This window comes from Raphanus sativus, chromosome 2 (assembly GCF_000801105.2).
Source record: "Raphanus sativus cultivar WK10039 chromosome 2, ASM80110v3, whole genome shotgun sequence".
In the NCBI taxonomy this organism is placed as follows: Eukaryota; Viridiplantae; Streptophyta; class Magnoliopsida; order Brassicales; family Brassicaceae; genus Raphanus; species Raphanus sativus.
The window spans coordinates 3,028,292-3,167,999 of record NC_079512.1 but is presented as its reverse complement, the minus strand read 5'-3'; the positions used below and the strand labels follow the sequence as shown (position 1 = coordinate 3,167,999).

Below are 139,708 nucleotides of genomic sequence, written 5' to 3'. Positions count from 1 at the left end.
CAGCTTCCGCCGCTAAGAGGGAAAGGATCCCTAGCAAGAATCCAGCGACGAAGGCAAAGGAAACCATCTTCCCCGGAAAGGTACCAAGTTTGTCGGTTTCAGGTTAGTAGACGAGAAAAAGCGGAGAAGATTGCTTGCGAAGGAATCAAGAAGAAAAGAAACAGAAGCGTAACGGTGTGGTTCATGTCACCTTTTGGAGATGAAGAGGGAACACAGAGAGAGAGAGAGGGAAGACACAGCAGTAGGATATTTTTTTATTTTATCTGGTCAATGACCAGTAGAATATATTAATAAGAATATTTTGCAAAAAAAAAAAGAATTATATGTCTTCAATAATAGCACCACTATCAAAAATATTATCTTGGATTTTACTCCTGACATTCCATAAAATATGATTTCTATATTTTTATTATATTTTAAAATGTTTATATACTTTAAATAAATTAATTAAGAATATTTGAAAATATTACATTAATATTTAGGGGTAATTTGAAATATACACTGTTTATCATTTAAAATTTGAAAAATACATTTTTCCTTTTCGGAAACTACACTCTTTTGTATATGATAAGACATATTTATTCTGATTTTAATCTTTCTTATACATTAAATAACTAAAATGTAAATAAAAATTATTATTATTATTTATGTGTATGAAAATTTATGTTTGAGATAAATGATGAAATTAAGAAAATGTTTATGATGTAACAAATTTGTGTCTATGAAAAAAGGTATCATGGTGTGAGATTTAGGATATTGATTTAATTAGGATAAAAGTTGAATGTATGGGGTGCAATTTCTCATAAATATATAATGTTGTTGGGGATAAGTTTTTCACGAAATAGATTAAATTGTTTTACAAGTTCATCATCCATCATTAAAAACAAGCAAATAACACGCTTAAAAAATATGAAAATATGTCATAAACAACTCCACGAATTCTTATGTGCTGCCTATATGCACAGAGTTCATAAGCATACCATTTTCCCTCTAATCAGGCTAATCAAAGTACAAAGTTACAGTAACTAATAAATTGAAACATTAAAAAAAAAACTAATTTGAAACAAAAGAAAAGAGATACACCAATGCAGCGTTTGTTTTTTTATATATTGGGGATTGTGTTCATGAGTGTCTGATCTTATATCAAGACAAAAAAAATCTTCAAGGGATCATTAGTATTTGCTAAAGAAGTTTGTATTGTTGATCGATTGGTTTTGTTTCTAAAAAGATCTTACGAACAAAAATAAGCTAAATAGTTTTTTTTTCAAAAAAAAAAGTTGAATAGTGATGAAAATATTTAAAATCATTTTGCTCGGGAAGAACCAATGGAGCTAGTCATGCAAATTATGGATAATTGATTTTTTTTTTAAATTCCAAATTTGGTTACATTCTCGTTAGAGGCTAATAAGTTTTCTCTATTATTTTTAGATATTTAATATAGTATTTGGTGCAATATACGTTTTTGATGATGACGACAGAGAATTTCGAGATGATAATACAGTGTTGCGTGGAATAAAATTTCAAATAAAATTTTATATTGATATTAAGATTATTATTTAGAAAGGAAAAATATAAAACCTGATTGTTGTTGGATTTACTTTTAAACATTTTAAAATTAAATATTAGAATACATATAAACATTTTTGGGTATTTTAGTCATTTTATCTATAAATAAGTGAATTTTTCAGAAACAATAAAAAGTAGTATAATTTTTAAAATATAAACTCATATGAAGGTAATTTTTCAAATTTCCCTAATATTTATCAGAAAGTGTATAATAAAAAAAGAAATATAATCGTAAACATTAATTTAATTCTTAATAAATGTTAATAGTGTAAAATTACTTTTGGGAACAGGGAATAAATGACAAGGATTATCCAAAAACTTGATAAAATTTTGAACCAATAATATATTATTTATTTTAGAAAGCAACTATAAATGTGGTGGTTGAAAAAATCAATACTATTAAAACATAAAAAAAAATTCTGCTTACAAATAGTCTGGTTGGACCATAACATTTTATTTAACTTTCTATTTTTTATCCTACAACTATGACTATTAAATATATATCAATACTATTAAAACATAAAAAAAAATTCTGCTTACAAATAGTCTGGTTGGACCATAACATTTTATTTAACTTTCTATTTTTTATCCTACAACTATGACTATTAAATATATATCATATTTGATCTATAATTTTCATGTTTGAAAATAAGATATCTAAAAATATATTATTAAATATCTTTCTAATATTCCATTTAATGATATCTCTTAATACCCTTTTATGTAAAATGTGAATATACATTTTTAAAAAATATTTAATCTAATATAATAAAATTCATAATTAATCTTAAACTATAATCATAACGAATACTAATTCATTTATATATATATATATATAATAAGAAATAATATTCCTACAATGTAATATTCATAAATAAATTAATATAACAATTAACAAATATAAATAAACTTAAATATAAAGATTTTAAAATGTTTAATTGTATATATTTATGACACTATAAATAAACTACATTATATATATAAATTCTATAGGATTAGTTATCAAATTTAGTATATTTTAATTGATTTATAGCTTAGATTCTGTTAGCTATAGTATACATGAAAATCTATATACATTAATTTCAAACCGTTGAATATAAAGATTTCACAAATATAATGCCTAGGCGTATTTGATTAAATGTTGTAGCTAAAATTTAAAGTTGTAGAGAAAAAATACAGTAACTGAAACTCATCTCACTTTTCAACATAAGTGTTACAATTATACTAACTCAAATTTATTTCACAAAAAAATATTCAAGAGAACAATATTGAATACAATGACTTTTCACCGGTGAAATAAATTAAAGTTTAAACCGGTAAATTTATGTGTATTTTACAGTTTTAATATAAAATTATTATAAATGATTTTAATTTAAATCATACAATTTTTAGTCATAGATTTTATAAAAATGTTTTTTATATTTTAGTATATATATATATAGATATATGTTTTCAACGTGTATCTATTTCTTAATTTTTTTGAAAAATTGCTTTTACGCTTTCTTACGATTCTGTTCTGAGTATTCTTTTCTGATTCCACGTGACATAGATTTAAACAATTACGCATCACTCCTTTCAGAAAAAAAAAAAAAACATCACCGATTGTTTATGGCCACTAGCATAACCAAGCAGCTTCTCTGCTATTAATGTTGTTGAACAAAAACTCTGACTGTTTCAACTTAGACCTAATCCTTTGAAGTTCCAATTGCATTCCAAGTCTTCATTCGTTAAACGGTTAAAGAATGAGTTAGAAGATATCAACTCTTGAGTCACGTCTTCAATAAGTTACTGAAAGTTAAAAAAAAGTTACTGAAAGTACAAAGCAAAAGAACCATATAATGCAAAATCACATGGTAAAGAAAAAAAAACATCTTCATCAGACATTCAACTTTAAATAAATAAAAAAATCTAGAGATAAACAAGAAGTACACTATCAAATCTACTAAAAAAGTGTGTTCGTCTTCTTCTTCCTATCTTACCGACATACAAGAAAGACAATGATTTGTTTTATATATTTTTGACAGAAAGTACAAAACAGAGTTTGATCAAAAAGAGAAAAGTACAAAACAGTCTTCTGTTCACAGATCCATTAAGAAAAAGAATAGCAAACAGAAATAAGATAAAGAGAAGAGTAACGAGCTTCATTTACATTGTCTACTCAAGTACAAAAACATTAATTTTGTTTTCTTATCGCCTCAACACCTAAGAAAAAGAAAAAACAAATTGTTTTCTTCTTAGTAACTCCCATGGCTTACAACAGAAGTAGCGAATAAGCAGTGGCGATTGCTACTTTAAACAACACAACAAGCCAGACAACAACAAAACAGGGAGCTTGAAACAACAAAGAACAGTTTAAGGTTCTTAAAAGTTGGAGTTCAGGAAGAAGTTAAAGTCATGGTGATCAGCATTCAGCTGTTTCAGCCATGAATCCGCAGCACTCTGAAGATAAACCAACCGGTCCTGATCAAACCCTGTCTTTGCCCAAAGATCTCCTTGCATTTTGTAAGTAGCTAAACCAAATGGAGGCAGTGGGATTCTCTTGTTCATGATAAATTCTTCACAACACTCTGTCTCTTCTTGACCTCCCACCACCACATTATCTGCAGCTCATGAAACCGTTAAAAAACCAAAAATGATGCTTGTTGTTTACGTCACTGAGCAGTGATCATACGTACCTTGAAAAGATGAAGACAAAGTATGATAAGTTAGGAAGCCTGTCTTTAAATCTTTCTCGTTCTTGCAAGTTGGGATGTGATATATGGGATACCTAATACACCAAACCATCACAATTATCAGCCAATAGTGCAAGCGTTGTGTTAACTAACAATTGATTACTTACCACGCAACAGCCATCCAACTTGCAGGAGACATATCAACACTCCTTAAGGTCATCAGTCCAGGATATTTCTCAGCTAATTCGTTTATCTGAAGCAAGTATAGTATCTTTGCTTCAAAACCAAAGTTCATTAAGAGGAGAGTGTGGTTACTAAGAAATCAAACCTTGTCGGTTATGGGAACCCGTATGTAAGGAGGATCTCTTTCAATGTACTTAAAGTCAAGGTAGCCAAGTTTATCTCGCGGAAATAGCGTACCATCCGGATCATAAACAGAATCATCAGAGACAACATCCCATGTTCTGCTCGAATCATTGCTCGTGGATCTTGAAAACAACTTCTCACTCTCACTATCGCTCCAACACTCACTACTCTCAGATTCAACCACCTCATTGTGGTTCCTGCAAAACCAAAAAAAATAAAAGCAGTCATTTCAGAAACCAAGAAGCAAAACACAGATCAAACATTTAGAAACCTGTCCTAAACACTTCCATTCTCACACCAGCAAGATTCATAACAGAAGGTAAAAATGTTTTCGAATCAAAATCTATGAGTAACCTGGACATGATAGCTGGTTTGTTAGTGTAGATTTGGATAGCTGATAGATGCGGGACATAATACTGCTTAACTGTTTCACCGTTGTTCAAATCAACATGTGATCCAAAGCCATAGGCACTTAGCTCATCATAACAGTCCCAAAGATCACTAAGACTGAAATACTCAATCTCCTCTTTCCCTTTCCCCTGTTGCTGCCACAAAACAGTAAAGATCACTCACAACTTTGCAAGTAGCATATTAATTCCCGGTTTATCTGGTAATGCAATGTGATCAAACTATTCATCTCGTCTCAAGCAACTCTACAGCAACATAATTTTAACTTTTAATACCAAGATGGTCTTAGTATTTAATTTGTTAATGTATATGGATTAACATGTATCGAACAACAAAACTCTTCTTATCACAAACATAAACCATAACTCAAAAGGAGCATCAATAAGATTATTTTTTTTTAAAGATTTTTTTTTTTTTCAAACCAAATCTCAGCACTTAAGCTATTGGATTAATGTTTATTTCAGTAAAGCAAATTCTTTTTCACGTTTCCACGTGGTGATATATAATCCAAGAAATGATGTGACCATAAAAAGAATAGATTTTTCATAGTTATTTTTCCGTGATTGACTATGGACCATGCAAATATTGTCTTTACAGCCAATTTTCAACTGAAAATTCACACAAAATCATTAAAATATTACAAAATCTAGGTTGTTGTCTAATATATCACCATTGATTTAAAGTTAAGACCTTTCGGTAATTCGGTTGATAATAGACGAGTTTTGAAGAAGAGAAAGCCAATTCAAATGGTTTTTATAATGATTTAACTGTGAATTAAGACTAATTATCACGGGTTTTCGATGGAAGAAGAGTAAGAGAGAAAGAATTTTCTTTCAAAAGATTCAAAAAAAAAAAAAAAAAGAGAGAAAGAACATTACCAGAGGAATAGAGAAAGAAAGAGGTTTAGGAGTGAATCCTAAGAGAAACCTCTCCAGATTAGAACGGCCTTTTGCTGAAGAACACCACCACCACATTATCTCTATTCTTCTTCTTCTTGTCTCAATCTATTTCTGATGTCAAATCATTATCTCTATCGAGTCCACACAAAAGTTTGGAAATTTAATATTTATGGTTCTGGTCTTCTCTCATTGTTACAAATAAGGTAGCTTTATTATTCTCAAGATTTACTTTCTTTCCTTTGGATACCTTAAGTATATCCCAATTCCAAGATTCTTCTCTTTTGAAAAAAAAATCAGAAAACACCAAAGAACGAAACTGATTATGTGTTTATCGAAATATCACAGAGACTCTACTGAAAATGAGAAAACTCGAATTTTGTTCTAATTAGGTGAAAGCAAGCCTCGAGAGAAACAGAAGTAAAGAGATGAATAAAGACTTTTGAGTTAAAAGAGAAGAAAACTGACGAAACGCTTTCTGAGTTCTTTATAATAAAAAGTTTTCTCAGTATGATTAATGGAAGCAGTAGAAGAAAACAAAGAGGACGAAACGCTTCTTGTCTTTCTCTCTCTCTCACTCACTCACTCTGGTACTTATTTCCCCCTTTTTAAAACCAAGTACAAAACTGAAGACTTCTGTAAATTCGGTTGAAGTATTTTTCTTTTAGTTTCTAATAAATAAATAATTTAATTAAAACCAATTGTAATCTAGCTATAATTAAAAAGAGGATTGCGTAGATAAATGAAGATTTCATTAAAAAGGTTCAGAATAAAGCTTATTGTGATGTTATCTTTTATTTTAGATTTGCATTTAGTTGTATCTTTATTAGTTTATGTGTAATGTTACATATTATGTAAATAAAATTGTTGTTAAAAATGAGTCTTTTTGTATATTTATAGATAAAATAAGTGTTTACCTATGTAAACATGATTATGCTATTTCAACATCAAAACTCAAGTCGCATTGCAAAATGAAAAAAAAAGTAAATTGTTTTTAGGTTACATTTGTTTAGATCGAATATGCTGATGACCTTCTGATTCTATATGTTTCTTTTAATTATATCGATTTGTAATCTAGCTATCATTAATTAAAAGTTAGAATCTTTATTAGTTTATGTGTAATGTTACATATTATGTAAATAAAATTGCTGTTAAAATGAGTCTTTTTGTATATTTACAGATAAAATAAGTTTTTACTTATGTAAACATGATTATGCCATTTCAACATCAATATTCAAGTCGCATTACAAAATGAAAAAAGTAAATTGTTTTTAGGTTACATTTGTTTGGATCGAATATGCTGATGACCTTCTGATTCTATATGTTTCTTTTCATTATATCGATTTGTAATCTAGCTATAATTAGTTAACGTTAGGATTGCGATAATCATTAGTCGGTTATGTCTCCATCCACCGGATATCGTGGAACTTTTGTTTTCTTTGTATGTTTATACATCATAGTAATTTCTTTATAAAATGTAGACATGATTATGTCATTATAACACCAAAATCCAAGTCATATAGCAAATGAAAATAACAAATTGTGAGTTTCATTTGTTTGTATCTTGTATGCTGATGATCTTCCGCTTCTATATGTTTTCTTTTATAAGATAGTTAACCATAAAGGGCTCAAATTTGATTTTGAGATCACGAATACGTTACAACTAAAATTTATTCTTTTTATTTCTGTGGTAGATGATAAAGGTTTTTATAAAGTCATTTAATGGGATTTATATTTTCAAGTAAGTTTTATCTTTGAAGTGAAATATTAACGGTTTATTTATTTATTTTATTAGATAATATATATTTATTAACTCAAAATAGGGGACTAAATCAATTACAAGATAGAATTGCACAAAATCACTCAAATCAAGTTTTTTTACTAGTTAGCTTCAGTTAACCCATCAACTGGTATTTTATCTCTTTCTCTCAAAATTGAAATATGATATTTTGGTTATTTTCAATGTTTCTTTAATCACAACAAATTCAGATCTCTGAGCTTCAGTTATATCGATTTGTAATCTAGCTATAATTAGTTAATGTTAGGATTGCGATAATCATTAGTTGGTTGTGTCTCCATCCGCCGAATATCGTAGAACTTTTGTTTTCTTTGTATGTTTATACATCATAGTAATTTCTTTATAAAATGTAGACATGATTATGTCATTATAACACAAAAATCCAAGCTATATTGCAAATGAAAATAACGAATTGTGAGTTTCATTTGTTTGTATCTAATATGCTGATGATCTTCCGCTTCTATATGTTTTCTTTTATAAGATAGTTAACCATAAATGGATCAAATGTGATTTTGAGATCAAGAATACATTACAACTAAAATTTACTCTTTTTTATTTATGTGGTGGATGATAAAGGTTTCTATAAAGCCATTTAATGGGATTTTTATTTTCAAGTAAGTTTTATCTTTGATGTCAAATATTAACGGTTTATTTATTTATTTTATTAGATAATATATATTTATTAACTCAAAATAAGAGATTAAAATCGATTACAAGATAGAATTGCACAAAATCACTCAAATCAAGTTTTTTACTAGCTAGCTTTAGTTAACCCATCAACTAGTATTTTATCTCTTTCTCTCAAAATTCGAAATATGATATTTTAGTTATTTTCAATGTTTCTTTAATCTCAACAAATTCAGATCTCTGACCTTCAGTTATATTGATTTATAATCTAGATATAATTAGTTAACGTTAGGTTGCGACAATCATTAGTCGGTTGTGTCTCCATCCGCCGAATATCGTGGAATTTTTTTTTTATGTTATACATCATAGTAATTTCTTTATAAAATGTAGATATGATTATGTCATTATAACACAAAAATCCAAGTAATATTGCAAATGAAAATAACAAATTGTGAGTTTCATTTGTTTGTATCGAATATGCTGATAATCTTCCGATTCTATATGTTTTCTTCTATAAGATAGTTAACCATAAATAGATCAATTGTGATTTTGAGATCACGAATACGTTACAACTAAAACTTACTCTTTTTATTTCTGTGGTGGATGATATAGGCTTCTATAAAGCCATTTAATGGGATTTTTATTTTCAAGTAAGTTTTATCTTTGATGTCAAATATTAACGGTTTATTTATTTATTTGATTAGATAATATATATTTTTAACTCAAAATAGGAGATTAAAATCGATTACAAAATAGAATTGCACAAAATCACTCAAATCAAGTTTTTTACTAGCTAGCTTCAGTTGACCCATCAACTAGTATTTTATCTCTTTCTCTCAAAATTGAAATATGATATTTTGGTTATTTTCAATGTTTCTTTAATCACAACAAATTCAGATCCCTGAACTTCAATTATATCGATTTGTAATCTAGCTATAAGTAGTTAACATTAGGATTGCGGCAATCATTAGTTGGTTGTGTCTCCATCCGCCGTATATCGTAGAACATTTTTTTTTCTTTGTATGTTTATTCATCATAGTAATTTCTTTATAAAATGTAGACATGATTATGTCATTATAACACCAAAATCCAAGTCATATTGCAAATAAAAATAACAAATTGTGAGTTTCATTTGTTTTTATCTAATATATGTTGATGATCTTCCGCTTCTATATGTTTTCTTTTATAAGATAGTTAACCATAAATGGATCAAATGTGATTTTGAGATCACGAATACGTTACAACTAAAATTTACTCTTTTTATTTATGTGGTGGATGATAAAGGTTTCTATAAATCCATTTAATGAGATTTTTGTTTTCAAGTAAGTTTTATCTTTGATGTCAAATAGTAACGGTTTATTTATTTATTTTATTAGATAATATATATCTATTAACTCAAAATAGGAGATTAAAATCGATTACAAGATAGAATTGCACAAAATCAATATAGATGAACCGAACATCAATGCCGGCTCTAACCCATGGCAACATAGGCAAACACTACAAGAAAACAGATGTTTAACGAAGGCCATTTTCCTCGTTAATTCCTCGTACCTTTTACGAGGAATTAATGAGGAAAAGTGTTTCGTCGTTTATCGTCCGTCGTAACTGATATACCATGAATTTCACCCGTTTTTAACCATGGTATATAAGAGTTTTCAATCATATTTACTTCGTTTTCAAAGTATTTTAGAGTATTTTCAGGCACAGGTACTTAATTGAAGAAAGCAATACTTTTAAGGCATTTTTGGAGTATTTTCACGAATGAAGAATCGACCGATAGGAATCATGCGAGGTCGGGCGATTAGAGTCACTTACTACCGATCGACAGTGATGGAAGAGTGTCGATCGATATTTAACCATTCGATGGACTACGACTTAGAAGATTTTCGTGTATCACAAAGTGTGCTATTTACACATTTAGCCCCTGGCCGCCTGTTAGGCTTTATATATTAGGGTTTTGTATCATTTTAGAGGCAGACTTGCCTAGAGACCTATTGGAGAAGAGAAGCAATTTGGCTACCTTAGGAGAAGAGTTAGAGTTGGAGAGATAGATCTGAGACTGCAAAACAGAGAAGATCTTGAACTCCCTTTTTATCTTACTCACTACTCTTTGTGTTCCTTATTTCATATAAAGTTTTATTCAAACCATCATGATCTTGCCTCTCATGAATATGTCTGAGTAAACCTAATTGTTAGATTTAGGTTTCTCATAAGGGTGAATCATGTGATGAGATTGTGATGTCTACTAGGGTTGTTAAAATAGTTCTTTCACTTGGTTGTTCTTAATACTAGATTTAGGATTGATCACCCTTAAATCTAGATCTTAGGATTGAAGAGATAACCAACTGTATACTCTCAGTACCCTGAAATAAACTATAGTGATCTAACTGACTAGGCTCATGCGAAAGGTGGTCTAGATCATTAGAGAACGTGTTCAACCAAATCGATAATGCTTGCTAGAATTACCATCGATCGACACAACCATCGTTGTAGCGATCGATTGTATGAAAGGTATATCGATCGATTAAGACATAGTCGTATCGATCGACTCTTTTCCGAGATCAACAAACGACAGTTGAGATCCGGGATCTAGTAAAGGAGACCCTACTAGTCGTACCAATTGATTGAGTTCATGGACTAAAACCCTATTGTCACTTTCAAACTACATAAATTCATACCTGAGAAATACCTGAATCTAGCTATCTTCCTCATCTAGAAACAACCTTCACTTCATTTACTGAACAATTCCCTTGTTCACCTTAATATTTACTGCTTTAAAACATATTAAACCTTAAGTCTATTCTTAACTCTATTTAGTTAAACCTTAAAGTAATCCTAGAGTCCTTGTGGATTCGATCCCTAAATACTGCATCTGAACCTCTTATTTGAGAGAGTAATTCACTTTTAGGGTAATTTGAGTGATATCAAATTTGGCGCCGTTGCCGGGGACTCTTTCTTATTACTTTTAGATTTAATTTAGGATTTAGCATAGACTTTGTTACTTTAGCTAATTTTTCTATTCTTTTGTTTTACAACAAAAAAGATGGAGAATAGAGATATCGGCCAAGCATCGATCGACACAGAACGTTGTCGATCGAGCGACATAGATACTGAAGAATCGATCGTTTCATCGATCGACACAGAACGTTGTCGATCGAGCGACGCAGATACCACCCAGCCGGAAGCAGGTAAGTACCCTCTTCCCGATGCTAATAATAAGAAGGTAGTCCAAACTGAACCAATAGGTCAATCAAGCAACATTTCTAGCCAAACTACTGAAAAACAGGGGACTGAAATCCTTGTTAAGTCAAACTCTAATTTAGACATAGGTAAAGAAATTAAATTGCCCTTGCAAGACTACTTAAACTCTAATAGGACCTATTCCAATAGGTCCGCTATCAAAATACCTGACGACGTCATCTCGAAAACCAAGTTTAATGCTGACTATTATAATATGATGCGTCGAAACCCTTTTAAAGGATCTTCTTTAGAACATCCACAAGACCACATCGAGGGTCTAGAGGAATTGATTCCAGATGAGTATATTCGTTGCAGACTTTTCCCATTTTCATTAGAAGGAGAAGCCTTAAGATGGCTAAACTGTCTACCAAGAGGATCCCTGACTAGCTGGAAAGAGATTAGAAATGCTTTCCTTAAACAATTCTACGACGATACTCGTTATTGGGAAGTAAGGAGGCGAATCTCTACTTTCCGTCAAGACCCTCAGGAATCATTCAAAAATGCATGGGGCAGATTCAAGAGTTACGAACTCGAATGTCCCCACCATGGTTATCCAGAACCACAATTTCTTAAGATCTTTTACAAAGGTGTTATTCTGAGCTATAAGACAACGCTTGATACAGCAAGCGAAGGGAATTTCGTTACTAGAAATCCTATGGAAGCAAAACGTCTAATCGAAAACATGGCGAGAGGAAGGTCCTATGAAGAGATGGATGAAGAAAAGGAGAAAGAAAAAAACATAGTCTCAATAGAAAATACTGAGTTAGCTGAAATAAAAAATTCCATAAATTCACTTCATTCTCTTCTGACAGATCAAAATCCACCTAATCTGTACCCGTACTTCCCTAAAACTCTTCCTATATCAGGTGACGAGTTCGATTTTATAGAAGGATTAGATGATACTGATCCTCATTCTGTATTTAACGTCGACAGCTTTACACGAGACTATGAAATCTGTATACAGTCTCGTACTGGAAGAGAAAAATACAATCTTAAGCAAGCTCTTACAGGAAACCGTAAAATGAAATTCGAATTCAACGGGAAAGTAAATAGTGTTTACGGAGAGCTAAATCAGAAAATGAATTCTCTAATTGAACATCTACGGGGAATGGAAGACAAAATTGCTAACCTTGCAACAACTCTGAAAAGAGAGACGGGTCGTCTTCCTGGAAGGACCGATGCTAATCCTGGAGAAAAACGCCAGGCATATGCTGTGATGCTACGAAGTGGAAAACACCTTGAAACGAATTCCAGAGAAGACGTCAGAAATAAAAAACTCATCGATAACGCGGGAAAAAGCAATTCCAACCCCATAAAACTGCTTGATAACAACTCCGACTCATAAACATCAGAACATAGGAAAAAAATTTCAAATGAAAAGAATAAGGGGAAAACTATGGATCTGGATAAGGAGAATCCCGATGCCGAAGACGAAATCGACCATCTAGACGAACTGCATATCGATCGATCCTCTAGGAAGGAAAACGATCGACCGTCTGGCACCAGCAGTAGCAATACACAATCTACCGGGATTGAAAGAGTCTATAGAGCTCCTCCCCCTTTTCCTCCAAACAAACCGCAAACTAAGAAAGCGTTAGAGCATGCAATCTGCAAAAAGGCTTTCGATAAAATCTATTTCGAGACGTCCCTCAGTGACGCTCTTAAGATAGCCCCTTCGGTGAAAAAGTACATGAAAGATATGATATCCTCAAGTGGAGAACAAAGCGTCATGCTAGTATGAGAGAAAGTAAGTGCGATAATACAAGGAGGGACTTCAATTAAAAGGTCTGACCCTGGTAGTTTCGTCCTAGATTGTAAGATACAGAACGCACGTTTCCCTCGTTCTCTCTGTGACCTTGGCTCTAGTGTAAACCTCATGCCACACTCTGTAGCAGTTTCACTAGGTTATGATGTATTTTTCCCAACGCCTATCACATTAGTTCTAGCTGATCGCTCTATTAGGGTACCTGAGGGAATCCTAGTGGATGTGCCAGTCAGAATTGATGGTTGCTTTATACCAGCAGATTTTGTCGTACTAAAGAATAAACAAGTGCCGAAAGATCCCCTTATATTGGGACGGTCTTTTTTAGCTACAGCAGGAGCAATAATAGATTGTCGAGGAGAAAAAAATTGATTTAAATGTCGTAGATATATCAATGAACTTCGACATGGAAAAACTATTAAAACGTCCTCTGATAGACGATCATGCCTTTTACACAGAAGAAGATTCTGAGCTGGAAAAAGAATATCTTACGGATATATGTGCCACAAATTCGTCAGAAGATACATTCACTCATGATGAACAAGAAATTCTGAATGTAGATAGCAGAACAGAAGATTATTCGAATCTTATGGACGCAAGTATCGGAGATACAATTGAAGAAGATGATGATTCTGAAATCATTGCGGATAAATTCCTTAGGGAAACTATTGATCGTTCATTTTCTTCATCGGCCAAGTGGACTAAAGAAAAAGCACCCAAAGTGGAACTGAAACCACTTCCAGCTGGCCTGAAGTATGCATTCCTTTGCGATAAATCATACCCTGTCATTGTTAACGCTAATCTCACGAACAGAGAGCTTGCACTGCCTTTAAACAAGCTGCGCAAATATCGGAGAGCGATTGGGTATTCTCTTGATGATATTCCCGGAATAGCCCATGATCTTTGCATGCACCGCATCCACCTCGAAGAAGATGCAAAAATGTCTATAGAACAGCAAAGAAGACTCAACCCAAACCTAAAAGAGGTAGTAAAAAAGGAGATAATTAAACTTCTGGATGCAGGAGTTATATATCCTATCTCTGATAGTAAATGGGTGAGCCCTGTGCATGTTGTACCAAAGAAAGGAGGGATCACGGTGGTTAAAAATGATAAAGATGAACTCATCCCCACACGCACTGTCACTGGACATCGAATGTGTATTGATTACAGGAAACTGAATGCTGCTACAAGAAAAGACCATTTTCCTTTACCTTTCATCGATCAAATGCTCGAAAGACTGGCTAACCATAAATATTATTGTTTTCTTGACGGATATTCGGGATTTTTCCAAATACCGATACATCCTGAAGATCAAGAAAAGACAACTTTTACTTGCCCTTACGGAACATTTGCATACCGCAGAATGCCATTTGGACTATGTAATGCACCAGCCACCTTCCAACGATGCATGATGTCAATATTCACAGATATGATCGAAGATTTCATGGAAGTTTTCATGGATGATTTTTCAGTTTACGGATCAAGTTTTTAGGATTGCTTAGACAACATGTGCAAGGTATTGGAAAGATGTGAAGAAAAGAATCTCGTCCTAAATTGGGAAAAATGCCATTTCATGGTGAACGATGGTATAGTCCTGGGACACAAAGTCTCCGCAGCAGGAATAGAAGTAGATAGAGCCAAAATTGAAGTAATGACTGGTCTACCAGCACCCACAAACGTTAGAGACATACGAAGCTTCCTTGGACATGCTGGATTTTACAGACGATTCATACAAGATTTCAGTAAAATTGCTAGACCCCTGAACAATCTTTTGTGCAAAGAAATTAAATTCGATTTTACGCCAGAATGTAAGGAAGCCTTCGAAGCGCTGAAGAAGTCTCTTGTAACTGCCCCAGTCGTACAACCACCCGATTAGAATCTCCCTTTCGAGATTATGTGCGATGCGAGTGATTTCGCAGTTGGAGCAGTTTTAGGACAACGAAAAGATAAGAAGCTACACGCTATATACTATGCGAGTCGCACACTCGACGAAGCGCAACGGAATTACTCTACCACGAAAAAAGAGTTGCTAGCAGTGGTTTATGCCTTCGAAAAATTCCGCCAATACTTAGTTGGAGCACATGTTATAGTCCACACTGATCATGCTGCCATCAAATATTTAATGCAGAAAAAGATGCTAAACCGAGACTAATAAGATGGATCTTGTTACTCCAAGAGTTCGATATAGAGATCAAGGATAAAAGAGGAGTAGACAACGGTGTCGCTGATCACCTTTCCAGGATTCGAGTTGAGGATAAAGTCCCTATAGATGATTTTTTTCCTACAGATAATATAGCTCTTTTGGACATGTCATTCATCGGTCACATATCGCTCCTATCTGACGGATTGCTGGACGAATCAAATGGCGAATCGATAACAGACATTACTGATGAGAGATCAATCATATCCATCAGCGACAGAACATCAACAGAACTTATTGACATACCAGTTAAGGTCGCTCGTAATGCTTTGAATCATAATATATCGGATGTCGCTCCACACGAAGCAAACGGGATTGGACGGAAAATCACAGATCGACCTTGGTATGCTGATATAGTCAACTATTTAGCCGCTGATTTTGAACCAGAAAACTTAAAAGGTTATGAACGAAAGAAAATTTTTCGTGAAGTTCAGAGATACCACTGGGATGAGCCATATCTCTACAAACACTGTTCTTCCAAACATTATCTACCAATGCCATAGCTCTGATTACTCAGGACACTTTGCCACTTTTAAAACAGTTTCCAAAATCCTCCAAGCAGAATTTTGGTGGCCAACAACATTTCGCGATGTTCATGCTCATATAGCACGATGTGACAGATGTCAGCGGAGAGGAAAAATAAGCAAGAGACATGAGATGGAACAAAAAATTATCTTGGAAGTCGAGGTCTTCGACTGTTGGGGAATAGATTTTATGGGTCCTTTCCCATCTTCTTATGGCAACAAATATATCCTAGTCGCTGTAGACTACGTCTCAAAATGGGTTGAGGCAGTAGCTTCTCCTACAAATGATGCGTCCGTAGTTATCAAACTTTTCAAGAGCATCATTTTCCCAAGATTTGGAGTTCCAAGAATAGTCATTAGTGACGGTGGATCACATTTCATAAACAAAGTTTTCGACAGATTGCTTGAGAAACATGGTGTCCACCATCGAGTAGCTACACCCTATCACCCACAAACAAGTGGACAAGTGGAAGTGTCGAACCGGCAAATCAAGGAAATCTTGGAAAAGAATGTCTGAATAGATAGGAAAGATTGGTCTCGCAAATTGGACAACGCCTTATGGGCATATCGGACCGCCTATAAAACACCACTGGGCACGACACCCTTTCACTTGCTGTACGGAAAATCATGCCATTTACCAGTTGAACTGGAGCACAAAGCAGACTGGGCAACCAAATTGTTAAATTTTGATATTAAGCCAGCTGCCGAGAGACGACTAATTCAGCTCAACGAGCTCGATGAAATTCGACATTTGGCATATGAAAATTCGAAGTTATATAAGGAACGAACAAAAGCTTATCACGATAAAAAGATCCTATCTAGACGCTTTGAACTGAATGATCAAGTTCTCTTATATAACTCCAGATTAAACATTTTCCGTGGAAAACTAAAATCTCGTTGGTCAGGACCTTTTACAATTAAGGAAGTAAAACCTTCCAGAGCACTAACGATCGTTAGTGAAGAAGGCGACGAGTTTACAGTAAACGGGCAGCGAGTAAAGCATTACTGGGCAAAACCACCAGATATAAAGCCCCTTTCGCTGCTATTACCCGGTGATAACTAAAAACAGTTACCCTGAGTCGAGCTAAAGACTTTAAACGAAGCGCTGAATGGGAGGCAACCCATTTTTCTTTTGACTTTTATATTTTTCATTTAATATTTTTATCCCTATTTTAACTTTTATTTTCAATCTTCATTTCATTTTCATTTATTTCATCTAGTTAGAAATTTTTTATTAGCTAGTCATATTTAGATTATCTCTATCGCATTCATTTTCACACATGCATTAAATCGATCGATGGCACGAATGTTGTATCGATCGACACGGGGATGTCGAGGCAACTTCTCATTTAACTTGACATCCGCCTCCTCTTTCCTTATTTCGCAAACCCTAGCCGAATTCTAAAAACTCCCTTTTCTCTCTCGATTCTTGACGATTTCCATTCAATCTTTGCCCAAAACCACTCGATTTCAAGCCCTCCATCTGTTTTCATTCGCATTTCTCTCATTATCTAAGGTATTAATCCGAATTTCTCTTTGGATTGGAACCCTAGGGTGTGGGTTTTGAATTGGGGAAAATCAGGTCGTTTTGGTGCAAATTTTAGGGCGTTTTAGATGTTTGAATCGATTATCTAGTTGCTAGGATAGTTTGTTATGCTCCAATCCTCTCTTTCAATTCGTTTTCGCATGGACTGTTGAAATTGCAGATTTCGCGAGTCGCCATCGATCGACACAGACTTTGTCATGTCGATCGATTTCCGATTCTAGGATGAACACCGATTTGATCTATCGATCGACACACACTAGTGTGCATCGGTCGATATTACTCTCTTTCCCGAATCAATGCTAATTTCCTTGTTTCACTTTTCTTTTCAGATGAATACAGATTCGGACACTGCGAAAGAGAGGAGGACGAAAAGGAGGACTGATCCCGCTGGCCCATCAAACCGCCAGCAACCCCGTGGTCCGAGAGACGACGAAAGGCCTCCATGGCCACATCGGGACAAGACCCTAATCGCATCATCTGGTTGATGCAAAGGAGACCAAATATTTTTTCTTTTTTATGTCGTCACTTTGCTAGATAATGTGGGTTCGTAGTTTACACTTGGATACAACAAATATAACTTGCAATAGCTATTTCGTTATATATGATTTGGACTTAAAATTTGACTTACTCATACCGTTTGTGTGAATTCTGATTGATCTGATTACCTCTAGTTAGTGCTACGACGACCGGAAAATAATTTAAAAAGACCGGATGATTACTCATACACCATCTCACTTATTATAACAGTATATATAAGAGAATATGGAAACATAGGCATATACCTTAACAGTCCCATAGAATCTATGTAGAATATGCCTTACAGTTATACACTTTGATCCCCATTTGTCCACGATATGTAAAGCAAAATATTACGTAATTTATCATCAGATACGAGAAGTCACATGAAAAAGGAGCTTTAAATTACGAATATTCCTCCCAATCTATCTTATTAAAACAGAAACATTCTGTTGGACCTAACATTTATTTTGTAAGTTTTTAAATTAAATACATTTTTATATTTTATAGTTAAACCTACATTAAATCATTAATGTTCCTTTCTTTATAGTACTATCCATGTTTCCAAACAATATACTTATTTCTTTATACTACTATCAATGTTTCTAAACAATATATTTTATATACTACTATCAACGTTTCCAAACAATATAATAATTAATCTTAGTTATTTTATATCCATCATTTTCTCTTTAAAATTTTGTAGAAACGTCATAATTTCATAAATTACAAAATAATAAACTTTAAAGTTGGATTATAAGATTACAAATTATGAAACTATTACAATTTCAATTAAATTAGATTACATATCGGTCATCCATCAGTTCAATCGGTTAGTCTCGGGTTTTAGTGACTTTTGAATATTTTAAAAAACTAAATTGAATTGTTAGATCTCCGGATTAACCGGTATAATCACAATCGGGTTGAATTTAAAAACACTGATTTAAATGCATAAATATTTTAAATACACACTATTTAAAAGTTAACAAAATATTTGTTAAGTTATTAGTGAAATTTTTCATCGTAAAATATTCCGCGCTTCCAAAGCGCGGTCAAGATCTAGTATTTCTTAATTAAGAAAAAGTTCGAGTATGATTACACTAACTTAGCGATAACACAGTAAGCGTAATCACAAATGTTCCAACATTTTCATCCTCATGATTAAATTACAATACTTCAACAGAAAAGGCAATGTGATTGAGATTTTATATAGTAAAAGCGTTTCAGCTAACGCCATTTACCCAAATAATTTATATTCACGTAAGGGAAGGTTCATGAGCAATATGTTGTTTTGCTATAGGTGGGGCAAAATAATAAGTTGGAGGTTGCATGTGGGATGAACATTATGTGTCATGGAATCAACAAAAGTCGTGTTACACGATTTATCAGATTGAGTCTAGTTAAATAATTATGATCACGAGGATCTTCACTCGAATCAATTGTAAAAGTGGGAGAAATAGGTGGATTTAGGCAAAAAAAAATGCTAAACCTATTCTTCACAAAGTATAAGACCTATAAATATGTTAATATCATGAACACGCCAACCTTTCTTAATTTCTATAGGGATAACCCGAAAAAGTTAGAGTGAAAGAGTTTGATACCATATCACCGTATGTATATTAATATCACAGAAAATGTTCACATTCGCAAGAGCTTATTAAGTTTCTCATCCCAGTAGACCCCTTAGCCCCCACGTAGTGTCCTAATCCTACTGTTTAACCCACTTTCTTCATGGCCTCTTTGGATGATCGCACCTCGTTAATATCTAATCTTTAATGATCCAACTATGCAACATTTTTAAAGGTTGTCAATGATTGGATAATTCAAATCAAAAACTTGATTAATTTCAGTCGCTGTGTAGAAAAAAAACAATTGCGAGCAAAAAGTTTACCCTTTATATCAAGAAAATAGTTTACGTTTTTTTTTCCTAAGTAACTATTTTTTTCCCATTTAATCCTTTTTATTAGAGGTTGTATTTGTTTGTTCCATTGTTTTCATTTTCAAATCAATTTTGTTTTTCTGAGATAGTTAATTTTTACCTTTTAATTATTATTTTATATACAGTGTATTTATAGATATAGATATAAAAAGTATCAAAATAACCAATTTATACATTTTATTCAAAATTTATTGACATTTTTTATGATTAGCTTAAGTTTCTGTTTACAATTTTTTTAATTAACCTTGAAGTCTCTGACAGTTATGGAATGTCTCCGACTAATATCTAAATGGATTTAGGTGCAATCCGTGGATGAACTATATCAAATAAAACCTAAGTATGAATCTATATCCACGTGGCCACAAGATAAAGTGTAATATAAAGTGTAATGAAATGCATTTGAACCCAGGAGTATTACACAATTTACTTTTTTCTGAACTAGCACTATTTACTTATTGTTAAGGGATAAAGTGTATGTTAATCGTCGAACCACATCTGACATATTAATTATACCTTAAAAAAACTGCGTATGTCATATTGGCATACCGAGACGTAACACTAAACTACTTACGGATGAATACGTTTTCTTACAAAGAGTTTCTTCCAAAATTAAAACTCATTTTTCATCTCTTATTCGGCCAAAATCCACAATATAACCGAACTTTTTGAAAGCACAATCAGTCAAATCTTAATGAGTTTTGGAACTCACATGCATGTTGACACATCAATGAGTTAATTTGTAATTTCAGCAATATGTTTTATCCTTATGCAGCACACAATCTTTTTCATTTCCTCGTCATGTATCATGTTTATTCTAACCGTAAATTTTGTCGTTTAATTTGTTATATTTGTTTTCAATATAAAAGAGTCACGTCTTTTTGCAAATGCGTTACATCTACAGACAAAGAAAACATGGACGAGAAATAGAAATAAAAGAGAGTAGCACATTTTTTGTTTAAAGTTTTGGTAAAGAGTTACGTACTTAGTACATGAATGTTAATAGTTCGATGACAAGTTTTAAGTAAATCTTGTTTTATTCAATTTAAAATTAAAATCTCAAGTTAATGAATGTACTAATCAATCTCAACAGATAATATATAGACATAAAATATAAGAAAAAGTTGATTCAACTATATAATAATAATGACTCATTACCCATAATCTCCTTTTATTAGATTGTTTATACGAGAGTGATACAAAACGTTGCTCCGCCATGTGTATATATATGGTTGCTTCCTTATGACATAGTATCAACCAACAAAACGAAACCTTTAAACAAGATTATATACACCTGAAACAACATAGAAACATGAAACGTTCTGAACAAGAAGCTCCGGTGGATACATCATCAAACATGTCGAATGATTCATCAGCATCCGAGAAAGGAGAAGCAACAAGTCAACAACAATCCAACATTGGTTATGCACTCACAGTTGACGAGGTGATCGAGCAGCACATTGGAGCACTTGGGTTTGCTCAGATCGTGCATGCTCTCTTGGTCTCTATTGCTTGGACCTTTGATGCTCAGTCCACCCTTATATCCATTTTCTCGGACGCTAAGCCCGCTGCGAGGCTTATCGCAACGGGAGCCATCGTTGAGGGCTCGGTGTTGTGTGGAATGCCCACAGGAGAGTGGAATTGGATTGGAGGAAAGAGCGACACTATTGTTTCTGAGTGGAATCTCATATGTCAACATAAGTTTCTTGTTGCTCTACCATCCACTCTATTCTTCATCGGATCACTTTTCGGTATGGATATAATCTAGTCTCTAAATTTTGGTTTTTAACGGTCTAGAGAGTGCTCTCTCCGATTTTTAATATTTATATGACGTTTTAGAATATGTTTTCTAAATTCTAAATTAGATAAGATTTTTATTTTTTTGGAAATTTTAAATTATTTTATGCTATATTGCTATAACATTTTGTATTATTAAAATTTTTAATTTGTGTACAAACATAAATCGCCAACTAATGAAAAACAGAGAAAATGCTAATGAGTTGTTTCCAGTTTGACTGGTTTCTGAACACTGTTTACATGATTCTCATGTTGCCTTTTGTTTTTTTTATCCCAACAGGTTCTGGAGTTTATGGATATCTTGCTGATTCATGGTTTGGTCGGAAAAAGACGCTACTTATCTCTTGTCTATTAACGTTTGTCACAGCTTTGGCGATCTCCTTTTCACCAAACATATGGGTTTACACGTTCTTGCGTTTTGCCAACGGGTTCTTTAGATCAGGAATTGGTTCTTGCTGTATCGTGCTCGCCACCGAGGTAGTAGGTAAAAAATGGCGTGGACAAGTAGGGCAATACGGTTTCTTCTTCTTCACGTTAGGGTTTCTATCTCTGCCGCTCATGGGTTACTTGGAGAGAAAGTCATGGAGAAACCTTTACAGAATCACATCCCTTCTTCCTCTTGGATACGCTGTTTTTCTCTTGCCCTTTGCCTATGAGTCCCCTCGTTGGCTTCTCGTCAAAGGACGTAACAAAGAAGCCATGGTGGTCTTGAAGAAACTGGCGAGGCGCAACGGGAAACAACTTCCAGCTGAGCTAAGCCTAGTCGATCCAATTCAAGGACGAGATGGTCAAGCTTCGTCTTCATCAGAAAACTTTTGGAGAACTAAATGGGCAGTGAAGAGGATCGTAATGGTGATGATGGCTGGATTTGGCACTGGTTTTGTTTACTATGGAATCCAACTAAACGCTGAGAATCTCAACTTCAACCTTTACCTAACCGTTGCGGTTAACGCTCTGATGGAGTTTCCAGCGGTTTTCATTGGAAGCTTCCTCTTAGGTGTCATGAACCGTCGTCCTTTGTTCTCCAACTCATCATACCTAGCTGGAATCTGTTGCTTACTCTGCGCGGTTCTCTCGCTTCACCGCGTGACCCGTGCACTACCTGTTTCCAAATGGCTGCAGCTAGCAGTTGAGGCTGTTGGGTTCATGGCGTCCTCAACGGCCTATGACGTTCTATATGTCTACGGCGTCGAGCTGTTCCCGACAAACGTGAGGAACTTTGCGGTTTCGCTGTTGCGTCAAGCGTTCATGCTAGGTGCATCTGCAGCACCGTTGCTAGTTGCATTGGGGAGAGAAAGCGCGATGATGTCTTTCATTGTGTTTGGCGTTGCGTCTGTGCTGAGTGGCGTGGTGAGTCTATGGCTAAGAGAAACAAGAAACGCCCCACTTTATGAAACACTAACGCAGCAGGGAAAGGCAGAAGAGATGGAAAACGTAACAGAACGTTCTTGATTACTAGTGATGTTCAATAATTGGAAAAATGTAACATATTTCGGTTTTCCATCAAGATGTACGAAAAATTGATATAAATAGGGGTTGTTCATTTTTCCATCTAAATTTTAAAAAGAAATTTTAAGGAACTGTTCGTTTTTCTATCCAGATAAATCATTTAGATGAGTTATCTAGATGATTCATCTAGATGCTCTAGATTTATTTAGATAAAAAAACGAATATATAGATAGATTTATGTTCATTCTTTATTTATGTTTCTATCTAGATGATTTTAATAAACAAATTATAAATATATCACTGTTTTGATTTAATCATATGTTTAATATTAATTTTAACTATACTAATTTTTATTATTTAGTCTAAAATAATTTTGCAATGAAATTATTTTAAAATTAGTATTTTGACATTTATAAGTTTTTACTTCATATATAAATTTATAAATTTAAATTTAACAACAACCATAGTGAAAACTCAAAGTAGAAACTCAAATTTGAATAAACTTTCAAACAACTCAAAATAGCAATTCAAATTTTATAAAACTGAAAAGATGAAAAAAACAATTGTAAGAGCATCATGTACTCATTGCTATATTAAAATAAGTTTTCATTGCTACACCAAAATGTCTCCAACAAATAATCATCTTGAATCTTTACCCTCTTCACTCATCTGCTCCATTACTATCAAGACAACCCAAGAAGAGAAACAACATCCCATATAAAGAGGTCTTGGTCGTCAATCAACAATGGGTCACTTGAAGACATTCACTTCAGAGCCATGATAAATGTTTTATTTCTCTCACTAAAATGCTATAAATAGAACATGAAACAGAACCTTCAAGCGATAACAAATGGTTATAACTTATAAGTATTCATGTCGTGTCATTACTAGTTTTGCACTAGTGATACGGTTTTCGGTCTTCCTCAATTTTTTGCTTCCATCATCTTGTTGATGCAAAGCAGACCAAATCTTTTTTCCTTCTTATGTCATCACTTTGCAAGATAATGTGACGTTATGCAACAAATTATAATTAACTTGCAATGGCTATTTCCTTATATACGGACTTAACACTTGACCTACTCGTACGGTTTTGCGTGAATTCTGATTGACATGATTATTTCTAGTTAGTGCTACGACGACCGGAGCATAATATATAAAACCCGGATGCTTACTCATAAACCATCTCTCTTATTATAAAAGTATATATAAGAGACTTTGGAAACTATAGGCATATACCTTAACATTCCATAGAATCTTTGTAGAATATGCCTTGCAGTTATAAACTTTGATTCTCATCTGTTCATGATATCTGAAGCAAAATCTTACGTAATTTATCATCAGATACGGGAAAACTAACTAACTTAGAGATACCACTAAGCATAATCACAAGTGTTATAACATTTTCATCCTCATGAATAAATTATAACTAGAATTTAGTCCGTACATGCGTGCGAGTTTTGATTTTATTTTGTTTTAATAAATTATTTAGTAATATTTTTATATATATAGGTTGTTTGGATAATTTTAGATTTTTACGAATCTACCCAGACCCGAAATGATCCGACTCGAACTAAGTCTGAAAATCTATAATATCTGAATAAAGTTTAGTTTTAAAACAAAAAAATGATATCAAAAGAACCTATTCGTACTCGAATAGATACTTAGATGTCTATGCATAACTGATTCTTTAAACAAATATAAATTATTTTAATCGGTTTGAATTTTTGTCAATAGTATTTCATTCAAATCTATGAAACTATTATTGTTAAGATATAAAATAAATAACTAAATTATTATAGTAAATACAACTAATGAACTAGTAAGGAAGAATGAAAAAAGCAAGAGGTAATAAAACACTTTAAGATAGGTAAATTTTATTTAATACTTTGTGAAAATTGATGTTGAATAAATTTAAAAAGAAAATAAATGAAATGAATAGAATAGAATAGAATTAGTCAAAAAATGAAAAATATGTAAAACCCCACTTAAAATTATGAAAATATTATTTTGTATTTCAGTTTTAATAGAATAGATATTTCAACAAAAAAAAAAGCAGCACGATTGAGATTTTATGTAATGTAAGAGTTTGAGCTAACGCCATTAACACATATCATTTATATTCACGTAAGGGAGGTTCATGAACAATATGTTGTTTTCCTAGTGGGATGAACATTATGTGTCTTGAAATCAAGAAAAGACGGCCGTGCCTTCCATAAGGCGGATGAAGCTCTTGCTTCAGGCCACAAAAAAAAAAATTAGAAAGAGTTAGTGAAAGAGTTTGATACCATATCACTATGTGTATCAGATAAAATGACATTTGCTAATTTTTTTTGTTGTATTTATACATAGGTTGCAAATGCTTATTAGATTATCGACCTAGGTTGCAAGAGCTAGTTAAGTTTCTACATCCTAGTAGACCCCTTAAATCCCATGTATGTCCTAATTAATCCTACTATTTAACTCATTTTCTTCATGCCTTCTTTGGATGATCGCACCTCCTTAATATGTTTTCACACAAATCAATAAAATAATTAACTTTATATTTTTATGATCTTATTTGATACATGATTTGTTTGATTTTATAAATTAATGAGTTACGAGTATGGAGAAAAACTGGAAAAAACCTTTAATATTTATCTTGAAAATATAAAACAATACTTATAATGAAACAAAATTTAAAAGATAAAACGACATTTAATATTAATATTTTAAAATATGGTTGATACGTCCGTATATATGGTGTATATACACTTTTCAGTAGTACAATGTATTTTCTGGTATACAGTAAAATAATACGGTTATTATTTGTATGGTATTTATACAATGCTTATACAATATTTATACGGTGTTTATACAGCATTTATACAATATTTATACATCCACAGTTTATTAACTACATTTTTAAGGAAACTAAATTTTAGTAAAATAGAAATCTATCTAACTATGGTTGCTATATATTTTGTTATTTAAATATAATATAACTTATGTAGTTATTTTCTTTATTACTATGGCATTTATTTAAAATACGTTTACCGTGCATACTCTGTATACTCATCTGTATATACAGTAATCAATCGCCCAGCTAACATATAGCGTATTTTAGAACAATGCTTAATATGAGTTTCATCGTGCAAAAAAGAGCAAAAAGTTTACGTTTTATATCAAGAAAAAAGTTTATGTTTTCTTCCCTAAGTAACTATTCAATCAGTTTTATTTTAATTGTAGTTTTAGATTTGTACATACTGATTAATAAAACATTTATTGTTTTTATATTTGTAAGCAAAAATTTTATTAATTATATATCTAAACATATTTTAACCAATAAAAAAAAACAAAATGTCTATCAAACTGTGGGGCAAGATAAGAAAATAATGGAGACAATGAATCTCCGAAAAAAGTTATCGGCTTTACATGCAGAATGTCAATCTTTGATATGAATTATGGAATGTGAGTCTTGGCCACAACGAATTTAATATCCCTTCCGTTGGGGCGCTAGACCCCTTTTGGAGGGATAGTTGGGAATGTGACTGCCCAGATACCAGAGTTATCAAAAACAAAAAACTATGGAATGTATGAAGATCTTCAATTTCTGAGAAGTAGTTTTTGCAACAGACAGTTCTTAGTTGACGAAGATAATGTTATCATCCAAAGAATTGCCAGCTTTTGTCACACACTTGAGAAGTTTCGATGCAATAAGACTTTTTTTTTTCAATCTTCAAAATCCGACATATTACAAGGATACATAATATAGTGGTGGACAAGTTTGCATGAGGTGCTAGAAGTTGCTCTTCTAATGTTCTATGTCGATTATATGCCTCTGGCTTGTATTTCTGAATCGGTAAAGCATATTTTATATTTTAATTTATTGTTTCTCAAAAAAGGAGAATATAACAAATTATATAACATATATAGGTAATAAATTTTACATTGAAATTCTAAAATTACATTTATTTTGTAACGAAAATTTTACTCTACAACGACATTTAATATGAAATGAAGGAAACATTTTGCTGTTTTAATCCTTTAATTATAGGTTGTATTTGTTCGTTCCATTATTTTCAAAATAAAAATGAATCTACTTTTCTGAGTTAGTTAATTTTACCTTTTAATTATTCTTTTATATATTTATATATATCGTATTTATAGATATAAATATAAAATTATCAAAAGAACCAATTTATACATTTTTATTCAAAAATTTATGGAGAATTTTCATGATTGGCTTAAGTTTCTCTTTACACTATTTGCTTTTTCTGAACTAGCACTATTTACTTATTGTAAAAGGATAAAATTGTACATTTTAATTTTGGAGAAAATGATCATTAAAATCACGAACTTTTCAATTTGGTCGAAAAAATCATAATTTTTCTCGTAGACAATTTAAAACTTCTAGTTACTATGACTATCCATTTAAGACCTCAAACACTTTTAATTAAGCCAATTTTAATACATTGTTAGTTCGTTTAACTGAACGATTAAACGGAGTTAATCACCGTTATAATCTCTGTTAAACACCAAACGACATTTTTTGTGTTTAACAGAGATTAACCTTGTCTAATTGTTCTATTAATCGAACTAACAATATATTAAAATTGGTTTAATCGAAATTAGTTGAGGCTTTAAATGGCTAATCATAATAAATAAAGACTTTAAATGGTTTATGTGAAAGTTGATATTTTTTCAACCAATTTAAAAAGTTCTTGATTTAAAAGACCATTTTCTCGAACCACATCTGACATATTTATATCTTAAAGAGTACTGTGTATGTCATATTCCCATACCAAGACGTAACACTAAGCTACTTACGGATGAGTACGTTTTCTTACAAAGAGTTTCTTCCAAATAAAAACATTTTTCATGTATTATTCGGCCAAAATCCACAATATAACGGAACTTTTTTGAAAACACGATCAAGTAAATCTTAATGAGTTTTAGTTTGACACATCAAAGTGTTAATTTTGTAATTTCAGCAATGTCTTACTCTTATCCTTATGCATCACACATTCTTTTTCATTTACTCGTCATGTAGCATGTTTATTCTAACTGTAACTTTTGTCGTTTACTTTGTTATATTTGTTTCCAGTATAAAGAGTCACGTTTTTTGCAAATGCGTTACATCTGCAGACATAGAAAAGATGGACAAGAAATAGAAGTAAAAGAGAGTAACACACTTTTGTTTAAAGTTTTGGTAAAGAGTTACGTACTTAAATTTATGTTAATAGTTCGATGGACACGTTGTAAGTAAATCTTGTTTTATTTCAATTTTGAATTAAAATCTCAAGTTAATCAATATGAACCAATCAAACTCTACATATATATATATAATATATAGACACACAATAAAAGAAAAAGTTGATTCAACTCAATGACTCATTACCCATATAAGACGCTAAAAGAAAAAGTTGATTCCACACAATAAAAGAAAAAGTTGATTCAACTTAATGACTCATTACCCATATAATCTCCTTTTATTAGATTGTTTATTCGAGAGTGATACAAAACGTTGCTCGACCATGTATTCATATACGATTGCTTCCTTGTGACATATAGTATATCAACCAACAAAATAAAACCTGTAAACAAGATTATATACACCTGAAAAAACAGAAAAAATGAAACCTTCTGAGCAAGAAACTCCGAAGCTTGTTGACATATCACCAAACATATCGAATGATTCATCAGCATCCGAGAAAGGAGAAGCAACAAGCCAACAACAATCCAACAATGGTTACGCACTCACAGTTGACGAGGTGATCGAACAACACATTGGAGCGCTTGGTTTTGCTCAGATCGTGCATGCTCTCTTGGTCTCTATTGCTTGGACCTTTGATGCTCAGTTCACCCTTATATCCATTTTCTCTGACGCTAAGCCCGCTGTGATGCTTCTTGCAACGGGAGCCATCGTTGAGGGCTCAATGTTGTGTGGACTGTCCACCGGAGAATGGAAATGGGCCGGAGGAAAGAGCGACACTATTGTTTCAGAGTGGAATCTCATATGTCAACATAAGTTTCTTGTTGCTCTACCATCCACTCTGTTCTTCATCGGATCTCTTTTCGGTACGAATTTATTCTATAGTAGTCTCTAAAGTTTGGTTTTTAACGGTCTGGAAAGTGATCTTTCCGATTTTTCATATATGACTGTTTTAGAAGATGTTATTTTTTTTAATTCTAATTTAGATAACGTTTTTATTTTTCATGTTCGTGTTTAATTATTTTTATTGCTATATTGCTATATCATTTTGTATTATAGTTAAACTTTTAGTTTGTGTATTACAAACATAAATCGACAACTAATAAAAAAACAGAGAAAATGTTATACAGTAAAAACTCTATAAATTAATAATTCTGGAATTATGATAATTTATAAAAGAAATTTATTTTTTCGATTTTCCTATTTTAGAATATATATATATATATATATATATAAAAATTTATAAATTCTGCATTCATATTATTTTTATCATATTATTTGTGTATTTGAGATATGTTACATAGAACTTAAACATGTTTTAGGTATAATTTTCTAAATATATCAAAATATATTGAAAATATTAATAAAATGTAAAAATAATTTTCATGAATATAAAAGAAATATAAAATGGTTTGTTTGTACTTATATAAAATTTATATGTATATACTTATTAATTTGTGATTTTAATAGGACCATATATATATTTACATATAATTTTTTAAGATATATTTTCTTATTATTTTATCAATTTGTATCATATATTGAACCGGCCCAACCCGAAACTAAAAAAAATTATTAATTTCTAATTTTATTAATTTACCAAATATTAATTTATAAAATTTCTACGGTATATTGACTTTGTTTTAAGTTTGATTGGTTTCTGTGTGCAGTCCTAAAATCTTGAACACCGTTTACATGAGTCTCATGTTGCCTTTTGTTTTTTGTTTTTAAATCTCAACAGGTTCTGGAGTTTATGGATATCTTGCTGATTCATGGTTTGGTCGGAAAAAGACACTATTTATCTCTTGTCTATTTACGTTTGTCACGGCTTTAGCGATCTCCTTTTCTCCAAACATATGGGTTTACGCGTTCTTGCGTTTCGCAAACGGGTTCTTTAAATCAGGAATTAGTTCTTGCTGTATCGTGCTCGCCACCGAGGTAGTAGGAAAAAAGTGGCGTGGGCAAGTAGGGCAATACGGTTTCTTCTTCTTCACGTTAGGGTTTCTATCTCTGCCGCTCATGGGTTACTTGGAGAGAAAGTCATGGAGAAACCTTTACAGAATCACATCCCTTCTTCCTCTTGGATACGCTGTTTTTCTCTTGCCCTTTGCCTACGAGTCCCCACGATGGCTTCTCGTCAAAGGACGCAACAAAGAAGCCATGGTGGTCTTGAAGAAACTCGCGAGGCGCAATGGGAAACAACTTCCAGCTGATCTAAGCCTTATCAATCCGATTCAAGGACGAGATGATATAACTTCGTCGTCATCAGAGAACTTCTGGAAGACGAAATGGGCAGTGAAGAGGATTGTAATGGTGATGATGGCTGGATTTGGCACTGGTTTTGTTTACTATGGAATCCAACTAAACGCTGAGAATCTCAACTTCAATCTTTACCTAACCGTTGCGGTGAACGCTCTGATGGAGTTTCCAGCGGTTTTCATCGGAAGCTTCCTCTTAGGGGTCATGAACCGTCGTCCTTTGTTCTCCAACTCATCATACCTAGCTGGAGTCTGTTGCTTACTCTGCGCGGTTCTCTCGCTTCACCGCGTGACCCGTGCACTACCTGTTTCCAAATGGCTGCAGCTAGCAGTTGAGGCTGTTGGGTTCATGGCGTCCTCATTGGCGTACGATGTCTTGTATGTCTATGGCGTCGAGCTGTTCCCGACAAACGTGAGGAACTTTGCGGTTGCGCTCTTGTGTCAAGCGTTCATGCTAGGAGGATCTGCGGCCCCGTTGCTAGTTGCATTGGGGAGAGAAAACGCCATGATGTCTTTCATTGTGTTTGGCGTTGCGTCTGTGTTGACTGGCTTGGTGAGTCTTTGGCTAAGGGAAACGCGAAACGCTCCACTTTATGAAACACTGACGCAGCAGGGGAAGGCTGAAGAGATGGAAAACGAAACAGAACACTCTTGATCACTAGTACTGTTCCTTTCTGCTATGTATGTCCAATAATTGGAAAATGTAAAAATCTTTCGGTTTTCCAGTAAATTGAATGAAACGTTGACAAGTTTACTTTGAAAAACACATGGTTCTCAGTTTCAAAACAAAAAACACATGGTTCTAAAAAATGGTTTAGACAGTGACTAAATGTTTAGACCGTGACTAAACGTCTGTTTTGTACTAGCCGGGCGATTTTATCCGATTTGTACGACTCACAATCGGTTTGAATTATTATAAATCGATTTGAATTATTATAAATCAATCCAAATTAATTTAAACTAGATTTTGACCCGCCCGCCCGTGCGGGTGTATATTTCAAAAATATATTATTATTTATTTTTTTATGTCAATATCAAAACTGGATAAAAAAAAAATCTGAAGAACCGACCACGATCCGAAAAAGTAATATCAAACCCGAACCAAAATTGATTAAATATCCAAATTATTCAAAATTTTGATATTTAGACAACTAAAACCATAACCAATTCGAACCAAAGTATTTTGGATATCAAAATGTATCCGAAAAAGATTTATATACTTATATATGTATATATATTAATTATTTTTAGTTTTAATGTATATAAAAACATCCAGAATATATATATGATACTTTTAGGTTGGTTTAAATACTTGAAAATATATAAATAGTCAAATATAAATATCTAACATATTGGAAGTACACTCAAAACACCAAAAATATTTAAAATAATTATTGATTTTTGATCCAAAATTTAAACCAAACCAATTTATATGTTAAGTTTATGTATTCTGACATATGTTTTTCAGATTTATATACAATATATTATTTTATTTATATATTTTAAGAAATTAAAAATTTATAATGAATTCTTAAAAAAATAATTTAAATGGGTTATCCGAACCCGAACTGAACCCGCAAAGATCCGAATATAATTCGAACTGAAATTCAGAAATATTTGAATGGGGCTGAAATATTTGACCTCGGAAACCCAAAACCCAAGCAAATATGTAACTAACCCGAATTGATACCTGAACGCAGCCCCAGTCAAAATTCGAACTGAAATTTAGAAATATATGAATTGGACTGAAATATTTGACCCTGGAAACCCAAAACCCAAACAGAAAGGATACCTGAACGTCTAGCCCTAGTCACTATTATGTATCGTATATATGTCATCATATAATTAATTGTATTGGTCCATCATATAAATAATCATATAAGTAATAGTATTTTATATGTACCATCTTATAAATAATCATATATATTATTATATTCTTAAATTTTAATCCGAAATATAAAAACCATAATTTAAGTTGGTATATAGAATTAATTTTTTTGTTGTATTTTTTTATATATATTGAAAAATATTTTTAATAATGGTTATTGGAAAATATTTTAGTAAAAATAAATTTTTGAATGAATGCATATTTTTTTATCAATTTTTGATATAAATCAAATTTAAATTATTATTTTGATTTGAAATACGTATATAAAATCTAATGATTATCTTAGACAAAACAATGTTTTTAGGTAATTATATTAGTCCATTTTGTATATTTTAAAACTGATATAATGGATTTCCAATTTTTATTAATAACATAGGCCATTACTTTTTTCTTCTTGACATACTTTTATCCATGTTTCAAAGTTTTAATTTTTTGAATTAGTTTTCTATGAATTATTATTAATCTATCTATACTATTATTTGCGAAGTGATTTTTCGCAACGGAGCTCTCACGTTAAAAGTTAGAGCGGTTAATATCGTTTATACCCTTAATGAATAGAATTTATAAATTACTTAAAATAAAAAACGAATTTAAATGATTTTATTAGATAAATGATCAAAATTAATAATTAATAATTAATAATAATAATAATTATCCAAAATCCATAAATATATATTTTAAAATAAAAAGATAATGATCATATATATATATTGTGATTATCCGAAAGATATCTTTTAATAGAAACTTAAAAATTAAAAAAAAACAGAAATACATAACTAAATAATAATCAATTAATATTTTTACTTTTATATAATTAAAAAGATCATATTGAGTGATTTCTAATTTTTTATTAACAATGAATATAGTATACATAATAATTTTCAAGACAAAACTAAAATTATTACTTTTATATAACTGAAAAATAATATTGAGTGATTTCTAAAATTTATTTATTAATAATGAATATCATATACATAAGAATTTCCAAGAAAAAAATCATTATACATAAGAATAGTCAAATGAAAAATACGGATTTACCATTATAATCTTTTAATTATTAATTATTGTATTAATAAGTAGCTGTAAAATGTATATGCCCGCATATGCGGGCTAAACACCTAGTTTTATGGTATTTGTTTTTGAAAATTGAACTCTTTAAATTTTTAGATTTGACTAAACTAAATAAGGTAATAATACTGTTTTTAAAAATTGTTTTATATAATATACTATTTATATTTCAGTTTGTGTTTTTATTTTCACCATAAAGAATTGTAAATATAGTGACAGAATTGTAAATAAAAAGAAATATAGAAAGAAGATTGTTTTATGTATTATAACAACAATGGCTAAATGTTTATATAAAAAGAAGTATTAAATATGTTATTCATGTTTTTAAGCAATTCTCATTTGTTATTAATTTATTGAAAATACAATGACTAAATGTGTAAATAAAAGAAACTACACATCTCTACTATCCATGTTGCCAAATATATCTCATTTATTCTATTATTCTTGTTTCCAAACAATTCAATTGGGTACTTGAACTTTAATAATATAGATAAATAAGAAAACCGGTTGATCGCAACTCTATATTGAATTTGATAGACCAACTGGTTTTTGATTGTAATATCTTAGATATAATAACCAAAAGATTGGCATATGTAGTATAAGACAAATATTGGCATATTTCAACTTTTAGAAAAGAATTGTTATAATGTCGTTTCAAATTTTGTTTTGTAGAGAACAGTTTATGACTAAACCCGAATTTCCACACATTTTATGGTCATCTGGTTAAAGCTGGTTAAAGATGCTTAGATAAATGGCAAATAGGCCCAACTCTTAGTAAATTTACATAAAGATAACGTAGCCTATTGATAATTAGTAGGGAAAAAAACGTGATGGGCTTCACATATGTCGTGTAATACAAATGGACAAATAACAAAAGTTCAATAATTAAAACCAGTGGCATTCAGTTGTAAATAATGAAGTTAACTCAGGGTAAATTCCCATTTGTACTTCACTTTTAATAGGATAGATATGTTAAGCTAAATAATTTTAGTATAAACCAACAAATCCTTTAATTTCTTTTGAATATTTAATGTTGATAATTTTCAAAAAAGAAAAAAATTCTAACTTAACCCAAAAAATAAATATTTTATATAAATAAATTAGATATAAAATAAATCAATATTATTAGCTATGCTAGCTGAAATAATTTATTTAGTCATTAATCCTCTAAAAAAAACTTACGGAATAGACATTGAAAAAATTATTTTTTTAATAAATAAATTTAAATTGTATTTAAAAATTAAATTACTTGTTTATTGATAAAATTATATTTTTATCATTAAAAGCATAATATTGATAATACTCTTTTGTTTCCATTTTTTTTTTTTTTTTTTGGTTTCCATGCTTTAGCTGTCGGATCCCAACAAATATTTTTTTGGCCCAGCACTCTGAAGACTTGAGAGATTTACACGGATATGATATAACTTGTTAGTCTCTATCCAGCAAATAAACTTAGAACTAAGTTGCTGATCAAAAAATTTGACCGGTGGTTTTTCTCTTTCTGTAAATGTTATCAGTGTTAAAATCATCAATTTTGTTGGAATCTTGAAATATATTTTATCAAATAGGTTAGATTTTTTAGGTACAGAAAAAAGCAAAGTACATGAAAAAATTAACACATAAAAAATCACTTACACCAACATACAAAAACGTGTCAGTCTTTTGTTTTGAAGATGATTCATGCTCCCATGTGTACAAATCCTTCAGAGAAAACAAAATATAGTAAAACTTAAAAAGCTAAAGCAAAGATGGATCACGAGTTCTCAATACAAAAAAATATGCAAATGAAATATTCTTTTTGAATCGGCCATACATATTTGGATGGTTGCAGTTGCTATCCTTTTTTGAATTAGCGATGAAAATTTTTCTTTATGCAAGACACATATATATCCCGTAGAAATCCGGTAGAAACAATTTTAGGGGATACGATAATTTTAGGGTTTTAAGTTTTTAATCAGCCATGTTATCTTATTGACAAGCCATGTCATCTATTAAGTGTGCCATGTCATTTTTTTTTGTGAGAGTCTTTGTAGAGATGACATGTAAGCAAAATTTAAAAAATCACTTCTCAAATATAGTCTAGGAGATTATATAATTATATGTAAAATTATATATTTACTGTATCATTTTGTTAATTAATATTTATACAATATATTTATATATTTGCTATTATTTATAATATATTTTTATGAATTTAAATTAAGTATCATAAATATAAGTATCATAATATAAAATATAAATTCTTGGAATTGAGTTTGAAGTTTTGCTTTTGGAGAAGATTAGCGTAAACTTTAAATATGAAATTTTCAAATTTCAAAATAGAATGTATTTTTGGAGATCATCTAACCTTACGTAATGAAGAAGAAAAGTTTGCGGAGGTTCAGGTCCATAAAATGCAATTATTGGAAGATGATTGGTTGGACTTTAGCAGTAGAAATTGTAGACTTTAGTCTAAGAATTTTTTGATGTTGTTTAAATAATGTAACTATTGAAATTAAATGAATTTTTTTTTTAAAAAAAGAATATTCCTATGGCCATATTTTTTCGCTTTAGTAAAGAAGGCCTCTACATCTTTTTCATTAGTTTTTTGGCTTCAACTTTAAAAACTACATAAAGTATGATTAGTAATTTTTATGGTTGTAGATATAAATTAAAGTTAAAAGTTCTTGCTACATCCCAACCAACCACCACTCACTTATATAGATTTACAAAAAAAGATGGGAAAATCACATTCTAAACTATAAAGGCATACATTTTTATGGCAATTGATCTCAGGATGTATAGTAGTAAAAATAAATTTAAAAGCAAGAGGAATGCAAGGAGATATATTTTGTGCACATTGTGGAGCACCTGAAGAAACTATAAATCATGTGTTTTTCGAATGTCCACCACCAATGCAGGTGTGGACACTTTCACGGCTACCATCGAGTCCAGAAATTTTTCCGACGCAATCACTGTTCACAAATATGGATTACTTATTTTGGAAAGTTTCACCGGTATTGGAAGATCATCACATCGCCTAGATTTTATGATATATATGGAAAAGAAAAATAACAAAGTAGTTAGCAAGCTGGATATTGACCCTCAAGACACATTCAAATTGGCAGAGACGGAATCCTTATTTTGGGCGGAGGCTCAACTCTCACTCATAAAATGGAACCGATCACTCTAGGGTACCACTAGAAGGAATAGTACCGTCTATTCCAGAGAGATGGTGCTTTACGGATGGTTCATGGAAAGATGATGAATTCTATGAATATAACAACGATAATCTTTTGAAACCCCATATATTTACATAAATTATACAAAATAACAAACTGTAATAATTAGTAGTATTTCATATTTATTTATTAGTATGTTTTGAATCATTTTATAATTTTATATATAAAACATTACAATAAAAAATAAAAAAAAATATTTTGGATATTAAGTGTCGTTTAACTTTTAAATCTGTTTACATTATAAGCATTGTTTTACATTTTAAGGCAAAATTAGATATTTTCTAGTTTTTATCCTTACTTTTAACTTATTAATTAATAAAATTAAACAAAATAATGTATTAAATAAAGCTGAAACAGAAGATTTAATCATTTTCTTAATTTGTGTAAAAAACTTTAAACGTCAACTCGATTTATAAAATTAAGCAACTAATGTACATTTTGAGAAGATCATTATCCAGTATTTAATTTCCAAACGCCTTTCACGAGCTCTCTTAATTTATTTGCCTCGTGCTTAGGGAATTTTCACGACCTTCGATGCGCTTGTATTGCAAACATGTACACTGATCTGTGGTGGACGGACAATCAGATCAGATCGGATTTTGCCATTTAGAAGCAGATCCATTGAGAGGAGGAGTCAAGAAAAAGAAAGGCTAAGAGGATACATGGATGTTCAGCAGGATGAAGAACACTCCAGCGGAGGCAAGTAGACGGCATAGCCGGTCAAACAACTCCCTCTTTGGTTTTTAACTGCTCTCAGAACTCATTAGTCAGGTATTTCAACATTGGCTTCAGATCCGACTTTATTGTGTTCTTTCGAACATAGGGTATAGTACTACAAGTTAAGTTTTTCTTGTTACAAAAAAAAAGTTAAGTTTTTCTATAGGTTTCTTTTTTCTTTAGCCACCTCTATCTTTTTTTTTTTTTTTGTAAAAACCTCTATCTTTGTTTATCATCTAACCGTTTGAGTATCTTTCACATTTTTAATTTAATATAAGCATTTGGTATTAGAAGAAACTAGGTTTTTGTTTAGCAGACAAAAGAGCACAAGGATAAGCGTACTCTTGCTTACTACTAACTAATAAACAGAAAATGTTTCGGTTTAGTTTCCATGTTATGTGAATCTTAAACTAGTGAGATAATTAAAAAGAAAAAAGAAACAAAGGAAATATGTTTTATTCCATTAAAAGAAAAAAGATAACAGAAACGCAGATAGAGTTTTATTATTAGTCGTAGTCTTTAATTTCTCTCAGATGATAGACATAGTCTTGGGATAAGTCTCTGTCTCATCAGCTTTCATGAACACAAACGAGAATGGTGTAGAGGTTAAAGCCAAACGTCGCACGCCATATTCGTCGTTAATTATACCGACGTTGATGCAATCATTACCGTTAGGACAAGACACAATCTGGTAACCGCCAGGAAAACCTTTAGTTTTCTCGATCTTGAAGAAACTCCTCGACGAATCTTCTCCAGCTTCCGGGTTAGGACCAGCCGTTATGAACAATGTCCTAAAGTGACTTGGGGCCGCAGTGACCCACCAATAGGTTGACTGAACGCATATCGTGGCTTTGACGTCCATCTCGATGTTAAGGTTAGTTGATTCGGGAACGAACGCAACTTTAATCCTCCAGTTTGAGAATTTTACGGGAATCCCCCTGTTGACCTCTGAGATTTCCTATCCGACAAAGAGGGGACATTGGTTGTTACCACGGGGGGCGAGATTCAGGCCGCCACCTGCAGCACCGAAGATGGCGGGGAGAAAGTAGTAACTGCCACCGAATATGACATCACCATCAGTGTCGAGAACTGGTTGGGCGTTTATGGTCACGGCCAAAACAGCGGTTAAGGCAACAAGGAAGTAAAACATAGGCTTCATCCTTTTTTTCTTGAGTGTATGTAGTTGATTAGGTTTGAATGTTACTGGATGAAGAAAATGTGTGTTCATGTGATCGGTATTTATACACGGATGTGCATAGAGCTTTGTGTACGCTAGGTTTAGGGTTTAAATTATAAACTTTAAAATTAAACAAGTACATTGAGATTTGAGAAGATGCCTATCTTATTTTACCCCACGTTCCTTCCATGCTTCTTTAGTTAATTTTTTGTTTTGCTATGAATGCGTGTTTAATTTGTTTGTTTAGTTATTTCTTATGGGGGATAGAGTTTTTAGCTCTCGTTTAACGAATAAGTTTATGTATTTTGTTCACTATAGCTCTCGTTTTATATTTTTTTTTATCTAAACGTTATTAAAGAAAAAACAAACAACTAAAGCCTTTTCCTTAGTTCTGTAGTCTAGTGTTAATTTCTCGGTTCAATCTGGGTTTGGTTCAAAATTGACCACCCAGTTTTCGATAGTTTCCTCACATGTTTTTTCGAGTATTGTAATATTAGCGCACGTCTTTAGAAGATAAGGATAAGAACAAGGTTAATTTAAAGAAGAAATCCTTATAGTATAGAAGTAATTTTTAGCCTCTGTGAGTCGCAGATTATCAGCGTGCGAATGAATTTTATGAGGAAATTGTTCATGCATATGAGCATATCATGCAGCATATGTCATAGGTGGTAGGATATTTTAGAAGCGCTAACGTTTACAGTTTACACCTAAAGGCATCCGCATCAATGAACCCCGTGGAGTTCACAACTTTATTTTTTGTTTAATTATTTTTAATTTTTTTTCGTTTGATTTAAAAAAAAAAATTAACGGAACCGAGTTCATTGATGTATCAAATAGATATGATAAACGGTATCATTCAAATAAAGAAGATGAATACTAATTACACGACAAACATGTAATTATGGAGGATAATCCTTGTATATATGTTGATGATGAAGAAGAATCAAAGCGTAATTTGAGTATTGAGTCTAATAGAAATAATTATGAAGGACTAAAAATGTATATTGTCATCTTTTACTATTTAATGTATTATGTATTCATATTGGACATCAAAATTATGCTGTTGCACTTGTACATTTTGAGATGACGATGGTCTAGTATTTAATTTGCAAGCACCTTTCACGAGCTCTGTTTATTTTATTGGCCTCGATCGTGCTTTGGTAGTTTAATAGTAAATTTAAAGAATTTTTTTAATAATATATTTTTTAAATTAATAGTAAATTTAAAGTATTGTTTTAATAATATTTTTTTACAAATTAAATTATTATTTTTTTTTTTTGCTCTAGGGTTCCAAATTGCATAAAGCCAGCCCTGATGTTATCACCTTCAATTTCTAGAACTGGTCCGCCCGCAATTACAGTCACAGTCTAATCAGCTCCCAAGGCAAGAAGGAAGTAAAAGATAGGATTCATCCTTTTTGAGTTTGTGTAGTTGATTAGATTTTTTTTTAGTTGATTAGATTTGAATGTTATATATATACTGGATGAAGAAAATGCGAGTTCATGTGTTTGTTTATACAAGAATGTTTATACATGCACATACATCTTTGTGTACACTGCGCTTAGGTTTTGAATGATTAACTATAACATTAAGCAAGTACATCGAGATTTTGAGAAGGTGCCATATCTTTTCCTATTCCACTTTCCTTCCACGCTTCTTTTATTTTTTTTGCTATGAATACTTCTATTATTAGTATTGTTTGTTTATCTATTTCTTATGAAGAGATAGAGTTTTAGCCTTTTCCAGAGAGTAAAAATGATATATTTAATTTAACATTTGATGAGATTTATTTTTTAATAGAATTTTCTCGAAAAGTTTACTCAAACATTACATAAAGCTTTTTTTGTTGGAATTCTTTCTTCCTCAAATTTCAATAAAATGGAAAAGAGATGTTTGGAGAGAAGCTTGAGATTGAGGAGGACAGAGTGGAGAGAGGGAGAAGAAGCTTTGTTTAGGTTGATGCCATTGACAACAGTTCATTTGGTTGATGCCAATTAGGGATGATGTTCTTAATTCATTTTAGAGAACGAGAGAGACGTCGAGTTTTGAGAGAACAAAAAAAAAAGCAATTTTTGAGTTGAAAGAAGGATAAGACGGAAAAACAACACTAAGATTGAATTTCTCAAATGATGTGACTTTAAATGTAATTAAAAAGACAAAAGTATTTTTCTATGTAATTTTTTTCTCTTTTTTAACAAAAAAAAATATAGCTATGTTTCTAATAAAAGGAAGAGTACCGTACGAACACTACACTTTAGCTACACTTTAGCTTTACATTATGTATTACTCTTGTCAGTTGAACTTGGCTTAATAGCCTCACCAAACTCTGTTTGAAGGTTTTAATGCAAGTTTGTGTTTCAAAAGAAAATAGGTAATGATCAAAACCACACCTCCTCTGAACCATTCCATTTTATCGTATAAATGGTCGACATCGAAGATTAGTAGCTCTAACTCTTGAAAGCCACTAAGAAGATTAGTGTTTACAGAGAAAAATTTACATTGATAAAATTAGTACTTAAAAAAATAACACTGGTACTTGTTTTCAGTATTAATTTGATAAAAAAATCTCTTAAGTTAATCATTTCACCCAATTTCTGTTAAATTTTAAACAACTGTACACGTCGATAAGATGATCATTATTAGATTCCACTTTGTAAACATGTGAACTGTCATCTTTTAGTATTTAATATAGATGGACGTCAACTCCATCTATAAAATTAAGCAACTAATGGACATTTTGAGAAGATCATTATCTAAATTTTTTTTTTTGTAAAATAATTTTCATTATCCAGTATTATTTCCAAGCACCTTTCACGAGCTCTCTTAATTTATTTGCCTCGTTTTAGGGAATTTTCACGGCCTTCAATGCGCTTGTACTGCCAATAAATTAAGATAGCTCGTGAAAGGTGTTTGGACCGACAATCAGATCAGATCGGATTTTGCCATTGAGAAGCATATCCATTGAGTGAAAAGGAATCAAGGAAAGAGAAAGGCTAAGGTTATGAATGGGGAGCTGAACCAAAATTGGTTCGTCTGCTTGTGTTGAGCACCCACTCCCAAGTTAACATTCACCAAAACAAAGCAAATGTGTACGTACAGTAATCAAAATAATAATATAAAACTTTAATCCGCAAGCAGTTCAATTTTAATAAGCAAACTAGATCTTGACCGCACCGATGTTATTTTCTATTTTATATGCATATATATTTACATCATTAATGATATACATTTTTAATTTTAATCATATATTAAAATGTTTATATAACTATTTCAAATATAATAATTTATAATTTTCATATTATAAATAATCAACTATTTAAAATCGTTACATGTAATTGTTGTTTCTTTTTATGTATTTATCTTATTGTATTTGCATTTAGTTATTAAACATATTAATATGTGCTTGAAAAAATATATTTGAAAATTATTTGTATTTAGTTTATGTTAAATTTTTACATGTCCTTCAAACTAGATTTTCTTTAGCAATATTTTTATGTATTTTACATAATATATTATTGCATATGCATAGGTTTAAAATATGTTAATTTTAATATATGTGTTATATAGTCTCCTAATTTTAAGCTGTTATGTCATCATATTATATTTTTAACATAATACTTTATATTTATTAAAATTAAATTTATAATTTTATCAATTTAATATGATTTTATCATATTTTATATAATAATTTTTAATATGATTGATTATGATTATAAAATAAATAAAAGTATGATATAATTTATACTTTTAATTTTATAAATAAAATGAATATATATTAATGCATAATAATAGTTATTTGTTAATCATGAAACTAGTGAAAATATTTACATAAATTTTTTGAAAGTTAAGATATTGTTAAAATATTTAGATCAACGTAATAATTTTCTTTTAATATGATTGATTATGATTATATAATAGATAAAATGAGGATATAATATTTGTTTTTCATTTTATAAACAATAACTGAATATATTAATGTATAATAATATTTCAAAACTAATTACGAAATTAGTGAAAACATTTACATATAAGTTTTGAAAATTAAGATCTTGATAAGATCTTTTTAAACTGAATTTTCGATATTTTTAATATATATGAATTTTCGATATTTTTAATATATATATATATATATATATATATATTAACTTTTAAATTAAAATATATCAAAAGATATTATGATTAAAATAGTTCAAAAATTCTATATATTATTAGTTTTATTAAAATATATTTAATAATTTTTTTTAAGGATTGTCCAACTTAAAAATCATATATGAAAAGAAGTTATTTTCTATTTTAATATAATAGACAGATATGAAGATCCGCTATGAACACTATAAATACTCCTCATTTGGAGTGTTCTGTGTGGTTTGCCTTTTTTTTTTGTTTTATTTATATCTAAAATACTATAAAACTCTAGTTGTATATGAAGTTTTTATATAAGCTAATATGTTACATAGTTTTATGTTTTATATTAAGTTCATCATATTAGTTTATCTATATTGTTTAGAAGTTTTATATGTTGTTGAATATTAATTATCATTTTAAATACACATATATATAACATAATTTGAGTGTTTTTGGCAGTTCTTCGCTTTTTTAATATATTCTTTTATTTTTAAAGATGTACAAATGATCATATAAATGTCTACAAAGTTTTTGTCTTAAACAGAATAAGAACTTATATAATCTATAAAATTATTCATATTCGAATTTTATTCTGAATTTCTGTCTTCTTATTTAATTCTAAAATAATTTGGATGGTACCCATACCTAAATTGTAACCCGCAAATATCCAATTTTTTTATATAAATATCTGAATGAAATTTAATTATTTAACCTACAAACTTGACAATATATGTGTATATATATACATATCTTATTATTGGACATCATACTTTAGTTTCTTAACAATTTGCTATTTTCATATTTCTAAAATTTTAAAATTAATGTGTTATTTAATATTAAAAGGAAATTGCCTAAAATACCATTTTCATAGTACCACTTTTAGTGTTTACAATATTCATATTTTTGAAAATTCTCCAATATTAAAGCTTAAATTATTATATTACTTTATCAAAAGCATAATTATTTTTAAGTCATCCGAAGTTAGATATAAATTATATATATATATGTGTGTGTTTAAAATAATTTTGTATTATATTTTGAATAAAATAATATAAGTTATTTAATAAATAAATACTTTGAATTATAAAATTAAATAAATAATATAAATTATTTTAAATTTAGACAGTACTTTGAACCACTTTTTATCTACTTTCACCATTTATACATATGTATTGGACCGCTTGATTCACTCTTATACCGTTAGATCCGCTTAATCCACTCTTATTCCGTTTGATCCACTAGATCCGTAACGCTAGATCCACTTCCTATTTGAAGCCTTAATAGGACACATGGATTTTCCACCAGATGAAGAACACGCCGGCAGAGGCAAGTAGACGGCATAGCCGCCGAGATTAATTTAACACGGTCAGAAACTAGGTTTTGCTTTAGGGCTTTCAGTTCTCTCTCTAGCAATCAAAATACCAAGAGGATAAGAGTACTCCTACTTAGAACATGTCCATCACTAGTTTCTCAATGAATATATAAGGTATATAAATAATAAAAGTAATAAAAACTAGGGGTGTGAGAGAGATTTTTTTTTTTGAACTGAGAGAGATATCATTGCTTGTTTTTAGAGCTTTTGAGAAATCTTTTAGAAATCATCACAACACATGTTTTTCTTGTTTTTTTGAAAATCAAATCACAACATGTTTCTTGATCAGTTTTTAAAAATATTTTAAAAATTTAAACGAGAATGGTATACATTGTCCTACAAATATTAGTATTATAATGTTTAGAGCTGTGGATGAGGAGTACGATTTTTAGAAAGTATTGATACTTGATATGCTTGCTTTCTATCTGAAGGATAGTGAATAGTTGAATGCAAATGGGTTTTTGAAATAAAAATGCATGCAGATGGGACCTTTGAGCAATATAAAACTCATTTAGTGGCAAGGGGATATACGTAGCAGATCAAAGAGTTGACTATGTTGATCTCGAGTCGCAAAGAAGAAAAATTTACACACAGAGTCACTTTTCGACTTATCAATTACATGGAGAGTCACTTCTGACTTGAGGCATACTTTTTCGCTGTGTATTGTCTATTTTGTCCTTCTTAAGCCAAACACTGCAATTACGATATCGGTTTCACTTTACCATTCCAACTGCAATTACGATATCGGTTTCACTCTCCCATCTCCTCTCTCTCTCTCTCTCTCTCTCTCTCTCTCTCTCACCTCATCAACCCTAATCTCGCCTAAAGCAATAGAAACATAATTCACTTCCCCACTCTCTCTCACCTTAGATCTGTGAAGCAAGCCTCCTCCAGAAGTCGTGCGTCGTTATCTTGCCGCTCCGTTTGGATCTGTATGCCCTGTAGCTGCTTCCCCTTTTGTCTCACTGACCTCGTCGAGCTTCTCTTCTACTTAGGAACATGGCGGCATTGAGGCTTCCGTCGAGAACATCTCTCCTCTGTCTCAGAAGACAAAGACGGCTTCCATGGCGAAGCTTCGGTGGGTCGTCAGGTGTCTCTGTCGTTCTTCTGCTGCTGTCGGAGCTACTTCAATTCAGTAAGCCCCTAGCACCAACAGATTGTAAATGTATTGTGGCTCTTTGTAGTCTTCATAAGTTATGTAACGTGTTGCAGGTTGTATCATGTGAACGTCAAACAAGATGCTTGGTTTATATTACCAAACGCTCTCTGATCTTCTCAGTTTTAAGACATGTTGCTCTCCCTCTCTCGGATGGATCTGAGTCTTGTCGATTCAATATTCTTCAACATTGGGGTAAGTGTTTTTTATCTGATTCAAAAATCTGATTTTTCCATGTGTATTCAAAAAACATCATTGCTCTTTACTATATGATTTGTATCTTTTTTGTCTAGATGATTTTCTCTTAAAGCTTCATTGTATCAAGTCTTTTAGGAAATGAATTTTCCTTTGATTGAGGCAAAATAATGTATTTTCTAGAAAAGATACCCACAAAGATTTATTGATTCTTTGCCTTGAAAGTTTTTTGTATCGATGTTACTGTTTTACGAATCCAATTTTTCGTATTTATAGATTTGTTGGGATTGAAAAATGATTAAAGTGTTCATCTTTACTGCAGTAATACAATTTGTCGTATTTTATGGATTTTCGTTGTTGTTTAGGAATTGGATTGTTATTGGCTCTGATACGAGCAAATTGTGTTTCTTTATGGCTATATTTTAGGTTTGTTTTTAAGAATGACTGAGGCATCACCATCTTTGAGGAAGCTTGTTTTCACCAAGGTTTAACGAGTCATGACCAGGAACCAATGGTCACTCACAGAATGTCTTGTTTGTGATTCCTCCTCTTCGTTGTAGACCTTGGATGCAGAGCAGTACATTTAAAGATGGAGATATGTGAAATCGTGGTCCACAAACATCCATGTGTCTATGTCCACACCTACTTCAAAGATGGAGATCGGCAAGTTAACGAAGATACTTGTTCACGAATAGCCAACCACAAACATCCTTGTGTCCATGTCCACATCTACTCTGTTCACAAACTTTCTCCATTCTCTTCTCTACTTACTATGCTCCACCCTTCCATAATCACTGACAAGGGTGTGGACCTTAGAGCATTGAGAGTCTAATTGTTTGGCGCATGAATATGTTTATTTGAAGTTTTCAAAGAGAATTTTTTTCATTGTTAAGAGACTAGACAGTTCATGTACTATATTGACGTTAGGTTTTTGTTCTTTCTTGTTTGCTCACAAATGTATTTGTGGACACTAGCATCGTTCCCTATCCACAAATCTGAGTAACCATAACATCCTTACATGGACATGAAAGCATCCACAACTATAGAACATGTATTATGGATTTGATAGCATCCACATCCACGAAATGTGGACTTGTGAGCAGTAGGATTAACATTTTTAAACTATCTTGTAGTCTTTATAAAAGCTCAGCTATTTAGACACCTAATAAAATAAATGCTTAAAATCTAATAGAACAAAATAACACTTACGAAACAGTCAAACAGTCAAAATAAATGCTTAAACAAATACCAACCAAAACCGCTTGTTCGTCTTATTATTGTTAAGGGCAAAATAGTCAAAAAGTTCTCTCGATCTCTGTAAATGTATGCTACAAGTGGGAAGTGATCCTAGATGTAAAGTAAACTCAAAAAGTGACCTATTAAGTAATCAATTCAAAGAATTACTGGCTACCAAGAAGAAGTGATTTTTTTCACCTACTAGACATCTCAAACGCCTTTCTCAATGGTGATCTCTCAGATGTTATTTATATATGAATTTATCTCCATGATACACAGTAAGAAAAGGGGACACACTTTCCACCAAATGTTTTCTAGCTTGCGTATAAAGAAGTAAATCTACGGTTTGAAACAAGCATTACGATAATGATTACTTATCAAAAAGAAAGCATTACGATAATGGTTCTTAAAGTTTTCCACAATTTTGATGAATTTGGGCTTTGCAAAGATCAAAGGTGATCGATCATATACCCTTTTCGAAAAATCCTTTCCACACTTCATCAAAGTTTGTGTACTATCCTCATATTTTTTTTAAACTAACACTATCCTCATATTATTGTTCTTGAAGTTTATGCTAGGATTGCACATCGAATACGATGGTGCTATTATCAATGTTATGGTGTAAAACTATGAATAAAGAATATTTTGAGACAAATGAGACGATAACCAGTGGCATAACAAACTTCTTAAACTAAAGGCTCATCACTGAATTCCAATCGTAGTCAAGGGATGCCATTTTATTTGCATTATTCCTTGTATATCTGTTGGCGAGGAAGAAGAATCAAAGAGTATATTTAATTTGCAAGCACCTTTCACGAGCTCTCTTTATTTTATTAGCCTCAGAGTTTTCATGATTAAGACTTACAAATGATTGATTTTTTTTTTTGAACAACTTACAAATGATTGATGAACAAAGTAAACAATGAATACATACAGAGTTTTATTATTAGTCATAAACTGTAACTCTTATATATACACTAAATTTTGTTGTCCTTAATTTCACTCAGATAATAGACAAAGTATCTTCCTCAGTAACTTTCATGAACATAATTGGGAATGGAATAGAGCCTAAAACCAAACGCCTAATGCCATGTTCGTCCATAAATATCCCGACATCTTTGCAACCGTTATCGTTAGAGCAAAATGCAATCGTGTAACCGTTCACCAAAACTCCGGTTTTCTTGATCTGGAAGAAACTCTTCGACGAATTTTCTCCAAGTTCTGGCTTAGGACCAACCGTTACGAACAACATTCTAAAGTGCCTTTCGGCCGCAGTGACCCACCAATAGGTTGACTTAGCACATATCATGGTTTTGACGTCCATCTCAATGTTGAAGTTCACTGATTGCGGAACGAACGGAACTTTAGACCTCCAGTTTTAGAATTTTACGGAAATGCCCCTGTTGACCTCTGAAGTTCTCTGCCCGACAAAGAGGGGACATCGGTCGTCACCACGTGGGGAGAGGGTGAGACCGCCACCTGCAGTGCCAAAGTTGAGGGGAATGATGTAGTAACTGCTGTTGAATATCATATCACCATTAATGTCGAGAACTGGTTGGCCGGGGCTTGCGGTCACAGCCAAAACAGAGGTTAAGGCAAGAAGGAAGCAAAACATAGGAGTCATCCTTTTGAGTTTCTGTAGTTGATTATGTTTGAATGTTACTTGATGAAGAAATATGTAAGTTCATATGTTCGGTATTTATACACTGTTGTGTATACATGCACGCACAGCTTTGTATACATTAGGTTTGGGTTTGAATGATCTAATATATTAATTTAGTCTTATATTTTGTCCACTGGTGAAAAATCATAGTAGTACTATTTAATTAATTACTTAATGTGACATATTCAATTATTTACACTAAATCTTAATAATTAATAAAAATATTAATAATAAATCATTTTTAGTTATAAATTTGAGTTTATTTTTAGTTAATACAAAATCTCATGAGAAAATCTAACAAAATACTACCAAATTTTTTAATATATTTTATAAAATAATGCATTATAATTTTATAATTAGTAATGTAATCTCATTATAAATTAATAATAATTAAAATTTTATCATAAAACAAAAGAAAATAAAGATCATATGCTATTTTATAAACTTTATAATATATTCTATATTATATTAATAGATGTGTTTTATAAATTAAATATGATAAAATTATATTAAATTGGTAGATTAACATACCCTAAAACGGTTTCATATAAACTTCGGAACTAATTCAATTTAATTTTTTTGTGGAAGAAACTGAATTTAATTAAAAGTATATATTTAAAATAAGATAATGGCAGCATTTGGTAAATACTTTTAAAATAGAAGGCAACTAGAAAAATGCATGCATTTTGTTTTAATAGTATCAAATAGTCCGGTTCAGTGTCTAGAGTAGTATTTAAAAACATTGGCCAAGACTAGGTCTGGGCATTCGGATACCAATTTGGATATATATACTATCCATTCGGGTATCGTGAAAAATGGTCACATTCGGATATTACAAAAAACTGGGTCGGGTTCGAGTCGGATCCTCCCGGATCCGGATGGGTTCGGGTATATCCGAAGTAACCAAACTATTCGATTCTACTAGGATATTTTATATCCAAACTACTCAAATTTATCTAAAATAACTTAAAAACCCAAAAATACTCAATTTATATAGTTCGAATTGCTTACTTTATCTGAAAATAACCATATATATAATTTTGTTTGAATATTTTTATCCAAAATATCTACTTTTATCTATAAATATCTAAAATAACTATGTTTGATTTATAATTTTAATTTTAGGTATTAATACTATTAATTAATAGAATTTTAAATAATGTTTTATATATATAGTTATATATTTGAATATGTTCGGATACTCATTCGATTCTCGGTACGGGTCGAGTTTGATTTTGGTTATTTGGATCATTGAAAAATGATCTCATTCGAATATTTTGGTAGAATCCGATCGGGTCGGATACCCTTTTAATCGGGTCAGTTCGGGTAAATATTTCGGGTAGGGCTGGGCGTTCGGGTACCCATTCGGGTTTCGGTTCAGTCCATTCGGGTTTCGGATTTTCGGGGTCAAAGATTTCAGCCCCATTCAGATATTTCTAAATTTTGGTTCGGGTTCGGTTCGGATCTTTGCGGGTTCGGATAACTCATTTAAAATATTTTAAATTTTCAAAATTCATTATATACTTTAAATTTTCAAAATCTATAAGAAAGATAATATATTACATATAAATTTTCATAACATATATGTCAAAATACCTTAATTTAACATATAAATTAGTTTTCTTTGAATATTTGGATAAAGAATCAATACATATTTAACTATTTTGGTGTTTTTAGTATACTTTAGCTATTTTAAACATTTACTTTTGACTATTTGCATATATTTTCCGAGTATTTTGGAAAACCTAAAGGTATCTTATATATTTTAATATTTTTAATATACATTATATATAAAAATAATGTATATATTTAAGTATATAAATTTATTTCGGATACATTCGGGTACCAAAATATTTCGGTTTGGATCGGGTTCGGTTTCAGTTCTTTAAATACCGAAATTTTGAATCCGTTCGGATATTTAATCAATTTTGGTTCGGGTTCGGTGCTACTTTTCCGGATCGGGTTCGGCTCGGTTTTTCGGGTTCGGATTTTTTGCCCAGCCCTAATTTCGGGTATGGATATTATGCCCAGCCGTAGCCAAGACACTCCGACACATACAGTAAACCGGTTTACTAACTATTCCAACAAGGTTACTAACGGTATCGACTCAACCCGGTTCAGCCTCTTTTGTGCACTTCCCGGAAGGAAGGAAGCCCATGGAGGAGATCGGAGGAGAGATAGAGACGGCGAAGAAGAGATGCGAATCCGTCATTAACACTATCAACCACCTCCCTTCTTCATCATCAACTCCCATCATCCCTTCTTGCCTCACCACACTCCTCAAGCTCGCCTCCTCCGAGCTCTCCTTCCTCTCATCATCCCTCGCTTCTCCTCCACATCCTCCTCCTCCTCCTCTCAGTGTCAACATCGGCCACATCGAGTCAGTCCTGTGGATCCTACGCCGTCCTTCGATCACCGCCGTCTCGCGCGTCTGCAAGCCGCTTCCTATCGCCAATAGCGTCCACGTCGATCTCGTGTGTACTCTCGGAAAGGCTCCCGTTTGGATCGTCGTCTCCGATAGAAACCCTAATTACATCTACTGGAGCGAAAACAAGGGTTTGAAATCGAGAATCGAAACGGTTCTCGCCGCCGCTCGCTCCACGACGGCTCTTAAACCTGCTTCGTTGATTCTCTTCTTCGCAAATGGTCTGCCTTTACCGGTATACGAGAAGTTAAAAGAGCAATTCGGAGCTAAAGATTTCGACTTTGGCTCTGATTCGGGTTTTGATTTTTGCGAGGAGGGAGAATGGGTTAATGTCGTTCGGACAAGATCTTATAAAGAAGCATTATCTGTCGAGATCGAGATCATAGATGGTTGTCACGACTCTCTTGCGTTTGATGAGCATGTTGTTGTAGCTGAAGCAGAGGTTGCAGAGGTTGTTAGTGAGAAAGATGATGCTTTCTCATCTGTGCTGTCTTCCATGAGATTGAAAGGTGAAGACTTTCTTGTGAACTTCGACACGACAGCTCTTGTGGCTCTCGTGTCTGGGATCGCTAACGGATGTGCAGAGAGGTTATTGGAGATGGATGAGAGCGTGTTGGAGGAAAGGTTCAAAGGGAATACTGTCTTCGTGATTGCTCAGGTACTTACTTACTTACTTACCGTTGGAGTCTTATCTAAATAGTATATATCAAAACATTTAACTTTTTTTTTTGTGGAATTGATATAAGCAGGCAAGATCTGAAGTTGAGAACTCGGTTCTTGATAGAATGAGAGATGTGTTGTCAGGGAAGCGAGGGATTGTATGTGAGAGTGTTGTTTCAGAGTTTAATGAGCTGGTGTCTATGTATGCTGGACACAGTGAGAAGCAAAGAGCTGAGCAGTTGTTGAAGAGACTAATGTAATTCGAATCTCAACAATTATCTTCTGTATCATACTTTTTACTCATTATGATGTTGGATTGTGATTTGTAATAGAGTGGTGAATGACAATCCTACAGAGCGTGTGATGGGACTCCCAACAACGAGGAAGTTAGCAATGAAGAACAAGATTGTGTTTGGGACAGGTGATAGATGGGGAGCTCCTACGTTGACTGCAAACATGGGGTTTGTCAGAGCCGTGGCTCAGTTTGCCATGTCTCTCTCCACCATAGAACATAGCCCCCGGGCTCTCACTGGTGATTAGCCGAAGTTCAGTTTCTCCTTATTCTGTAGTTCGTTCTAGAGACCAATCCTTGTATTAGAAGAAAGAAAACAACAGAGTGTAGCATTGTACTTATTTGGTGTAGATGTCGTCCAGTTTTGGACCAAGAATCATTTCTCGGAAGCAAAGAGACCTTATCATTGCTTTATAGTTCATAGTTATTCTTGAATGCGATGCTAGAGCAGTTGTTGGGTTCAACGTTCTGCTAATCAAAACAAGCCTTCATCAGCTCTGGTTAACGGTTGGTTTGAGTCTCTGTCAGCATTTGGTGAAGCACAGTTTAAAAAGTGAAAATCGATATGGTATACTGCTGGTTATGTGCAATCAGGATCCGGTTTAGATGTATGAGTCTTTCTTGAATCCAACACGTTTTGTTTCGTTATGATAGGTTCGAATGGCTTCTCTCCTAACTACCTATAGAACAAATGAAATTGGTTATGGCTCCATTCCCAACTAACTCTGTTTTATTTATTTTCCTACTTAACTTTCTTTTTCTTTTTGCCAAAGTTTTCCTACTTAACTTTACCAGCAATTATTTCAGCTTTGTTTAAAAATATAAAAACAATTTTTTAGTGTTTATTGTTTTATTATCAATTTAATTATCAAATTCATTTTAAGAATATAGTATTTACCTTTGTTTTTTTTTTAAACCATTTTTTAGTATTTACCTTTGTTGGTAGTAAAATTACGCCATCATCCCTGGAATAAAACACTCGCATTGCTAAAACAAACATTTACTCCAACTATAATTAAAAGAGAAATATGTAAATACTAAATAATATATTAGTTATCTACTTTATTTTTATTAATATAAGAGAAAAAATGGTTTATTGGATGATCTAGTCTAGTCAAGTGTTTAGTTGTTAAGGCTGCGGTGTTTTTTTTTAACATTTGAAGGCTGCGATGTTAAAAAGTTGAATAAGTATAACTTAGCTAAACAGAGTTAGTTGTATGGTGTCAACGTTGGCATATATAGTTCGAATTAAGCTAAGAGAAAAACGTTGATTAGGTCTGAGAGGTTATCAGAACCTATCCATCAAATAATATATGTGACCTGCCATTTAACCAGAAGTCCACAACAATGTTACCAACTCTTTTCTTCTCTTCATGTTTTTTGCGATCTAATTTCAATAGTTTCTCACATATAATTAATATTGCAAAGTATTCTAAGCATTTAAATTAGCAGCATCACCCATTAACTAACTAAAGGCAATACGTAGAATTGGTTGGAATCCACATATTATTTTTTTCCACATATTATGGAATAACAAAGTTCTCATGATCATCTAATGTACGTAATTAGGTTTCTAGAACTTCCATAAATATACACATAATTAAATTTAAAACATAGATCTCAGACGTATAAAACACATATACTATGCATATGGAAAAGTATGTTCGACATAAACAAAATAAGAATTAGCAGTTTAGAAACTATCGCAAACTAATTTTGTTATTGTTTTTTTTACAACGAAAGACTATTCTAACTAATTTTGTCATAGTTATCGAAATTTAATAATCAAACAATATTTATGGTCTAATAGTTGCAAATATTAGTTTTAAGAAATGGAATAACAGTAACTCACAAAAATTATTAGTTAGGATATCAGTATAGTTGTTTTTGTCTTTATTTAGGATATCAATTTTTATTATATGTAAATACGTAAAGATGTCCGAGACTACAGAAACGTAGATGAATGTTGGTGGCTCGAAGTAGCGGGTGTAGGTTAGAATTTAGAGAAAACCCTTAAATTAATACCACACGAATAGACGTTGAGAGGTTAACGAAATTCAGCCCGCACTAAAGCAATCTCTAACCTTATATGTTTAAATGTTTAAATTTATACATATATTCCGTAAATATTATTAATTAACTAATTAATGATCAAATGTACAAGAAAATAAACATAATAAAAGGTAGATCGATTACTTAAAATGGATGTGGTGTTGGTTAGGGAAGACGTTGGCATCAGTCGCCGGTCGAGAGGTCCGTCCAAACCCTCCCAACTCTCTAACGGATTCTTTTTTATTTTTATTTTTCTCTTTACATATATACATAAACTTTATATAAGACTATATATATATATATATATATATATCATATACGTGCTGTTGTTCTTCACCTTTCTTCTTGTTCCCACATACCCATCTTCCCCAACCTTTCCCAAAAAAAAAACTTAGGGTTTAAAGCTTCAAGATTCGTAAAGATATGAATATAAAACACACAAACGCATAAAAACTAATTGCGTATGCTGTTTATATAACATCTTTGTGTTGTCTTTTCTTGTGATATTTTTATTTGTTCTTGTATTGGTTTAGATCGCTACACTCGAGATAAAGGAGTTAAGTAGTTAATTAAACAGATCGGCCTAAAGAAAGAGAAGGATCATGTGTAGTCGAGGCCATTGGAGACCAGCAGAAGACGAGAAGCTCAAGGATCTGGTCGAACAATATGGTCCTCATAATTGGAACGCCATAGCCCTCAAGCTCCCTGGTCGATCTGGTAATAATTATCTTCTAGGGTTGGTCCTAACTATTAAAAAGGCTAGAGTCTGATATATGTAATAAAATGGATAATAATTTCTAAATATGTTGATGTATATATGCAGGTAAGAGTTGTAGATTGAGATGGTTCAATCAGCTGGATCCGAGAATAAATCGAAACCCCTTCACGGAGCAAGAAGAAGAACGACTTTTAGCGGCTCACCGGATCCATGGGAACAGGTGGTCCATCATAGCTAGGCTTTTCCCTGGAAGAACGGACAACGCCGTCAAGAACCATTGGCACGTTATCATGGCTCGACGCACACGTCAAACCTCAAAGCCTCGTATTCTTCCTTCCACGACTTCCTCTTCATCTTTAATGGCGACTGAACAAATCTTTATGGCTTCTGGTGATCGGAAGAGAATACATGGAGCCGTCAACTATCCTTACCAATTCTCTCATGTCAATCATCTTCAGTTCCTAAAGGAGTTCTTCACCGGAAAGATCGGTTTAGATACCAAAGGTAAACTCAAAAAATGATGGAGATATATTATCATTTTAGTGTTGCATGGATTGGTGATAATTTTCATGTTCAGAAATTTGCAATGGAGTGTAGCGGAGTTTTATTTTTGTTTCCATCTTTTCATTGCATAATCAAAATTTTGTGATGAATTTTCATTTATTTGTGATAAAATCATATTTTCTCTTTCTTTATTACGTACGTAAACTATCTATGTATTAGTTTAATTATAATTATGGTTGCAACCACATATATAACTGATGATTTTGATCTTCGTTTTCAGATGCGATCGCAGCAAATCAGGGTAAAAAGCCTATGGAGTTCTACAATTTTCTACAAGTAGATATGGATTCAAACAAGAGCGAGATTATTGATCAAGATTCAGACCAAAGCAACCCCGATGACTCGGACAACAAAAACGAAAGTCGTATTCCTTTCTTCGACTTTTTGTCTGTTGGAAACTCTAATTCCTAGGGTTAATTAATTCGTTTGCAGTATATCTGTACATACATGTATACGTATGCAAGTCCTAAATTTCTAGCTTTAACTATTTAGTCCGTATACGTACGATACCTTACATCGATTACACGTATGTTTAACGTATAGAAATTACTAAATAGTGAGCTCTAGCTAGCTAATCTGAGCTTAATGTAAATGGATCCACAACACATATTATCCTATTAATCGGGTTGTATGAGGTGGGTAAAATGTCTAATCATATAATTCTTCTACCAATAAAAACAATCATATAATTAAACTTACGGCCGCGTTCTTAGTTTAGAATAGTACTAATTAAAAAATGGTTTACCAAAGAGAACAAAAGATGTCGTGTAACCAAGAAGCATATGCAATTACATCAGCGGGATATTCAAGCATATCGCTTACGGTCAAGACGATCAGGCACAAATAAAACTCATATATACACACACATTCATATAGTTCCTTGCAAATTATCCAATATCCATTAACTTATGTGAATACATTATATATATCATATATGACTGACATCAGTTAATAAAAGTATCTTAAAAATTTAAAATTTATCTTTGTGGAACAAAATGTTTTTTGGAAAATCTTACTTGCGAAAACAGAACGCGTATTTCATTATTCTTCCACTATAGCAGGCTGCGAACGTGTTTCTTTTTTTTTTTTTGTAAAACGGCTGCGAACGTGTTTCGCTGCATGTAAATATTGTATATTAGTTACTAACATTAAATAACTAATTAATCAAAACTACAAGACTGAGTTAAGTTTTGGTTAATAGTTTGTTTGTCAATAAAATGCAGTGTGCAAGTTTGAACATAAACACGATTAAATCGAGAATAGTGCTAGCATAAGCCACAGTTACATGATATAGGTAGTTAAAAAGAACAATATAATGTTTTGCACGTTTTTTTTAACTGAAATCAATGTGATGTATTATATACACACACAATGACACAAATTCTATAAAAGGTTTTAGATAATTGGAAGGTTTTTAATGGTGAGGTATGATAACGGAAAGACGAAATGGATGTTGGAGTATGATATGATTAAGTTGGGCGTAGCTATCAGCCACCAACAAAGATTATTTCAAAGCAGCATGTAAAACCTAGTCAAAAATAACAAAATTACAAAAGTAAAAACAATGGGATGTAGTTGGAGATAAAAAAAGCATAAGGCATTGACATTTGACTAGACGGTTACTAACTTATGGTTATCATATAAACATTAGGAATGAATAGAAAAAAAATGCAGAATAATAAAATTATAGAATAAAAAAAAAGGATTTTTTCTTATCAATTTTAGTGAAGAACAAATTTGTTTTACATTTTTTTAGAATAAAAAATGAAAAGAAATAAAATGAAAAACTATTATTTACAAATGGTAAAACAAATTAGAAATAGTAAGAAATACATTGTTCTTTTTCATTTTTCTGTCCCTTGTTAGATCCTAAGTGAAAGCTTAAGAACTAAAAGTTTTGAGGCCAAATATAGAAATTTAAAATAATTTGAGGACTAATAGCTGACATAAACAAGTTATGCGTCAGTTGGCACACGTGTGTGACATGACATCCCTTCCATCTCTGAGCCCTAGATCGTCCGCAGATCTCCTCCCGCGTAATGGTCTAAACGGTCGTTACTTAAACTTCCCTCAATCGCTTTGTCCAAAAAAAACAAACTTCCCTCAATCGCATTTACTGCAAACGCCAAACGCGGAAAAGCGCTTTTTCCTTGCGTTTCGGTTCGTGTAACTGTAACGACGTTTAGATCGCAATAATCTCAGCAGATGAACAAACACACTCTCTAAGTTAATAGAGTACACAACGAACGATACGCACGGATCGTCCTCGTCGTCGTCTTCACCTTCCAAGCGACGAATCAAACCCGAGATTATATGGCGGCGACTAAGGCGGCATCGTCTCCAAGCCTTCCCAAATCCGGAGCCATCTCCAAAGGCTACAATTTCGCTTCCACTTGGGAACAGGTAATCGCGCTCGAGATCCCGCCATTAGATCCAGGAACGATCCAATTGATTAGTTGATACATTAGCTAGATCTGTATGATGCTCTGTTTGTTGAGGATTTGAGAGATTCAGTGTGGCTTGACATTGTTATCTTCTTTCATATGTTAATGTGGTTTACTATCTCCATTGCAGAGCGCTCCTTTGACAGAGGAGCAACAAGCAGCTATAGTTTCTTTATCTCACGCAGTCGCTGAGCGGCCGTTTCCTGCTAATCTTGTGAGTCTGAGGCTATCTTTTTTTGGAGATTTCTGGAATGTTTTCTCTTTTATTCGTTTGATTTGAGTGTGAGTGTTAGTTCCTGGTTTTAGGTTCATGAGTACCGCCCCGAGAACAGCTTGTCTGTCTCAGCAGAGGAGACAAACTTGGGAGATTCTGGAGCAATTGAAGCTGTTTTGGTTAATACGAATCAGGTAATCACTTGCCCTGCAACTTTATATTCCAAAAAAATTGTGAAGTATGTGGAGAAAGACAATGCTTTTAGCTAAATTTGATAAAAATTATGTAGTAGTACTGTAGGGAAGTTGCATTTCTATTTGTGGTGTGGACATCTCTCTATTTAATTTTCATCTCTTTTTTTTTTTTTTCAACAATTTAATTTTCATCTCTATATATGTGCTAATGCATCTTCATTTTAGCGTGCGTGTGGAAAGACCATGCAATTAGTTTATTTGATAAAGAGTGCGATACTGTGGGAGTGTGCATATCTTTTCTTGATCTCTATATGTGTGCTTCGTTTTGATGTTTGTTGTTTTTTATTACAGTTTTACAAATGGTTTACTGATCTTGAATCAGCGATGAAGTCTGAGGTAAGTGATAGTCATGTTGTTCCGAGGTTAAAAGTTGTGAAACATTTACTTGGTTAATTGATTTATTTGTTCGTCTCTGACATAGACAGAGGAAAAGTATTTGCACTATGTCAATACTTTAATTGAGCGTATCCAGACGTGTGATAATATACTCAACCAGGCAGGTTTCCACCAAGCTCTTACCTTTCCAAGAAATTACTAAGGCTTCTGTTCTGTATTTGACCTTAAGAATTCTCCTGCGCAGGTTGATGAAACGCTTGACCTATTTAACGAACTGCAGCTGCAACATCAAACAGTAACAACAAAGACTAAAACTCTTCATGATGCATGCGACCGACTGGTATTGTTTTACTCTCTTTTATGCTGGAAAATGATTTTGTTGTATCTCTTAAATCTTTAGAATGTATTCTCCTCCTACCTGCTATAAATATATGGAAAACTAAAAAAAAATATGCTTAATGCATCTTGGCTGATTAATCTTTTTTGGCCCGCTGTGTGATTGTTATAGTTTGCTTATTTGAGCTCTTTCTTCCACATTTTCTAGTTAATGGAGAAGCAGAAATTGATGGAGTTTGCAGAAGCACTAAGGAGTAAGCTCACCTATTTTGATGAACTGGAGAATGTAAGATTTTAAACACTGGCCTACTGACATAATTTGCATATGTGTATAAATGTGTAGCTGCTTGAGATTGTAATCTTGTTTTACTTACTTATAACTTGCCCTACACGTGGAACCTACATGGTTTTCAATTGCTCTAATTTTTTTCTTCTTTTTTTTTGCAGATATCCTCCAATTTTTACTCTCCAAATATGAATGTATCAAACTCTAACTTTCTCCCACTACTGAAACGGCTCGATGAGTGCATCTCGTGAGTAAATGATTGTGCATAAAATATTATTAGATTTACATTCACTACGTGGCGATTTTCTAAAGGAATGTCGCACGTAACGTTCGTCGTGGTCCCATGAAGTGATTGTAATATGCTTCTTTTACCCTGGGTTCTGTAGGTACATCGAAAGTAATCCCCAATATGCGGAGTCGAGTGTTTATTTGCTCAAATTTCGTCAGCTACAGGTACTAGGAAAGAGCCTTCACGCTCTGTCTCTCCTCCCTATTTCTTTCTTATTGTGAGACGCTTGGTTTCTTGAGCATGCACACACTATTCCCAGAATTATTTTGTATCCTCTATCATGAGAGGAGACTTAACATTTAAAGTTTTACAGTCACGCGCCTTGGGCATGATTAGAACTTACATCCTTGCAGTGCTCAAAACTGCCGCTTCCCAGGTAGATATTCTTTGTAATATACATATATTCTATCACAGTTTACACAAAGCATGTATTTAGTTCTATTGACTCTGTACGAAATGTCTATATGCCTGTAATCTAGGCAAGTAGAATGAATTTTTTAGTTATGTCTAGTTTTCGTGAGACAGACATTTTATTTTTATTGTCAGGTTCAGGCAGCCTTTCGCGGGGCAGATGGAAACAAAGCATCTGTCTCAGAGAGTGTCGAGGCATCTGTTATATATGTTCGCTTCAAGGCTGCTGCAAGTGAGGTGATACCTTTTGATCTTTTTCATGTTAGTGCAGAAATGCTATTGCTAGGGTCACAGTTTTTGTAGCATTATTCGATTTCATTTTTGTGAGTTTAGTGTTGAGATTACGGCTGATGACATTTATTTCTTATGATGTTGAACATCGAAAAAATTATTTGTCCAGCTTAAACCTGTACTGGAGGAAATCGAGAGTAGGTCAGCAAGAAAGGAATATGTTCAAATCCTTGCAGAATGCCACAGACTATACTGTGAACAGCGGCTTTCTCTTGTGAGTTTGTTTGCTGGATTACATTTTGCTTTAGTTTCTATCTGCAGGTAACTATAATCGCCTGTTTATTTTTCATTTCAAATTGTCAGATCAAAGGCATAGTTCACCAACGAGTATCTGATTTCTCCAAGAAAGAGGCACTGCCATCTTTGACTAGATCTGGTTGTGCATATCTGATGCAGGTATATGAAGGAACGAGTACCTCTCTTTATTCACATGGGAAACTAGGAGCTATGCCAGTTTAGTAGAAAAGGACGTTGCTAACATTATAGGGGATAAAAACATATAAGAGAAGTTTAGAATGTTGATATAGCTGTTACTCTGTGTGAATTCAAAATCAGAAGAGGGTCTTCGAGAGAGACAATGGCTAATGGACTTGGTTTTGCAAAAAGTAAATTACTGCACCACATGACTTAACTCCGTTATGAATTTCAGGTTTGTCAAATGGAGTATCAACTGTTTACTCATTTCTTTCCAGCATCATCAGAAGAAGTTTCGAGTCTGGCACCTCTAGTGGATCCTTTGTAAGCTTTTATGTGTCGTGCTGTCTATATTCACCACCTCTGTCTGTTCAACTTAACCCTGAAATGATATTTGGTGCCTTTTATACTGAAATATAGACAGCTAATACAGATTGCGATAAGCATCTAGATTATCTACTTGAATACATAATAATTGAGACGTTACAATTTATAAATCTATTCTCGTTCTCTGTACACCATTAGCTTCCATTAAATAATACATCATTGATGTTTATTGTGATTTGTGAATAGGGAACCTAACTTGCTGGCATTGCCTTGATAATAACTTAATACTAGTTGCTTTATTTTCTTATAGAGATGGGAAATTGACTAATTGTTATAGTTGCTGGATCCACTACACTGCAGTTAACTTTCTTTGAATCTGATCTATGACTTCTGAAAAGTCTAGGTTCAGAGGATCTGAGTAAGCATAAGTGATCATGTTTTTAGTTTGGAGCAAATATGAACTTTACGGCTAGTATCTTCCAGACTGATTTCCTTTGTTATGTCTTATACCATGCTTCCAACTATATTTTAGTTGTTGTAGTCAGTGGACCATTACACTGTAGTCAACTTCCCTTGAATCTGATTATGACTTCTTGAAAGTCCAGGATTTAGGAAGCATGATTAAGCATAGGTGATCCAGATAGTTTTGGTTTCTTGTATCGTATGCGGTGCATCCAATTTATCATAATTGCTTGATTCCTCAACAGGTCTACGTACTTATATGACATTTTACGCCCGAAACTGATTCACGAGGCAAATATTGACCTTCTATGTGAGCTTGTTCATATCCTTAAAGTCGAAGTCTTGGGAGAGCAGTCCGCTAGACAGATTGAAACCCTGGCTGGACTGCGACCTACACTACAAAGAATTCTAGCCGATGTTAACGAGAGATTGACTTTTCGTGCCAGAACATATATTCGAGATGAGGTGCCGTATTTACCTTGCCAGCATTGTTTTCTACAATTTCTTTACTGTTTCTCTCCCTACCCTTTACGTCCACGAGCGTCATTCTCATCTACGTCTATGTAGAAATAGTGAATAAAATTTATGTGTTGTCACCACTGAGGCGAAACACCTACTGCTGATAATTGGAAAATTTTACCAGTTGCAGCTGTGTAATCCTGTTTGTTCGTTGAGGACTTTGCGTTCCTTGAATTTCTCTGTTTCAGTCCTCTTCTTACTTCTGCAGATTGCAAATTATATTCCCTCTTATGAAGATCTGGATTACCCTGGAAAGCTGGAAGGATCTGCTAATACGCCATCTGATACCAATCTCGAGGTAAATTATACTATTCAGATTATTCCTATAATTTGGTAATCTTACTTTTATATACTTATATTCGAAGGCGCAGGATGATGAAAACGCTGATGTATTCAAGACTTGGTATCCACCTCTGGAGAAGACTCTCTCTTGTCTATCTAAATTATATCGTTGCTTGGAGCCTGCAGTTTTCACCGGATTAGCACAGGCAAGACTGCTCTATCAGTAACTTTATTGCTTCTCATTCTGTTAAAGAAGACACGCAAAGTTGTCTAACTGACCATCTCACTTCTGTTCCACAGGAAGCTGTTGAAGTTTGCTCTTTGTCAGTTCAAGTAAGCAAGCTAGAAAACAAAACTTTCATCGCCTTGACTTTTGATTCTTTTTCATCTGCCCTTATTTTCAATGACATTATCAATTAAAAGAAGATGTACCTTTTTCTTGTGAAGAAGCGTTCGTTCGTTATCTTTGTTAATTTGAGTTACGAAGTCCATAATTATTTTTTCAAATATGCAACAGAAAGCCAGCAAGCTTATCATTAAGCGAACAACTACAATGGATGGCCAGCTGTTCCTTATCAAGCATCTTCTTATTTTGAGAGAACAGGTTATGGCTGATCTATCTTACTTTGCTTCTTTTGCGATAGATTCAGTGGCTATATTCTAAACGATGCTTATATTTGTTTTCAGATTGCACCGTTTGATATAGAATTTTCAGTCACCCACAAAGAGCTTGATTTCTCCCATTTGCTGGTTAGTTTTTTTCCGATAATCGGGTCCACTTTGTATGATAGATCTAAACCTTACTTAATCGCCTTTGAGAGTGTTTATCTTTCTCTACTGATAACTCTGCTAAATTTCGCAAGTAATTAATATTATTCACAAAATGTGGTTAGGAACATCTGAGGAGGATACTTAGAGGTCAAGCGTCACTGTTTGATTGGTCTAGGTCAACCTCTCTAGCAAGGACCCTGTCACCTCGAGTTATGGAGAGCCAAATAGATGCCAAGAAGGTTTGTGATTTTCTCCTCCTTCCCTCTATCAGTTCTCGATTTTGCTTCATGCTCACATGAGTTTATTATTCAAATGTGTTGATTTGGCTTTACAATTTAAATCATGAGCGACTCATCTACCAATATTGGTGCAAGATTAAAAATTTGATTTCATAGTAAGCCCAAAAGATATTGTAAGTTGTTACCAGACATGACTCTGAAAATAAACCTTTGTTGTACTTTAAAATCAGTTTGGGACAATGACCGAGAGACTTTTCAGTAAGTAATGTTCATGTAACCAGCCATTCTATTTAGTCGTTCTATCCTGGAACACCATACCTAGCTGCTAGCTGTAGTCTTATTTCCATCATGCACATTAAAAATCGACAACATATGAAAGTGAATCTCTATCTAATACAAACTTGTTGAAGCAGCTGTGTTCAGTTCAAGCTGTTGCTGATGATCTTAATTTGTTTGTTAGTTTATTGGTTGTATCTTGCTTATTACATGGGAACTTCTTCCATGCTTGATCCTTGCATCTCTTTATATGAACGGGAATGATACATGGACTTTTACATTCGCAGGAACTAGAAAAATGTCTTAAGACAACTTGTGAGGAGTTCATCATGTCAGTCACTAAGCTAGTTGTGGATCCTATGCTTTCATTCTTAACCAAGGTTGGTCTCTCTTTTTCCCTTTGTTTTCGGGGAATTTTTTGAAAGTTCCTTCAGATTCTAGACGTCCGTTTATTATCTAAGAAGGTTTCTCACCTAGTGGAACTGCATAATAGTTTTGATGTGTTTATACATTGTGTGCTCGTGTGTCTGCAGGTGACAGCCATAAAAGTTTCCCTTTCTTCTGGAACTCAGAATCAAAAAGCTGACTCTGTGATGGCTAAGCCGCTAAAGGAACAAGCTTTCGCTACTCCAGATAAGGTGGCTGAACTTGTTCAGAAGGTATGAGATAAGAAATGATACTCTTTTGAATTTTCAGGAATAAAGATGTCAGCTATTTCTTGTTGTTCCCTATCCACCTCTCCAGGATGCAACTTCCTTTACTGAGCCATGATATTAAAATCTTATGCTAACTATCCCTTAAACATGCATTTGTGGTTCTCTGATACTAGAATTAATAACAGTAAGCACAGGGAAAATTGATGAGTTGTATCATTTTTCGTTTAACCAGGTATATGCTGCAATACAGCAAGAGTTACTTCCGATTTTAGCAAAAATGAAACTCTATCTGCAGAATCCATCAACAAGGACCATACTTTTCAAGCCGATCAAGTAAGTCTACTCATTCCGAATCCTCTGCTACTCTAACGACCATCTACCATCTTGGCTTTTTTCACATGTGATCTTGTTCTGAACCCAAATCTACTACTAGTTTTTGAATACTATGTATATGTTTTGTATATCCAGGACAAATATTGTGGAAGCTCATACACAAGTGGAGTCTTTGCTCAAAGCCGAGTACTCAGCTGAAGAACAAGCTAGTGTCAATATGATATCCATTCAGGATCTGCAAACTCAACTCGACAACTTGCTTTAAAGTCTTGGGCTCAATCAACGGTCTTTGATTTGGACACTTGTCTGTATTATATAAAGATTTCTACTTCTTTTTCTTACCAAGTTTAGCTATTTACAAGAGACAATAAATAAATATAGGGAAAATCGCATAAAAAACCTTCAAAGTGTCACTTACTAGCACTTTAAACTTTGAAGTTTTTTCACTAACACTTTAAACCTTCAAAGTGATAATTATATCATAAAAAACCTCCAAAGCAAAAAGTTGATCGGTTCAGCAGGTAATTTTTCAAAAATAATTATTTAATTAATAAAATAAACAAAATAAATAAATTCAAAAAATGAATAAAATCGAAACTTTTAATAAAATTCATAAAAATGAAAACATAATAAAAAATTAAATTAAAATTTTAGAAAATTAAATAATTTTCTAAAATTTTAACAAAATAAAAATAACTAAAATTTTAACAATCAATAAGATTAAATTTAAATAGAGAAGAACTAAATAAAAAGTTCAATTTTTCAAAAAAAAAAGAAAATTTAAAATATATTTTTTTAATTATAATATTTTTTCAAAAAATATATCATATCATTGTGGACAATATATCACTAGTGACAATGATGGTTAAAATATTATTTAATTATTAAAACAATCAAAAAATAAATAAAAATCAGAAAACTAAACAAAAATCGTCAAATTTAATAAAAACTCATAGATTAAATAAAAATCAGAAAATTCGAAAAAAACCAGAAAATAAATTAATATTTAGAAAATTAAAACTCAAAAATAAATGAGACCAAATTAAAAAAAAGGAAAAATAAAAAATTCATATATTTCAAAAAAAAAATGAAAATTCAAAAGTTTGAAAAAAAATTCTGTCACTTTCAACGATGATGTTGGAAACTATCATTGGAAATATGACAATTATCGTCATTATTAATGGTTATGTGAGAAACCATCATCGTCATTAGTGAATTTTGAATTTTCTATTTTCCATTTTTAAAAAAAATTGTGAACTTTTCATTTAGTTCTTCTCTATTTAAATTTAAACTTATTTATTATTAATTTTTAGTTATTTTATTTTATTAATATTTTAGAAAATTATTTAATTTTATAAATATTTATTTAATTTTCTAAAATTTTAGTTTAATTTTTTTGTTTTTTTTTTCATTTTTGTAACTTTTATTAAAAGTTTCGATTTTTATTTCTTTTTTGGATTTTTATTTGTTTATTTTATTAATTAAATAATTATTTTTTGAAAAATTACCTGTTGAACCGGTCAACTTTTTGCTTTGGAGGTTTTTTATGATACAATTGTCACTTTGAAGGTTTAAAGTGTTAGTGAAAAAACTTCAAGGTTTAAAGTGCTAGTAGGTGACACTTTGAGGATTTTTTATGCTATTTTCCCAATAAATATATATGTTATTTTATATCGAATTACTCATACATCTCCTATTAATAATATAAGAATACAGTACTTACTATTTAGATTTCTCACTTGAATCTTCATTTTTTTTTCAAATAGAAAAGGCTGTGATTGGTAAAAAAAGTTGTAGTTGAAGTGGTGGGAAAAGTGGAAAAGTAAAAAGAAAATCTGATTGGTCTACAAACATTTTCACTTTTTCCATGCAGTGAAAAGTTTTCAGTTGAAAAAAGGACTCTATAAGAAAAAGATTCACATATCTTAGTTTTACTTCATTTTATTTGAATTTGGTTACCCAAACCAAAGCAAAAAAATAATAACAGTAGTCAAATAAAAGTAATAAAATATTTGTGAAAGATGTATAACATGTATTTGTACACAACTAGTTCAATTAATAACTAATCGATTAATAAAATCTAACTAAAATATTGGTATCAGATTGGAAATATTCTTGTCTCTACATTCATTGTCTTAGTAGAATTGAATCAGTGTAAACCAGATATCAAGTTTTTACTGGATTATTTGTTTAATAGATGACAATATAAGTACAATCGAAAAGTGTTTATATTTAACAAAAAGTCTTGTCATTAATTATTATTTTTTGACAATAAAATTTTTCTTCTTTCACTAAAGTTTCAACAAAACTAGTAAAACAATATATAGTATATGATATGATCGATGACAAGCAAAATAACTTATATTTGATAATGAAAGGATGTCGTTTTATGGATTGATCCACTTTCTAAAACACGAATAAAACAATTTTTAGACACGTTTTAAGATACACGTATTTTTTTAATTTATAGGTTATATATATATATTCAATCTTTAAGTAGTTTTTGTTGAAAGTTAGTAATACCATTTTCAATGATAATTAGTCCAATAAATAATTTGCTTTATATGGTTTTGATTTGGCTTGAAAAATAATATTTGTTTAGTGAATAATACTATTATGTTTTTCAAATGACTTGGTGTGATGTAGTTTAAATGAGTTTAGACGATTGTAGGTGAATTGGAAAATCTATTATATTATATTCAAATCATTCTAAATCTATATTTTTATAAATTTGAGATTTAGATTTTATTTTAATTAGAAAATTTTATCAAACACTTTAAAATCACTTGAAACCTTCCAAAATTCATATATTGGCATTTTGCGATCTTGAGCCCCCACATAATAGTGAGACAGTAGCAAAAATTATTTTTGATATCTTTAAGGATTGAGGTTTAGAGAGAAAAATATTTGCTGTCACCTTGGATAATGCTTCTCCAAATGACAACATGCAAAAGGTACTTATACATTGTCTGTAGAGTAGGGGCGGATTGTTGTGTGATGGAAAGTTCTTTCATGTAAGGTGTTGCGCCCATATCTGAATTTGATTGTCAAGAAATGATTGGAGTTAGGTTTTAGACTTTTGGTGAATATTAGAGAGAGCATTAAGTTTGTGAAAGCTTCTGATTTGAGGAAGGACTCTTTTGTTGCATGTGCGGAGAGTGTGGGCATTGTAAATGGGGCTAGTCTGTCCTTGGATATGGAAACACGATGGAACTCCACTTACGAGATGTTGGTGAGAGCTTTCAAGTTTTGTAAAGCTTTTTTTTTAATTTGCAATTGTGTGACAGAAACTACAAATTTTTTGTATTTTCAAGAAAAGTAGGATCGCGGTGAGAAAATTCGAGACTTTTTGATGACATTTAGTACAATTACAACATACTTTTCATTCAAGTATGAACGATTGAGTTGTACATACTTTTAATGCAAGTATGAGATATTGAATTGTCGTCGCAGAAGTATGTAAGGTATAATGATTATGATATGAAAGTAATGGTTGTGGATATGAAAATTAAGTTTGCAAAATATTGGAATGAATATAGCGTTGTTTTAACTATGGTAGCAGTTTAGATCCAAGGATTAAGCTGCAAATGTGTAAGGAATTTATAATAAACTGGATCCTAGAACTTATGAGAATAAAGTTGAAATCGTGAAGAAAAATTTGGAGTTGCTTTATAAAGAATATAAATCGAAGTTCTCAAAAAGTTCTTCTAGATTTTCATGAAAAACTCCACATGAGCTTCTTACATAATCTCCTCTTGAAAATGATTTGGATGATGTAAATATCTTGTATATTTTAATATCTTAATAATTGCTCTTTTATCTTTGATTTTGTTTGAATCTTTCTAATATATGATCTACTTGACCTTGAAAGGTGTTTACAATTTGGTTCAAACAATGAAAAGACAAATTTGTACATGCATTTGGTTGATACCAAAGTTGATATTACGGTTTTCTAAACTATGAGAATGTAAGACTATTGGAAAGATACGCAATATATACATGGTGATTTAGCTTTGCTTGCTTGTGATGTTCTTTCCATTCCTACTACTGATGTTGCCTCTGAATTTGCCTTTAGTATTGGAGGTCGGATTTTAAACCCTTTAAGAAAGTATCTCCTCTCTAAAAGTCTTAAACATTGATTTGTACTCGAAATTAGCTAATATGGCTTCGCTTAGTTTGAAGGTAAAAGGTTTCAAAATTAGTTTATATGTTTTGCTGGTCAACTCATTGTTTTAACCATTTCTTTGATTGCTTGTTATATGAGATATTGAGGATTGCTTTGATTATGATGATGAGGATGCAATAATTTATTATTTTAATATTCCATATGTTTTAATACATAAGTTTATAAGTTGAATATTTTTAAAAAATTAAATTCATATTAAAATAACAATAATTTATTATTTTAATACTCTATATGTTTTAATGCATAATTTGATTTCTATAAAACATAAATATTAAGATATCCTTTTTATTTTAACATTTAGTTAAAACGAGAATGACCAGTGATAATTATATTTTTGACCTACTATTAAATATTATTTAACTAATTAAATTTTTCTTTGGATTTTGGAAACAATGTATATCATGAGATAATTGAAAACAAAATTGTAAACAACTTAGTATCATAAAATAATTAAAAATTTTGAAAACAACATATCTACTTTATTAAAACAGAAGTACACATATAAAAATAACCTTAGTTTTCAGTGTTATTTACACTTCCATGCCACTGACATTAAATAATACTTCATATTTTAATGTTGTCTTTTCCACTTTGATTAATGTGTTTTCCAAAATTAAATTTGAATTAAATACACAAATTAAATAATATTTTCTATTTTAATGCTTTGTCTTTTCCACTTACATTAATCTGTTTTCTATAATTAAATTTGAATTAAATACACTTCATTAACTTCTCAATTAAATCAATGTCAAATTAAAAAAATACATTTTTATTGGACAAACAATTCATGGAAATTATAATATCAATTATTCATTTAACAAATCTGAACGAAAAAAAATATTACCAAATTTGAAACGAAATTAGATAATATCCAAAAGGATTTACCATTTGGTATCTAGAAAACCATAACTGAACCTTATCTGAACAAAATATTTCGGATATTCGAATGTATTTAAATCATATTTATATACTTCAATATTTTAGCTATTTTTCGAGTTAGTATCCAAGATATAAGCTATTTTAAGTTGTTTAAAATATTTAAAATATAAAAAAATAATCAAAAGTAAACATCTAAATTAGATAAACAATAATCAAAACACAAAAAAATACTTAAAATATATATTTATTCTTCATCCAAATATTCAAGTTAAACCTATTTTAATTTTAAATTTAGGTACTTTAGCTTACATTACTCAAATTTACATGTTATATTTTTTTAGATTTAAGGATATTTAAAGATATATAAATTTTGAAAATTAAAAAAATAATTTAAACGGGTTATCAAACCCGCAAAGTTCCAAATCCAACCGGAACCAAAGTTTATAAATACCCGAAAAGAGTTAGAATCTTTAAACTCGAAAATCTCAAACCCGAATAGATTTTAACCGAATTCGAATGGATATCCAAATATTCATCCCTAACTTAGTATATTTTAAAACTAAGATCTAGTATATTTTAAAACACATTTAATACAAATCATCTCAAATTTGTAACTGAATACTTTCAACTGAATATAGCCCCTGAAATTTGGTAGAACAAATTTTGCAATATGCATGCCTGCATATTTATAATCTGCTCAGCGGTATTAACAAAATTAACAAAAAAGTGTATTTACAATCTGTGAGAATATAATATTCTCTCAGTTTTTAAATAAATGTTATTTTGACATTTTTACACATATTAAGAAAATGATATAAATATATGTAATTTGTTATCAATTACATCTCTATGGTTAATAGTATTTGAGAGAAATAAAATTATTTATAAAATTAATGAAGTTTGCAATTAATTTTCAACTGAAAATAAATATAATTTGCATTGCAATTATAAAGTGATAACTCATCATTATCTGAATTTTATTAAAAAATTTACAGAAAATAATAATAAAAAGAAGGTTTGTTAGCAAAAAATGAGGACTTTTGCAATTTAATTATGAAAATTCATCATTAGTTGAATTTTGAAACACTAAGAGCTTTATTAAAAAAAAGAAAAAAAGGTTTAATTAGCAAAAAAAGAAGCTGTGAATAGTTTTCGTCAGTCAGGAAGCAGAGTGAGAGTAAAAAAAATTGAACAACCCGATGACAACTGTCTCCGGCGCCGTTGTTCCACCATTCCTATCTCCTCCTCCGCTTCGTCGCCCATTCTCCCGCCATCATCTCAGTCTGACCAAGGTCTCTCTCTCTCTCTTTATACCTTATCTCACTCTCTCACTAGTGTATCTTCTGATTGCCTTTCCTTTTCCTCACCGATTAGATTCCTAGCGCTGTCTTGCGGAGGAGGAAACAGGTCGTTGTTGCTTTAGCGGCGGTTACGGCTTCAGAATCGCCATCAGAAGGTAGAAAGCAAACCTCTGAGAAATTTCCGCTCCTTCTCTTTCCGTTAGCAATGCTAACCAATGTTTTTGATTTTTGCCAGCAGCAGCAGCGTATGATCCGGAGCTCCGTTTGGTTTTCGAGCTCGCCACAGATTCCGAGCTATACGAGCTCGAGAGTATCCTCTTTGGTCCCAGGTGGAAGTTTCTAGAATCAAATCTTGTCTTATAGTGTTGGTTCGTGATTATCTGAGTAAGCGTTTACTTTTGGTTTTGGTAGAGCAGCTACTTTAGCCCTCTGTTGAAATCAATCCCTAACAAAGGAAGAGGAGGAGGTGAGAGGTTGATGATAGGGGAAGATATTGAGGTTCGAGATGGTTTTATCCAATCTCTTGAATCTAGATTCTTGTTTCTCGCTGCTGATGCTCGCTCCACTCTCAGGTATACTATGCCCTTGCTTCTTCTCTCTCCTTGAAACGTTATCAGACAATCAGTTAGTTAGCTTCTTGTTTTGATCCTTCACTAGGGTATCAAGCTTTCAATGAAGAATTGACTCTGTTGCAACTAAAGTCCTCATCTTTGTGGAACTGAGTCATTATCTCTTTACTTTTATATGCTCATAAAGAGTCTGAAACCAAAGACTTTTCTTTCACTGTGTAGGGGTTGGAGACCTTCATACAGAAACGTTCTACTTGCGGTGAGGAATAAGTTGAGTATTCCCTGCTCTAGCCATTTGCCAACGGAGGATCTCGAAGCTGAGATCTTTCTTTATCTTGTTGACAATTTCTCTAGGTACTCATGAGTTTCCTGCAAGTTTTTTCAATTGCGTTAGTTCTCTTCGCATTCTCTTTTTTTTTGCCTTTTGGCTGAGTCTCCTAACTTATTCCATGTAGTGAAGCATCAGGGATATTCCCTGGCTTGTGGGATAGCTCTCAAGCATCAGAGGTGCAGGGAAGCTTAGAAGTCGGGCTCAGTAAATGGAAAGTTGAACTACTTGCTGCTCTAGAAGTAGGTGCTTCCGAGGTCCAGTCTATGATTCTCAAGGTTTGTCTTGTTCTAAACGTGTTTCACCTTGGTAATATGTCCATGTTTTCTTGTCTCAGCCTTACAATTTGTTTCTCTATGGCCAGGGTGGTGGGATGATCACATTTGCCAAGATTTATCAGTTGGTATGATCACACATTTGCCAAGGTTTTTATCAGTTTGTGTGTTTACATATATAACAGGTCTCTTTTGGCCCTGTTATAGTTGGCTAAGAGACTATCTGGAAAAGTAATCCTTGAAGCTGCCAACTACCAGATAAGGAGAGAGATGCTTAAAAAGGTTTGCATTTGTATTCTAATCCATCGCTCTGCAGAAGAATCTTATTATCAATCACTAACGGATTTGAGAAGTTTTACATATGTCAAATACAGGGTGGACAGTTAGCTGCCATTAACTTGGAATCAAGAGCAGCTCTGCTTGCAGCAAAACAAGTAGTTACTTTTTCTCCATCCTATCGCTTTTGAGCTATGTTCGTTACATAAACTATATGTGATATACATTTACCTTTTATTTGATCGCAGGGGTTTGTAGGAGCTGCATCCAGATACCTTGGGTTAAGAACAGTGATGCAATTAGTCGGTCCAATGTTAGTATACACTGCCACACAATTCTAGATTGTTTAAAATATATATTACAAAAGCTAGCTGCACTAGTAGCAGGTGCCTACCTGCATTTACATAACATATGCACCTGGAAAATGCAGGATGTGGGGGACGTTACTAGCTGATTTGGTTATTCAGATGCTTGAAACTGACTACGCTAGAATCTTACGAGCAATTTACGCGTTTGCACAGGTACTTTTTTTTCTTCTTTTGTATGCAATAGTAGTAACTGTACTTGTTTGTTGTTCAAAGAGTTTTTAAAAGGATTGTTTTGTTTGAACTTTCCAGATTCGAATCACGAGGACATACAGGCTACCTTGTAAATGAAGTTAAAGTTATTTTCTCTCGACTCTGTGTCTCCACTGTCTCTACGTATTATGTAGGTAACAATGTTTAATTATCACTCGCCATATGTGGTTCATGTGAAATTAGATGTTACCCGAATGGAAAAAGAGCGCCATGGCTAAACGAGCGAGTTTAGCTTCTTTCGAACGAGCAATTACTATCACGTGTGAATCAAGAAACTTCTTGATTCATACAAAAGGAATAATATATTTTGCGGAAATTTCTGAGTAAATTGAGTGAGAAACGCGAGGAGTAACGACTTAGAAGTGAGTTTCAAGTTCGATTTTGCAGCTTTCTTTGTTGATTTTTCTCAAATCAAGAAAGATATAGAAACTGGACTCTCTTGGAAAATATTGATTGGTGTCTCAGAACATTTTGACGCTAGTATATTGTCATAAATTAATAATTTTGTACACTTAATATTTTATCTATGATAATGTGATTCTAGTTCTTTTTATATGGGAGTCTGTTATATGAGATACGTATGTTTCTGTTTGTAAATGATTTTCTTTAACTAAAGATGTGTATTTGTTGACTTGGCTGCAATGTGGTGATCCAAGAACAGAAAGAACAGTTTGGTAATCATTGTGGATAAATTTTTACAAAGTAACTTCTATGTTGTACATTTTAGGGGATAAAAGGCAAGTAACTGAGTTTTTTTAGTGCCTCAGTCTTGTGAACTGACAAAACTGACCTATCTAATATTTGTAAGGTACTTAACATAATCGCCAGTTCCGGTATATCCAGAAACAGAAAGTGAGAAGAAACGGTAACTGTATTGACTTTTGATTATCCGATTGATATTAACAATAGCTCACAAATATTATCAACAAAATATTATGATCAGATAACATTGTATGTCTCGATCAATCAAGATATCTATCTGAGAAATAACCGAGAAAATAATACAAGGAAAACTCTTTTTAACTCTTACTGTTTTTCAGAAGTTTCATTTATTTAGAGTTAGTTATGTTTTTTTTTTGACAAATGAGTTAGTTACGTTTCCCTCACATTGCTTCGAAATTTTAGAAATAGTGGACCTAGTATTCAACCTTTTTATTTAATTATGATGATAAATTTTAGATGATAATATTTTACCAAAAAAAGATTTTAGATGATAAAAAGGTATGAGTGGAGGAAGAAGCTGGAACTGAGACTCAATAGTCTACCAATAATCCAAAATACAAAGATATAAATCTCTTTCGCTTGGCCACCATACATATACACATCTCAAGTCAGGGGTGACTCTCTTTATTTCTTTGTCACATGATATCTTGTGTATTTACATGTTTTTAAGCTTTATTCTAGTCCTTATATTGTTCCTTTGCATGCATTTAGAGTGTATTTAGGTTGCATTGCATTACATTTGTCTCTATCAGATATTGGAGATGCTTGTTGGTGACTTTGGAGATATTTGAGGGGTTTTGAGTCAAATGGGTGAAAGATGAACATGGATGAAAGCCTTAAAAATATCTTTTGAAGCTCAAATTTTGGGAAGACAAAGTAAATTAAGTTAGCTTTCTAATGGAGGTGGTTTCAAGTCATTTGGATCTGTATTGAAGGAGTTATGATCAATCTACTGGAGGCATATCAACCCTGTAGCGACCAGAGCCGTAGCGACCAGAGCATGTCGCTAGGAGGGCTCCCGAGCGTACGTAGCGACCACTGTAGCGGGATGCAAGGTCGCTACGGGCGAAAAAGACTGTTTTTTTTATTGGGTTGACCCAGGTTTGTTGGATTGACCCAACTCATTTTTAGACTTCTATAAATACCCTTTAGACCTAATTTTGAGGGATATCTTGTTTTCATTGTAATCACATTAGCTATTTTGGTGAAAGACTTAATCTTGAGCTTCTTTTCATCTTTATCTCTTGTGATTATTGATCAATCTTGACCACTAAGCATGATTAACCTTCAATCATCCATGGGTTTTGGGTTATTCATGTCTATTAGTGAGTAGTTACCTTTTGGATTCATGGGCTAGGGTGATTAGGGTGATTAAGTGAAGATCTACGGGTGTTTAGTGTTAGATCTCTTGTTTCCTTGCTTGTCTACTTATCTTACTGCTAGATTAAAGTTGGCCTCTTTATTCTAGAGCTCTAGACATTTCCCACCCACAAGGTGTTTGATGAAATGTCTGAACCAAGTAGAGCTTACTCTAAACTTACCTTACACAAAGACCATTGTGTTAAGGGAGTTTATATAGTTAATAGACTCATCCCCAATGATTGCTTAGATCTTTTAGGCTCAAAGACCTTTGATGTCTAGTTGATTAAAGCAAATGAGCATTTTTCTTGACCATAGAGTTTGCTTATTTCAGTGTTCTAGACTTAAGGAAGTTATTTGATTGAAAGTTTGCCACCCTTAGCTTGGATCTTAATCACTTAAAGTCAAATACCTAGCCCCATGAGTCCTATTGTCCTAGATTGATTGAAAGCTTGTTCCTTTATTGCATTTTAGCATAGTTCTAGTTCACATCATCATTCAAAACCTGTTTGCACTTAGATTAAGCATAGATTTGTATTCTCAGTGCATTGAAATCACATAGGATTGGTTCGACATCTCACATATTACTTCATTTGATAGGGACCTGAAAAGTCCTGTCATCAAATTGGCGCCGTTGCCAAGTTCTACTGTGATTTTGACATTGAGATTTAGTCATTTGCTTGAGACTAAGTCATTTTTATTATTATTGTGATATTGACTCTGCTTTTTCCTCTTTCTTTTTCATTTCAGGTGTATGAACTTGAGAAGTAGAGGGACTACAAACCTCACTCCTCTGGTATCAGACATCCGGGCTTTGGAAATAGAGAATACAAGAAGAAGGAGAGAAGAGGAGCAACATGCTCATTTCAACAGATTGGGTTTTGATATGGCTCACCATCAGAACCCGAATCAAGATAGAGAGATCCCATTGGAAGCTGCCCAAGAGGGAAATGGTCAAGGAGCTGCCAACCTTCGACCACAACACCCACAACGCCAAGCTCGCGCTATTGGAACCTATGATCGCCCTCACATTCATGGTCATATGTTGGGAATCAGAGCACCTGCTGTAGAGAACAACAACTTTGAGATCAAGTCAGGACTGCTCCACACCATTGAGAACAACAAGTATCATGGTCTTGCTACTGAAGATCCTTTTGACCACTTGGACAAGTTTGATAGCTACTGTGGTTTGTCCAAGACCAATGGAGTGTCAGAAGATGCTTTGAAGCTCAGGCTCTTTCCTTTCTCTCTAGGAGACAAGGCAAGACAGTGGGAGAAGTCTCTCCCAAGCGACTCTATCACTACTTGGGATGAGTGCAAGGAAGTCTTTCTAGACAAGTTCTTCTCCATCTCCAGGACAGCTAAGATCAGGAATGAGATCTCTGGGTTTCAGCAGAGGAACTTAGAAAGTTTCAGTGAAGCATGGGAGAGGTTCAAAGGCTACCAAGCTCATTGCCCACACCATGGCTTCTCCAAAGAAAGCTTGTTGAGTACCTTCTACAGGGGAGCTATACCACAGTGCAGAAACAGACTTGATACAGCCAGCAATGGATTCTTCTTGGGCAGAAACGAGGTGGATGCAGAGGAGCTGATAGAGAACATGGCCAAGAGTGACTCAGTATACAGTGAGGATCATGATAGAGTCAACAGAAGTGATGATCAACAGACCAAGAAAGAGCTCAAGTCTTTGGAAGAGAAGCTGGACCTACTTCTTGCCAATAAAGCTAAGCTGGATCAGATGAAATTAGTTGGGGAACAGCAACAAAAGCAGGTTGCTGAGATCAAGAAGATTGATGGCTTGGAAGGACATGAAGAGGTGTGCTTTATCAACAACAATGGAACTTGGTATAGGAAAGAGCCCAACTTTCAATACCAAAACAACTACCAGCAAAAGCCCCTCTACAACAACCAACAAGGTGGTTATCAAACCAACCAGCCTACTCAAGCTAGAGGAAGCTCTTCTCAAGCTCAAGTTCCAAGTTCAACCACGGAATCTATGTTCAAACAAATCCTAGAAGCTCAAGGGAAATTTGCTAAGGACATTAGAGATGAGTTCAAGGCTGTTCATGCTAAGATTGATGGAACTTATTCTGACCTCAACAACAAGTACATGCAACTTGCCTCTCACGTCAAAGCTTTAGAGAGCCAGGTTGCTTCTTTGCCTTCAACCTCCAAGCAGCCTATGGGAACCCTACCAGGGAAAGCAGAGGCAAACCCAAGAGAACATTGCAATGTTCTCCTCTCTAGTGACACTTCTCATGTCGCCAACTACAAGAGAGAGGTAGATGAGATTGAAAGATTGGTGTTTGGAACTGAAATTGAACAGGTTGAGCATGTGGTTGTTGCAACAGCTGAGTCCAAGATTGTGCAAGAAGCTGACAGGATAGTTGCAGCAAAGGTTGAGCAGAGCAGAGAGCACAAGGCTGAGAAACCAGTTGAGAGAAGATCTGATCAGAGGCTGAATGTGGTGAAGCAGGAAGACACTGAGGTTGAGCTATCCCCCTATGACAAGCTTCCTTTTCCAGAGAGATTCCTCACCAAAGCTCAAAAGAAGGTGGTCTCCAAATTCAGAAAAGACTTGAGTGATATTGGAGTAAGGCTTCCAGAGATTCACAACATGCAAGCTGCTCATGTCCAGATGATGCTCATCAAAGACATTCTAGACCACCAAGCTGAAGTAGCAGAGCTCCTGGACATCTCTACACTCAAGCTTGATCCACCAATCCCACCCAAGTCCCTCCCTAAACTAGGACACCAAGGGATGTTCACTTTGCCTTGTTCCCTTGGAAAGCTTAACTTTGATGATGCTCTAGTGGATTCTGGTGCAAGTGTGAATGTGATATCACTTGAGGTGATGAAGAGTCTAGGGATTGAGCGCATGCTACAAGACACATCTACGCTCCAATTTGGGGATTCCTCTTCTACAACCCCAATTGGTATCATCAAGGATTTCCTTTTGCAGCTTGGAGCATGCACCATCCCTATAGACCTCACTGTTTTGGAGATGGCAACTGGGAAGATAGTCCCATTGATCCTTGGCACTCCATTCCTCACAACAGTGGGAGCTTGCATAGACTTTGCCAACAACAAAGTCACACTCCTAAATGTGAACAAAGCTGTCTCCTACCCTCTTCAATCACCTAAGTTGAAACCTGAGTATTGTGGCACAATAACTTGTGGAGCATCCTCCATTGAGAAGACAAAGGCTGAGCTGAGTGGTATTGAGAAAGAGGTTCTTGGTGAAGAGTCCCCTAAGGAGAAGTGTGATGAGCACTTGGAAAGTGCTCAAAAGGAGGAGGTGAGTGAAGCCACAAAGGCCTCCCATGGCAAGAAGAAGATTGTGAAGGAATCTCACCCTCCACCTCTTGAGAAGACTCCTCACACCCTCACTCTACATCCAATGAAGCTCAAGGATGGAGCTATTGAGTATAAGATCAAGTGCAAGGGGAGGTCTAAGCCATTCTCAAGTGCAAGGGCCATCATCACTCCACAGTTCCAAGATGATCCACTCAAGCTTCAAGAGCTTCTCTCTCAAGTCCTCACCATCACTCTGGAAGGTGGGAAGGTTCCTCCTTCTCACTAGTACAAGAGAAAAGGTAGTCAAGCTAGTGACTCAAAACAAGCTCACTTGGGAGGAATTCCCATGGTTATCCTTATATATAAATTTGCAATTTTCATTTCTTTATGTTTTCAATAAGTGTGGTAGAAGTTTCAGTCCAGGTCCAAGTTCCAGCTCTAGACACCCATTACCGCACCTCACTCTCCACTTGAGGTATCACTCCAACCCTTCTTTGTACATATCATTGCCTTTATCATATTTTCGGTATCTCCTTCTCTCTTACTCACACAGAGACTGTGTGATTTAAGTGTGGGGGAGGTACCAAGTATTTGATCATGTTTGCTTTGTTGATTGTGAGTCTCATGCATTGCATTGTACATTCATATATGCATAGAAAAACCATAAAAATTAAAATTTTTGAAAAATGCATAAAGAATCATGTAGTTGCATTACTTGCATTCTTAGAATTGAGTCTAGATCATATAGATTGCATTCACTTGCATATGGAGCAGCTGTTGATAATTCCTGGTAAAGAACACTTATTTTCACTGAAAGTGACACCCTAGTTAAGCATATCAAGTAGCCTAAGCATCTCTCTAAAACCTTGCACGCTTCGAGCCTTGAAAACTCTTCTTGAAACTTGTATGCTTGCTTGCCATTGACATTGTTCTGAAAACCAGCTCCAAACTGAACTTAGGCTTAAATGAACTTAATTTCTCTCGCTTATGGGCGTTTGCATACTTGATCATGGTTCTCATACACATTTGGGTTATCTTTTTCCATTGTGCCACTCTTTGTTAACCCAAATGGAACTCCCTCACCCTTGAGCCCTTGCCTTTCTTTGAAGCCAACATTGATTTGCATGAGTGATGCCTTTTCTGATAGCTTGTCATGTGCAAAATCTTGAGAGTATTAGAGGCGACATGGATGTTCTCATCTCTTGCTAGCATATGATCATTATTTGAGCTAGCTTCTAGGATGATGGTTGGGTTTATGTCCTTTATGAGTTTGTATCTTGGGTTTGGGTAGTGAGAAAGTTGAGAAAGATGAGCAAAAGAGTGTAGATTGAAAAGAAAAGCCTTAGGGACTTTATAATGAAAAGAAAAAAAAGCTCTAGATTGTGCTATTTGACTCCTTCCCCCTAAATTAAAAAAAAAAAGAAAAAAAAAAGAAAAAGAAAACAAAAAGAAAAAAAATGATAAGAAGAATCAATAAGATAGTGGGGAAGGGAAAAGAGAAGTAAGAGCTAAGTATTAAGTAAAGTTTGTCCCTAGTTGGCTAAGAAAAAAAGAAAAGAAAAAGAGAAATTTGTTCATTGGGGTAGACATGAAAATGAGTTGCCATTTGGGTTATGGAATGAAGTGAATGGGGATAGAACTCGTAATCACTTAGGAAAAGGGTAGAATGATGAGAATAGATCCATGTATGCATGAGTTGCTTCTAATCTTAGATAAATTTTGCATAATGATTAAGCTCCTTGTTCTTGAGTGATAACTACTTTTAAATGATGCATTTGAACCCTTCTCTTCTTTCACTTTAAACCATTTGTTTACCTAGCCAAATGATTGAGATCATGTGCCCATTTGTGAGAATTCACCTTGTGTGTGTGTGTGTGAATCAATGTGAGGGCTGGTTAAGAAGACTTGTTGGTTGATGAGTATTGCATCTTGTGTAAAGGTATAAGAGTATTGATAGGCCTAGAGAAGCTAGAGTATAATAAGAGAGTTTGCTCATGCTATTTTCTATGTTTCTTTAGGATGTCAAGTTGAGTGCTCTAAGTGTTTCTTTTGCTTATGTGCTCCCACCTTCAAACCTCTCTACATTAGTTTTTTGAAAGTTTACTTGTGGACAAGTAAATGACTAGTGTGGGGGAGTTGATATCTTGTGTATTTACATGTTTTTAAGCTTCATTCTAGTCCTTATATTGTTCCTTTGCATGCATTTAGAGTGCATTTAGGTTGCATTGCATTACATTTGTCTCTATCAGATATTGGAGATGCTTGTTGGTGACTTTGGAGATATTTGAGGGGTTTTGAGTCAAATGGGTGAAAGATGAACATGGATGAAAGCCTTAAAGATATCTTTTGAAGCTCAAATTTTGGGAAGACAAAGTAAATTGAGTTAGCTTTCTAATGGAGGTGGTTTAAAGTCATTTGGATCTGTATTGAAGGAGTTATGATCAATCTACTGGAGGCATATCAACCCTGTAGCGACCAGAGCCATAGCGACCAGAGCATGTCGCTAGGAGGGCTCCCGAGCGTACGTAGCGACCACTGTAGCGGGATGCAAGGTCGCTACGGGCGAAAAAGACTGTTTTTTTATTGGGCTGACCCAGGTTTGTTGGGTTGACCCAACTCGTTTTTAGACTTCTATAAATACCCTTTAGACCTAATTTTGAGGGATATCTTGTTTTCATTGTAATCACATTAGCTATTTTGGTGAAAGACTTAATCTTGAGCTTCTTTTCATCTTTATCTCTTGTGATTATTGATCAATCTTGACCACTAAGCATGATTAACCTTCAATCATCCATGGGTTTTGGGTTATTCATGTCTATTAGTGAGTAGTTACCTTTTGGATTCATGGGCTAGGGTGATTAGGGTGATTAAGTGAAGATCTAAGGGTGTTTAGTGTTAGATCTCTTGTTTCCTTGCTTGTCTACTTCTCTTACTGCTAGATTAAAGTTGGCCTCTTTATTCTAGAGCTCTAGACATTTCCCACCCACAAGGTGTTTGATGAAATGTCTGAACCAAGTAGAGCTTGCTCTAAACTTACCTTACACAAAGACCATTGTGTTAAGGGAGTTTAGATAGTTAATAGACTCATCCCCAATGATTGCTTAGATCTTTTAGGTTCAAAGACCTTTGATGTCTAGTTGATTAAAGCAAATGAGCATTCTTCTTGACCATAGAGTTTGCTTATTTCAGTGTTCTAGACTTAAGGAAGTTATTTGATTGAAAGTTTGCCACCCTTAGCTTGGATCTTAATCACTTAAAGTCAAATGCCTAGCCCCATGAATCCTATTGTCCTAGATTGATTGAAAGCTTGTTCCTTTATTGCATTTTAGCATAGTTCTAGTTCACATCATCATTCAAAACCTGTTTGCACTTAGATTAAGCATATATTTGTATTCTCAGTGCATTGAAATCACATAGGATTGGTTCGACATCTCACATACTACTTCATTTGATAGGGACCTGAAAAGTCCTGTTATCATCACACTCGAGAGTGACACCTACGGGAGCATGAATCATCAATCCTTACATACGCCAATACGTAAGCGTTTCCATTTCATATTTATTTTGATTTATGAGTGATTTTATAACCAAGAAAAAAAACAAAACAAAACAAAAAGTAGTAGAGTTGTTATTATCATCAACTCTTCCACTAAGCTATAATAAATCCTCCGAATCTTCCACGAACATCCAAAGATAGATTTGCTCTCCAAGCAAGTTGATAACCCGATAATAATTTTTTTCCTTGCATAAGTGGCAACTAGATTTAAACTTCGACCTGCCCCCTTTATCTTTCTTGTTTATCTAACGTGCTTTCATTGCATTTGTTGGTTTATGATTATTGTAATAATATGCAGATTTGATGGGCCAACAAAACAAACTATAAATTAAAGAACTTGATATATCAAACGATTCGCCAAGATACACACCATTTTGCAATAAACAATACTATACGATGTCTGATTGTTTTCACAAATAAAATATTTACTAGCTTATTTGCTTTGTGGTTAAACACCTCTTCAGTTGTATGATTCATTAGATATCATATTTTATACGACGAGCATATGACACAATATAACTTAAAAATATGTAAATACCAGCAGATGATCAAAATGCAATGAAATGAAACTGAAAAAGATTGAAGAAATAGTTTTTCTTTTTTTTTAAATTGACGGTAGATGTTACTAGGCCAACGTTAGGGTTCTTACAAAGCAACCCCTAAAATCGGAGTATGTATGTACAAAAATTACGTCTCAAGAAAATAATTGAAACTACAAAAAAAAAAAATTGATCCGATTTTAATTTTACAAAAGAACTTAAAAAAATCAAACATCTTCTCGGAGAAAAGGGTGGCCAAGAAGCTGCGACGCCGTCCACCTCTTACTCGAATCTTTACGTAAACAACACTCAACAAAGCTCCGAAACTCTTCCGAGCACCCTTCCGGCGCTCGCGGCGGTTCTCCAAAACACACCGCACACATCAGCGTGGCCCAGTCCGGTCTCTGTCCCGGCGGTAACAACGGAAAGTGACCAACAAGAAGCTCCAACATCATCAAACCAAAACTCCAAATATCTCCAGCGTACACATCAGAGCTCCCTCCTCCTCCAGACTCCGAGTCAAACCTCTCGGGACTCATATAAGCACACGTCCCGACATAAGAGTTGCAAGAATCCAACGACCGGACAAGGATCTTACTAACTCCAAAGTCAGCGATCTTGACCTCGTCCTTGGAGTTAAGCAGCAGATTCGCAGGCTTAATGTCTCTATGCACGATCTTTAGACCGTGCAAGTAACTCAGACCTCTCAAGATCTGTCCAGCGAACCCGGCGAGGCGTTTCTCCGTCACGGCGCCGCGGAGAGACTCTAGAGTCCCGCCGTCCATGTACTCCATCAGAATCGACACTTCTCCTCCGACGTCGACGACGAGAGGCTGCTTCTCGAAGATTCCGTGGCACTTGACGACGTAGGGAGAGTCCGTGCGGCGGAGTATCTCCATCTCGCGCATCAGCTGTCTCGTTAGGATCGGGTCCGTGTCGCCGTTGACTGTTTTCAGAGCGTAGAGAGTGTTCTTGTGGCGGACTTTGTAAACGGTTCCGCTGTTTCCGCATCCGAGGACGTTGAGTTTCTCGAGATCAGAGGCGGAGATGGAGTTAGAGATGACAGTAGAGGTGGCGGCGGTGGTGACGGAGGGGAGAGAGAAGCGGCGGTCGGAGATTGGAGGGAGAGGGAGACGGAGGTTGAGCTGACGACGTTCTCTTACAAGAGCCATAGAAAGAGAGAGAGAAAGATAGAAGAAGAGTGAATGTGATGGAAGAAGAAGATAGAGAGAAGCTTCAGGTTTTATATGATTTTTTGAGAGTTGTTTTGAGTGTGAAGAGAGACCACTAGGAAGGTGAAGATGACCTAATTATATTATCCATATTTTAATTTTTTACTCTCTACTCTTTTTAGTATTTAACGTTTGAAATTGTTGATACAAATTTTATAATATTTAATCTTTTTTAAGACTAAAATATCATTAGTTATTTACTAACCACAACCAATAATAAAACAATCTACCAAATATATATAATCATCTATATTATATTATAAATTTGATAAATTTTACATTATTTTTTTGAATATATCATCTAACTTAAAACAAAAATCTCTAAAATATCAAATATATAAAATGGAAAGAATAGTTTGAACTTATCTTCAAAAAAAAAAACTTATCTTACAATGGCAGTCTCATCTTATTTTTTTCGTTAAAATGCAACTTGTGTGAGTGTTTGATTACCCACGTGGTTAAATGCATCAGACTGTAATTTGTCCAAACTATATATCATGGAAAACGACTAATCCTATAGCCCTCGTAGTAATCACTTTTAAAGTAATACTATACTATAGTATTAGTAGATAAACAACGGTAACAAAACACTCAGCAGTCAGCACAAATAAAATGATGTAAGATTTTTTTTCATGCCCACTAATACTAATAAATCATTAACTTACTTGACTGTCAAGCAGTGGCGAACCCACTCAGCTGTATATGGTGTCATGTGAACCCACAAAAATCTCAAAATAATCTAAATTATAGCCTAAAAAGGAGAAAAATTACTAATATATTGGTAAATCTTGGCTATTGAACCCACAAACCCTAAGATAGATACCTATATTAACCTATTCGATAATTTCTTGAACCCAGTAAAAATTCAGGCTGGAACCGCCACTGCTGTCAAGAACAAATGGGAAATTAATTTATTTTTGGTGTTGGTGGTGTGAAGATTCGATGAACTGAGGAGGCTCTGAGAGCGACCAAAGAGCATTAACATTTTTCTCACGCCAACGTGGAAAACCTTGTAACATCCATCTGTTTATTTTCTTAGGCCGTCGCATTCACATATAGAAAGTTCGGATAGTGTCCTTAATTTGTGGACACATAAGACCATAGGCTTTATTTATGTAGTTAGGCTTTTGCATGTGTCATGTCATGTGTGTATAATTGTGCACATTGCACATGCTTATAGATTTTTGATAGTATGTAGGTGGTTATGTTTTGTTAGACAATTTAGTTATAAACAATTGTCGAAATGATCCTAATTAAAACATGAAAATAAAATATATTCCCCACCAGACATTATAATTAATACTAATTCACTCATATAAACATGTTGAACATTTTTGATATAAAATGACAATAAATGAGAAATAAAATAGGACAGAAAAAGTCACTGAACAGAATCAACAAAAACCTTTCATGTTTTTAAATTAATCCAAAAGATGACAAAAAAAAAAGAATCAACAAAAACATGCTATAGAATTTTTAAACTCTTGGCGTCTTATTTATTATGCACATGCTTATTGTATTTAATTGTAGATTTGATGTATTTTATTATTTCTTATAAGTATTAATTAGATATCAATACCACCCATGTGAACACGTAGGTCTGGGCGCGGATCGGATATCCGGAGGTTTTAAGGTATTTGTGACTTGCTTTGAATGTTACGGATATTTAATTTTCCGATTTGCTTTGTTTCGAAAGAATACGAATATTCGGAAAAACGGATATCCGGAAAATAAATAGATATAAACGGATATTTGCGAATACTTACGGATATCTCATTTGTTTTGATTAATACAAATAATCTTAAAAATCCGATACAAGTTTGTTTTGTAAAATATCTTTTTGCATGATATAAAAGATAAAATTAAAAGATATAGTGAATCTATATATTTTGTAAATTTTTAAACTTAGTTAACAATCTATATATAATAGCAAACCTAATTTTGTTCTCTTATGACATCAGCATTTTTTTATAGGAAAAAAAAAGTTTGATCATACGTTTGAGTTTATCACTGCTTCTAATCCGACGGACAAGATTTTTTTATAATCACAAATCTTACGTCATCTAACTGTTTCAACAAATCGACGCACCTCTTCTATAATCGACGCACCCCTTCTCTAATTGATGCACCCTTTATGGCGACCTCTTTTGGTACCTTTTTAAACTGATTACTGATTTGAGTCGTTGTGTTCTAAGAACGCTTCTTAATCCAAGTTCCAAGGAAAAGCTTTGGATCATAATCATAATCTGCCCTAACCGGCCAATTCGATGCTACAGACCTACAGTTTATTTCTAATAGATCTCGCCACGAGTCTAAACCACCACCGCTGTCACCGTTCACGGAGAGGAGAAACCAACGTCATAAAGTTGATCAGAGAGAAGAGCAAGAAGAAGAAGAAAGTTGTGGTGGTGACAACGCTGCCATGGAAGGAATTGAAAATCTCAAAGTCAGAGAAAATAAGATACGGAGGATAGATCATGTCATCCGATGTTGAGCCTCAACTACGCAACTTGGAAGCTTCGTCTGTTAAAGCTTCGCTGTTTCTAGGGTCGGAAGCTACAGGGGGCAGACGTCAATGCATGTCTTTCTCTAATAACATCTGTTTTTCTTTCTAAATTACGTTTATAAAGCTTATGAACGTAGAGATGCGATGTTTCTAGATGTCAGTGAATAGATTGCATAGATGGTAAATGTATGCTCAGGAGAAGGCGGTTAATACTGCTTCAAATTAATTATCTACTCCTTATTTAACATGTTGTCATTTTTTAATCTCTTGCATGTTCTCAACTTCGGTTACATGTTATTAGGCTGGTTCCACAGAGAATCAAGATATTGAATATTTATACGCTGTAGTCTGAGTAGGCTTGTTCTTGTGAATATGATTGTATCGCAGGTCCAGCATCACCCTGGGACAGTGCTGATCATCCTTGCTGGTAGGTTCAAGGCAAGAGAGGAGACTCTGATGGAGCCCTGGACGTATTTATCTGAATAATACTTTCCTTTTATTACTCTCAGATTGTAAACAGTACAATACTGAGCACAAATCCTAAGCAAATTGCTTAAATATCCAAAACAAACTCCATAAAAACCCAAAAGCAAAATACAAATAAGTCTGCTATTTATATTACTCAAGTTTATTGTTTTCTGTTACGCTTCAATCTCAAGCTCTCCCTTGTACTTCTTCACTTCTGTCCTCTTCATCTACGTGTTGCCTTCCTCTCGTGTCCTTACGTATACACTCCAAGGTCTATCAGTCTTTGAGGCAGAGAGAAAGGTAACAATCTTCGTTGGGAAATATATCAACTTTTCTGATGAAAAACATAATACAGCTCCTCTCTTCATTCTCAGAAAGTGTTTACACAAGGGAAAAAGACGACCAGAAGGTTGTGGACGGAGCTTTGATCAAAGCAATTGAGGCAGTTTCAAAGTTGAATACTTGATTTGGTACAAAGTTTTCATTGCACAAGGAATGGAGCCCCATAAGCTTGTTTTCAAGATTTTAATAACCTTTCATGAGCATTTTAGAGTATATGTGCACTCATGTGTTACTCCTTTTTGGTTCTTGTCCACCTACTAGATATATTTTTGACTTGTACATTCTATATATGACATTTGGTATAAACAGTCTTATCTTATTTAATTTGAACTTTGAAGCAATATTTTTCAATTCTCAGTGAATCTTCAAGTAAACTGGGATGAGAGCACAAATAAATGAAATAGTTTTTTCCACAAATATTTTGTTGTAATGTGATTGATACTGATGTGGACACACATCAACAGAGGCATCAGACTAATTGGGCTAACAACCCGAACTTTACCATTATGATTTTTTTGATGCGTAGCTCGGAATTAATTTAGACAATTTATGACCTGAAAGAAATATACTAATAGATTTGGAACGTCGTGAGTGAGTTCTACTGTCTCTTACGCCAATTTGCCTTTGTCCTTTTACCATTAGAATTATAAAGCTGTGTAAAACACGATGGTAATGAAAAGCAAAAATTAAATATGAAACAAAAAATAAAAAAGTAAAAAGTAAAAGTTAACTACTCCCGGGCGTTTACGCACGGGCGTTTACGCACGGGCGTTTACGCACGGGCGTTTACGCACGGGACTGTTTTCTAGTTATAATAACACAAAACTTAATAAAAAGTTTATAATTGTCATAAATGTTCTCTTTTCCTTTTATGTAATACTTTTATATAAGTAAAAATATAAATAGAAACTGTCAAATCATATGTTAGAATAATAATTATATAATTTTATACATTTAAGACTTTAAATATAATCAAAATATATATGTATTTATATATTGACGGATCGGATCGGATATTCACTTCCCAAAATTTTAATATTTGTGATTTACTTCGATTTTAACGGATATTGAATTTTAATATTTGCTTTACTTCGAAAGCTTACGAATATTCGGAATTTTCGGTTCGAATAACAATGAATAACGAATCGAATCAAATTTAACGGATAAAATGGTTGCCTGATATATAATTGAGAATCTTTAAAATTCTGAAAAGTAACAACTCTAAAACATTCCGCCTTCTGCAGCCCCATTATCAGTGTTCGATTATACGATTTTCGATTTGAAGTTTGTTTGTATCATAAACTATTGTTTCTAACTAATATCAAACCTAAATAAAAGAAACTGATTACATTTGTTTTGAAAGATAAAATGCATTTTTACCAGACTTTAGTTGTAAAAAATAGTTTTACTTAAAGACTATTTCTCTTGAATCTTGGTACAAGTATGGAGAAAAGCTACCACATACGAGCTCATTCGGTCCCCAGGCTCACAGTCCTGCAGAACATCGACTCCAATCTTTCATTTATGAGTCTTCAGTGATTCCATAATTAAGTTGTTGGTGATGGGTTTGCTCTTTGAATATCTGACCTTGGTTTAGCTTCCTCCACGAAAATAACCCTTCCATCTAAAAACTGTACACAAATCAATCAGAGTTATAAGAGATGGCAAATTTTTATTTGCAACGGTCCCTTTCTTGTTCTCAATGGACAAGCGTGCGAGTGATGTGTTACCTTTCCGTGCAACCTTTCAATAGCTTCATTAAATCCTCCTCTGTTTCATACCGCAAGAAAGCAAAACCTCTTGGTCTATTAGCTACTTTATCCATCACCAAGTTAACTACACGGGGGACAATCAAGAACATGAATTACATTTTAGATTTTCTTTCCTGATCATCGTACTTGGTCATTAAACAGACACCTAGTTAAATAGAAGTTGAACAAGGTCATATCGTACTTTCCTGATCAAACATTATTCGTTTATCTTTCCATTGATCGCAACGATCAGAGCCATCAGTCACAAATCGCAAATAAGTCCATATAACTAATAATAAGAAAACGAACAGCAATGAACAATATGTACTCTCAGTCACAAATGGCAGCAACTAGTAAACGAACATAGTCGAACGAAGATTTGATTATTCATTATTTCATTTTATATACACATTTACAGATTGATTCCAGGAAAGCCAAAAGATTTCAAATAATTAGTGGATTACGAATTGAGTCTATCTAAACTAAATACCTATCTAACAAATCAATGAATCAAATTACAAGACTTAAACTTTGATCTGCTCTACAAAAACTCCCATCTATCTCTAATTAAACTCTCTGCTTCATCACCGTTTCTTTTGCTACTTATTTAACGAATAATTATCGTTGACATTTCCGGTTAATGAACACTTCCAAAGCTTCTCTCATCCACCCATTCCGACACAACTCGATCGCTTCAGACAAACAAACCCACTTCCGTTGTCTGAACCCCGACTCCGGCCACTGTTCAAACTGCTCGCTAACGAGCATAGGAAACATGTAACCATCGTGAATCATACTGTCTCTTTTGCTCTTGTACTGCCACATCCCAAGTGATTCCTCGAGATGTCCCGTAACACCAGCTTCCTCGATGGTCTCTCTCAAAGCTGCTTCTTCAATTGATTCATCAATCTCCCAACCTCCTTTAGGTAATAACATCCCTTTCCCTTTCTTCTGTGCACTTATCAAAAGCACTTCGATCTCTCCACCACTGTGGTTCTTGTATCGGTACGGTATACATCTGCAAGAAACAAGAATCAGATTCCATTTAAAATAAATCAAATTCTTTTGCCAAAAAAAAAAAAGAAATAATTTTTTTTTTAAATTAGGATTTTGAGTTGAATAAGTTCAATTGGATGTACGTACCCGACGACTTGACGATACCCATTGGTGTTGTAACGTTGCAGATCTCTTCCGGTTCGAGAGACCAAAGAGATGTTGTTATATGTCGGAGGAAATTGTGATGCAATGTTTGAATAGTTTGAGATACAATAAGAAACACATAACTCCGTCATCGTTTTGTTTGTTTGGTTGTCTTTTTTTTTTTTTGGTCGTCTTCTCTCTGATTGAGAAGATAGTCTGAGAGATAAAGATTGCGAAGATGATTGGGTTTGGCCGTTTGGGGAAGTGTCTTTATAAGGAAAATATCCCACGCGCTTTGAAGTAAAATTAAAGTTGATTATGTACTTTTTGGTCAACTAACTTCCTCCTGTATTTGAAATTAGTTCGGTTAAGGAACTAAGATTCCGGTTATGTTTTCGGTTATTGAAATTGACTTTATCGGTTGATTAAGTTTGTCTTACGTTATGATCTGTATTTTATTTTTTTGAGATTAGTTCAACGTGACAGCTGTTCCAACATTTTAAGAAATTCAGATTAGAACCAGGTTCGTAACAACTTTCACTTATCAACACCACCTCGTCATCTTTTAGAATCAAAGATCATTTTTCACTACTTGGATCAAACTTTGATGTCAACGGATACATTCCCCCCACGAACGCGGAAAAGAAAAGGGTGTGGGGGTTGTTGGGGGAGACGCGCTTATGCGCGTGGAGAATTCAAGGAAGTGGGGCAAGGTTACAGAATATGACCAAGTTGTGTTTCGGACACGGTATGTACAAAGTATTTACTATTTAGCATTGACTTTTTTTTTATTTCAAGGTGATGAAATTTTTTTTTTGTTGGTTGTATCAGGCACATTTCTAATCATTAAAATCTATCTTACGAGACAAATCATAATACTAATGTGTTGCAGCCACAAACGTGATTGTAATTTGAGACGTAAAAGATATCTGAAAATATAAACTTCATTTCTGGTTTCAAGAAGAATCAAAATCATCTCAAAGCCAAATGAGGCTAAATCCCAAGAGACTGATAGCTAGGGCTGCATTTTTCGTGGTGCTCCCAGAAGAGCTCTCTGTTTCATCTAGAATATCACATCAGTTACATAAATATTGACTTGATTGTAAATTCAATATAGCAAATCCAAAATCTAAGCTTGATATCAGAGAAAGTAATTAAGTGCATACCGGTGGTCGTAGCTCCCGTCGATGCTTCAGGCGAAGAAACTTCAGTGAGGAAATAAAAACATATTAGCATGGTGTCGTTTACATAACACATTGCGATTATATCATGATACGCGTTAGTTAATCTACACTATACAATAGTCACACTTAATAAACTAGAGCTAGACGAAGAGAAATCACCAGTGTTATTGCTACAAAGTGACTCGTCATAGCTAGCTCCACATGAACTAATGAGATTTAGAGCGTCATCTTGAGTTATATTAATTAGTGCGAGCATGTCCGGATGGTTTAGGAATCCACATAGACATGTCGTGTCTTTCTCGACGATCTCTTTCATCGGATTGCAACACCACGGCGGCGGAGGAGAGCCCGTCTTAATGTACGGATGGCATGGTATTAGTTTCTCTACGCATCGCATTGCCTCCTGGGTTTGTTTCATTTGTGCTGTGGCTTGAACGGAGTAGAGAATTACAAGGACTGTCAGTGATCTTGTAATATCCATTTTCTTTATTTGTTATTCAGCTTACGTATTTGCTCTTACATTATTTTGTATAACGAGTATATATATTTTTTGTTTTATATAGAACGGATACGTGGGAATTAAATTTTGTTGATTTCTTGGGTGGGTCAACTGTATATTTTGTTTCTGAATTTAGGAGAATAGTTACCTGATTAGTTCTAATAGTATTGAATGCGTAAAGAGGATTAAATCCTTCAAAACTATTAATTAACGTCTTAATCCAGATTCTTGCAATTTGACTGAATATTAATTACCCGGCCTAATGCATGTAACAACGATTTATTTTTTCTTATGAATGTAAAGTAATTTATCTTGTTGACCAATAAATCTAACTTATTAAAACAGAAACATTATAATTTCTTCTAGGTGGATTTTAAAGTTGGACCTTATGTAATTAATGCTATATTAATCTACTTATTATTAGACATACCTTTTTATAAATAATTAATATCAACTATTACCATAGTTTTTCACTTCTTACCTTATTATTATATCCACTAAGCATGTTTTCTTATATTGCATATATTTAACTATAAGCTAGATACATCCACTAGCATATTATACTATAAGATAGATTATTAATAATACATCTACTAACATATAATACTATACGACAGATTACTAATAATACAATATATTATTTGTATTCATTAACTTGCATCTATCAATATTAGCAATACTATGAAGACTACTAACTCTATACTTTGAACCTATAAACCATGATATATCTATCTTATTAAAACAGAAACATTATAATTTCTTCTAGGTGGATTTTAAAGTTGGACCTTATGTAATTAATGCTATATTAATCTACTTATTATTAGACATACCTTTTTATAAATAATTAATATCAACTATTACCATAGTTTTTCACTTCTTACCTTATTATTATATCCACTAAGCATGTTTTCTTATATTGCATATATTTAACTATAAGCTAGATACATCCACTAGCATATTATACTATAAGATAGATTATTAATAATACATCTACTAACATATAATACTATACGACAGATTACTAATAATACAATATATTATTTGTATTCATTAACTTGCATCTATCAATATTAGCAATACTATGAAGACTACTAACTCTATACTTTGAACCTATAAACCATGATATACTAATTTATAACAAAAATGATATTACTGTTACAAATTAGTTTTTATAAAAATTATTTATAGCAGCAATTTGTTATATAAGATAAATTTAATCAAGACCCAAATATTTTTTTTCCTGTTCAGAAAAAAAGAAACCTACGAATATATATCATTAAGTTAGCCAAAAATCTTTCGAATAAATAGTAAATCTCACCAACTCAAAAAAATGAATTAAAAATATAACAAAAGATATTATGTTTGAAATTTAGCTAACTGGATCGGGTATAAATCTGTTCATTTCAGGTATGAGTTCTTCGAGTTCTCAATATTTGGATCTAAGTAGGTATTTGATTTCTTTTTGTCCGGGTCGATTTTTTTTGGTTACGGATCATTCTAACTTTTTTATATTATAAATCTTAAATAATATACAACATGTATATAAAATATGTGAATCAAAAGACAAATCCGCGCAGGCGCGCGGGTCATGATCTAGTTGTATATTGTTACAAGTCTCACATCTATGATCTTTAGTATATATGACCTTTACAAGTCAAGGATCGATAAAATAAATCAATAGATTTTTTCTTGTTTGGAATTAATTTTCTAATCCAATTAATATTTTTGTAAATTAATAAAATAGTAAAGTTTCTATATTATTAATAACTTTGGATACATAGCCCGGTCAAAGGTTGAATATCTGACTTATTGTTCAGTAATAATATGAAACTCCAAATAGTCTTTGATTAGTTCCTCTCCATCGTTTTGACTTCTTGAGTTTTTCTCTTCTTTGTTCTTCTCATACCGATCGAATCACTGAGAATAAGTGAGAAGCTACAAGCCTATAAAGAACTAGAGGAAGTAGAATGAGTGTCTCAAGTCACAAGATCATAGCATTCACTTTCTTGCTTTACATTCATCGCGTCCAGGCGCAATACTTCATCCTCAACTTCTCTGATGAAGATTTCCACAATGGTTTCGACAATAACAGCACAAACGAAGACTCTAACTACGAGAAATTCGGACAAACGGAACCTAGATCCGACCAGGATCTTGATCCTGGTTCCTGGCGACCAATATTGGAGCAGCTGGACGACTCAGTCGTCCACCCTGCGTTGACTCCGTACTACTCTGCCCTCAAGAAGATGGTCTCGGCCGCTAGCGAAGGAAACTTTATGTTGATGGAAGAAGCGGTTAACGAGGTGAACGCTTCTGCATCGGCAGGAGATCCTCCAGCACGGTCGGTGATGGGGTTCGTGTATGGGATGGGGATGACACGGGAGGCTAATGGAACAAAGTCGTTTCAGCAACATCAGTTAGCAGCTGAGGGAGGGAATATGCAGTCCAAGATGGCCCTTGCATTCAGATACGTACAACTAGATGTAAGCAACGTCAACATCTATACACTAGAGATTAGATAAATATTCTTGTTAAATGTTCTTTGACCTTTTGACAGATGCATGATAAAGCTGCCAAGTTATATGCTGAGGTAGCGGGGACAGCACTCAGTAGCTTTTTGATCTCTAAGGATTTCTCCATGGTTGTACCACTTAGAATTCATAGAGGAGCAGAGGAAGACAAAGATGTGCTAAGGAGATTCCGTGGTGAAGACGGTGAAGATTTCAAGATATTGGAGTACCAGGCACAGATTGGGCATCCTTCAGCAATGTACAGAACTGGATTGTTTTATTATTTTTCTCTGAGAGGAATAAGACATGATCACGCCAAGGCAATGTACTGGTTCTCAGAGGCAGCAGAAAAGAGAGAGTTGAGGTCAATGGAGATTCTTGGTGAGATATATGCCCTAGGAACCGGTGTTGAGAAAAACTACACCAAGGCGTTTAGATGTCTCACACTGGCTGCAGAAGGAGGTCTGTATTCAGCATATACTGGCCTAGGGTACTTGTATCTCAAAGGATATGGAGTAGATAAGAACTACACTAAGGTCAGTTTGTTCCTTGTTGCTTCATACTCCCCTGCTTACTCTGTTTTTTTTTTTTTGACAACAGCTCTGTTTCATAATAGAAGTTTAGTTTCTATAATGAACTTGTACCCTAAAAAAAGGAGTTGGGATTCTTGACTGTCTGAACAAATAGTCTTGATTAGTTTTAAAGATAGCAGAGTTCGATGTCAGAAATATTTAAGCAATCATTGAACAAAGGAATGGGTGTTTCTTTCATTTTAGCTCCTTGGACATCTCTACATAATTTAAGCATATGACAATGACCTAATCAGATTCCATAGATATATCTTTTAAATTTCAGGCCAGAGAATGTTTTGAGAAGGTTTCTGATAGGGAAGACCCAAGTGGGATGTACTACCTTGGAATGTTGTATCTTAAAGGCATCGGAGTCAAAAGAGATGTGAAGCAGGCAACCAAATACTTCCTTGTTGCTTCAAATGCTGGCCTACCAAAGGGTATGTATCAAATCGCCAAGATGTTACATGCTGGCGCCGAGCTCAAGAAGAATCCTAACATGCTGAAACTGGTAACTAATTTCCTTACCATGAATGCTAAATGCAGTGAACTTCATATCCATAACCATATGGTTCAAGTGAAAAGTCAAAGTCAACAAAAATTTATGATGGTCTAACCATGAAAAATCAAGGCCAATTTTAGCGTGTAGATTACTTCAACTCTTCAAAAAATTAAAATAGATGTATAAACTAAAGCCAAAAAATTTAATTTGAAATTATATTTTTTGTGACAAAAAAAATATATTTTTCAAATTTAGAGTTTATAAATTTTTTAAAGGTAAAAATCGTGGAACTACTTTTGAATCTATATCACTGCTATTTTAATATATACATACGGTTACTATCTTTTTGGAACATGATAAATAATTTGAGACCGCAATATGTCAGTATTATTTTAAGAGGAACTAACTTAGATCGCTTATTAACTTTCTTAGCATTTTGTATCCAGGCTGTTGCTCTTTACAAGTCAGTATCGGAAAGAGGGCCATGGAGTTCTCTCTCTAGATGGGCTCTTGAAGCTTACATGAAGGGTGATGTGGGAAAGGCTTTTATATTGTACTCAAGAATGTCAGAGCTTGGTTACGAAGTTGCACAAAGTAATGCTGCCTGGATCCTCGATAAATACGGTAAAAGGAGCATGTGCATGGGAGTTTCTGGATTTTGCACGGATAAAGAGAGGAAGGAACGTGCTCATGCTTTGTGGTGGCGAGCCTCCAAACAAGGAAACGACTATGCTGCTTTGCTTGTGGGAGATGCATATTACTATGGCCGGGTATGTTCCACAAACTTTGAATGCTGACCATAGCCGTTTCTCAGCATATCCAAATGAAATATCGGTCTTTGGATCTTCAAGTTTTAAAAAAATTAATATATAGATATAGGTTCTGTAAATAAAAAGTTGTCTTTGGTCCTGAAAATCTCGAGTCATGCCCTGATGATGACTCATTTCTGATGTATAATGTATTGGTATTTTATTTGTGTGTTTATCAGGGTAAGGAGAGGGATTTTGTGCGTGCAGCAGAGGCATACATGTATGCAAAATCTCAACTAAATGCACAAGCCATGTTCAACCTTGGTTACATGCATGAATATGGTCAAGGGCTTCCTTTTGATCTCAATCTTGCTAAAAGTTACTACAACCAAGCTCTCGAGAACGAGCCAGTATCCAAATTTCCAATCATGCTTGCTCTTGTGAGGTTGTGGGTTCGCAGGAAATATGTTGATGTTTCCATCATGGTGACTCTTCTTTTAGCCTCTCTTATAACCGTCCTACATCTCTTTAACAAGAGATCACAGCGCAGAGAGGTTACCGTGGATTCCATCGGTGCTGACGTTGCACAGCCTCTGGTTGAGTCTGCTGCTTTCCCCAACTGATCCGGATATGTTGATATGTACTTAATCTACGTAGTTGTGAGTTGTGACACTGTACAGTTTGATTCCTACGTGTTTAATGTAGGTTTGTAATTTCTCTGTAATTTTGTTTGTTTATGGTATGTTTTGTTTACCCGAATGAAATTTGATTCTGATATATATAATTTTTTTGATAATTTGGGGCTGAACTTCATTATCCCTTAAGTTCGATACCACATCACATCTCTATAATATTATTTGAGAAGTCAGTTTTTTATGCGTCGCGCTCACGTTAACTCTCAGGATGGTTTATTACAGTGCTACCCTTAATGAATTAAAAATATTACATTTATATATTATTATTGAATTTATTATTTAGTTTCCTTTTTTAAATATTTTCAAATAACATAAGTAAAGTTAAAAACAAAATTAAAACAAAAATATATGTGTATATATAATATGATTTCATTATAAAAAAGGAAAGTTCACAAAATAAAAATCATCCATTAAAAATATTTTTAAATAGCATAAAATGTAATTTGCTTTAAAATTTTATGTTTATGGAACTTAACATAACCATAATTAAAATACCAAAGCAAATCAGAATTCTCATTTTTAAGATTATTTAAAATAATTTTCAGTTTATCATTGAGTAAATCTAAGGCATAATATTATTTAGAATTTATAAAATATCTTAATTATTATAATTAGTGATATGTGTTTATAAGCTTCTAAAAATAAATAATTAATAGCAGTTATAGATATTCAGACGAACAACAATAAATAATAAATCGCAGCGGAGACTGGATCATCTGCAAAAGCGCCCTAGAAAATATCCTCTCAGGCCCGCTTCCCTAGGCACGCCGTTTGGATGGCTCTCCTCCGCTCCAGCTCCGCCGCTCATCCCTCCTCCTCCGTTTGAAGCAACTCTCCTCCTCCATGGCTTTGATGGTGACTGCTCCTCCGTCGCGTTTCAGGCCGCCTCCAGATCCGCCGCCGCGTAAGTCCACTCCGCTTAAAGCTCCCTCTCCCATCGTTCCACCGGAACCTCCAGACCCTCCTGACGTTTCCTCTCTCCTCGCTCTTCCTCGAAGCCCCATCTCCTTCTCCGTTCACTCTCCCCAAGATCTTACCCGAATCCTAGATCTAAAGCCTCCTCTTCCATGGATGGTTTCTAAGATAAGTGGTGGTGGTGTTCCTCTTGTGTCCACCGGTGGTAGTACTTTCGTCTATGGGCGGTTGTTCTGTGCTGTATGCAGGTCGTTTTCATGTGGACACATGGACGGGTCTTCCATTAGCTCTGGCTCCGACTTATCTAACCTCACTTTTATGGGTTTCCAGCTATTTGTCTGTGTGACATTGGAATTGAGGACCATAGCTTTAGCCGGTGATGTACTTACGGACTTAATTTATGTTGGTTCTACCATTGTGCTCTTTGATGATCTTTATGTCGCCTTGGTGCGTTCTCTTACTGCTGTGTGCAGGCTTACTGTCGTGTGCAGTCTTCTTACTGCTGTGTGCAGTTTTCTTACTGCTGTGTGCAGGCTTACTGCTGTGTGCAGTCTTCTTACTGCTGTGTGCAGTCTTACTGTATTCATTCTAGCGTTTGGTCTTGTGTGTTGGTATTTCTCCTTTTGGTGGCAGTTGAAGGAGAAGTTCATTGCTATAGTTAGCTGGATGAATATGATTATGGCGGGTACAGGTTATCCGTTTGTCTCCTGCTTGGAGCATCTCCTTTTTCCAATATGTCCTCTTGTATGGAGTGATTTGGATTTACAAGCGTCGTTGGTATTGCAAGGATCTTCCTCCCATCGAGTGCTCTCCTCTGCGTCTGGTGCAGTATGTGTGGTCCTATGGGTTACACTAGATGCTATCTTTCAAGAAGCTTATGAAACCGTTGTAATACGATTTCTTATGGTATTTTTTTATGATTGGTGTCGCCATCCTATCTTTTATTTTACCAGCTCTTTGGTTTGTTTGGCTCGATGTAGCTTTGTTGTATCCTCCTTTGATGGAGTTTGAACCTCTATGATTTAAATACAAGTATGGTTTGATCAAAAAAAAAAAAAAAGTATTATTAATATAAATTACACATAAAATTATAAATCAATATTTAAAAGTATAAAAATCAATTATTGTATATTTACTTTATAAATATTTATATCCGTGCATGTGTACGGGAAAATCACCTAGTCATGTAATATTAGTGTTGTTCTATCGATCACTCAAACTGTGAACCTCTAACGTACTGACCGGAGTCTTTTTTACAGTTTGAGCTAATGAATTTTGGTTAACAAAATTGAGTTAGATCTCAAAATCAGTTCAAAAAAAAAAAAAAAACAATTGAGTTAGATCCACCTGAGGGTGGAGAACCTCTAATGGTCTCTAACTGATGGACTTGCTCTTAACCGGATGTGTTAAAGGACCCGAAGGTCAATCTGATATATATGATGTGCCTACACAACAATGGTTAAAGCTTTTTTTTTTTTTTTGGTTAAAGCTTTCGTTATGAACTTTTGATGCCGAGAACGTGGTGTACAGAATTACACCAAAAAACGTGGTGTACAGAAAATGATAGTGTAGTTTAATGACTTGCATGTCGATTTTTATTTAATTAAATCGAATCCACGGAGATGAACAACCGTTGAATAATACAATTTAGAATCCCACGAACTTGTGATTGAGTGGTCCTCACGTTAAGCCATAAACAAATAATGTCATGACTCATGAGATAACAAAGAAAATGAATATATAGTATTTCGCTTCATACACATCATTTGAAGTAGTAGCCAAACATTTTGGTTTCGTCTGTCTCTTGTCGGAGAAGAATGTCGCTGATGGATAATCTGCTAGGTATCCTCCGCGTTCGCGTCAAACGCGGCGTCAACCTCGCCGTCCGTGACGTTTCCAGCAGCGATCCTTACGTCGTTCTCAAGCTTGGCCGTCAGGTTCTCTCGAGATTCCACAAACATCTTCGATGACAATTTCATCTGCTTATATTTTTAAAAATACTTTTGCAGAAACTCAAAACCAAAGTGGTGAAGAAAAACGTAAACCCACAATGGGAAGAAGACTTGACCTTCACGGTCACCGACCCGAACCTCCCGCTCAATCTGGTTAACTATTTCTTAAATTTAACTATAACATTTTCTAAACCGGACCGGTTGACAAACTTTTATAATCATCTCTGGTTTGAATTAAAACAGGTTGTGTACGACCATGACTTATTTAGCAAGGATGATAAAATGGGAGACGCAGAGATCGATTTGAAACCCTACATTGAAGCTCTACGAATGGAGCTATCCGGTTTACCAGACGGAACCATCATATCGACGATCCATCCGAACCGCAGCAACTGTTTAGCCGAGGAAAGCTACATACGGTGGAGCAATGACCGAATCGTTCAGAGCGTTTGTCTCCGTCTACGTAACGTGGAGCGTGGTGAAGTTGAAATCGAACTTCAGTGGATTGATCTCCCTGGATCTAAAGGCTTGTGAAAGAAAAATTATAACACTTATCTTATTGGGCTTGGCCCATTATATTACACAATCCGAGGCCTTCGAAGATGACGGTTCGGTTTGGTGATATATTTTAACAACAAACAGTTTTAAATAATAATTAATATTTTAATTATGTGTGTGTGTGTGTGAATGTGAGCCATTTTGGTTTGGCGTCTCTGCCCAAGACGGCACGAATTTTAGTGATTGGTGTTTAGTCTAAAGGAATCGTCACGTTGTCGCAAGGAGGCCAAAGATATTTTTCTTTGTCGTCAATACAAACTGCTACAAACGTTTTACATATTACACCAAGTAACTACGGCTGCCACTGATAGGCCACTGAAATGTAACTTTTATGATATTAACCATTCATAAAAAATTCCTAAAAATAATTTACTAATTAAAAAGAAAATTTTCTAAAATAATTTACCAATTAAAAAGAAAAAATTCTAAAATAATTTACCAATTAAAAGGAAAAATTCCTAAAATAATTTACCTGTTAGAAGGAAAAATGATTTTTTATTCCACCCATTCTTGTGAAATGAAAGAAAAAAACTATAAATTGCGTTAAAATTCTTTCATAATTAAAAAGAAAGGAATGCAAGGAATGAGGGAAATAAGATAAATTAAATATATCTCATTCCTTTTATCCTTCAAATTAGAACTATTATATTCCGTTGTATGAGGTGTTTAAATAAAATAAAAAATATTCCGTTGTATGCTATTATATTCCTAAAACAATTTACCAGTTACAGCCTACATATAGTTCAAGCCATTTGTTCTACCTTCCTTTGTTAATATATCGGCTTCTACATTACATGATCTAGAAATTTTACAAAAGCTGAAGTTCTCTTTTTCTTCTCCGATAAGACTATTGATGCGGAGGCCAAAAATATTTTTCTACTTCGTATATTTTCTTAACGAAGTTAAAAAAAAATATATGAAAAAGATAATTTTTTGTCAACATTTTTATTACTAAGAGCATCTCCAATGTAAAACTCCATTTTTTTCTCCAAAATGGAGTAAAAGTGAATTTGGAGTAAAATTGCTCCAACCCTACTCCATTTTTCACTCCATAATAAAGTCATGAACAAACAAAAAATAGATTACTCTATTTATGGAGTAAACTTTAAAATGAAGTGAGATATGGAGTTGGATTGGAGCATATGTTACTCCATATTCACTTTTACTCCATTTTAAAGTAAAAAATGGAGTTGAGTTGGAGATGCCCTAAAGCCCAAAAGGCATGAATGTTGTAAGGAAAAAATACTTCAATACAGCAATGGCAGCTTTCGAGGAACACAATATTTTATACAAACGAAGTAGAAAAAGTTGGTAATTTTTTTATTCCATTGCTATATACTCTTTTTAAGATCAGCCTTTTAAAGAATCTAAAACCGTGCAACGAAATTTATATTAGTTTAATTTAATCTTTTATTCAAAAAATGTTGAAAGCATCTTATCTCTACATTTGCTTTTCCATTGATTCGTGTATTTGGTCTGATGTTTTTCTTTTGGTCGGGAAAACTTTCGAAATTGTAAAACAGACCCCGTATTCTTACTTCATATCTTAAAATAGACCTCTACTTTTAAGATATATTTTTAAGGAACAAAAAAACATTGACTATAGACTTTGGGAGCTTAATGAAGCTGACAAGTGCCACGCCTCTAACTTTTAATTTTCAAAATGCCCTACCCATCATTAACTTATACGCATGCCTTCCTGATTCACTCTCTCTACATCTGTCTCATGCGGTAAAAGAGTAGAAGATGCTATATTCCTTTTACCATTTCATCTAAGCTACATCCGTCTTTCTCACTTGTCACGAGTCGCCAACTGTTTTTTTTTTTGTTAAACAAAGTCGCCAACTGTTATACAAATGTTTTAAAATACTATATGGTTTGAGTAAAAAACTTTGAATTGATAATTATGAATCACAAAAGGAACATTCATGATTTGATTATAAATCATCTGGCTAATATCTAAATACAAAAACTACGTGTTTTAAAAAAGAGAAGAAATCAACTCTATAATTAGTTTATTCGCAAGTCACTATTCATGCATGATAATGTCCTGCACTTGCATGTATTTTTTCTCAGATACATTCCACATCAGAAATTGAGTTTGAATAAAAATAATATATAAATGATGTTACAACCTTATATTTTTGAGTTATCTTCATTATTAATATAGTATTAGAGCTCAAATCTTTTTAATGCTACAAACTTCACGATTTAGATGTTTAATCTTGCATGTAAGAAAAATGTATTAAACATCTAACATCGAAATTTGAGTGTGAATGAGAATAATTTGTAACTGATATATGGCAACCTTCCACTCTCAAAATAGTTTTAAGGTAATTTTTTTAAAATGTGAATTAGTTTTACTCTTTAGTCTTAGTGGTTTTATAGACTATCCTATCTACGAAACTGAAAGTGAAATAATCTTTTTTATAGATAGAATTATAAAAGCGAAGGAAACACGAATAAAGTGAATGAAGAGGCCTGCTTTTCAAATACAACGGCTACAGCCTACAACTCTTTATACATTTATATTTAAATTTCACCCATGAACTATATTAATTATGCAAGTATATATTATAGGTCTACAAAATATAACATGTCTTCCATACGAGTAAATTTAAACAGAATAATTTTAGAGCATGAAAAACACATACATCTTCCTGTTGAAACAAAGCTCCTCCGAAATAAAATTCGAGCCTTGGTTTCTTAATATTTACGTGTGGCATTTCCAATCCAAACTTATTTTTTTTCTATAATTCTCACAAAATAGAGTAATTCTATTATAGAATAAAATATGTTTCAATAGTTTACTTTATAATAAAATTACTTTGTTATAGAAGAAAAAATATAGAGATTTCATTTTTTCATTCTATACTGATTTTAGAGCGGCGACAATTAATATTATAATGTTTAGTTACAACTTAAGGTTATTTTGGCAAATTAACTTAATATATTTTAATTAATTCCTCCGACATTTTCACAAAGTTTTGAATTTAAATCGTAGCTTATACATCTATGCAGAAATAAAATGTAGATTCAATCGATTAGGTTGCCGGCTATGATTTACTGATTACCTATACAAATAAATCACAGTGTGATGCAAAATATGCATCACGCATTTATTATTCTTATTGTAAGTAGTTTTAATAAAAAAATGTTTGTTTCACAATAATAACTTTTTAAATATTTGTGATTTAAGCAAAATTACTTACAATTAGAGACTGAGGGAATGTTTATTAACTGCAAGTCAAAATAAGCTTTAAAGTGACTAATTAGTCAAAATTTGCTTTGCGAAACCTAATTATCTCTACCGGCTGCGACTCTCTTTTCCATTTTTCACGTTCCAAGTGTTTGCTAAAAGGTCAATTATAATGTGCTCGTCTCAAATGTTTGCAAATAGGTAACTAGAAATGATGCAAAATAGTAACAATCGGAAAATCATCAAATCTCAGTTCAGCATAAACAGGTCACGGAGTTGTACTGAAATGAGGATCAATTCGTATTATGAGAATATTGAAAAGTATGCAGAATAAAACGATTTTCTAGCTTTGAAAAGCTTTTAAACATATATTTTATTTTAATTTTTTTAATCTAATTGCTTAAAATTAAAAGATAAATTGTACAAGAATACAAAGAATGATGTTAAAACATACTCTATTTTGATTATTCAGATTGTATAAACCTATTTTGTATGTTTTCATCGATCCATTGTCTATTGGCAGACCAATATTACTTAAAATGAAAGTTGATAAAAAGAAAAAGTTGATAAAACCAGTTGGGAAAATAAAAAGCTTGAAGAAAAAGAAGAGTTGTGTCTGTAACTGTATGGAATGATGAGAAAATTAGAAGAGCAGACTGTTGATGGAATATTGTGTTTCCTCATATATCAGCACTCCTCATGATATCGACCGATTGCTTCGGTACGGATTTTAATATATTATACTAATTTTTTTTTGTCAAATATATACTAAATAAAACGTGTAAAATCAAATATTAAAAAGCAAAAAATTAATATAAAAACATAGCAAAAAAACATAAAAGAACCCTTTAGCTCATTTTGAACTATATATTATACACAATTAACTCAAATGAACTGACCTAGTCAGAATTTTATTTGCATATTTTGCTCTTACTGTTTATAGATAGAAATAGCTTACAGAGTAAATAAATTCAGGAAGGAAACACACAAAAATACTACCGAGTGGCGACAAAAACCAACGAATAATATATTACTGGATTTAAAAAGCATACTAAATATCAGTGTTTTCTCAACGAAAAAGAAATCAAAAAAGTAATATAAAAACGTGGCCTCCTCTTCACACTCACTTTACTCTCTCTCTCTCCATCCCCACCGCTCCTCTCAACACCGAACACACTCCTTCCTCCTCCCTCTCTCTCTCTAAGCTACCAACAATGATAACGGCGACGGACTTCTACCACGTCATGACGGCGATGGTCCCGTTATACGTAGCCATGATCCTCGCCTACGGCTCCGTCAAATGGTGGAAAATCTTCACACCCACCCAATGCTCCGGCATCAACCGCTTCGTCGCCCTCTTCGCCGTCCCTCTCCTCTCTTTCCACTTCATCGCCGCCAACAACCCTTACGCCATGAACCTCCGCTTCCTCGCCGCCGACTCCCTCCAGAAAGTCATCGTCCTCTCCCTCCTCTTCCTCTGGTGCAAACTCTCCCCCAACGGCTCCCTCGACTGGACCATCACACTCTTCTCCCTCACCACCCTCCCCAACACCCTCGTCATGGGCATCCCTCTCCTCAAGGGCATGTACGGCGACTTCTCCGGCGACCTCATGGTCCAGATCGTGGTCCTCCAGTGCATCATATGGTACACTCTAATGCTCTTCCTCTTCGAGTACCGCGGCGCGAAGCTCCTGATCTCCGAGCAGTTCCCCGACACGGCTGGCTCCATCGTCTCGATCCACGTGGATTCCGACATCATGTCGTTAGACGGTCGGCAGCCGCTAGAGACGGAAGCTGAGATTAAAGAAGACGGGAAGCTTCATGTTACTGTCCGTCGCTCTAACGCATCGAGGTCTGATATATACTCGAGAAGGTCTCAGGGCCTTTCGGCGACTCCTCGGCCTTCGAATCTCACCAACGCGGAGATTTACTCGCTTCAGAGCTCTAGGAACCCGACGCCACGTGGCTCGAGTTTTAACCATACTGATTTTTACTCCATGATGGCTGGTGGTGGTGGTGGTGGTGGACGGAGCTCGAACTTTGGTCCCGGAGAAGCTGTTTTCGGCTCCAAGGGACCTACTCCGCGGCCGTCTAACTACGAGGAAGACGGCGGAGCTAAACCCCCGGCGGGGGCGGGAGCTGGGAGGTTTGGGAGCGGTGGTGGTGGTGGAGCGCATTATCCGGCGCCAAATCCGGGGATGTTCTCGCCGCAGAGCGGCGGCGGAGGTACGGCGGCGAAGGGGACTGCTCCGGTGGTTGGTGGGAAGAGAGGGAGTGGGCAAGAGGGGAATGGAAGAGATCTCCATATGTTCGTGTGGAGCTCGAGCGCTTCGCCGGTGTCTGATGTGTTCGGCGGCGGAGGAAACCACCATGCAGATTACACCGCCGCTACGACTGATCATCACAAGGACGTTAAGATCTCTGTGCCCCAGGGGAATAGTAACGGTATGGTCCCCCAACAACATTACTGTTTCGGTTCGGTAGCTCCAAATTATTTCTTTTACAAAAACAACCCCACACTATCTATCTTGTTAGATTATGTTACATGTTATAAATATTTAAATCAAGATTTGGGCTTTGATTAACGTATTTTCTAATTGCGTGATCTTATTTTAGATAACCAATATGTAGAGAAGGAAGAGATCAGTTTCGGTAATAAAGATGATGATTGCAAAGTCTTGGCCACAGACAACAACATAAGCAACAAGGCGCAGCAGCAGCAGCCGAAGGTTATGCCACCAACAAGTGTGATGACGAGACTTATACTCATTATGGTCTGGAGAAAACTCATCCGTAATCCCAACTCGTACTCCAGTTTATTCGGCATCACTTGGTCCCTCATTTCATTCAAGTACTGTTTTCTAACAACTCTTTAACGTTAATATTTTTGTCATTTTTTAATGAAGCTTCTTGATGAAAAATGAAAAGAGGGCAGAAGTAGTCTTGAATGTGTCTATGTTAGTAGTAAAAAGATTTGAGAGAGATCTTGGAATTAAATTTGATTTGGTATGTCTGCAGGTGGAACATTGAAATGCCAGCTATTATAGCAAAGTCTATCTCCATACTCTCAGATGCAGGTCTAGGCATGGCTATGTTCAGTCTTGGTCAGTTCTTACTTCTTTACATTTATTGCATAGTAAATACTATAAAACAGTCAATTTGGTCTCTTTATTCCTGACCTTCATTCTTTAAAATAGTTTTAAAACTTAATCATGTGATTGCATGATTCTCCCTCCCTTTTTCTTTTAGAATTTTTAAAAAGAAAAAATATATTTGTATCAAAAGAGCAAACAAAACTGGCTTTCACATAAGAAAGCATGCTCCACAGTTTTCTGCTTATCATCATAACATGTTTCTCTCTCTCTAGATCTCTTGGAGATGATGTTATTGTGGTGGAATAGTGGTTGTAATGATTATTTTATATCACTCATTTGAAGTTAATTTGCTAAAAGATTAGTTAGCTAAATCAGATTAACCAAAAACAAAAGGTAAAGCAATAGTATTAAGTCATTCGTTTTAATGAGTTCAGGGTTGTTCATGGCGTTGAACCCAAGAATAATAGCGTGTGGAAACAGAAGAGCTACTTTTGCCGCGGCTATGAGATTTCTCGCCGGACCTGCCGTCATGGCTGTCGCTTCCTACGCCGTTGGCCTCCGAGGCGTCCTCCTTCACGTCGCCATCATTCAGGTATCTCTTAATTACATTTCTTTAGATGTATGGTTAATAAATGCTTTCTATTTATTTTTCCCACAGCTTCTGTAGTATAATGTCCTTTATTTAATTTCAAATTAAATATCTTATTGGTTAAAAACAGGCAGCTTTGCCTCAAGGAATTGTACCGTTTGTGTTTGCCAAGGAGTATAATGTACATCCTGACATTCTTAGCACGGCGTAAGTTTATTACTTTATATATAATGTTCACAAATGAAATCTTTGAAATTTTGGATTTTTATTAGGGGTTTGTGTTAATCAGTACTGTGATTTTTTTTTGGTTGTAGTGTGATATTTGGAATGCTGATTGCGTTGCCCATAACACTTCTCTACTACATTCTCTTGGGGCTTTGATGAGAGATACCACCAAGTTTGAGAAAAAAACACAGGAACCCTTTTTAAAAATCTTTTGGGAGATTATGGAATATGAAAGAGCAGTGCCCATTTTGTTGGATACCCACAAATGAAATCAATAGCAGATTCTGATAAGTTTCTAAGAGAATTTGGAGAATGAAGCTCTTGAAGAAAGGAAGAAGGCTGAGTAGTGGCTTTGGCAAGTTTCTGTTTTCTTAATTATAATGGACACTCCTGTTTTATTTTGTAGGTGTTAGGAATTTGTAATAGCCGTGCTTGCTACTTTTAGTGATTATAACGTTTAGAAAATGGTAAAACTCAAATTTCAAGTATTTCTAATGCCAAAGGAAAGTAACTTAGTTTCTTTGTTCATGCTGTGTATAAAAGAAAGAGAAGGTATCTAATCTCGCAAAATAAAATAAAAAGGCATTTGGCTATATAACAAAATATTCTCCAAGTTAAGCTTACTTGTTACTTGTCAGAGCAGTATTCTCTTGCCATGATTTCGAGTAGTATTCACTTGCCATGTCTTCAATGTTACCAGTCAGAACAAAAAATCATGGGGGTAGAGACTTCTGCGGGGATTAGGATTTTCTTTTGGGATATAAGTACATAACTATGAATATAATTTATATATATATAATATGTCCGAAGATATGATCGAGATACATTTACAAACTTGCTTTGAACAAAATTATCAAAATCAAACTACTATAATCCACTAAATCCGGCATATTTTGTTAGGTTTTTTTTTTTTTGAACAAACCTTCGTTACTTCAAATACTCAAACTAAACAGAGTTAGAAAGACAAGATAATGCAGCCTTAGCCACAACATCTGCCTCCTCATTGTACTTACGAGAAACAAACTCAAACGAAACAGAATTAAAAAGAGTACAGAGGTCATCAATATCAAAAAGAACTCCTTGTGCTTCAACAATCCTCTCTTTGGTGTTTATGGCCATGATAAGGAACTTGGAATCTGATCGAATGACCAACTTACTCAAACCCAGAGACCGTGCCGCTTTTAAGCCAGCTTTAACCGCAAGAGCTTCTGCAATTAGAGCAGAGCCGACGATGATGCGGTTTGATGAAGAACGATGGAAGGTCTTGTTGCTCATGTCTTTGAAGATGCACCCAAATCCTCCGCCACTGGTGCCAGGATTCCACGTTGCATCTACAAAACATTGAGCCTCCACATCCAAGTTAGAAACATGACGAGCCCAGAGAAAGTTATCTGATGGTGGAGATAGGTTCTGTTTCGCTTTCTCTTGTTGGGCGGTTTGCCAAATCCTAGCTTCCTTCAGTGCTAAGGATACCAGTTCTTACTCTGATCCCTCTCGGTTCTCAAAAATCAACCGAGAGGGATATTTTCAAAATTCCCTTAGGTTATTTTCAAAATTCTTTAATATTGATAAACGTTCTTAATCATTAACGTGATTTTCGGAAAAGTGAAGTTTTCCTCGTTACTTCGGATGCTGGGAGTTTCCTTGACTTTTTTGGAATATTTAGTTTCCGATGATTTCCACAAAACTCATAATTTTCTATGTCTATCTAGCTCAAGACAACTGAAGGGGAAAATGAGATACTTATAAACTATGAATATAATTTATTGTACATTATAAATTGTATATTATACTTGGCTGAGAATATATCAGGCATGTGGTTATAACAAAAAACAGAGTGGTTCAACATAACACTCGATTAAATGTAGAAAGATCGATGGAGCACTTGAAGATATTTGGTGTGATCGTATGCACTTGGTGCATTCGTACGTTGTTCATCTTGGTCAAGATTCCTCTTCAATGCGTATGTGGAATAGTGAAAGATTCCTTTTCGTATTGAGTATTTCTGTTCTGATCACTGCCGATCTAACCTTTTACACTGTCCTAATCTAATTTTTAAATTATGTCCTTTAATATTTTTATCCAAAATTACAGATATTAATATAAAAATAACTAAAGCTTTCATAAACCAATCATATCACATCAAATTTTTATAGAAAACAGTAAACAAACTAAAAATATAATTACATTTTTCCTACAAAATCATTTACTAATTTAATAAATCTTTAATTATATCAGTCTTAATTAATCCGTTTAGTCTCATGTGTAACATAGTAAACCACAAATAAATATATATCAATTTTAATATCAGCAATTTTTTTAGCTATGATAATCAATATTAGAATAGTTAGCAATACATTAAGTAATTTATGTGTTTGATAACAATTTTCCATTATTCAACAAAAAAGTTATTTTACTAGGCTCTGTAATTTTTTGATGTTGATTCTCATAAACAATTTTAATCATGTAAACATATTATCATCGACTATTTTTTAATGCATAACATTTTGAAGTTTTCAAGTCTAAACACTATGATTTCAAATTATTATAACTAAAAATGTTAGTATTATATTAAGTTAAAAACCTTATCAATTTTGTTAATTTATAAAAATTAAGAAAATAAACTTAAAATATGTCATTTTAAATCGGATGTCCCAATCGATGGCTTGGATGGCTTCCTTTCTGGGCCGGCCCTGGTTCTGATTCAAGGTGATGCATGCTTTGCAGAGTTATTAACTTTTTTACTAGATTCTGACCCGCCTTTCAAAGGGCGGGTATATTTTTTGTTTTTTATTTTTTTATTTGTGTTTTATTTATACTCATATTTACTATATTTAAAAATTATTAGTTAAAAGTTTTGATAATTATATTGAATTTGTGATGTTATATAACTATACACTTGTACACAATATTTTGAAACCGATCCGGATTTGCGATTAAACCGGTAAACCCGTGGATCTGGTATGTAATTTGGTTTGAGTTTAAGGAAAAACATCATTGTTTAATAATCTGGTAAAACCCACGAAACTCGGTAAAACCCACGGAAACCTGGTAAAACCCATGGAAATCCGCTAAAACTCAAAATTCGGTTACCAGTTGAACCACTGGTTAAACCAATACGTAATTTTTAATTATTAACTTTTTAGATTTTTAATTATATTATTAGAATATGTTTGTATTCTAATTAGGAAATTAGATTTTTGGTTTTTATATAAAAATATATATATATGATCTTGTGGATTATGAATCTATTGACAAATCTAATTGTTGTAATTTGGTATTAGTTTATTTTTGTTATCAATTATCAATTATAATTTTATGTTTTACTTTTAGATTATTTTAGATTTAAAATTTAATTTTATTATTTACAATAGACATTTAAATACTTAAAAAGTTATTAATATGTTGTAAAATTTAGTTCAAGCACATGAGCCTTTCATAGAAAACCTACCCGTATATATCCACTTTCTATATTTTATAAAATAGGAGTAAGGAAAAAATACATAAATACAGTATATTAGTCCATATCGTATATGTAGAAGGCGGTTATATTTTGATTCCTGAATATTTTTGGTTGTTAAATAAATACTATGATTTTGGAATTAGATATAGGATAATTAATAGGTGAAGTAAAAGAGTAAGGAAAATGAAACAAAAATATATATATTCGTACATTTATGTTGTAATATTTGTAGCCCTTAAAAATAGGACTTAGTGGTTATGGAGATTGACTATATATTAAGTTATGCAGTTTTCTTATTATTATTATACGGTTACTTTAGTTAGTTATATTTGGATGCCATTTTTTTAAATTGGACCTAACTCATATCAATTGGACATGTTGAAGAATTAATAGTATTGATGTGAAGACTGTAAGTTTGCATATATATACACACACGAAGGTTTTACACGAAGATCAGTTTTGATGTGGTTTATCTAAAATTTGTCTATTTAAGTTTCATGATACATCAAATGCATGTATATAATTTTTTCGTAGTCTAGTAATTACCTTGTTTTGTAGCTTTTATTTGTAATGGTGTTTTCTTTTAATGCATTGGCCCTCAACTAAGAAAAAGTGGTAGCGATTGTTATTTACTTACATACCTAATTAATTTCATTAAAAGTAATATGAACGTGTAATAATTAGAAGAGAAGATTTAATTAAGGAAATAGACCCACAATCTATGGCACGCCTCACGTACAAAAATCTATCATAAATATTCTACATGAGACGGCTATAGCCGCCTTTGTTAACTCATTCTTCAAGATTATTACTACTATCAATAATAATTATTGAATGAAATTTTTTAACCTTATAAACATTTATTTCTCAAAGATATATATGATTTGGTATTTCTACACATATTAAAAATATTAAGTTTTGATTATATATACTTTTTTTTTTTGGTTCCTACTGTTTTAAGTTAATATAAATTCAATATATACAATTATTATTTTAAAAGTTAAAAATACATGAAAATCTAAAATGTATTTTCTTTTTTTTTGTCAACCAAATGTATTTTCTATTTTTTTAATGAAATATATATAAACCTTAGTTTTTTTTTTTCACGTTGCTAGTATTTATGTACAAATAAAACAATAAATATATTTAAATAGAATGAGACAAGCGGGAATGACGACCCCGTGTTACTTCGCTTTCTTATTGCCAACATTCAAACATTTTTCAGAAGCTTCCAATTCTGTGTTTATTCTCTGTTCTACCTCGGAATGTATCTACCACGTATCGAAAGCAGCTTATTAATGTGCTACTACTCTAGCCACAGTCGTTTTTTTTTTGTTTTCTCACGATACGACCGAGGCTCTCATAACTCATAAATAGGATTATTTAATTTAATTATAGATCATCTGATTTTTTTTTATAAAAGAACTACATGGAGACGTAAGGGTATAAACGTCGTTGCGAAAGGTCATTGTTGCAGATGTTAGTGTCTGCCTGCCACTAGACCTTGTTGGGTCGGCCTTCGCCCAGACAGAGCTTTGTCCTTTTCTCTCTTTTTCTCCCTGGTCTTAAAATAGTTTTACTACTACTCATTATAAAAAAAAAGAAGTAAGAACTTGAACATATAAACGAAGTGATCCTTCTCTCTAGAACAAAAGCTCTAACTTCTCTCTATTCCTCCGCCGTGGTTCCTGTGATTCCGGCCGACGGGTGGGCTCCTACAGCCACCGTCGGTCCGGTTTGCTTTTTCTTTCATAGTTTCTCGCCTTGCATGTTCGGTTTTAAGGGGAAGAGGGATCGTCGGGTTCTTCTTCTCGGTGGTTTTTGACTCTGGGAGGTAGCGGTTCTGATAGCTCCACCGTCGCCGGCCGTGTTTCCGGGGGGTGAAGGTCTTATACACCTTACGTCGCCGGCTTTTGTTTTTTCTTAATCTATCCTATACGGTGTAGCTTCTAGGTGTGTTTCGGTCGTGCGGTTTGGTTCTGTCGGATGAGATTTCGAGTTGATCGATGTATGCTCTCCGACGGATTGAAGATGGTTTCGTGTGTGGTGGCTCGAGTTCCGGATGAGATCTCGACGTAGCGTCGATGATGCTCTCTGTTTGGACGGAGCGTGGGTGATGAAGTGTTCGCGGTGGCGATGCATGGGTCCTGGAGTGGTTCGGTGAGATGCTGGGTAGTTTTTCCGGCGTTTCTCGAGGTTGCTTTCGGTGGGGACTAAACGGTGACGATGACTTGACCAGATGACGCGTGTCCCTCGTTTGGTGAGGCGTCAACACGTGTCTCACGCTTACAAATCTCAATACGTGGTCGAGCGGCGTCCTTCGTTTAGGGATCAAGTCAAATAGGCTTCGGCCATATTTTTTCAGATGCCCAATTGTGTTTATGGGCTTTTAGTCTTGTAATCTCATGGTTGGGTTGTAATCCTTGTTGGGCTTAGGCCTTTATTAATATAAAATATTAGATGGCAAAAAAAAAAGAAATAATCGTAGTTGTTTTTGTGAAAAGAACAAGATTATTTTTGAAAAAGAGTAACACCAGGAAATAACTGTTTACTTGTGAAAAAGGGAAAATTTATTTTCATACTCGTACGGGAAGTTAAGATTAGATTTATTTTGGGGAAATATTAGATATGTTACAGATATGGTATGATAAGATTAATACTCCGTCTATGTTTTATACTTGATGTTTCGTTTTGATGAATAAAGATTAAGAAAACTAGATTTTTCTAAAAAGATATTTTGAAGTTATAATATTAAAATCAGTTAATTAATAAAAAAATACCGTATCTAATTGGTTGAACAGTTTCAAATAAAATTAAAGTAAACTTTAAAATCTCAAAAATTCATGTAATTTAAAACGAAATAATCCTTTTAAAACATCATTTATATCGAAATAGAAGGAGTAAAAGCCACGACTTTGCATATTGAATATAATACTATTAGCCTTTCCAGAAATATACATGTCAACCATGATACACCATCATATACCCATTATCTTGACGAACACTAAAGGATATACCATTAAAATACCCCCACGTCAATCGATTTTAACCAAAGGTGTAAGAGCATGGCATACTATATTGTCCTCTATAATTTAATAAAAAATAGAATAATTCTATTATAGAGTAGCTTTTATTCCAATAGTATACTCTATAATAGAGTTACTCTATAATAGTATACTCTATTATAGAGTAAGATATAGAAGAATTTCATTTTTCTATTTTAAATATAGAGTTAAAAAATGACATTTTTCTATACTTCATTTTATAATAAAGTTACTTTATTATAAAGTAAACTATTGGAGTAAAATTTACTTTATAGTAGAATTACTTAAATTTTATGTAAATTATAGAGGAAAAAATAGTGTGCCATTGGAGATGCTCTAAGTGTAACAATACCGCCTGAAACAGATGCTCTAAGTAGGCATGGGCATTTTACCCGGACCCGAGGACCCGACCCGGTACCGACCCGAAAATACCCGACCCGGAACCGACCCGAAAAATTATAAGTACTCATATGTGTCTTTTTATTTTGGACCCGCGGGTCTTGGATAAGACCCGGACCCGACCCGAGATCCGATCGGATACCCGAAATACCCGAGATTTATTTTATATATTAGGTATATTTGGGTGATTGGGTATATTTTTGGTATTTCTAATCTTTTTTTAAGTTTTAGGTTCGTATTTTCGGGTATAATTTCAAATTTTGAGTGTAATTTTAGATTTTCAGAAAATATAATTTGGGTATTCAGATATTTTTTGAGTTTTCAGGTCTGATTTTAGGTAAATATTCGGGTACTTTTACGGTTTTTTGGGTACTTTTCGAGTTTTCGGGTCCAGTTTGGGTATTTCGAGTTTTTTGGGGTTTATATAACCGAACCGACCCGGATCCGAACAACACCCGAATATTATATGTGTTTTACGGGTACTAAAATTCTAGACCCGAACCGACCCGGACCCGACAAGACCCGACCCGGAACTGACCTGAAAATTATAAATATCCATATGGATCTAATTTCCGAGGACCCGAAAGATCCGGACCCGATAAGACCCGATCCGAACCCGACCCGAAGACCCGGATGCCCAGGCTTAGCTCTAAGTGTAACAATACCGCCTGAAACTTTCCTCCACTAACCAAATATGTCAAAAATTACATAGATTTTTCACTAAGCAACTTACGCATTGAATGATGTGCATTGTAGATAACCCAAAAACTTGTTGCAGGATATGTAATAGAGTTCGAGGTCCATACTCCTCTATTAAATATTTCTAGGGTTTTTAATAAGAAAAGTAACGTTTATGTAGTTGATAAGACAAATGATTCAAAACCTTAGGTTGTGCTGTTTCACACGTATAGTCGTATACTGCATATATATTATAGTGGTTTAAAATTATATATATATATGTTGAAATATATAGTAGTATATCATATATTTTTGACATGACCGTCATTCTTTTTGTCGCGTTTAAAAATTATAGTGGTTGTTGCACACGAAAATTCACTTCGAGTTACTAAAACCCCTATAGATATTACTGAAATAGAGTTATCTTATCTGTCTCTAAAAAACTAATTGTTGAGTAGTTTTGAACCTTTTACAAACCTGCACGCCTACACGCAACACATTCCTACTTATATTCTTATCCAGGCTGGACATTTTATCCACTAAATCAATTCGATCCAAAAAATTTAGATATCTGTAAATTTTCGAATCAAAGCAAGTATTTAAAAAAATTCCATAAAAATTAAAGTAAATCACAAGTATTAAAATTTTGGGAAGTAAATATCCGATCCGATTCGGCAATATATAAATATATATCTCGATTATATTTAGATTTAAAATTATAGAATTATTATCCTAACATACGATTTAATAAATTATTTTCACATTATTACTTATATAAAACTATTACATAAAAGGAAGAGAAAAATTTATGATAATTATAACTTTTTCTTAAGTTTTGTGTTATTATAATTGTTAACTAAGTTTAAAAAAATTATAAAATACGTAGATTCACTACTTCTTTTAATTTATATTATGCAAAAAAATATATTACAAAAATAAATTTAAAATTTAAGATTATTTCTATTAAACAAAACATATGAGATAATTGTAATTATTCTTAAATATCCAAAATATTTATTTATTTTTTGGATGTCCGTTTTTCCGTATATCCGTATTTTTTTGAAGCAAAGCAAATCAGAAAGTTATATATCCATAACATATAAAGCAAATCATAAATATTTTCAAAACCCCGGGTATCCGATTCGCTGCCTATTCATATCTAATATTGCAATCAATAAGCAATATAACACTATGTGCTCCAAAAACAAAGCAATATAAATCTTATACGAATTCTCGGATGGATGTGTTCATGTTTCTGGATCTTTGGTAACGTTTTAAAATGGAAAACTATTTCAATCACATTTGGGCCTATATTATCCAAAATGTCCAGAATATTACATCTATTCAGCTGTGTTAAAGAACAGCCACATGCAAACCTAAATCATAGATTCAAATCAAAACTGGAGGGACTCCCCCCCCACCCCACCCCAGCCCATAAATGCTCCAAGTAAAATCCATGCTCCATCACTAAATATAATTGAATTATAACCACGCATGCATGCTTGATTTAGTTACACGTGAAGCAAACAATAAAATCTCAAATTAATTGAACATTACACCGCTTATTATTTACCTGCATATATAAAAATGAAACTGTTTTCTATCGACAAGACCAAAAAACAGTTAAATCACGACAAGATAAATACAATAGACAGTACAAAAGAAAGATCAAGAAGATGAGTTTTTGGGGAGATGTATTAAAGTTTGTCATACCGGCTGGGATTGCGATTATTGGATTAACATGTCTGTCATTAATCGCAGTTGGTACTTATGGAAACGTGCGAATAATACAATCTGCTAGTACAAAAGATACAAAATTCAATTTTATGGGTGATATTGTTAATGTCTTGTTTTGTGCATGTGGCTCCGTTTTCTTCCTCATTGTCGCCTACATCTGCTTCACACGAGCCTTTCTTCGTTTCAGACATTCGATGCAATCCCAGAATGAAATTACTCCTGCATAGTTTTTCTAAGTATTTCCAGTAACACATGGGTGTCAGTGTGTGTGTGTGTGTATATATATATATACTACATTATTTTAATACTACACCACATACCTACATTAACATTTGCTTTCAAAATAATGTAAGATGGGAAATGTTCCTGCTGACGCACCAACCGACTCATGTGTTATGTATGCCCGAACACACACAGACCCACACATATGTGTGTGTGTGTGTATATATAGATGCTAATATGACTGATATTTGAAAACTCAGTTTCTTTTTTTTTTTTTTTTTGACTAAGAAAACTCAGTTTCTTACACCACATATATATCTTTACAGAATTTAAAATATAATATTAGCTACCTTTATTAATTTATTTTCCTTTTTATTTGGTAGTTTTTGTTAATTAGATTCGAATTAATTTCCATTTTCCACTAACATATATAATAAAAATAAAAAATTATAATTTTTAAAAATAATATTTTAATAATATTTATATAATGTAATTTCATTAAAAAGGAATGTTACAAAAACTATCATGATATTAATAAAAATAATAAAATTTAAAACATATTATTTTATAGTACTATTTTATTAATTTTATACATATAAAATATCGATACCTCAAGACATATTAAAATAAAAATAAAATATTAATTAATTTTAAAAAGTTATAATTTTGTAAATATATACGCATGAGATACAAAATATTGTTTTATATTTATAATTTATGTAATTTTTAATCAATCCACATTTTAGTTTATTTTATATGTTTGATTCTCAAAAAAAATTATGTTATACAAAATGAAACTAAAATATATTTAATAGAACAACCAACCTAAATTTAAATATTTTTTTATCAAAATATTAATATATTTAAAGAAACAAATTATTATGGTTGAATTCAAAGAAAGAGACGCAATCTAATATACTCAAGTGATAAATAAACCAACTAGATGTTACATACATAAAATAACATGTCTAATCCCAAAATAATATTATTAAATAAATTTACATATAATTATTTTAACTGAAAGTAAAAAACTAATCAGTTATTATAATATATATTTTAAAAAATATTTATATTTGTGCATGAGCACGAAAAAACCATCTAACTATATTTAATTAGCAGATAAGAGTTCTGAGTGAATATCTGAATTATTTTACTAAAAAATAGAGAGACAAAATTATATTTTGTTGGTGAATTCTTTAACAAAGAAATATTATATTAATAACTTCATGCAAAACTAGGAAATATATCAAAAACTTGCAGATGAAAAAAAGTAAATATATACATCAGGAAAACAAGATTTAGCTTTGAAAAAACCATTTCCAAAATATCAAAATGATGTTCTAAGAAATTTGTGAAAACAGCTGAAACAGTTGAGAGTCTCGGTTATTACCTGTGTTATTCGGTTCTTTTCCAGCGTTGGAAGCCTAAAACCATCAACCATCAACTCATATGTGAAAAATTTGATTAAAAAAATAATTCTCATTTAAATCAAATAATAAAGTGAATAAGGTAATGTTATAACTGAAAAAAATTATAAGATGAATTTTGGATCATTGATTTATGGTTTATAATACTATTTAGAGAAAAAAATAAATATTTGGAATTTTTATTGTAAAAAATTAGAAAAGTATTAGCAAAATTTTAATAAAAAGAATGAAAGAATAAAGAAAAATAAGAAGGAACCGAAAAATATGTATAATATGTATAATATGTGGGAAAATTAATATGATAATTACATATATAATTCCACAAACATTTGTTATTACTAAATATTCATCAATTGTTTTATATAAAAATTATAAAAAATTTACGACATTTTATACATAATATATATTTTCATATGATATTTATATCCGCAGATTCGTGGACAACCACTTAGTTTTATGCTAAATAACTAACTTTTATAGAAATATACTGCATGCATAGAAGAAAGAAGCCTATATATCATTTTTTTATTTGGTTACTGGTTGGGGCTACTTTGATAATGTTATTATTTTCATGTGCAACTTAGTCAACTTATGTTACAATATTTATATTCATATTAATCTATACTATTAAAGCAGAATCCTTAATAGGATTCTACCCTTTATTTTATCAGATATTTACAATGTTGTGCCATCCATAAATTTTTGTTTCATATAATTAATTAATTAATATTCATAAGCAAAACATTTTTTTACGTGTGTATATTCTTTAATTACCTATGTTATAACTAATTACTGCATTATAAAGTCACATTTAGATCAACCATCGTTATGCTTTTTAAAAATTGAAACACTCATAATTTAATATAATATTTTTTATCTTTCATGTAGAACAATTAGTTATTATAGGCATAGTATGAAATAACATATTATTTTGTATACATATTATTTGACACTGTATCTACACGGATGTTAGATATTACTTTTAAATGAATTATATTTTCTTTCATTTAATTAGCTGAATTATTTAAAATGTAAGAAAATTATACTACTATGAAAATATACTTTCATGTATACATTCAGATTGTTTTTTTTTTTTTGATCAAATCATTCAGATTGTTTTTATATTAAACTTGGTCACAAAACATTTTGATCATTCAAAATAAAATAATTTAAAAGAGACTCCTACATATAAATTCTAAGATTGCATTTCAATAAAAGTATTTAAAATATTTTGTTTTAATATATATATATATATAAACTAAGTGAATTCATGATTTAAAAGGTACAAGACAGATTGAAACAACATTTTAATACAACTTTTATCACAAATATATATATATATATATATATACATATATATATATATATATATATATATATATATATATATATGTATATATAAATAAAAGTATAAGAATAAACTAAAATCAATGCAAAACATTTTAAATAAATAAATACTTATAATACAGTTTTGAATAATTTTATAAATTTTAGTTCACCTAAGAAAAACAAGCATAATAAATTGTACAAATATTTTACAACTAAATAAAAACCTAAAATAAATAAATTATAACTTTTTACATGAAAATATTTAAACTAAAAATTAATCCCGCGCTTTTAAAGCACGGATCAAAATCTAGTCTATGCTATTAAAAAATAAACATTTTTAAAAAATTTACTTATACAAAGTTACTGCTTTTTCATTAAGTGATAGTATCTTGGTTTTACTTTAAATTTCTCTAACTGCAGAATAGTACTAATACTCTTACCGTTTCATATACATTTAATAGTGTAACACGTTAATTAAATACTTTTGAAAATATGTTCACATGGTATCAATGACTTCTGTTCCCGTAAGTAAAAAAAGTCAACCTATTCACCATTATATTATTTATACTACATAACCAAAGTTTTTTTTTGTAACAACAAAAAAAAAACTTTGGTTATGTAGTATAAATAATTAATGGTGAATAGGTAGACTTTTTTGATTAGCTTAGAGGAATAGATAATTTTTTGATTAGGTTTAGTGCCTACATGGAGTAGCTTAGAGGAATAGATAATTTTTTCCTCTGTTGGTTTGTACATAAACATTCTTTTTCATGATGATCAATAAATTTAAAATTTCATCAAAAAAAAAGTTTATAATTACATTTTTGATTTTTCAACACATATACTCTCGTTCTCTTTCTGTTGACACAAAATTTTCAGCAAAAAATATCCACATGAACTACTGCTCACGAATAAATATTTATGCCACATTGTATCTATATTAATAAATCATTGAAGTTTGATGCTACAACATAAAAATTTATAGGAGACTAACCCGGTACTTTAACATAAAAATTTATACGACTTCAAATGATAAAGGTGCATGATTCTTTTTTTTTTTTATAAGGTGCATGATTCTTATAATGCATGATTTACTTAGTACTTCGAAAATGTTATCAACATATTATAATTCCCTAGGCTGCACGAAACTATATACTCTATATAATGTCAAACTTACACATATCTATACTTTGTGAATTTTGGATATTTATTACTCCCTTTGTTTTTTAAAGATACATATTCTACACTTTTCACATATATTAAGAAATCACATTAAAAATGCATTGATTTTTGTGAATAACAATTTTCCATAATCTTTAACCAATAAAAATCCAATAAACACAATTAATTTTCTTGAAGTTAACAGATTTCATTAAATAATACATTGAAAAAGTAAAAAATGTATCTTTTTAAAACAATTTTTTTTCCTAGAACATGGATCTTTAAAAAACAGAGGGAATATAATTTAAAAATGTAAATTTGGCAACATTTAATATATTTCCTATTTTCTCAACCTAACAACTCTAAAATATTCTTATAATTTTATGCCGTTTTATTCATTAAAAATATCTAAGTCAAATAATTTGTTCAAAATATTCAAGTATTATAATAAATCATTTTCTAGATTTTGCATAAGATACTTACCAACAATTGTAAAATACGAAAAATTCTTCATCGAAGGTGATACTATATTTACATTCAAATATATTGACTCAGTTATAACAAATAGATGCATAAATTAATTTATGAAATTTGAAAAAAATATTTGATTGGCAGCGATTTATTAAGAATTGTACATCAAATTTATTTTTAAAATGTATTAAGAAGAATTCATAAATAAACAAAGATCTCAGTTTTGTTTTATGGCATATATACTTAAGGAAAACTTTCCTATTATATAGGTAACAATTAATCATTTAAGGGCCATTTTAAATGAATATATATTTAGCAATTTGAAAGCCTTTAACTATCTTAACTTATATTAAATGAAATAGTTATAAATAAAATTATATTTAATTTAGGTGATCAGTAATTATACTTTTAATGAAATACTAATTTTTTTCAAATATGCTATTACTATTTCTAAGAGAACTAAACACTCATTGACGGCAAAACATCCATCAAGTTTTTTACTTTTTCGGGTTATATAACTAAAACTATATACTTCCTCCGTTTCTTAAAGAGTGTCGTTGTGACATTTTTCACACAGATTAAGAAAGTTGTTGAAATATATGTAAATTGTAATTAATTATACCTCTTTGACCAATAGTATTTTAGATAAATAAAATTATTTATAAAATCAATGCAGTTTGCAATTAATTTTCAGCTGAAAGTTAGTATAATTTACATTGGAATTGTAAAGTGACACTCTTTGTGTAACAAAAAAATGAGTTTAGAATGACACTTATTATAAAACAGAGGGAGTATTTAACACTACAAATTAAATCGGGTTTATGAATATAATCACCAACTAATTATTTTTGCAGTTTGTTTTTTTAAAAGAAGCAAATAAGGCTTATGGACGTACAAATCAAATCGGCCTTATGGGTTTAATCCCCATACATTTTAACCAATGGATATTTATGCAAATTATAATGGTATGGATCCCAATTTTCAAAAAAAGAAAAAAATACACGATTACATACAATTTCTATGGTATGTATGATTACCATTGATTTTTTTGTTGTTACCTTAATTTACACGTACTTTTAATTTAATTTCAAGAAAATTTAAACCAAGAGAATATCCTATACCATATATCATTTTTATGTATAATATTATTTAACGATCAAAAATAAATGTGTACACATAAATTTTAAAAGTATTATTTAGTATGTCATTTATGCATAAAATTGATATGCCAAGTAAAAGCGTTTAAAATTAATTTAAAATTATCATAGAATTAAATTAATCTGAAAATAAAAATATAAACTTAATAACGAAAATAAATTAATAGTATCATATCAATAAGTTTTTATATTATAATTTTTATCTGAATGACATAATAAAAATTTCATCAAAAGTTTAAAGAATCACAAGTTTATAAAATATCAAAAAGTATATGAACAATTTAATAATAAAAAAACAAAAATATAATCAGATATTTTGCATTTTTTTCAGATCTCGGGTTAATAGTGAGTTTCTGGGTTTATATCTGGTTCTATTGAGATTTTAATTAACGAATTTTTCAATAAATCCGAACCGGATTATATACAAGGTACCTAGTCTATCGGTTCAACAACTGATCTGGATCGGATATAAAAACATTTTTTAAAACTCAAAATTATTATAGAACAACTTTTAAATTATTTATTATCTAATAAATGAAAAAATAAAATGGACATCACATGGTGCAATTCACAATCAATCACAACTGAGATCCGGTTCAATGTGTCAATCAAATTCAGTACATTACCAGCAATTTTTTAGTTAACATCAGAGTGTTGTAAGAATAGAAACTCAGATTTAGTTCACAAATCAGTAATCTTTAAGTTGATACTTTCTCTTTGCCGTTCTTGGAGTCTCCTCTAACTTTCTTGGACCTGAAGATACACCAAAGAGAAAGCTAAACTCATCAGACACTATAACAAGATACAAAGAGTTGAAACTGAAATTGAAGAGAGATACTTACTAAACAGCACCTTCTTCAGGGAGATTTCTGCTGTAAAATGGAAGCTCTAAGAGAAACACTGCCTTGCACCATCCTGGTAAGTTCCCATACACTCCTCTTGGTAAAGGAATCAGAGGACTACAATATCGAATTGAAGATAGAAACAAGTTAGCTATTTATATATAACACATCGTGAAGGTTTATTAAACTTTTTCAGTAACAAGTTCATATCGTTAAACCTTGTTTTCTTCTTATAGAATCGGTAATCTCCCAAATTGCCATACTTCTTGTCAGACGATGCCTGTTTATATTGAAATCAGCCATATGTGATTCATAAAATGTGCTGAAGTATAGAAAGTTAGTGACAGAACCTCAAGTAATGGTATGCCGCTGACGAATAGAAGCAGGACAGTGAGAAAGAGTGGTCCGAATATGACAAGATACTCTACACCTTCAAGAACAGGTGATGCAGCCACAAAGATTCCCCACCACAGTAATATCTGATGAAATATCCCACTAATACAGTCATTTACCAATTTATACAACAAAAAACTCAAAGATTTGTTATTATATATGGAAAAACCAACCTCACCAAAGTAGTTTGGATGTCTTGAATACTTCCACACGCCAGCATCACACCATTTTCCTCTGTTCTCTGGAGAGTTTTTAAAAGAGAGTTTCTGTTGATCAGCTGCAGCTTCAATCAAGAAACCGAAAACCCACATCGTCCAACCGATTACATCTGCGGGTTTAAGAGATCCTCCACCATCACTTGCGGCGTTAACAACAGTTACAGGTAAGCTCACCGTCCAAACCCACACGGCCTACAATGTTAAAAAAAAACTAGAAGTTAAGTAGTTTGACAGCACAAGCATCAAATACCAAAAGCAAAAAAGTTTACCTGGAGAGTCCAGAAAACTATTAATTTCACCAAATTTCCACGCATTTCATCAAAGCGTCGATCTTCCCCCCATTGTAAGATCCTAAAATTGACAAGTAATGCCATGTTAGTATGATCATAGATGCAATGAAATATTTTGTTTCTTGGTAGAGACCTCATTAGAAGAAATATCCCCAGGCGAAGTCCCCATACCACAACAAGCAATGTCAAGACAATCTGTGAGGAGAAAATAATTTAAGTGAGCACAGAAGGAAAACAAAACACATGTAAGAAAAACAGAGAGGAAGAAAAAAAAAAGACAAGAAGAGCTGAGACTTACCTGGCGAAAATGCCAAGTGGCTTTAAGAATAAGAGTCAAGAGAGCAATTATAACAAAGTTTGTGCTTCCTGAACATACATAGTTTAAGACGAAAACAAAACCTTGAGTCCTACGCGAACAAATACTTAAAGGACAAGAAACCTCTCTTATATTAGAAAAGTGAGGAAACTGAAGCAGGTTGTACCTGCAAAATCAGTGACTTGATCGATTTTGAAAAGAGCGGTGATTACGAAGAATATAAACTGGTAAGCCACCTGCAAAAAACCATGGCAAAGAGAAACAAGACAAGAACTCATCAGTAAGAAAAAAACAGATCGGATATGAATAAAGACAACCAAAAACATTATTTTCCAAGAAAAAGAGAAACCAAGATTGAACATGACAGAGAACTTACAGTAACAATGGCAGTGAGAGCCAGAAAGTGGGAATCGAGAACCGTTCCCATTCTACCCAACGGAAAAAAACAGAGTATTTTCCCGGAAATAATGGAACAAATAAAAATGGTGAAACAATGCGTGTTATTTTTCTTATTTGTTTCCGTTTATCAGAAAATCAAGAAAAAAAAAAGATTACGCAAACTTAAGAATAGTCGCCCTTTTAAACGTTCTTGTATGGCTGAGAGATTAAGATAGAGTTATGTGGATGCAAACTAAACACCGTGCCGCTTTACTTGGTACACCCAAAAAGATATTAAGAAAATGTTGAATAATACATGATTATAAGATACTTGGCGTATACTCTTCAATTTCGGCATTCGCCTTGAAAATCAAATATCTTATATATTAAAAGAGAAGTCATGACTTCTCATTGATGTGTGATATTTTAAAAAATGAACTACTTACTAGACTTGGTCACATAACATTTATCAATCATTAATATATTTTAATATCAACTGATCATGGATTATTAAATGTAAAAACATACACGTTTTCTATTATATGTTATCCAAATCAAAATGAACTATTATCATCATCACATATATAATACATGAATGACAAACAAAAACTAAAACATATAACGATAAATCAATATTTGAACGTAATAACATGAATCAATCGAAGTTTTTTCTTTGAAAGACATTGATCTATAACATATGAAACATTCAACAGTGCTATTGTTACTCAATATCGTTAATCAATGGTTTCTCAATGAAAAGGATTAGTGATGATCTATAACTCCATGTATATTCTGATAATGAAGTTCGTGACAAGGTTTGAGAATGACAGAGTTCTTCTCATGTTATAATCAACTCAGAGTTCATTCTTTGTATTCTGCAGTCAATGAAACAAAAGACAATATTTATGAAAAGGCCGCTTTATACAATTATGTCTATAGTTGTTGTCCAATCTTTTAATGAAGATTAATTGATCATAAGCTCTGAATATATGTTCATAAATTACTGGTGAAATTGATCGACTTGGAGAAGATGAAGTTATGTCATTTTTACGTCATTAAAATTTAAATTATATTATTAAACAATACCATCACTATATTTTCGTGATTTTATAGTAGATAGGATATTCAGATATGACCAGTGTTTTTATCATTTAGTTTAATCGATTGTATTTCATGATTTTATTTTCGGTTTGGTCTATAACTTTTTATTTCAAAAATGAATTTTCGTTTGGGTAAAAACATTTGTCGAAATAAAGAAATAACTATTTCTTGATAACCAAGCATAATCATAAATTCAAAGATCTTCTGATTCCTTTCAACTAATCCACGCAAAATCAAAGGTATCTAAACAGTATTTTCCAAAAATATTGTTTATGTTTTATAGCTTTCCGTTAACTACTCACCTAAATTACTGCATATTTCCATAACAACTACAAACAGAATTTCATATCTTTTATTCCATATCGAAATCCACAATAAATGAGAGATATTAACAACCGAATCATAATTAATCCATAAATCCAAGGTATTAATAATAGATCTCAAAGAATATACTCTCTTCAATACCCTAAAACTTAAGCAACTATATATATACCGATGTTAATACACTATTTTCTACATCACCTAAAAGTTTCTTCAACCATGTCTACAAATAAGACTGCTTCTATGCTTACCGCCATCAAGCCCTACAAAAATACTAAATTTTTAATTAGTTACTTTATAATTATAATAAATTGTTACATTACTAAACCACATTTCAAAAGTTAATGAGCTTAATAGTCAAAAACTAATGTCAACAAACAAAAATACATAAAAGAACATATAAATATACATGTTACATTTGACCTGTGTTTTTTTGATGAAAACAATGACATGAAATCACATACTTATGTAGAAAAAAAAAATATATACACATCAGAAAATATATGACTATAATAAAAAAAAAAAAATTTGGGAAAAAAATTAAAATTCACACCCGCGCGGTTGCGCGGGTCAAAATCTAGTTTGGTATTGTTAAATTAGATAAGAAATCAACAATCTTAAAAATCAAACATTTGGTATTGTCAAATTGGATAACAAATCGACAAATTTTATTACTTCCAAATATAAGTTAAATATCAAACATGTATATATATTTTAATACCTGTCATGTCACTTGACTTGTTACTTATTATTTGTTACTTGTTTTAGAATATACATAAAAATATCTTATTTTTATTCACATTATAACATAAATCAGAAAAAAATATATTAGGTTTGACAAAAGAAAACCCATTAATAAAAATAGGAAAAAGTAGATAACAAATATACTTATTTTGGTATGTGATCGTATTTGATTTTAATTATTTGCAAAATAATAAGTATTTTAGTGGTAAGTGGTAACTGATTTTAGCAAATACAAGTCAGATCAAGTAATTTGAAGGTATTGATTTTTTTCGAATACTTTATATAGCAGTACTTGTTTTATACTCATCAAAGTCAAATCTCAAATTAGATCTAGTTGAAGGTCCAAACCAAATAACAAGCGTTCTGAAAGTTGATTTTTTCGAATACTAGTTGACTACTTGTTCTGAAAGTTATCAAGTATTTGGCTTGTGTATATCCGTAATGTTGATATACTTGATCTTGGTCGGCGACAAAGATGCTTCCAACCCAAAAGTTAAAGGATACTTTCTTACATATTATATGTTCATGTAACTATTGAATCCGTCTATAGCAAAAAAAATATTCACGAAAAAGATATGCTAGATTATTTTACAGATTCTCTCCACATTGCACACAAGAAGTGTTGTGGAATTTTAATACGCTGATCTCTCATCTTGGAAACAATGGACTGTATCAACCTCAATGGTGTAAATGTGTAATCAAGTGTAGCAGATGGAGGAATCTGCAAACCCAGTCCGAATTTTACATTTTAATTTCCAAACCCTAGGGACGGTGGAATGTCACGTTAAGTTTACCTCCAGCTTCCATTGAGCTCAGTACATACTCTCTGCTTTTGCTATATGGTCTTGGGTCCATTACCATCGCAAGTGATTTGAGATTCCAAATGTATCGAGAAACACTTGTTCTGTTCCATGAACTAGTCCCTTTATATCAAACACTACCAAGTATCCTGAGCTTGGATTATCTCCGCTTTCTACTTGTAAATCATAACACCTGTCACGGTTCAAATTCCGTAGACAAGTAGCTTGCTTGGTAAGACGGTCTTCTTGTCACTTTATAATAAGTATATCTGAGTAATGGCATAGTAACCTTATCTTATTTATGTGATGCATGAATCTGGTTCTCACTCTCTACATAATACTTGGGCTTCTCTCTGTTCCGTTACGAAGTTGTTCAAGCAAAGGTTTGGCTCTCACTCTCACTCAGGATTTGGTTTTACAAGAAATCATTATTTATAAAAGCAAACCATACCCAAAAAGATATATATATACCAAGGACCAAACCACGTGACCCATACACCTGCACCAAATCTAACGGCTTATGGCGCGGATCGGAGGTACAAAGGAACCCAATTCGTAGGGTCAGGATCCGAGCTCCAGACAGAGAAGGCGCTTGTACATCGCATCCACTGGTTGGTTAAGTTCGGGAAGTGTCGGTCTATTACATCCTTCAAAGTCTCTGTTGTATTAACCCACTCTAGTCCTTCTTTAGTATACGTCTTCTCGTTGAAATTGGTCGTGAAAAAGCGATCTGCTTCTAACCTCCTAATTAATATTCAAGATAAGTAAGTTTGTTTCCTTGTGACGCAAGAAAAGTCTCTGTTTTTTTTTAAAGCCTATGTTTTAGGTAAATGTAGTGACCTGGAAGCAATGAGGAGGAAGATGAAGAAAGCAGTTTCACTAATGGCGAATCCTTTGATCTTCTTCTCTGCGTGCAACCCCACGTTTACATCAAGCTTGTCTATATCATCTTCATACACTTCCTTTAAAGCATCGATAGCTTCTTCATCATCTGTTTGATCTTCCCATTTTTTGATAGGACTCATCAGCAGATTCTTTCTGAATTCATTGTATCGAGGAACTCCTCTCTCCCGATCCCTATAAACTGTTGAAAAGATTCAAATCAAGTCAATAAGTATAGAAGAACAAAGAAGAAGCACTGATTGATTTGACTTACTCTCCAAGGCAGCCATATCTATAGGGTTAGGTCTATCTTCTCCATCGATATCTTGAGCCACAAGGTTTCTCATCCAGTTAGGGTAATTCCATAATGTCAACGCACCACAAGATTGGTGTCCCATTGAAACTAGTAACTGCTCAAACCCGATCCTAGAATCAGTTTTTCCTCCTTCCTTCCCGATTAGTTCTGTCATCGGTACCCTGTTAAAAACATCTTTCTAGGTTAACAAAAACCGCACTCGGATCCGACAATGTACCAAACATATTATGTGTCTTACTCTCGTTCTATTGCAGGGTTTTCTTTGTCTACATTATCAGGTTTCATATCTCGGAGAAGAAGTGTGTCTGGTAGTAGACAATGCATTCTGTAGACACTAACGAACTCTTCGGTCAACGAATAAGGAACTTCATGATCTCTAGGTTTCTTTAGACCAACTAATCCGCTAAGTATCGGTCCAAATCTTGCACCAATCTTGTCTTTCATTTTCTTCCCTAAAAATCCATACCAATTGATCCTCATTCCTGCAGTAAGTGTGTCTGTCTTCAGTAGTTCTACTGTCCAATCAATTGTGTGAATCTTAGCGATAACCGCTGCTGTCACCAATCTTGCAGTCCTGTAGAGTTTCTCATCATCAAAATCTGGATACCGTTCCTGAAAAAAGAGAGCTAAACTAGTCTGATTATGTATATAGAGATTCCTTGCGCCACAAGAAAGACGAAACCTATCTTACTTTGAGCATTTCACAGGCGGAGTTGTGTTCTTTAACAAAGAGGGCTTGCAATAGAGAGAAACCAGACCAGCTGTTTCTTATATCACCGGAGATTGGAACACCTCTGTCGTCTCGCTCCAACAAACCATCGCCGGAGATTCTTAGCTTCCCATCCTTGAAAACCCTAACTCTTTTCATTCCAGCCTCATCATTTCCATATATTACACTCCCGTCCCTGTTTCCAAATTTTCCATTAACATTAAGCAGTTATTAAGCACAGATTTGATAACAATTACGCACCACCATGGGGTTCTAGTGTTGACAGCACCAGATTTGTGGTGATCACCGGAGAGAACTTTCTTTGTTTTGAAGAACTTAAATGATTTCAATGGACATCCCTTTGCTACTTCTTCTGGAGCTTCAAGCTCGATCTAGTTGAGGTTTTAAAATGGTAATTGATATAAAGTTGAGGTCAATAATTTTAAATGCTGAATAATTGAAGGGTTTGTATTCAAAAGTATACAAACCTGGTTGGTGTCTTCTAAATGATCAACCCAGTCATGGATCATGAACTGAATCCAAGAACAAGCTATCACGTTGAATTGGTCTCCATTGTCTATGAATCTTTTTCTCGCTAACAATTTTGTAGCCACCACACTTGGATGTGGGTCCAAAATCTGTAACAGTCAAACCATTATAAGTTATAGTAATATAAAATAATTAATGATTGTTCAAGAAATGATCAGCCGTTTTGCCTGTATACAGAATAATGTTTCTTTAACCGAATTTTAAATAAGGAAAAATGTAATATAATTTCATAGATGAATATCTACTAACCATGCCAAAAAAGCACATTCATATCAAACAAAAACTTTATAGCATGTGAGAAAGTTACATAAAGTTAAAGCAAAAGAAGATCATACATCATGATTTCAACAACTAGTGAGTACAGATAAGAACAGGAAGTGTGTCAGTGTGTCACAAAGTTGGTCCTATCGTTTCGTCATGCTACTATCAATTCGGTATTTATAATAGATGTACAATATTTACTACACAAAATTAATTTTAAACTAGGCAATGTGCATGGTATGTAAATTAAGTTGTGAATATAAATAAATGAAAAATCTTACGGCGTACTGAGAAGTACATGGAGGCATATTCCGGCCAATAAATGTGCCTTGGCTACCGATAGAGTCATCCGAGGGGTGGTTGCACTTGCCATTAGCCGTGCGATAAGAAATCTCAGCTGTGTCGTAACCCTGACCGTTTATTCCACCGACATGTATCAGATTGTAACGTTGATGTAGATGTCTTCGTATCCCCAAGTAAGCTACTCCCAATAGCACTGGAAATCTATGCCATAATCCTAACTTGTCTACTAGGTGCACAATCTATATGGTAATTAAAAGAATAAATATACTAATTAATCATAATAAAAAAATCAATCGTCAAATAGTTGTGATTATTAATTTGATAATTATCCTAGAAGATGAATCATTGTCGTTTATATAAATAGACAGAGAGGTGTATACTTACGTTGAACAGAAAGGAATCAAAGAAAGACATCTTGGAAACAACATGCTGAAGCTCAGGATGAAGAAACCAGGATGAAGATAGAGAGAAGCCCATTTTTTGGCCTCTCAAATTTTTTTTATGGGTTTGGATTATTTGTTTTGCTTTGTGCTTTAAATGATAGTCACACAATTGTAATGGTTGAATTCGCACGATCACTCGCAATGTATTTATATAGACCCACACGCATACTCGTTTACATATATATACATGTATGTAGAATGAATTGGTATCATTTTCTGTTAAATAATTAGATTAAATAAGTCGATGAGTCTTAGACGAGCATTGCATTGACTAGGAGAGTGACTAACTAGAGATATCTAATTAAACATTTTACTATACTAAATTTGACTACTGGAATTATTTAAACAAAGAGAATGAATATACTATCTACACATAAATGGTTTAAACAGTATAAAATCTTGGTCAAACTATTGATATTCATTCCTTATTTAATCAACCTTTCTGATATCTATACTATTAAAACAGGATCCTATTTGAATTTTTACCTAAACCTACCCCTCTATTATAAAGAAGTCGCATGTTTCATTAAGAGTATTTCTGTTATTTTGTATCATTTTCAATTAATGAATCTCTTAATTATAGGCCAAACTTTTTTTGTTCCTTTAATTTCACAGTTTTGGACCATTTGGGTCGATTTTAATATTTATCTAAGTTCACATTTTTCGTTTGGGCCATTTGCGCCAAGTTCTAATATTGATATTAACAAATATTTACACATAATTATTATTATTTATTTTTCTCAATATAACTAAAACTTTCTGAAAATATTTTAATATTGATAATGAAAGATTTAAAATTGTTAAAAGAATATAATATTAATTTATCCACAAGTTAAATCTGTTAAAAATTATATCTTTCAAAAATTCAGTACATAAATGTGAAAATTGATTGAAAAAATTAAAAATACCACTTCAAATTTTTGAAAAAAATCAAGTTCAATTTTAAACATAAATACCCATTTATAAAATAAAAATAAAAATAAAACAATACAATAAAAATAAATGAAAAATATTTTATTTCACAAACTTATTCAAAATTTATAAAAAAAAGAAAACAAACCCGCGCTTTTAAAGCGCGGGTCAAAACCTAGTTGATTATTATTAGAATAACTTCTACGTATTATACAACCAAAAAACTTAAACGTATAAGAAATAATATTTTTTATCAAAAAAAAGAAAGAATATTTTTTTGAACATTAAATTGTTCATATTGTTGTTGATATGATACTATGATACTTGATAGTGAGTGTATCCATGGTCATTTCATGAATTATTGTTGCAGTTACACACACATACAAAGGCATGCCATTTTTATTTTATTCCTTATCCGACAAATCTTCATATATTGCATTATTACAATTGTTATTTGATCAATAAAATATTTGATCAATTGATGATGATAGTGGTGAATCGTAGCTTCATATTCAATTCATGCATTATTGATATCAGATGGCATGTCCGGCCAATTATTGTATAGTAAAATATATCAAAACTAAACCCTTTCTCAAAAAAAAAAAATACAAAACTGATTTTTATTTCTATTTAAAATTTTAAGGATAAATATCAAAGTTTTTAAAAGTTATACTCCATCCATTCATAGAGTGTTATTTAGAATTTTTACACACAAATTAAAAAAATTGTTAATTTTTCTATCTAATCTCAATTTAATATAATTTTGTTTGATTTATTAATTAATGAATTAAAATAAAAAGAAAATTTGTATAAAATATGCATTGAGAATATAAAACGACACTTACAATAAAACAAAATTTAAAAACTAAAATGACATTTAACACAAAACGGGAGTAAAAAGATGTTAATATTGTTCGTTTTTTTCCTTCTGTTTTACCAAGAGAATGTTTGCATTGCAGTGCTTGAATTTCTAGAAATAAATTTAAGTGGGTCCCGAATAACCACCTGTATCATTAATATATAGGCTTCGAATGGTATGATGATCAAAGAAACGTAAATCAAATAGAAAACACCGATGACAGATCAATCAGAACAAATGCAAATCAAATTGATAATACAAAATAAATAAAAATTTAATTATTTAAGTTAATTACTAAATCATCATTTTATATTAAATATTAAAAATTAAAAGTTGTTAACTAAATATCTAAAATACAAATTCTTGTATATAATAGATATATATTATTATTAGTTCTATGTTAATTATTATTAACAATAAACCTAAAAAGAACTAAAAATATATTTCTCATGCCATCTTTCAAAACAAATACTATAAATATATTTCTCTATCAATAAAAGTATTATATGTTTTAGTTGCGAAGTTATAAAATTTAAGAAGATACGAAATAACATGTAAGAAAAGTTAAAATATTATTTTCAAATACAATAATAAAATCTAAACATCACTTTTAAAACTTGGCGACAATAAAAAATTATATACATTTCTATTAACATATTTAAATAATATATTAAATGAAATAAAGAAAATAAAAAGTGTTAAACTGTATTTTTAAAATATTTGTATTTGGTTCGGAATAAAAGAAATGAATTAAATGGTTCTATTGGTCATCACTCATCAGCATGTTTTAGCTTCCTTTCTTCTTTTCCCGTTTTAATGAGTATTAGGTCAATCTACATTATTAATGAACTTCAACTAAAAATGAGAATAGAAAACAAAATGCAGAATATCTAAATTTAATCTGCATTTAAACTGTATTACATTCAAAACCTATATTCCATGTTTAGTCGTAAGTAACCTCCTTGTATATACTTTCTCAGTATATAAAGATATGATATTTATTTTTATTATATATAAAATAGTGATGTTATATATTTAATTAATAATTTTCCTAATAAAATATAATTCAAATTGTAAAAGGAAAGTGATTGAAATTTGTTGAGAGCCAAATAAAATTTTAATTTAATTAAAACTAAAGCCAAAATAATATATAAAATAAATATTTTATTTTCTTAATATGTGTGAATAATAACGATATATATTTTATATTAAAATAAAATAACATTTTTATTTAAAAAGTGTATTTACTAATATAAATGTATATATTTAAAACTAAAATTATAGACTTAAGTTGATATTTATCTATTTTGTAAAATATTAAATCAACTTGTATAAAATTAAGAAATTTGTTTTTATAATTTTTATGATTATCAAAAATTAAAAATAAACAGTGTTTTTAAAATTTGTAGATATTGAAAAGAAACTATAGTATTAGGATTAAAAATTATTTTTTAAAAAATAATTCATAAATGTTTACAGAATTATTTAGTAATATAAATTATATTATTATAAAAAAAGAATTAAATAATGTTTCAAACTTGTAAGATATTTTTATTTTTTTTATTATTATATTATAAATGTTTATTTGAATGTGTTTACTTTAATGATAATGTACGATTTGTTACCATATTTTATAAAGTTTACCAAAAATATAAATCAAAATGCAATTGTCCATGTCACAATTAGCCATAAGACATGTCATTGTTAGTGTGTTATTTCATATTTTTAGTGAAAATATTTGTATAGAAAACACATAAGCTAAATTTGAAAAATCACTTTAATGTCTAAGAGATTATATATCTAACCATTTTATTAAAATTTGTTTGGTTGTTACAGATGAGAAAGGAATACATCAACCTGTCACAATTTTAGGGAGATGGTGTTTTATAGATGGCTCGTGGAAAGATAAAGATTTCTTCTCGCAATAAGGTTGGTTTAGTACTCTGAAAGGATTTGAGGGGTTAATGGGTGCACGAAATGTACGCGCAAGTATGTCACCGCTTCATTCGGAGATGGAGGCTTTAATTTGGGCAATGAAGTTTGTGAAGAATTTGCGACAGTTTCAGGTTACGTTTGCGACAGATTGTTCTCAATTGGTGAAGATGGTTTCGGAACCAGAGGAGTGGCCAGAGTTTGCAAGTTATCTAGAGGATATTAAGAGTTTACAAAGTCGTTTCGAGAGCTCACAGCTCATTCATGTAACACGGACGGAGAATTTAAAGGCGGATCATCTAGTACGTAGTGTCCGGCAGCAATCATCTTTCGTCGTTCATATGGATATTGAACTCCCAGTTTGGTGTACAAAATCTAGATGAGTCTATATGTTGTTGAAGACAAAAAAAAAGGGAATATATATTTAATATTTGCACCCAAAAAGATATATGGTTTTGTAGTAATTGCCGAGATCACATAAATTCTGGTTTTGAATATTGTTCCCTTATATAAACCTACATATAATTATATGGGTTTACCTACTCACGTAAGTTTTGTTGATGTTTACTATATATACTAGATCATGACCCGCCCGGTCGGGCGGGTTTTCATATTTTTTGGAAGCATGAGATATGTTTTTTTTTGTTATGAAAACTTTTTATTTATTTTTTTGTACATTATAAAGTTAATTATTTAAAAAACAATTATTACATAATTACTCGGTGAATTTTATTATATTCTGATGTCTAATATATTATATGTGTCTGATATATAAATAAAAAGTGTTTAGTTTCGTCATTTTTATTATTATTATTATTTTGGAGGTGATCGTGGATGTGTAAAGATGATGTAGAAGATCAGTATTTATAGTTTAGTTTTAGGGTAACAATATTGTACCACCAATATATTAACTAAACCAATTAAGTAATTTATAATAAATACCAAATCACAGTATATGGTTACCGAGATATTATTATAATTGTAATGACTTGGTGAATGTGTTTTTCCATAAAATGTTTTCTTTGAAAGTAAAATTCGAGATATCTATATCTGTTATGTAAATAATTATATGCATCGAATATATACTACACAAATATTCTCTAAGGCAATTTCCCAATATATCTTATTAGCGAAATCACCCATAATTGTAAATATAGAATTGTGGGTCATTTTGTTAATCTATTAAACAGGTTTTATAAATAAATTTAATATTTTTAGTGTTATATATTTTTAGTTTTATAATAGTTATATTTATATTTATATGTCTGGTTAACATTATTATTTAGACCCGTGCATATACACATAATTTCAATTTTATTAAGATATTAAACTAATATAAAACAATTAGTCAAAAATTTGTTAAAATTTTGGTATTTTATATATTTATGTAGACAAAAAAGTATAATGAACATTTACAGTAGACTAAATAATAAAATTTGGTTTTATTTTATTTTGTTTTTTTATAATAAAATTCTAATTAAAATTATTTTATAATAAAATTATAATCATATGACTATTTATAATAGATAAAAATGATACTTCTCTTTTAATAGAGAAGATATATTCTCAAAGAAATGTTTATATGTATTCTTAAGGTTTGGTGGTATTAAATTCAATTTTAATAATATTACACATTACGTAATATAGAGGTAAATAGAATATGTACATATATTTGTACATAATATGTTATGTAGAACCCGAGGATAATTTTAAAAAATAATCGTATGCAACTATGCACTAACTTAAATAAAGAAAAGATGGAGTTGCTTATCCTATGATTATAAACATGAATATATTTCAAACCTTTTAATTAGCGTTGGACCATTTATTTCCTAAACTAACAAAATAAAAGAAAGAGTCTTAATCTATTAATGAATTCATGTGGATATCATATACCTATATAAGAGAGTGTGCATTTAATTTAAAATCTTACAAAATAATAGTTAGGTCCATTACAATGTTTCTATTTTAATAAGATAGATATATAAAGGAGTTTTTCTCCATCATGCTCAAAAATATTAGTTTTAAAATAGTATTTTTATTTTAAATGAGAAATTATAATCTATATTTGGACATTATTATTTTGGATTTTAATTTCAACGGGTAGAAAAAAATCATAAACGTATTATTTTCATTTTATTTATATTTCAATATAAGAAAAGTTATATTTAATTTATATTTTAATAAAATAAAAGTTATATTTTATAAAATATTCAGCGATTATTTATTTTAAATATCTCTTATTATATAGCTTTAAATATATATGCACACATATTTAAATATATAAATTTTAATATATTTCGAATTTTGTTTGTTTTATATAAACATGTTATACTGCAAAAATAAATTTGTTAATTAACCTGATAATAACTAAATTTAAATAAAATTTTAATGATTTGAAAGGAGTGATATCTCTATAATATTATTTGAGAAGTCACTTTCATATGTGGCGTTCTCACGTTAATTTTAAAAATGGTTAATGACATGCATAATCTTTGTAAATTAGAATTATTATTCATATATGTCAACATTAAGAGCTTTTTGTTATATTTCCTTTTAATAATATTTTCAATTTTAATTTCATTTTTATTATTTTATCACAAAACCTATAAATATAAAAAAAATTCACAAAAATATATATTACAAATAAGCTAATTTCCCAAAATATAATTAATTAATATATTAAATTATCATGAAACCGTTCATCGATCACCCAAAAGATAATTAATATACTAAATGGTCATAAAACCGATCATAGATCATTAAACATATCAAACTGATCTCAATTCTAATACTCCAAATCAGAAGTTCAGTTGAGTGAATAACATAGTATTGTTTTATATTTAGTTGTTATACATGTAAAATACAAAATGAATTAAAGTTTATATATAAGAACATAATATTAATTTAATTTTATAAATATTCATATCCCTATATTACCAATTTAATTATAAAACTAAAGTAAAATATATAAAATTATTATAATTTCTTTATATTATAAATGTTTATCCGTGCATGGGTACGGGAGAATCACCTAGCGTGGAATAATAAGGAATGTGTACAAGAATATTTTTTTACGAATTGTGAAGGAAAAAATACACATGATATGTGGAATTAGGATCAGTGTATCTATAGGATAGTGATATGAAATAAAACCGTACATATAACACACTAGAAGGATACAAGTACAACGACTTATTACCACGCGCGTGGCGGCTGTCTTGCTATGGGTAAAACACCGTCCAATCTCTAATAAGAGCTTCTAGAGCATTCAGAACATGATTAATGAAGTTTTCTTATGACAGAATATAATAAATTGTCTCTTAATTTTTAACTAAAAAAATTAAGAACCAACTCTTAAATATCTTATTTAAGAATTGGTTTTTAATTTTTTTAGTTAAAAGCTAAGAAACTTTTTTTTTATTCCGCTAAGAATCTCACTTTAAGAAGTCCCTATTAATCATGCTCTCAAACCATCACTCAACCTCCTTCAAAGTTCAGCAAACGAATACAAGGAACTAAAATCAAAATCCAAAAATTTGAAATGTTGTCGAATCCTCGAAAACAATTCTTCCGAAGGGTTGAAAATTTATTTATAGGTACTGTACGTTGTGTGTTTCTTATCTAAACCATTCTTCAAAACTTTTCTTTTAATTATAATTTTTTTGTGAACCAACACAAATTAACTTTGAAGAAAATAAAAAGCAAAACGCATTGAGCCAAATACTCGTTTAGGATTTCTTTTTATTGTGTGAATAAATAATTTTACAAACCCTTAGATCCGTATTTATAGTAGCCTCAAAATTCAATTTCCTTTTCCCTATAGGAATATATACTTATATAGAAAAAATAATTTTTCTAAACCGAAAAGCATACCGTACCAACAAATGCTGAGTTTTTACGGGTGCACATAGATTTAAGACACAGATGCAACAAAATTTAATTAAAATGCAACCCAAAACATTGACCAAAATAATAATAAATAAATAAATGCAACCCAAAACCATATACCAGAACAAGGCTCCCGGCTAACTGTGGGAGAAACAGTAATCCTCTTTAAGTTCTTACTAGATTTTGATCCGCACAACCGTACAGTTTTTTTAATTTATATACTAAAATGTTTTATTTTATATAACAAAATTTACCAATAACTTATATATTATGTAATTCTATAATAGCTATGTTTATGTGGCTTATATATTATTACTACAAAATTTTGTATTTTTGTAACGAAAATTATTTTGGAAACTTTATTATGTAACAATATTACTTTACATACTTTTTTATTTTAAATTTAAATTTTTTTTGAAAGCAAACTAAATTGGACCTCTATATTAGAAAATATTTTTTTGAGATACTGTAAAGAATTTCTTTTAAAGAAAAACTATAATGCATTGTACTTCAAAATATGTTTGTAGTAAATATCATAATTGAGAAATACACTAAGTTATCAGTGAATATATAATTATAATACTTTATATAATTTTTAAATTTCCATGTATAAATCAAAACTAAAATAAAATTTTAATTTCTTATTATATTTTATGATAACTAAAATTAAAATTAATTACTTTTGGATATAAAATTTAAATTGATTCTGAAAATATTTTTAAAAGAATTTTTAAGAAATTTCTTTAAAAAATATTTATTCGTGTTCAATTAAAAATATAAAAATGGTCCAAATTAAAAAAAATCACGCATGAAAAATTCATCACTACGTTATATATAATAAAATATTAAATATTAAAATCAATACATTTTTGTTAACACAACATCTATATAAATATACATACATGTATAATGTATAACATAATTAACAATAATAACACTTATTATGAAAATACAATAGTGTTAGGATTTTAATATTTGAGTTGATTTTATTATTTGTATGGTGAAATTCTAACATTATTTTATTTGCATAATAAATGTTAACTATTATTATTATTATTATTATTATTAATTAGATCATATGCAGGTATTAACTCTAGAATAATTAAATATTATTATTATTAAGTAGATTGTAAATGGTTATATGCAACTATAATTATATATTGATGGAATAAATATATTTTCGAAATTAT

General features: G+C 32.3%; 19 protein-coding genes, 1 long non-coding RNA gene, 2 other non-coding genes and 2 pseudogenes across 30 annotated transcripts in view; 13 read left to right on the top strand and 11 right to left on the bottom strand.

Moving 5' to 3' along the window:
* The window catches only part of LOC108843691 (uncharacterized), a 2,957-nt gene extending 2,694 nt beyond the window's left edge, over window positions 1–263 (bottom strand). The window contains exon 1 of the mRNA XM_018616944.2: window positions 1–263. This exon is cut by the window's left edge and continues 110 nt beyond it. Coding sequence (XP_018472446.1) covers window positions 1–67 — 67 coding nt within the window. The 5' untranslated portion in view covers window positions 68–263.
* A 3,405-nt stretch (window positions 264–3,668) lies between these two features.
* LOC108840085 (uncharacterized) lies at window positions 3,669–6,507 on the bottom strand. Of its 2 annotated transcripts, none has more exons than XM_018612908.2 (6): window positions 5,891–6,507; window positions 4,959–5,149; window positions 4,567–4,801; window positions 4,406–4,491; window positions 4,242–4,333; window positions 3,669–4,166 (listed from the first exon to the last, which is right to left on the bottom strand). In XM_018612908.2, the coding sequence occupies exons 1-6, from the start codon at window positions 5,984–5,986 to the stop codon at window positions 3,928–3,930; spliced, it is 939 nt and encodes a 312-aa protein (XP_018468410.1). In that variant the 5' UTR covers window positions 5,987–6,507; the 3' UTR covers window positions 3,669–3,927. The 2 variants fall into 2 exon arrangements, with proteins under 2 accessions (XP_018468410.1, XP_018468411.1); XM_018612909.2 differs by having other exon boundaries at window positions 4,959–5,143.
* A 5,514-nt stretch (window positions 6,508–12,021) lies between these two features.
* Window positions 12,022–12,128, bottom strand: LOC130508841 (small nucleolar RNA R71). Its single transcript, XR_008943026.1, has one exon. It is a non-coding gene; the product is annotated as a small nucleolar RNA R71 (small nucleolar RNA).
* A 1,616-nt stretch (window positions 12,129–13,744) lies between these two features.
* On the top strand, window positions 13,745–16,579 carry LOC130506491 (uncharacterized). Its single transcript, XM_057001152.1, has 4 exons — window positions 13,745–14,578; window positions 14,831–15,080; window positions 15,467–15,937; window positions 16,080–16,579. The coding sequence occupies exons 1-4, from the start codon at window positions 13,745–13,747 to the stop codon at window positions 16,577–16,579; spliced, it is 2,055 nt and encodes a 684-aa protein (XP_056857132.1).
* Window positions 16,580–21,353: 4,774 nt separating this feature from the next.
* LOC130494584 (organic cation/carnitine transporter 1-like) lies at window positions 21,354–23,382 on the top strand. The gene is made up of 2 exons (XM_018598961.2): window positions 21,354–21,811; window positions 22,138–23,382. Exons 1-2 carry the CDS (start codon window positions 21,373–21,375, stop codon window positions 23,307–23,309), a joined length of 1,611 nt encoding a protein of 536 aa, XP_018454463.2. The 5' UTR covers window positions 21,354–21,372; the 3' UTR covers window positions 23,310–23,382.
* A 5,405-nt stretch (window positions 23,383–28,787) lies between these two features.
* Window positions 28,788–31,519, top strand: LOC108825622 (organic cation/carnitine transporter 1-like). The gene is made up of 2 exons (XM_018598953.2): window positions 28,788–29,363; window positions 30,239–31,519. Exons 1-2 carry the CDS (start codon window positions 28,919–28,921, stop codon window positions 31,408–31,410), a joined length of 1,617 nt encoding a protein of 538 aa, XP_018454455.2. The 5' UTR covers window positions 28,788–28,918; the 3' UTR covers window positions 31,411–31,519.
* Window positions 31,520–38,087: 6,568 nt separating this feature from the next.
* On the bottom strand, window positions 38,088–38,908 carry LOC108833976 (kunitz trypsin inhibitor 4-like; annotated as a pseudogene).
* Window positions 38,909–45,046: 6,138 nt separating this feature from the next.
* On the top strand, window positions 45,047–46,614 carry LOC108839829 (uncharacterized). Its single transcript, XR_008942959.1, has 3 exons — window positions 45,047–45,458; window positions 45,536–45,674; window positions 46,101–46,614. It is a non-coding gene; the product is annotated as an uncharacterized LOC108839829 (long non-coding RNA).
* A 1,299-nt stretch (window positions 46,615–47,913) lies between these two features.
* Window positions 47,914–48,568, bottom strand: LOC108838155 (kunitz trypsin inhibitor 4-like; annotated as a pseudogene).
* Window positions 48,569–50,658: 2,090 nt separating this feature from the next.
* LOC108825124 (uncharacterized) lies at window positions 50,659–52,369 on the top strand. 2 transcript variants are annotated; one of them, XM_018598466.2, is made up of 3 exons: window positions 50,659–51,656; window positions 51,748–51,914; window positions 52,014–52,369. In XM_018598466.2, exons 1-3 carry the CDS (start codon window positions 50,730–50,732, stop codon window positions 52,081–52,083), a joined length of 1,164 nt encoding a protein of 387 aa, XP_018453968.1. In that variant the 5' UTR covers window positions 50,659–50,729; the 3' UTR covers window positions 52,084–52,369. The 2 variants fall into 2 exon arrangements, with proteins under 2 accessions (XP_018453968.1, XP_018453965.1); XM_018598463.2 differs by having other exon boundaries at window positions 50,665–51,656; window positions 51,991–52,369.
* A 1,975-nt stretch (window positions 52,370–54,344) lies between these two features.
* On the top strand, window positions 54,345–55,932 carry LOC108840494 (transcription factor MYB54-like). The gene is made up of 3 exons (XM_018613319.2): window positions 54,345–54,719; window positions 54,826–55,224; window positions 55,505–55,932. The coding sequence occupies exons 1-3, from the start codon at window positions 54,605–54,607 to the stop codon at window positions 55,693–55,695; spliced, it is 705 nt and encodes a 234-aa protein (XP_018468821.1). The 5' UTR covers window positions 54,345–54,604; the 3' UTR covers window positions 55,696–55,932.
* Window positions 55,933–57,373: 1,441 nt separating this feature from the next.
* On the top strand, window positions 57,374–64,847 carry LOC108820924 (conserved oligomeric Golgi complex subunit 3). Of its 3 annotated transcripts, none has more exons than XM_018593966.2 (25): window positions 57,374–57,687; window positions 57,859–57,942; window positions 58,035–58,136; window positions 58,488–58,532; window positions 58,618–58,692; window positions 58,777–58,872; window positions 59,077–59,154; window positions 59,316–59,401; window positions 59,541–59,607; window positions 59,757–59,819; window positions 59,990–60,091; window positions 60,255–60,359; window positions 60,449–60,541; window positions 60,795–60,883; window positions 61,594–61,813; window positions 62,076–62,165; window positions 62,239–62,355; window positions 62,450–62,482; window positions 62,667–62,753; window positions 62,837–62,899; window positions 63,043–63,159; window positions 63,723–63,815; window positions 63,969–64,094; window positions 64,324–64,424; window positions 64,560–64,847. In XM_018593966.2, exons 1-25 carry the CDS (start codon window positions 57,598–57,600, stop codon window positions 64,687–64,689), a joined length of 2,352 nt encoding a protein of 783 aa, XP_018449468.1. In that variant the 5' UTR covers window positions 57,374–57,597; the 3' UTR covers window positions 64,690–64,847. The 3 variants fall into 3 exon arrangements, with proteins under 3 accessions (XP_018449468.1, XP_018449460.1, XP_018449476.1); XM_018593958.2 differs by having other exon boundaries at window positions 62,233–62,355; XM_018593974.2 differs by having other exon boundaries at window positions 57,633–57,687; window positions 58,022–58,136; window positions 62,233–62,355.
* A 5,773-nt stretch (window positions 64,848–70,620) lies between these two features.
* Window positions 70,621–73,369, top strand: LOC108827999 (uncharacterized). Of its 3 annotated transcripts, none has more exons than XM_018601545.2 (12): window positions 70,621–70,781; window positions 70,864–70,945; window positions 71,029–71,119; window positions 71,207–71,362; window positions 71,582–71,713; window positions 71,815–71,965; window positions 72,052–72,090; window positions 72,170–72,244; window positions 72,337–72,396; window positions 72,487–72,551; window positions 72,669–72,759; window positions 72,856–73,369. In XM_018601545.2, the coding sequence occupies exons 1-12, from the start codon at window positions 70,689–70,691 to the stop codon at window positions 72,892–72,894; spliced, it is 1,074 nt and encodes a 357-aa protein (XP_018457047.1). In that variant the 5' UTR covers window positions 70,621–70,688; the 3' UTR covers window positions 72,895–73,369. The 3 variants fall into 3 exon arrangements, with proteins under 3 accessions (XP_018457047.1, XP_018457038.1, XP_018457053.1); XM_018601536.2 differs by having other exon boundaries at window positions 71,026–71,119; XM_018601551.2 differs by lacking the exons at window positions 70,621–70,781; window positions 70,864–70,945 and having other exon boundaries at window positions 71,026–71,119; window positions 71,202–71,362.
* Window positions 73,370–75,784: 2,415 nt separating this feature from the next.
* On the top strand, window positions 75,785–78,481 carry LOC130506482 (uncharacterized). Its single transcript, XM_057001136.1, has 2 exons — window positions 75,785–75,851; window positions 75,996–78,481. The coding sequence occupies exons 1-2, from the start codon at window positions 75,785–75,787 to the stop codon at window positions 78,479–78,481; spliced, it is 2,553 nt and encodes an 850-aa protein (XP_056857116.1).
* On the bottom strand, window positions 76,262–76,368 carry LOC130508932 (small nucleolar RNA R71). The gene has a single exon (XR_008943116.1). It is a non-coding gene; the product is annotated as a small nucleolar RNA R71 (small nucleolar RNA).
* Window positions 78,482–82,335: 3,854 nt separating the features above from the next.
* LOC108839955 (mitogen-activated protein kinase kinase 9-like) lies at window positions 82,336–83,563 on the bottom strand. Its single transcript, XM_018612743.2, has one exon. It carries the CDS (start codon window positions 83,460–83,462, stop codon window positions 82,518–82,520), a length of 945 nt encoding a protein of 314 aa, XP_018468245.1. The 5' UTR covers window positions 83,463–83,563; the 3' UTR covers window positions 82,336–82,517.
* A 2,093-nt stretch (window positions 83,564–85,656) lies between these two features.
* On the top strand, window positions 85,657–86,962 carry LOC130506472 (60S ribosomal protein L6-2-like). The gene is made up of 5 exons (XM_057001129.1): window positions 85,657–85,672; window positions 85,799–85,968; window positions 86,416–86,498; window positions 86,688–86,796; window positions 86,852–86,962. Exons 1-5 carry the CDS (start codon window positions 85,657–85,659, stop codon window positions 86,960–86,962), a joined length of 489 nt encoding a protein of 162 aa, XP_056857109.1.
* A 1,991-nt stretch (window positions 86,963–88,953) lies between these two features.
* LOC108822329 (nudix hydrolase 21, chloroplastic) lies at window positions 88,954–89,978 on the bottom strand. Its single transcript, XM_018595377.2, has 2 exons — window positions 89,733–89,978; window positions 88,954–89,607 (listed from the first exon to the last, which is right to left on the bottom strand). The coding sequence occupies exons 1-2, from the start codon at window positions 89,879–89,881 to the stop codon at window positions 89,208–89,210; spliced, it is 549 nt and encodes a 182-aa protein (XP_018450879.1). The 5' UTR covers window positions 89,882–89,978; the 3' UTR covers window positions 88,954–89,207.
* A 657-nt stretch (window positions 89,979–90,635) lies between these two features.
* On the bottom strand, window positions 90,636–91,394 carry LOC108841717 (non-specific lipid transfer protein GPI-anchored 8). Its single transcript, XM_018614473.2, has 3 exons — window positions 91,073–91,394; window positions 90,896–90,934; window positions 90,636–90,783 (listed from the first exon to the last, which is right to left on the bottom strand). The coding sequence occupies exons 1-3, from the start codon at window positions 91,392–91,394 to the stop codon at window positions 90,707–90,709; spliced, it is 438 nt and encodes a 145-aa protein (XP_018469975.2). The 3' UTR covers window positions 90,636–90,706.
* A 1,834-nt stretch (window positions 91,395–93,228) lies between these two features.
* On the top strand, window positions 93,229–96,549 carry LOC108830369 (ERAD-associated E3 ubiquitin-protein ligase component HRD3A). Its single transcript, XM_018603978.2, has 5 exons — window positions 93,229–93,895; window positions 93,970–94,458; window positions 94,778–95,002; window positions 95,440–95,763; window positions 95,982–96,549. Exons 1-5 carry the CDS (start codon window positions 93,380–93,382, stop codon window positions 96,363–96,365), a joined length of 1,938 nt encoding a protein of 645 aa, XP_018459480.2. The 5' UTR covers window positions 93,229–93,379; the 3' UTR covers window positions 96,366–96,549.
* A 2,595-nt stretch (window positions 96,550–99,144) lies between these two features.
* Window positions 99,145–99,986, top strand: LOC108841132 (protein C2-DOMAIN ABA-RELATED 3). 2 transcript variants are annotated; one of them, XM_018613918.2, is made up of 3 exons: window positions 99,145–99,289; window positions 99,362–99,457; window positions 99,548–99,986. In XM_018613918.2, exons 1-3 carry the CDS (start codon window positions 99,170–99,172, stop codon window positions 99,836–99,838), a joined length of 507 nt encoding a protein of 168 aa, XP_018469420.2. In that variant the 5' UTR covers window positions 99,145–99,169; the 3' UTR covers window positions 99,839–99,986. The 2 variants fall into 2 exon arrangements, with proteins under 2 accessions (XP_018469420.2, XP_056851181.1); XM_056995201.1 differs by having other exon boundaries at window positions 99,362–99,986.
* Window positions 99,987–104,177: 4,191 nt separating this feature from the next.
* LOC108843341 (auxin efflux carrier component 1) lies at window positions 104,178–107,490 on the top strand. Its single transcript, XM_018616519.2, has 6 exons — window positions 104,178–105,506; window positions 105,678–105,912; window positions 106,080–106,165; window positions 106,591–106,748; window positions 106,876–106,952; window positions 107,060–107,490. Exons 1-6 carry the CDS (start codon window positions 104,276–104,278, stop codon window positions 107,124–107,126), a joined length of 1,854 nt encoding a protein of 617 aa, XP_018472021.1. The 5' UTR covers window positions 104,178–104,275; the 3' UTR covers window positions 107,127–107,490.
* Window positions 107,491–122,617: 15,127 nt separating this feature from the next.
* On the bottom strand, window positions 122,618–124,718 carry LOC108839893 (uncharacterized). Of its 2 annotated transcripts, none has more exons than XM_018612671.2 (10): window positions 124,494–124,718; window positions 124,284–124,353; window positions 124,100–124,167; window positions 123,935–123,996; window positions 123,781–123,862; window positions 123,467–123,703; window positions 123,251–123,379; window positions 123,119–123,180; window positions 122,911–123,017; window positions 122,618–122,811 (listed from the first exon to the last, which is right to left on the bottom strand). In XM_018612671.2, the coding sequence occupies exons 1-10, from the start codon at window positions 124,542–124,544 to the stop codon at window positions 122,747–122,749; spliced, it is 933 nt and encodes a 310-aa protein (XP_018468173.1). In that variant the 5' UTR covers window positions 124,545–124,718; the 3' UTR covers window positions 122,618–122,746. The 2 variants fall into 2 exon arrangements, with proteins under 2 accessions (XP_018468173.1, XP_018468174.1); XM_018612672.2 differs by having other exon boundaries at window positions 122,901–123,017; window positions 124,494–124,713.
* A 3,013-nt stretch (window positions 124,719–127,731) lies between these two features.
* Window positions 127,732–131,050, bottom strand: LOC108818535 (alpha-dioxygenase 2). Its single transcript, XM_018591532.2, has 9 exons — window positions 130,866–131,050; window positions 130,460–130,720; window positions 129,857–130,006; window positions 129,630–129,760; window positions 129,351–129,564; window positions 128,898–129,271; window positions 128,618–128,820; window positions 128,302–128,545; window positions 127,732–128,205 (listed from the first exon to the last, which is right to left on the bottom strand). The coding sequence occupies exons 1-9, from the start codon at window positions 130,956–130,958 to the stop codon at window positions 127,980–127,982; spliced, it is 1,896 nt and encodes a 631-aa protein (XP_018447034.2). The 5' UTR covers window positions 130,959–131,050; the 3' UTR covers window positions 127,732–127,979.
* Between the last annotated feature and the right edge of the window lie 8,658 nt (window positions 131,051–139,708).

Excerpts from the sequence above, each read along its gene's own strand:
- LOC108825124 (XM_018598463.2), top strand. The coding sequence starts at position 50,730 with ATGGAGGAGATCGGAGGAGAGATAGAGACGGCGAAGAAGAGATGCGAA. Across the intron at positions 51,657-51,747 it reads CTGTCTTCGTGATTGCTCAG|GCAAGATCTGAAGTTGAGAA; the intron begins GTACTTACTTAC and ends TGATATAAGCAG. Across the intron at positions 51,915-51,990 it reads CAGTTGTTGAAGAGACTAAT|AGTGGTGAATGACAATCCTA; the intron begins GTAATTCGAATC and ends GATTTGTAATAG.
- LOC130506472 (XM_057001129.1), top strand. Across the intron at positions 86,499-86,687 it reads ACTCTGATGGAGCCCTGGAC|CTCTCCCTTGTACTTCTTCA; the intron begins GTATTTATCTGA and ends TTCAATCTCAAG. Across the intron at positions 86,797-86,851 it reads TCTTTGAGGCAGAGAGAAAG|CTCCTCTCTTCATTCTCAGA; the intron begins GTAACAATCTTC and ends AACATAATACAG.
- LOC108839893 (XM_018612671.2), bottom strand. The coding sequence starts at position 124,544 with ATGGGAACGGTTCTCGATTCCCACTTTCTGGCTCTCACTGCCATTGTT. Across the intron at positions 124,354-124,493 it reads CTCTCACTGCCATTGTTACT|GTGGCTTACCAGTTTATATT; the intron begins GTAAGTTCTCTG and ends GGTTTTTTGCAG. Across the intron at positions 123,997-124,099 it reads CCACTTGGCATTTTCGCCAG|ATTGTCTTGACATTGCTTGT; the intron begins GTAAGTCTCAGC and ends TTCTCCTCACAG.
- LOC108822329 (XM_018595377.2), bottom strand. The coding sequence starts at position 89,881 with ATGACGGAGTTATGTGTTTCTTATTGTATCTCAAACTATTCAAACATT. Across the intron at positions 89,608-89,732 it reads GGGTATCGTCAAGTCGTCGG|ATGTATACCGTACCGATACA; the intron begins GTACGTACATCC and ends TGTTTCTTGCAG.
- LOC108839955 (XM_018612743.2), bottom strand. The coding sequence starts at position 83,462 with ATGGCTCTTGTAAGAGAACGTCGTCAGCTCAACCTCCGTCTCCCTCTC.
- LOC108840085 (XM_018612908.2), bottom strand. The coding sequence starts at position 5,986 with ATGTGGTGGTGGTGTTCTTCAGCAAAAGGCCGTTCTAATCTGGAGAGG. Across the intron at positions 4,802-4,958 it reads AAACCAGCTATCATGTCCAG|GAACCACAATGAGGTGGTTG; the intron begins GTTACTCATAGA and ends TTGGTTTTGCAG. Across the intron at positions 4,334-4,405 it reads AGTTGGATGGCTGTTGCGTG|GTATCCCATATATCACATCC; the intron begins GTAAGTAATCAA and ends TTGGTGTATTAG.
- LOC108827999 (XM_018601536.2), top strand. The coding sequence starts at position 70,689 with ATGACAACTGTCTCCGGCGCCGTTGTTCCACCATTCCTATCTCCTCCT. Across the intron at positions 70,782-70,863 it reads ATCATCTCAGTCTGACCAAG|ATTCCTAGCGCTGTCTTGCG; the intron begins GTCTCTCTCTCT and ends CTCACCGATTAG. Across the intron at positions 71,363-71,581 it reads GATGCTCGCTCCACTCTCAG|GGGTTGGAGACCTTCATACA; the intron begins GTATACTATGCC and ends TTCACTGTGTAG.
- LOC108818535 (XM_018591532.2), bottom strand. The coding sequence starts at position 130,958 with ATGGGCTTCTCTCTATCTTCATCCTGGTTTCTTCATCCTGAGCTTCAG. Across the intron at positions 129,761-129,856 it reads ATTTAGAAGACACCAACCAG|ATCGAGCTTGAAGCTCCAGA; the intron begins GTTTGTATACTT and ends AACCTCAACTAG. Across the intron at positions 128,546-128,617 it reads AGATATGGCTGCCTTGGAGA|TTTATAGGGATCGGGAGAGA; the intron begins GTAAGTCAAATC and ends TCTTTTCAACAG.
- LOC108843341 (XM_018616519.2), top strand. The coding sequence starts at position 104,276 with ATGATAACGGCGACGGACTTCTACCACGTCATGACGGCGATGGTCCCG. Across the intron at positions 106,749-106,875 it reads TTCACGTCGCCATCATTCAG|GCAGCTTTGCCTCAAGGAAT; the intron begins GTATCTCTTAAT and ends GGTTAAAAACAG. Across the intron at positions 106,953-107,059 it reads CCTGACATTCTTAGCACGGC|TGTGATATTTGGAATGCTGA; the intron begins GTAAGTTTATTA and ends TTTTGGTTGTAG.
- LOC130506491 (XM_057001152.1), top strand. The coding sequence starts at position 13,745 with ATGGAAAAACTATTAAAACGTCCTCTGATAGACGATCATGCCTTTTAC. Across the intron at positions 14,579-14,830 it reads ATCAAATGCTCGAAAGACTG|GATTGCTTAGACAACATGTG; the intron begins GCTAACCATAAA and ends TCAAGTTTTTAG. Across the intron at positions 15,938-16,079 it reads TGAACCAGAAAACTTAAAAG|TTTCCAAAATCCTCCAAGCA; the intron begins GTTATGAACGAA and ends CTTTTAAAACAG.
- LOC130506482 (XM_057001136.1), top strand. The coding sequence starts at position 75,785 with ATGGCTCACCATCAGAACCCGAATCAAGATAGAGAGATCCCATTGGAA. Across the intron at positions 75,852-75,995 it reads AGCTGCCCAAGAGGGAAATG|GACTGCTCCACACCATTGAG; the intron begins GTCAAGGAGCTG and ends AGATCAAGTCAG.
- LOC130494584 (XM_018598961.2), top strand. The coding sequence starts at position 21,373 with ATGAAACGTTCTGAACAAGAAGCTCCGGTGGATACATCATCAAACATG. Across the intron at positions 21,812-22,137 it reads CTTCATCGGATCACTTTTCG|GTTCTGGAGTTTATGGATAT; the intron begins GTATGGATATAA and ends TTATCCCAACAG.
- LOC108820924 (XM_018593958.2), top strand. The coding sequence starts at position 57,598 with ATGGCGGCGACTAAGGCGGCATCGTCTCCAAGCCTTCCCAAATCCGGA. Across the intron at positions 60,360-60,448 it reads GTGAACAGCGGCTTTCTCTT|ATCAAAGGCATAGTTCACCA; the intron begins GTGAGTTTGTTT and ends TCAAATTGTCAG. Across the intron at positions 62,356-62,449 it reads TTTTCACCGGATTAGCACAG|GAAGCTGTTGAAGTTTGCTC; the intron begins GCAAGACTGCTC and ends TCTGTTCCACAG.
- LOC108825622 (XM_018598953.2), top strand. The coding sequence starts at position 28,919 with ATGAAACCTTCTGAGCAAGAAACTCCGAAGCTTGTTGACATATCACCA. Across the intron at positions 29,364-30,238 it reads CTTCATCGGATCTCTTTTCG|GTTCTGGAGTTTATGGATAT; the intron begins GTACGAATTTAT and ends AAATCTCAACAG.
- LOC108841717 (XM_018614473.2), bottom strand. The coding sequence starts at position 91,394 with ATGGATATTACAAGATCACTGACAGTCCTTGTAATTCTCTACTCCGTT. Across the intron at positions 90,935-91,072 it reads ACTTTGTAGCAATAACACTG|TTTCTTCGCCTGAAGCATCG; the intron begins GTGATTTCTCTT and ends TCCTCACTGAAG. Across the intron at positions 90,784-90,895 it reads GACGGGAGCTACGACCACCG|AGAGCTCTTCTGGGAGCACC; the intron begins GTATGCACTTAA and ends TAGATGAAACAG.
- LOC108840494 (XM_018613319.2), top strand. The coding sequence starts at position 54,605 with ATGTGTAGTCGAGGCCATTGGAGACCAGCAGAAGACGAGAAGCTCAAG. Across the intron at positions 54,720-54,825 it reads CAAGCTCCCTGGTCGATCTG|GTAAGAGTTGTAGATTGAGA; the intron begins GTAATAATTATC and ends GTATATATGCAG. Across the intron at positions 55,225-55,504 it reads GATCGGTTTAGATACCAAAG|ATGCGATCGCAGCAAATCAG; the intron begins GTAAACTCAAAA and ends CTTCGTTTTCAG.
- LOC108841132 (XM_056995201.1), top strand. The coding sequence starts at position 99,170 with ATGTCGCTGATGGATAATCTGCTAGGTATCCTCCGCGTTCGCGTCAAA. Across the intron at positions 99,290-99,361 it reads TTCTCAAGCTTGGCCGTCAG|AAACTCAAAACCAAAGTGGT; the intron begins GTTCTCTCGAGA and ends ATACTTTTGCAG.
- LOC108830369 (XM_018603978.2), top strand. The coding sequence starts at position 93,380 with ATGAGTGTCTCAAGTCACAAGATCATAGCATTCACTTTCTTGCTTTAC. Across the intron at positions 94,459-94,777 it reads TAGATAAGAACTACACTAAG|GCCAGAGAATGTTTTGAGAA; the intron begins GTCAGTTTGTTC and ends TTTAAATTTCAG. Across the intron at positions 95,003-95,439 it reads ATCCTAACATGCTGAAACTG|GCTGTTGCTCTTTACAAGTC; the intron begins GTAACTAATTTC and ends TTTTGTATCCAG.